Below are 133,053 nucleotides of genomic sequence, written 5' to 3'. Positions count from 1 at the left end.
CTGTTTGTGCCACCATTAGCAGTAATAACTGCAACCAAACGCTCCCGGTAACTGAAGATCAGTCTTTTACTTACTTACTAGGACTAGGACTTACTCCTATTCTTTAGATCATTGTCTTACTGCATAATCCAGTTACGCTTGAGTTTCAATTTACAGACTGAAGACAAAACATCCTCCTTTAGGATTTTCTGGTAGAGAGCAAAATTCATGTTTCCCTCAATTATTGCAAGTTGCACAGATCCTGAAGCAGCAAAGCCATAGGTATGATGTTCTTTTTGTGGAATTCTGTGTTTGGTTTACACCAGATGTAAAGGGACCCCTGTCTTCCAAACAGTAACACCTTTAGCTCATCAATCCACAGATCATTCTCCCAAAATGTTTGAGGATTATCAAGATGTGTTTTGGCAAAATTTGGATGAGCCTTAATGTTCTTTTGGGTTAGCAGTGGTTTTCACCTCGCCACTCTTCCATGGATGCCATTTTGCCCAGTGTCTTTCTGATAGTGGAGTCATGAACAGTGACCTTTATTCATGCAAAAGAGGCCTGTAGGTCCTTTGATGTTGTCCTTGGCTTTTTTGTGACTTGCTGAATGAGTAGTTGCTGTGCCCTCTGAGGAATTTTGGAAGGTCGGACACTTCTGGGAAGGTTCAATACTGTGCCGAGTTTTTCCATTGGGATATAATGGCGCTAACTGTGGTTCTCTGGAGTCCCAGAGCCTTTGAAATAGCTTTGTAACCCTTCCCAGACTGATGTATTTCAACCACCTTCTTCCTCAAAATTTCTTTTAATTTTGGTATAGTGTGTTACTGTGTAAGATCTTTTAACCAACTTCATGTTGTTGAAAAAGTTCTATTTAAGTGTTGATTTGATTGAGCAGGGTTTGCAGTAATCAGGCCTGGTTGCATCTAGTCCAGCTGAACCCCGTTATGAATGCAGTTTCATAGATTTTTAAGGAATTAGTAACTATGGGGGCAAATACATTTTGACACAGGACCAGTTTGTATTGGATAATTTTCTTAAAAACTGTATTTTGTGTTTACTCAGGTTGCCTCTGTTTTATCTTAGATTTTGTTTTAATTTCTGAAACAATTTAGTATGAAATATATACAAAAACAAAAGCAAATACTTTTTCACAGAACTGTACCTGACAGGTCATGGGGGCTCGTTAGCTCACTGTGAGATCGATGTCTTATTGATGTCATATCGATGTCTCATTGCTTTTTAATTATTTTTTTTGGAATGTTGGTGGTATAGACAATAGGCAACTCTAGATATTTATTTATTGTAGCTACCTTACTATTTTAATGACCTTGTTGCCTCTACAAGCTTATTTTGGCAGCCCAGGGGCATAAGTCTGCACTGTATAGGGATTCTGTACAGGGAATCCATAGTTACATCCCCTGAAGCACATTCTTAAGTTGCTGGAATACCAGTGTATCTAAAAATGAATTAAGTCAATAGTTCAGTAGTCCGTCTGTAGAGGACCTCAGGTCGACAGTGAGGGATTTACACAGCTGGCCTGTGGGCGTAAACTCACCTTTTAAAGGGGGCTCATCTCTCTCTCTCTCTCTCTCTCTCTCTCTCTCTTTCTCTCTCTCTGTCTCTCTCTCTCTCTCTCTCTCTCTCTCTCTCTCTCTCTCTCTCTCTTTCTCTAGTGGAGCATTTGTAGTGCATGTGACGTTTTTCGATGTTGCTTTCCCCACTTTCCCCACCTAAATGTGTATGATCATATACTGAGTGCTTCATTCTTTGAAAGTTATTTATTATTCTGACTCTCTCTGTTGAGATTTTGTTTGTTTTATAATGCTATAGGTTAAAGATATTTTGTGCAAGCTATAATGTTACTAGTTAGTTTGTATTTCTCATATTATTATTATTATTTATATTTATCTTGTTTCATTTATTGTAGTACACCCTTTGTTTAACTAATGTGCTGTTTTATAGTGGTATATGATAGTGAAGTGGTAATGCCTGGTTTAAACAGTTGTGCATCAGGGAATCTGGCACAGTAGGAGCAGCTGTGTGTTCCCTGTTTGGCAGAGAAGGAAACACACCCAACCCCCAGCAGCTCTGTAGTCAAACCAGGCCACAGACCAGCACCTGAGCTAATCATGTAGATTATCAAAACAGTGCTCTCTCTAGGGTCTGTTTGCTGCTCCTCAGGGTGGTCTGTCACTCCACTCTGCTCTGGCCTCTCTCTAGCACTAAACGGGACGGGAAACCCCACTGTTCCAGAGATGATGAGCAGATCATGAGTGCTAAATAATCAAGATACCATGGATTACATACGACTTCCAGGCAAGAAAAAAGCTGAAGTTGGACAAACTTCAAAAGATATAGGTGATTGTCAATTAAAACAAATGAGAAGAAGAGTAGAAACTGAATTCTGATATGAGGCCACACACTGAATTCTGATATACCACCAAGCGCAAATCTTATATTACGAGCTTCCACTCATCACATGCACATGCATTATAGTAGCATTATTGTTACCCCACGGCCAGCAGAGGGCACTGCGGCACGGCTTCTGACTGGTCACGTGACTTTTGTTTTCATTTGCTTTCTGCTTGGACATTGATTTAAGTCTGAGCATGTCTCTGATTTGCCCCAGGTGTCCATGTTTTGGTTTGATTGTATTGACTATTTAAACCCCTTGGTGACTGCGCATTTGGCGCAGTATTATTTGGTTTACATTTGTCATGTCGAGGAAGTATGACGTTATGTGCTAACGTGTAGCATGCTAGCGGTTGTAGCTAGATGTCCAGAGTTTGTATAGTCAGTAGAGACCACGCTCCCTGTGTTTGTTTGTCTGCTAATTAATAAAGACTTTGACCTGCACCTGCATCCGCCTCCAGTCCCGTTTCGTAACAGAATACTGCGCCCAAAAATGCGGAAGCAGCAGGTACCCATGAGCGCCGCCGAAGAGGCCAGGATTTGGGCACTTTACCGTTCGTCCCTGGAGATGAGCAAACAGCTCGCAGAGGAAATTGCTCAGTGCAAAGCCGAGCTGCACGCCACGTCGTCTCTGGCGCCATATACCCCGTCCCCGCCGCCGAAAAGTGACGCCGTGCAACGCAGCCTGCAAAGTGACCTGAGCATCTGGGGCTTCCCACTGCAGGGGAATTGCACCACGCTGCGCAGTGCAGAGGTGAAGGCTGGCCCAGAAATTTTTTTTTGGGGGGGGCAATGAGGACAGCAGAGCTCCAGCCTGAGGCCGGTGGAGCCCCCACCTGAGGCCAACATGGTGACCTCAGAGCGACCGCCTGAGGCAGCTGAGGAGGCCGTTCCGCTGCCCTGTCCGGCCGAGGAGGCCGTCCTGCTGTCCATCCCAGCCAAGGAGGTCGTCATGCTGCCCTGCACAGCCGAGGAAGCTGTCCCGCTGCCCTGCACAGCCGAGGAAGCTGTCCTGCTGTCCAGCCCAGCCGAGGAGGTCGTCATGCTGCCCTGCACAGCCGAGGAAGCTGTCCCCGCTGCCCTGCACAGCCGAGGAAGCTGTCCTGCTGTCCAGCCCAGCCGAGGAGGTCGTCATGCTGCCCTGCACAGCCGAGGAAGCTGTCCCCGCTGCCCTGCACAGCCGAGGAAGCTGTCCCCGCTGCCGTGCACAGCCGAGGAAGCTGTCCTGCTGTCCAGCCCAGCCGAGGAAGTCGTCATGCTGCCCGGCACGGCCGAGGAAGCTGTCCTGCTGCCCTGCCCGGCCGAGGAGGCCGCCCAGCCCTCCAGTCCCGCTGGGGACACCGCCCAGCCCTCCAGTCCCGCCGGGGGCGGCGCCCAAAATTCCAGAGCCGCCGGGGCAGCGCCGTCTTCCAGAGCCGGCGCCCGGCCTTCCAGAGCCGCTGGGGGCGGTGACTTGCATTCCAGAGCCGGTGCCCAGCATTCCAGTGCCGCCGGGGGCGGTGCCCTGCAGTCCGGGGGCCCTGCCCTGTGTTCCAGAGCTGCTGGGGCGGCGCCCTGAATTCCACTTCCAGTGCCACCGGGGGCGGTACTCCGACTTTCAACCCTGGTGGGGGTGCTGCTCCGCCCCTCTGCTGCCCGACGGAGGCTGCCTCGCTTTCCGTGGCAGCGAGAGACAGTTCGCACAGGGGCCCTGGGACCCCCGTTGGAGGGGGGTTCTTGGTGCTCCGCGAGGAGCACCCTTTGGAGGGGGGTTCTGTTACGCCACGGCCAGCAGAGGGCACTGCGGCACGGCTTCTGACTGTTCACGTGACTCTTTTGTTTTCGTTTGCTTTCTGCTTGGACATTGATTTAAGTCTGATCATGTCTCTGATTTGCCCCAGGTAACAAATTTAGGATCATTTGGCTCTAAGAAAGTCACATCTGTCACATTTTAGGTGTTTTGCATTTACATTCATGTAATATTGTTGCATTGCTATTCTAAAAATACTCTGAAATTAAGCAAATCTTAATTATAAGGAATGTTTTCAGAACATTGCAGGACTTAATTAACTACTTAATGAACTTTCTAACACTCTCTATTAGCTGGGAAGTCATTATATTTGGCCTCAAATGCCCATAACTGCCCACACATAACTGGCTCACATATAATTCTAACACATAAAATAAAATCTTTTGATACTCATCATTCATCAGAGATAGCAAACAATTCATTTTGAATCATACTTATAATGATCTAGGGAGAAATGTGCATGTTATTCAGTTCAATTCACTTCAGCTTTTTTTTGTATAGTGCTATTAACAATGGACAGTTTCACAAAGCAACTTTACAGAAATATATAAATGTTATGCATGTTAGAATATTACGAAAAAAGGGTTTTTTTTATTCACATGACACATGTCCCAGTACAACCTAAAGGTTACATAAAGCAGCTGTAGATGTGTCTGGCTCCAGGCTGAAGTATAGATATCTTGGCCTACTTATCAGGGTCTGGATGCTCTCTGTCTTATGGTGCTGATTTCTAACAGAGCTTTTGGATTATCTGATAAGAGTATCTTAAATTTTCTCACTCACTGCGTTTCTCTTCTACATACTGATACTGCATTTCTACTCTTTTACTTTTCTACCTTTCATGATGCATGCAAGCCACCACATGCATCACTGATATTTCAGCAGTGTTCGGAGATGCCTTAATGAGTCATACAAAACAGAAAAACAGTGCAATTATATATTTTACAGTTCTTTTACATGCTTGTACTGGGTGGTCCTGATTTGTACTTTCCAATAAGAAGGGTGTACTGAAGGAACTAGATGCTGTTCTGTGGCAAGCCAAGTACTGTGGCAATTTTTTTTTCAGAGAAAGGAATGCTGCTAGTTTCAGTGACCTGCTTTATTTGCAGGAGAGCCATCTCATAAATGAAGTCAAGGCCATTTTCAGTGACCTACTGTTAAAGATTCCTTCCAGAAATCCATAAATAAGGACACAGTATTTATCAATTCTTTGATTAAATCTCTTAAATAACTTGTCAGAGTAGTATATCAGCTAAGGGACAAGGTAATATATCCTTGGTGGTGTATAGCTAATGTAATTAAGCTATACAGTACCAAGTGTGCATGACTATATACTGTATGTGTGCCAGGCGAGATACTGAGTATAGTCTATCATTTCCTAGTTCAGGGCATGATAGATAAAATAACACCAGTTTCTCATCTCATTTAATATTTAATATCATACATTTTTCAGTGGGATTTAACAAAGCTATAGTTTTATTTAATATCAATACAGTTATAACGGAAATTATTACTTCTAGTGAACTTGAAACTACAGTGTGTCTTATGTTGAAGTAAGATAAATGTGAGTACAGGATCATTAATTCTTTACTGGTGTCCAGTCAGCTGCTGCTGGTCAGCGCATAAATCTAGACTGAGCTTTGGGATACAGTGCCTAGAAGACAAATAACTGCAGCCGATGGGGAGCAGACAGTATCTCACAGTGGAATATATACTACACCCAGTATGTTGTCTAGAACACACACAGTCATGCACACACAACCCACTGACCCTTTCCAGAGGCTGTCTGTTTGTGTGGGTATGCCTGTGTAAAGCATGCACATGTGTCCATTTGCTTAATTTCACAACGCTAAAGCACTGAACTATTGCTATGTGTAGATAAATGTTTACTGACTTAAAGGCGAATTCCCCTTTGACCTTTCCTAGAGTAACAATATGAATGATTGATTTATATATATACACTACAGTCAGCTCTTAGCATGAGACTGCTGTGGTAGTCTCACCACTGTGAGAATGGAGGCAAATTAATATTTAATATACATCACATGAGAGGTGTAGGTTTCTCAGTTTATGTGCACTTTATTTGAAATTCAATAATGGTCCCAGCTTGTTTGTGAGTTCACATGGGGATTATGTTCTGCTATCTGTTTCAGGCATGTTCTTGATTCAGATTGTAATGATTGTAATGGAATTAATATTCTTTTTTTAGTACTGGATTTATTAGAGGTTAAATTCAGGAGGCCACTGAGACGTGCTGATGAGAGTTTTTTATTGTGGCTTAGAGGCTTTTGGCGGGTTTTCTCTTTTGGTTTTGGAAAAAAGATCCTTCTCTCTTACATCCATGTATTTTTATTTCCACTCTCTTATTGCATGTGGACACACCTAAATCCAAATCTGATCTCTATCATGTGCAGACTTTCATGTGCAGACTTGTGATGTACTCAAAATCGCTTTTCCCACATTAAATTATTCATGTAGTCATGCAACAAAACATGAAGTGAGGAAAAAGAGATGAAGTGATATCCAGGGAATTCTGGGACATTCAAAGAGATAAAATAATTGATTATGGGTGTGTATCGAAACATACACAATCTTTGGTATACTTCTGCAGTGTGCTGCAGAAATCTAGTCCTGATTTGATGTTTGTTATGACACAGATATGAATCAAAGAGAACACTGTTGACATAGTTTCATGCATCTGTTTTTGAGCATTTCAAAAATGCCCCTATGTCTGTCTTTCTGTTCTTGGACTTTCTGCTCCCTGTGGGCCTCCTTTCTCTTTTTTTTCATTCGCACAATTACATTACAGAAAAATTCCTACCATTCCTTTCCCTTAGAATTGAAAACACCTTTTACTTTGATCAAGCAAACCATATACTGTCACATAAATGTGATCAACAGACTATTAGCTTATCTGGCACTACTTTAAGGCTTTGAGGATTGTTTTCGCGGTGTTGTTTGTTGTCATGGCAACTGTGCCATCTGTTGTGTAAAGAAGAGCACTGGATATAGATATTGAGTTTCTCAGGAAAAGCACACAAGCCATATCAAGGCACGAAACCTTGGTGTTCTTTTGTTAACAGCCATGGGCTTCTCTATACTATCACATGGCTGTTTCAGGAATATCAAACAACCAATTATTAAGAAATCTAGTAATATCTATAGCCTTAGAAGCATTGTGCTTGCTTCCAAAATGCCCTGTTTCTTTGGAAAATTTGTGTATTATGCTTAATTTGTACTACACCCACTATACCTGTGTAGAGGAAAGTGCATGTGTGTGGTGAGTGTGGGTTCATGTGTGACTTTTTGGGGGGTTTTTGGCTTTGACTTTCCCTGAGAATCGGGTAATCATGGACAGCAGACTGTCTGGCACCAGACTGCTAGTTAACCTTGAAGATGTATGGAAGCAGACAAGTGCAATATGCAGTCAAATGAGGTGGAACTTTAGGTCTCTCCATTGTCCACTCACTCCAGCTTCAATCCTCTACTACCTGCCCTTCTGTTGTCCCACGAGACAATATAATCATGATACTGATCTCACAAGTTCACCAAACCTGAACATTTAAATATTTGACTTCTCAGATTTAAAAAAAAAAGAGAGAGAGAGAGAGAGAGAGAGAGAGAGAGAGAGAGAGAGAGAGAGAGAGAGAGCCAGGAGAGGTTTCATTTTCTACATGCAATTTCTATGAAAGAAATTATTAATAAAGAGGCACATGCATTTTGCAAAAGAAAAACATTTAAAACATTTCCTGCAACTCTTTGTAAAAGAAGGTTGCAATTTCATCTAATCCCTGTCCTACTCTCCATGTTTTGGCTCTTGCCATTCTGTGCAGCTTAAAGGTGCCATGGCAGTGAAAGCTCACTAGTGCCAAGATTCCACTCTGCTTATGCTTTCCACCTGGACCAATAAAGCCTGATCTGAGTTCATCTATGATGATGTTATCAGTAGAGGTGTTTATTTTAGCATCCATCACAGCTGCAAGAATTTGCCCTAACTAGAGTATGCATCAAAGCACACTGCTTTGTCAAAACAAGCTAAGTTCTTTTTGGGGCGGTAACTGGTGGTGCACTGAAATGAATTAACTAGATCTGTGGAACTCCTAAAATTACCATTTTCACTTTGTCATACACATTTCATACATGGAAAATGGTTTGACATTTTATGCTATATCATTGTCAACGAATGAGTGTTGGATGGTAATGCCAATATGAACTTTTTCCCATAGTTAGTCTCTACTGAGACTTTGTCATCTCTGCCTGAAATTGATTGTATTCCTCTTATTCAGAATTATATTCCTGCTGTGACTTCCATAATGAGCACTGCTGCTTATTTTGTGAGAACGGTGTGGACACTTTTGAAAGGAGTGACATCCACTTTGTCAATGCAGAGCTGAGTGCTTTTACCAAAGAAAAGCAGACAGCATCCCATTTCACCCACAAACAAGACAGCAGCAGGAGATTGCTGCTGGCATTGAACTTTAGACAAATGATTCTTTGTGTCCAGTTAAAAGCTATTGTTCATGTAGAATGGGGCAAATTCAATATGATTGTCAATCACTTGACTTATAACCAGCAGATCTCCTTCAGTGAGAATTTGAAGATATGGCAACCAGATGGTCAGTACTAAAATTAAATTAAGCTGAAGACACTAGAATGTTAAAGCTATTTAATAGCTATAAAACTATTTAAGAGCTTTGTTGTTTTGTTATTTACTTGTTATAATTCAGTATTTGGTAATAACCTGTAGTCTATACTTAACATTGATTTTGAAAAGAAAAAAGTACAAGGGATTTAAAAAAAAAATTGGGTTGACGTGCGTGTGTGTGTGTGTGTGTGTGTGGTGATGGGGGGGGGGGTTGGGGGGTGGCGGCACGTTGGTTGTATGTGTATTCCAAAGTACTTTAAATGACTGACACAAGGAGACTGCTCCAGGAGGGTTATTTCAAGCCTGTCTGAGACTTTTATTGTATTGTTAACATTGGCTATAAAAGCTGTTGATATTTAAGGGTGACTCAAATGGGACCTTGAAAGGGACAGAGAAAGGCTGGGATCATTGCCATTTCCCAAAGTAAACAACAACACAAGAAATCAAATCTATGTGTAAACATATCTAAAACAAAAGAATGCCAGACTTAAACATCTGTCCAAATGAAACTAACTTTAGTGGAAGTAATCAAAAAACCTATTCCCCATTTGTTGAGACATAGCTAAATGAATTAGGAGTTAAACCCATTTTGTGGGTGTGGGGCCAATTTGACTAATTTGCACTAATTCACACATGCTTAATAATTACCTAAATGGCTTAGAAAGGCTTACATTAGAGCAGTCTGTTGATTGGACTCTGAACAAACTCTGCAGTGGCCTTGTCCTCTCAGATACAAACGTATCAATATCAAAACAGCACCATTCATTGTAGGTCATGTGCCTTTTAGGGAGAATTGCTGCTGTTGTGGTTGTATTGCTAGTGAATATGATGCGGACTGAAGTTAAAGCTTAGATATGTCATCAGCAGCTGCTGCTCCATCTGAGCAGGACACTCAATGTAGTACACTCAAGTTGTGAGGCAAGAGGGAGGAGCAGAGGTTATTACAGTCTCCTTCACAGCATGTAAGAACACAGTGGAACATACGTGACTGGTCTTAGCCAGTGACCTTGCTTTTACATAACTCCTAGTTGGAAAAGATTTATATCTTTAGTTGGAGGCACATGCTTCATGGGGTCTCCTATTCCTCTTTTAGCATATTAAAACACCACTATGAACTGTTGATTTGATTGTATTGTAGTTGAAGATTCTAAGGAGTATCATAAATATTGCTGACTAGGCCAATTCTAAAATTAGGAGAGGAGGTTTATTGTCCAGAAACAGGCAAGTAATAAAAAATACTTGACATTTGGGAATATGTTTTCCATATTCTTTCCTCAGTGGTGAAGTGAGGATTGCTGTACGAATGTCAGTTGATTTGCTCACATGGAAAGTTATTTTCTGTGCAGAAGTAACCACTGTAATGTGCTATTAAAATGACTCTCCTTCAGTCCTAATATACTAAATTAATTTTTATCTATAAAATGCTACAGATTTCAGCTGACATGGCCAAAAGTATCTCACCACTTTGCTCCCAGCCAGGAAAGGAATACAGCATGAAATAAAAGAGTCAGGAACAGAAATTTTCCTTGACGTCCCTCTCTGGCTACGTTTTGCTATCTTAAGTGTTTATTCATGATCAAGGGCATTTATTGGCCAGTCAACCACTTTGGCTCTGCAGATGGTATAGTGCTCCTGCTAAACCGCAGAGGGATTCACAGTGTGTTATGGAGCTGAATTCAGAAGCTGGTTCCCTATATAAATTTACCATATGAAGTCAGACTTGTCATCATGTGTTAGAGTTAGTGGAAAGTGAACAAGACTGGCAGCAAAATGAAATTGAAATGAAGCTGAAATGAAGGCTTTTCTAATATTTAAATTGAAAAAGCAAACATACATATGATTCCTAATGTATTTGATTTTATTTGGGTTATTTTAAGTTGTAATGTCACTGTGAAAGAAAAAAAAAATTATATATATATATATATATATATATATATATATATATATATATATATATATATATATATATATATATATATATATATATATATATATATATATATATATATATATATATATATATATATATATATATATATATTGGTTATACCTACCCCATGTAATTTTGGTATCATGTTTCTAATAGTTCTATCCAACAAACTCTTTGGCAATTCAATGGCAACTTAAAGTCAGAGTGCTGAGTGCAAAAATATGATTATTTTTTGAGTCATGGGACAACAAACTACATTATAACATGATGGTTCTGAGCTGCTGTGAGTCGCACTGACAATCAAGTAATAGTTTTGCACAGTCAGCAATGTGTTATGGCTGCCAGGTCAGTAGTGGGAGGAAATTTGTATGCATGTGTCATGCGCTAGCTCAGATATGTCAAACATCACCACGCCCCAGCATTAGGCGTAACATAAGTCCAACTCAACAGTGACAGACAAGCGCTGGCATCCAACAGGGAGAGAGTAAGTGAGAGAGCAAACAATCGAAAGTGAAATAGTGAAAAATGAAACCATAAGAGGAGAAGAAATTCAGCTGTAATGGAGTATTGGCATTCTTCTTGTAGAGGATGCAAGGCATTTATTTGTTCTCTAATTTGGTGGGAAGCTAGTGAATAATTCCAAGAGTAGGCAAAACACAATGTTTTACTTTCTAGATTAGCTGGACGTATGCACCTCAGTAGTTATGATCAAATATTCTTCTTCTTTTTTATGATTGTCACAAATATAGGATTATAAGACTTATTAATATTAATTGTCATATAATAATAATGATATTAATAATTATTTTTGAGGTATTACCCCATGTTGCCTGCTAATGATGTAACGACAATAACTTACCTCATAGGAATTTTCTGCCCTCAACATTAGTATATATACCCTGAAGCACAGCAGTAAAAGGAATTTTATGTAAAATCTCAAGAGATTAATTAGATATTGTAGCTCAGCGACTGCACTCAATGCCTGTGACTTTGTTATTCAGAATTCAGAATTCCATGATGTTGTGTTGGGAAACAAATCTTCAGTGGTTAATTACATTTAAAACAAACCCGTTGAGAGCTCATACTGAGTCTTTGTACACTCTACCATTTCAGAGGTAACTGTGAGATTTGCACATCGTTACAAAGATGCACAGAGATCACACATTTAGTTTGATACCACCTAAAGTAAGCTATGCATTCATATGTCTTGAGCAATTCTGTACCCTTTAAGAGACCTTAATGTTTCCCACTTCCTTCACTTTACTGCAGACATTCAATCATAGGATGGGTTGCTATGGCAATGGAGCAGACCCTTTCTAATGGCACTGGAAAAAGGTTGCTAAGTTCTGTATTTTATGTCCTGTATTTCTACTGAGAAATCTCTAAGGTCAGTATGAATGGATAGAATGAGGTGGGGTGATCTCTGAGTGCTCTCTGAATGAGCTGTGTGATTCATGTGTCCAGAACCTAAAGGAGCCATGACTTTGAATAGGACCTCCAATTCATGTAACATACGTAAGTGTGTAACACACACACACACACACGCACTCAATTGCACAATCGTATACCTCCTAGAAACGGCATAGGTCACACAGTAACTACATAATTCTAAATATTAAATATACATGCATGCATGCACACATGCCCCTGGGCTTTGGTCCTCAGAGATGGAAGATCAGATAGAGGTGGTATTAATAACTGCGGATGAATCATCAGTTCCAGGTTAAATGTTTTCCATGTGGTCATTCCACTCCCTCACTCTTGTTCTCTCTCTCTCTCTCTCTCTCTCTCTCTCTCTCCCTCTCTCTCTCCCTCTCTCTTTCTCTCTCTCTCTCTCTCTCTCTCTCTCTCTCTCTCTCTCTCTCTCTCTCTCTCTCTCTCTCTCTCTCGTATCTCAAAGCAGAACACTGGTTACACCTCACAGGGTCGGTCCCCTGCTTCTGTCTTAATCAGAAGGATCAGGGCATCCAGGCGAATAGCATATTGGGGAGCCTTTTCAGGTTAGGCAAAGGGTTCATTTCTAGGACAGCCTTTATTCAAACAAAAGTCATTTCCCAAGACAATAGGGGGGTTCAGTAGAGGCCATGTCCATACTCCCTGTTCCAACTTATATGAATCATACACACTAATTCAATTGTATTGGAGAACAACAGTGAATGATGTGTAAAGAAAGAATAATTATATTAAATACAGTAAGTTTATATATAACAAAAGGGAACACAATAGAAAGTCAAATATTTTATTTCTTATTTATTTGTTTTTATTGTTATAGCTGATCTAAATGGAGGATTTTTCTGTTATCATAATGGTTTGTCAAACATAATACTTCCACAAAGCAAAATCCCCAGTGTTAACACCTAGAGTGTTGAATAAACTCTTTCAGTGTTCATTTGTGTCCAATTGTACATGAATAAAAACTGTAGGTGTTAATTCAACACCATGGATTTTACTGTGCAATACTGCATTTTTAAATAGTGCTGGGACATGGCCAGGGGATGTAGCTTTTGTGGTATAGAAAATGTTTGCAAGTTTAAAACCTCAGTGGTTTGATTACAAAAAACAGTATTAGTAAAATTACTGACGAAAATGTAAAGCAAAGATTGTCTGTTTTCTATGGTAAAAATTAGCTTGAGGTGATAGGGCATAGAGCAGTGCTTTTGATGTGAAAACCAAATAATGACCTGTCTCAGAGTCTTAGACTCATGACTGACACTCCATTCAGTGTCAGTGTCATGAGTCAGCCTGTCTGCTTTATCTATAAAGAAGATCAGCATGATTGCAAGGCAGACAAACTGCTTTATGAAAGTGTATACTTATGTGGGACAGAGAGAAAGAGAGAGAGAGAGAGAGAGAGAGAGAGAGAGAGAGAGAGAGAGAGAGAGAGAGAGAGAGAGAGAGAGAGAGAGAGAGAGAGAGAGAGAGAGAGCAGTAGTTCTTCATTGGTGAACTCTGGGCCTGATTTGCTCGACTCAGCTAATATTTCGGTTGGCTGAGAATCGCTGGCTGCAACAAAAGCCAGGCTATGACATCTTAATTGTAGTCCTTTCGTTGTATTAAAATAGTGATAATTATAGTGTGTAGAAAGGAATGGGGTAGACCATTTTTTTTGTTGAATTCATGTCTATATTAATTTCCCCTGCCACCTACTGTGCATATAGGGCTTACTGTTTTATGCCATAATTATGTGACATCTTGTTGGCTATGCATAGCCATTTATACAGAACAGTGAAGCTCTTACTAAGAAATGTTGGCCTTTTCTAGGAAAGTATGATTTTATTTACAGTAATAGCATTTTACATTTAATGCATGAAGCCTATGACCTTAGGAATTGTACACCCAACCCAGCATGCTCCCAAAAAAATACATGGACCTATGTTGTCTATCTACCCAGATTAACCACCACTGCTGATCACCTTCTCAGACAATATTTTAGCTTGTGATTATACAGAGATTAGAACAAAGTCCTTCAATCAGATAATCATTTATATCATGTTGGATTATTGAAAGATGCATACTTTAAGACACTAGACACTAAGAAAGAATACATATTAGCACATGTTTCTGCTTACATTGCAGATGAGAGGCCTAGGGCTTCTGCAGACAGATCAGCAGTTTGTCACAGAAACACCACTGCTGTCAAAACAGTGGTGTCTCCTACACATACTAATGGCATACTTCATCATTCTAAAATACTCTCTCTCCCTCTGTCTCTCTCTCTCGACCCACCCAACAGATTCAACTGCATAGAGAGAATAAAGTCTAGTCCATGTTACTATTCATTGCTTCTTCCCATTGCTCATTGTCTCCCATATGAAACTATAGTTTGACTCTTGATTTTGTTCACTTTCCTAGGACCTTGTGTCAGTATCAAGTGTATTATTTGTCAGTATATTCTCTTTCTTCTCATCCTCAATGCTTGGCGTAGCTCTAAAATTATTGCTGACCATGCATTGGGATAAATATTAGTGTGTCAGAGTGGTTTAAGTGAATACTCAGTAAATTAATAATGTGTCATCAGTTCCAGCCCACAAAATGCCTAATTGTTAGAGATGATGAGTGTACCGTCTGACCTTGGTATTTGTTAGCCTTTAGTTTGGTTTCTCAGTTCCAATGGTCATTGGACTTTATCATGCGGGTTTCTCGCCGCAGAAACAGAGGGTCTGCTTTTATCATTATACATTGCTTTGCCAACAGGAACATGGACTAGCCAAGCATCGGACTGAAGTCTGTGTTTAGTTAACCCCTTAACCAGAGCAAGAAATGAGCCTTGTGAATAACATCACTCCATCTAAGAAAAGCATGAGACCTGCAGCTGATTCTAAATCCCATCTGAATCCTGCTCATTTCTGCAGATTAATGTTAGAGGAATGTCCAAAACACAACAACAACAAAAACACAGTATGGTACATATTCCACATGTTCTGTCACTTCAGTTAACCAAAACCATTTGTTGTACATTGAAAGAAGTATTTTTGTAGCATGATACACCATTACATAATCATGATAATCATTAAACTCTGATGGAGTACTCTATGATACAAGCTATATATGTCACTGGCTGCATCTTGAAATTAACATTTAAGCTTCACAAGTGAAAGTTTAATTGCAAGGCTCAGGATGCTCTTCCTGCTCAAGCAAACTGCAGGGGCAAAATGGGATAACAGCAAAGATACACGACTCTCTTAAATAACCTCCAAGTAAAACAGAGGAATTCCAGGCTCCAGCAGAGAGGGGGGTTGGGGGGGGGGGGGGGGGGGTGCTTGCATAGTGAGTGAATTTTGCATTTGCCATGGTCATCCATATACAAGAATACAAAAATTTCAACTCCTCTGAGAGCACAGTGGAGGCAGAGCTCAGGATCTGAGCCACTCTTAGTGGGCCAGATGCTTATCACAGTCTTACATATAAGCAGAATTTTTAAAAGAAAAATGAGAGCTTGTTTTTGTTTTGTCCTCTGGGACAGATAAGGTAGTTTTGCCCCAAGACAGTTAGGCACTGCTTATCATGACTTTGAGTTCAGACATGACAAAAACTTGCAGGCAATCAGAATTTTTTTATTTGCCAGTGTTTTTTAGTAGCTCAGGTGGTAAAGCAGGTTGTCCACTAATCATAGGGTTGGCGGTTCGATTCCCAGCCCACATGACTCCACATGCCGAAGTGTCTTGGGCAAGACACTGAACCCCAAGTTGCTCCCAATGGCAGGTTAGCTCTGCTATCATTGGTGTGTCTGTGTGAATTGGTGAATGAGACACAGTGTAAAGTGCTTTGTAGAACCGCTAAGGTTACAAAGGCGCTATATAAGTGCAGACCATTTACCCATCCATCCATCCATTTTCTATACCGCTTATCCTACAGGGTTGCAGGGCAGACCATTTACCATTTTACCATATAGAAAAGATTTTGTGTTTTCCCCTGTAAAGATTCAACTCCTGTCTTTGTGTTTGACACACCACTATATAAATTACTAACTGCCCTATGTAAGTACTGTAGCAGACTATCTCTGATTCAGTCACATGAGCCCCCTTTTGCGTCTTAATAAAGTTAGTGAAGTGGAGTGGTTTGATGTGTGAATTGTCTTTTGAATAAACAAAATGAGCACGACCGAGTTCAGAAAAAGGTCCCGACTCAAGGCTCAGTCTTTTCTGTTTCCCACCAGCATAATTAAAGACTCACCATCATAACCCTGCTAAAAAACAGCTTATGCCAGTATAGTTTTTTGTTCAGACCCATGTTAGTAGAGCTGGTCTTGCTCATGTCCTGCTTGTTCTCACTATGCATTATGCTAGTCACTCTACAGTATATACACAATGAAAGTCCATGATTGACCCCTGGTGTCCATAATGCTTATCACAACCTTTATGCTCTCCTTAAATTAGACCTGAGTCATATCTCCTCATTGTTAGGATTTGTGTAAGAAGACTCATTACACTCCACAGGTCAAAGTGGGGTTGACCTTAGTGATCAAACAGTCAGATTAAAGCGCCATGCTTGGTGTCTCTGACCGCAGTGACTTCTGTTTGCAGCTGATAGTGTGAATTAGGTTGAAGACTACCAGGCTTCTATTGTTCTTGGTTAGGGTTATTGTGAAATCAGTCTTGTCACAATATCCTTTTGTTCCACTGACATCAAGCTATTATTGACTTAAAAGTAAATTTTATGTAAGATTAATGAATATTAAGATTTAATATAAGATTACTAGGAATCTACTTAGAATAACGATGAAAAATATCTTCACAATCTGATTAGGCTCATACAACATCAGGACAGAACAAAAACATGTAGGAGCAGTTTAACTAAACGCCCACGTAACACCTTATACAGATAGAGCAGTAGTGCCATCTGGTGGTTCACTATAGCTGTCTATTTCTGCTGCGCCCACTGCGTCAATTATTCATACCTATTTGTCAACATGAGAAAGAAAGAAAATGTTAATCCATGGGTCACATGAAATTTATGATCATGTATACAGTATGTGGGAAAATGTGTGTTTTATCGCTGGCACACATGACAAGGGATGTCACTGTGTACTAGGAATTTTTCATGAAATGGGAATGGAAAACTTTTGCCCATGAGATACACTTAGAAAAATAAATGTTTTATTTTGGTTTACTGGACATTTATTTTCTGAATTTAAGTACATGTCACTGTGCTTATGTACATACGCCTATCAATACAAGGGTTTGTAAAAGAATAGAGAATGGAGGAGACTCATCCACTCAGTGATTAAATGTATCATCAAGGTGCTTTCATAGTCTGTATTGTTGTAAATGTGTGTATAGCTGGTCACATACATATATGGAGTGGGTGGGTATCTGTCTGTGGATGTATTCTCATACTTAATAAACTGTATCTCTGTGAGCTATTAATGTACTACACATAAAATAGGTTATACTCATTTTGTAGGTGACAACTTCATTATTATAAATAATATCGACATTAATCCATCCATCCATCCATCCATCCATCCATCTTCTATACCGCTTAATCCATTTCAGGGTCAAGGGGAAACCTGGAGCCTATCCCAGGGAGCATCGGGCACGAGGCGGGGTACACCCTGGACAGGGTGCAAATCCATCGCAGGGCACAGTTATCAACATTAATATGTATGGAAAATGTAGTTTTTGGCACCATTCCATGCTTTAGGCATGGGTGTGGTTATTATGACATACAAGTCTTTGTTGAGATGGTATCTTGCTCTGATGGAACAAAAACTATAAACGTGAGTAAATGGGCTGTGCAGAAAAAGTAACTCATGACGGATTATGTGCTGATTATGTGCTGCTGCCTGCTGCCTGTTCATGAAAGGCAAATATGTGCAATATCATTTATAATGGTTAGGTTTTAACAGCCAGTTCAGCATCCGGGAAACACACACACACACACATATATATATATATATATATATATATATATATATATATATATATATATATATATATATGCCAAATGCATGATACATACTAACAGAAAAAAGTGAATCTGTAAGGTATGCATTAATTAACAAAAGCAACAAATTACCGAGTATATAAATATCATACACATTGAGCTCAATAGTATTGACACACCCTTTTGTTTAACTGAATGTCTTTTAAACAAGTTTATTATACTGTAAAATCTGAAGCTGAATTAAATTCACAACCTACAAATGTACGTTTGAAAACTGGATTAACTGCTTTGAAGGTATTAGTCTTATCTAAAACCTTTTGTACTAAAAAAAAAAAACCCTCAAAAATTAGATTATTAGCTCTTTAAACGTCTTTATCTTTAATGTTATGTTAATTTATGTTTAATGTTATGTTATGTTAGTAAGATGTTAGCTGAAGTTTGTTAAGCATGTATGGGAGAGCATGTGCCGGTATGCAGTCTGGAAGACAGCAACAAGCACATAAAAATATCTTGCTATGTAACAACATGTATCCAACCACAAAAACTCCTCTAGGCCATATCAGGCCATCTACTGTTACCTGGTTTTCTATTATTGGTAAGGGGAATATTATAAATAACATATGTATTGTGTTGGTTTACAGGGCATAACAGGATAAAATACATAATGACAAACATTCTGACCTACCAACACAAAAGTAAACAAGAAAACAAGTGGGCTGGGGCAGGGGAATTTAAAGGTAGACCTCAAATGTGTCAACAAACATGATCAGTTAACAGACTTAGTTGTAACTTCTGTGAAATACATTAATACATTCTTTTTTTTATAAAAGTCTTGAAAAAAAGTCTTTCCTAAAATCTACTAGTTTATGTAGTTCATATCATAAATTAATCCAATTTAGCAAAACAGGGATGTAAAAAAAAAAAAAGTGTTTTTGTTCATTTGAACAGTTTTAATAACTGCTCAGTAAAGATATAGATTTAAAGGTTTTGACCTTATCTCGGTCGGTTATCTTGTGAACCTTGGGTGTGAGGTGGAAATACACCCTGGATGGGATGCCAGTCGATCATTCATTCACCTTCACTGTGATGATCATCATTGTCTTCATTTTATTTCCTAAATAGGATTAAATAGTCTCTAACCATGTAGTTTTGCCTTTCTTCACTGCTCAGCAAAAACATGGAAGACTTAGACGATTAATTTTTGAAGATTTTAATTGTGGAATCTATCAAATTCAGATCTGATTTAAAACTATTTGATTTGCTACTTGTGACACTTATAATTTTCCATCTTATTGTGTTTTGTTGCTGTTGAAGTATGTCTAATTCTATAAGAATTACTAAATTCTTGAATAAGTCTAAGAGGTTTTCCCAGTGGCAAGAATACTTTAGATCTTTAGGCTGTATTCAACCCTCATAATACTTCAACATGATTTTGATTTTATATATATATATATATATATATATATATATATATATATATATATATATATATATATATATATATATATATATATATATATATACCAGACTAACAGAAAACCAGGTAACAGTAGATGGCCTGATATGGCCTAGAGGAGTTTTTGTGGTTGCATACATGTTGTTACATAGCAAGATATTTTTATGTGCTTGTTGCTGTCTTCCAGACTGCATACCGGCACATGCTCTCCCATACATGCTCAGTTTATGTGTAAGTTTTTGAATGTTTATATATATATATATATATATATATATATATATATATATATATATATATATATATATATATATATATATATATAAAAACATTCAAAAACTTACACATAAACTGAACACAGACGTTTGATGAACAGAAATGGAATAATGAGTCTCTGAAGGGGGGGGGGGTCAATATCAAAAGTATCAGTCAGTATCCAGCTGCTTTAAGTACTACAGTGCATATCGTCCTCATGGACTACACCAAATTTGTCAGTTCTTGCTGTGAGATATTACCCCACTCTTCCACCAAGGCATTTGCAAGTTCTTGATATGTCTTGGGGACACATGGTTACATGTAATTTTCCACTGCAAGTATGATCAGCTGTCCTTCCTGTCTCCCTGTAGCACTGTCTTAGGCGCCTTACATTACGGACATTGCAGTTTATTTATTGCTCTGGCCACATCTGCAGTACTCATGCCTCCCTGCAGCAGGCCTATGGCATGTTCACACAGGTGAGCAGGCACCCTAGGGATCTTTCTTCTGGTGTTTTACAGAGTCAGTAGAAAGATCTCTTTAGTGTTCTAAATTATTGTAACTGTGACCTTAATTGCCCACAGCTGTAAACTGTTAGTGTCTTAAGGACTGTTCCACAGGTGCATGGGCAATAATTGTTTATGGTTCATTGAACAAGCATAAAAACATTGTTTAAACCCTTTCCAATAAAGATCTGTAAAGCTTATTTGGATTTTTATGAAATTATCTTTAAAATACAGTCTCCTGAAAAAGAGACATTTCTTTTTATGCTGAGTATGGATCTTAAGTCAATGGATCTTAAGTCAACCCCTATGGCATTGAAACTGGGAAGGGTGGATACAGTTAAAAAGAGATTGCTGTAAAACTTATTATTGGGGCCATATAATTTGAGTGGGTTCCGTGGCATGGTTAATATTGTACCTTACACAATTATATATCTCCTTGAAGGATCTTTTATTGTGTTAGTCATTTTGAATTGTACACTCTAAAAAACACTGGGTTGGCCCAACAGCTGGGTAAATATAGGACAGAACACATGTTGGGCTAAACTAACCCATCAAGTTGGGTTGTTAATTTTTACCCAGCAAATGGGTTGTTTTTCAACACAAAGTAGTTTCATTTTTACAAAAATGCTGGATTAATTTTATCTCATAAATGGGTTAATATTTTCAGGGCTATTTTTACACTTTGAAAATGTCAAATATAGCCTAACACATTAAAAGCAAATATGCCAACATGGTATCTCCTTTATTTACACACAAGAAGGTGTTCAGAAATGTATTGCTAGAGCTGCTAAAGTGGTGTTTATATATAGGCGTTAAAGTAAATGACTCAAATAAATCATAGACAAAAACATCAGATTTTGATCAAAGGAGAAATTTAAAACATCCAAAAAACCGAGTTATCAACTTACGATCCAAAAAGTTAGCGGTGCATTTACACTGCAGGTCTTGAAGCCCAATTCCGATTTGTTGACTATATCCGATTTTTTTTTTTTTTTGACGATCCGCTTAGCCTACATCTTTTAAAAGTGACTCGTATCTGATATCTGTATTTACACTATACGCTTCGTGAAACGTCCCAAGGTAGACGTCACCGGAAGCTTAGGCCGCTAGGGAGGTAAAAATGGCGCAATTTGCATTGGACGCAGAAAAAAAGAGAGCCCATGTTGCAGCCTGGTTGGTGTCCACCTGAGTCGACGTCTTTGCCACCGTCGCTTTTTTTTTAATGACGTACAATTCGCATTGACAGGGAAATATCAGATCTCTCAACTTACATGGCAGATGCAAACGCACATATCCGATTCACATCAGATTTATTTCCACATATGAATGAGGCCTGAAACGGATCTGAGAATATCGGAATCCATATGCTTTTTTCCTGCTTACACGTTCATGGGTCATATCTTATATGTGCCACATGGGAGGAAAAATCCGAATTGAGTCACTTGGACCATGTAGTGTAAATGTGGCCTTTGGTAGTACTTTCCCTGCCTTAGGCCCCATTTACACTACATGGTTGAAAAAGCATCAGTGGCGAATGACGTCAACTCAGGTGAACACCAACTGCAAAAAACACAACTCTCACCAAGGGCTCTCTTCTCTTTTTTTTCTTCTCCGCCTTAAGAGGCCGGTGTTTTGCTTACATTTAAATATAAGCTTGTCTGGTGACGTCTACATTGGGTTGTTTCACGAGGTGTATAGTGTAAATGCACATATGGGATACGAGTCACTTTTAAAAGATGTAAGCGACTCGTCAACAAATCGGAATTGGGCATCAAGACCTCAAGTGTAAATGCAGCCTTAGAGAACACTCACACGTGCCAAAGTGTATAAATGACCAAAACCAAAAGTGAAAAAAATCACCAAGAAAAAAAATTATTTGTGATAAATAATTAATGATTATTTAAATGTAACTTATTGATTTGTCCAACTTTCAAAGTACAGTACTCCTCACAAACCAACCAATCAGATTGAGCCAACGGACTAATGTAAGATCTGGGGTTCGAACATTCCGATATGCAAAGCGGGTCGCGCACGTGATACGCTCGTGCACGCCCTGATACGGGGCTTTACTGGAGATTGTGTTGTCATACGTAACATCACTAGGCCAATAAATGGGTTTCCTGAAGGAAAACGACTCCCCCCCCCACAAACATATGTCAAATGTTTATTCATCAAAATCAATAGGGAAAATCCAAACGAACTGTCAAAGCTGTTGCAAAGCTCACAGATAGGTGTGCCATTGCAGCTAAATGACTGGTGTATGTTGGTGTTTCCGGTACGGTGTTTGGTAGGTGGAGTACTCCCAGGGAGCAATGAAAATATAGGGAGGGGCTACAGGGACCTGTGAAAGACCATAAAAAAAAAACCCCACCCAACATTCTTTCTGTATTAGCACCTGAGAACTGCAAGCAGAGCACACCATTAGAAAGGTAACTGTGTGTATTTTGCACTAAGTTATGTTGTACTTTATGTTTCTGCTGTTGATACATTAGTTATTTAAATGTATTAAGGTGCAGATTTTAAAATATATATAGATTTTTTTTGGAATACGCCACTGTGGTAGTATGAGCTTCCTGTGCAACTCATTTCCATTGCAAATAGGTGGCCTCGCCGCTGGTTAGTCGCGTGAAGATGGCCATCTAAATATGTAGATGCTAACACAAATCTAGGCTAAAGATAAAATGCACATAAAATGTTTTGTCTCAAACTTTGTGATGACTCGATGTCTTTGTTTGAGGCTGATCGGTTATGAATTGCAGTGCTGCTCAACACTAGTTTGGACTTTATAAGATTTGTTCATGTTTGAGTTTAATTGTGATTTTTAAAAACTGCAACTTTGTGTTTTATGTTTGCAATCAAGGTGAAGAGTGTCACTGGTGTGATACACTTGGCTTTGAGTTATATTGGTGCTCTATTTTGGCTTTATTGTGAACTAAATACTGCTATAATGCATGTACTGTTGCAAGATTGACGTTGAGAGTTAGGGATGGGGTTAGCATGTGTGTGCTTGTTTTTGCAACTTACTTTGTATGACTTGAACTAAATCAGAATTGTTCATGAGATCAGGTTACAGATTTCATTCATTTAACATTATTATATTGGTTATACTATACATGGATTCCTCTGCATTTTTAAGAGAAGATAATATTTCTCTATTTATTTGTACTTTAACTGCCTGGGTGTGGTGAGGGTATATTGTGAGTCATCGCTTGCTTCTGTACTGTGGTTTTTAATGTCTTTGTATTATACAGTTTAGGGAACCTGCAATGCTAGATTTCCAAGTTCTTGTACTTTTTTCTTTAAAATGTTTATTAACTGGCCCTACATTCTAGGCCTAGGGTGAGAAAAAGAAAAATGTAGAGTATGGTACATTCCTTGAAATGCCTATCAACCCAACATGCCTCTGAAGTGCTTGGTGCACATGCCTAATATTCAAATATCAAACAAAAATATTAAAGCCATCATTAATGTATACGGGTATTCCTAATCCGATCTTTCTGTTTTGTTTCTTTTTAGATATCATGGATGTAAGTGTACCTTATTCATACATGGACCACATAATAAAAGACTGGGACAGAGACCACACCTGAAACTAATGTATACACTATAAGCATAACTGTGCTTATAGTTTCCAGTTTGACTTGTATCTTATTCCTTCTTTCTATAAAGCTGAATGTGTTGCATGACCTATAAAATTGAACTCTTGCTTAACTATTCTGTCTAGCACCTGTAGTTCTCAAACATCTATGCCACAATTTCTATTGAATAGCTGATTTTTAAGTGCTTGGGCCAAAGCTGCTTCTTCTTTTTTTTTTTTTCTTTTTTTTTTTCTGCAACCTAAAGTGGACAAGTTTTAATTTGGTGAGAGGGTCAACACAAGGCTGTAACCATGTCTTGAACTATGAATCATTCACAAATTGCATCACTAACTTTGAAAAAGCCATAACAAAATCAAGTATTTTGTCTGCAACAATCACAAAAAACTCAGCTGAGTCCTGTGTGAATTGAAATATACTCTATAAACACGTCTTTCACCCACCTCAAACTCATCTTGTTCCTCCTAAAGTCTTACTGACTTGCCTCACCCCCTCAAAGAGAGAGAGGGAAAGGCATGTCTCTCTCAATGTCTGTCGTGGTTATGCCCCTGGGTCAGCAATACAGAATGAAGCCCAATACATCTGAAAACCAAAAACCTCCATACACTCCTGAAGCGTGTGTGATTTTTATATATATATATATCACAAAAGTGAGTACACCCTCACATTTTTATAAATATTTGATTATCTTTTCATGTGACAACATTGAAGAAATGACACTTTGCTACAATGTAAAGTAGTGACTGTACAGCTTGTATAACAGTGTAAATTTGCCATCCCCTCAACTCAACACACAGCCATTAATGTCTAAACTGCTGGCAACAAACGTGAGTAAACCCCTAAGCGAAAATGTTCAAATTGGGCCCAAAGTGTCAATATTTTGTGTGGCCACCATTATTTTGCAGCACTGCCTTAACCCTCTTGGGCATGGAGTTCACCAGAACTTCACAGGTTGCCACTGGAGTCACCCCCAGCTTCTTTAGCAAGGCAGTGGTCGTCTTGGATGTGTGTTTGGGGTCGTTATCATGCTGGAATACTGCCCTGCAGCCCAGTCTCTAAAGGGAGGGGATCATGCTCTGCTTCAGTATGTCACAGTACATGTTGGCATTCATGGTTCCCTCAATGAACTGTAGCTCCCCAGTGCCGGCAGCACTCATGAAGCCAAACGCCATGACACTCCCACCGCCATGCTTGACCGTAGGCAAGACACACTTGTCCTTGTACTCCTCACCTGGTTGCCGCCACACACCCTTGATACCATCTGAACCAAATAAGTTTATCTTGGTCTCATCAGACCACAGGACATGGTTCCAGTAATCCGTATCCTTAGTCTGCTTGTGTTCAGCAAACTGCGGGCTTTCTTGTGCATCATCATTAGAAGAGGCTTCCTTCTGGGACGACAGCCATGCAGACCAATTTGATGCAGTGTGAATCGTATTGTCTGAGCACTGACAGGCTGACCCCCCCACCCCTTCAACCTCTGCAACAATGCTGGCAGCACTCATATGTCTATTTCCCAAAGACAACCCCTGGATATGATGCTGAGCAGGTGCACTCAACTTCTTTGGTCGACCATGGTGAGGCCTGTTCTGAGTGGAACCTGTCCTGTTAAACCGCTGTATGGTCTTTGCCACCGTGCTGCAGCTCAGTGTCAGGGTCTTAGCAATCTTCTTATAGCCTAGGCCATCTTTATGTAGAGCAACAATTATTTTTTTCAGATCCTCAGAGAGTTCTTTGCCATGAGGTGCCATGTTGAACTTCCAGTGACCGGTATGAGGGAGTGTGAGAGCGACGACACCAAATTTAACACACCTGCTCCCCATTCACACCTGAGACCTTGTAACACTAACAAGTCACATGACACCAGGGAGGGAAACTGGCTATTTGGGCCCAATTTGGACATTTTCACTTAGGGGTGTACTCACTTTTGTTGCCAGCGGTTTAGACATTAATGGCTGTGTGAGTTATTTTGAGGGGAAGGCAAATTTACACGGTTATACAATCTGTACAGTCACTACATTGTAGCAAAGTGTCATTTCTTCAGTGTTGTCACATGAAAAGGTATAGTCAAATATTTACAAATATGTGAGGGGTGTACTCACTTTTGAGATACTATGTGTGTGTGTGTGTGTGTGTGTGTGTGTGTGTGTGTGTATTTTAATTTTAATATATTATTAATATATATAAAGTTTTTTTCTTTCTTTTTTTTTCTTTCTATTTTTCAGCTATCAGATGCTCTTGATGATGCTGCACAACCCAATCCAAGTAATCTCCAGCAGGCTGGAGGGCCAACATGGCCTGGCCAACCCACTAACCCCTCCTGGCCTGGACAGCCTCAAAATCCTGCTTGGCCTGGGCAACCATACCAACCCTGGCCCGGGCAACAGCCAAGCATGCCATCCTGGCCTAATCAGCCAAACCAGCCAACATGGCCTGGACAACCCAGCCAACCTAATGCACCAGGTTGGCCAGGACAAGTTCCACCAACTGCCCCGCAAAATGTGACATTGGTGAGATTGTAGTTTCTGTGTTACTATTTAGTTTCCTTCACATCGTATCTCAAATCTCCTCAGAAGTATGTAACAGCATAAAATAGTAAAGCACATACTTTTCTAAATGTATATTTTTACTAGACTGTCCCATTAGACATGCCTCTGCCTCGTGGAGTACATGACAAGCTGCTCATTACCATCAAGGGGGAGCCTAAACCAGATGCCAAAAAGTAAGAACAAACTGAAACCAGTGAGCAGTTCTTTCCTCTATTCTCATAATTTTGTAGAGCAGAAAAGTAGACCTATAGAAGCCCATATGTACTTTGATTAGGATTATTTAATATGCTAAAATGTTTCCCTGTTCTCAGGTTTTCAATCAATCTGGCCAAAAACGGAGACATTGCCTTTCACTTTAACCCCCGCTTTGATGAATATGGGATTAATGTGGTAGTTAGAAACAGCTTAATAAATAATATGTGGGGCACCGAAGAAAGAACAGCTCCCTCATTCCCTTTCATTCCAGGAAAGCCTTTTGAGGTGAGTATAATATTTAAATATGCTGGTTAACTTTGGTTTAGGACAATTCACATGGGTGCCTTTTTGGGATCTTATTGCTTTCTTTGGTGTAGTTTTGTTGTTTGCTGACATTATAACCACCTCAGTACATTGGGATGAACCGTCACGCTTGTCAATTTTTTTTGTAGGTGAAGATCTTGTGTACTCCGACTGTATATAAAGTGGCTGTGAACCATTCACACCTGCTTGAGTACCAACATCGAATTCATGAGCTCAACCAGATTAACCATCTCACTGTCTTCGATGATGTCAAACTTGCATCTATAAATATGGAGACCCTCCCCTGAGGGGGAATCTTGAATATTATGATGGCCATGTAGGAATTATTGGGTTCGGTTCTTTTTTTTTTTTTTTTTTTTTTTCTTCTTTTTTTCATGCCTGTAAACCCGAAGTGTCTTTGGTCATGTTTCCCATGCCTGCCTGTTTTGTATTAGATAAAAAATAATTCTTTCATGACTGCTATTGTGATTTCTGAATTGACAATAGAAGTAATAGAATAAAAGAATTGTAAAATGACTATACTAGAACTGTGCTGTAATAGAACTATAGTAGAACTGTGCTGATTGAATTCAGAAGACCAACCACAAGCCACAGGCAAGTGGCCAAGATTTGAATTTAAGGCTCTTCACTGAATGATTTATTAGCCAGTAAACTCTATTGTTGCTGTGTACCAGTAGCAGGTGCCATGTTGTAGTCATGGGAATTTGTAGATGTATAGGTTTAATAATAACCTATCATAAACTGCAGTTGTCATTCTTCTAACCCACACCACTATATTAAGGTGTGGCAAATTTAGATGCCAGTAATGAGCAATGACCTTGGCAAGTCAAAGAATCTTAGCTGTGTGATGAAAATTGTACATGCACAAACATTAAAGACAATCCAAATGCAAATTGTGTATTGTGATGTCAGTTGAGACAAAAATGAAATTGCCCAGAAGTTAACTTTATCCATCTTAGTCTAGAGACTAATGAATGACTCGTATGGTATTATCCACGATATGTTTAGAAAGGAACTCGAACGAATTAGAAATTCAATGACCTTTTTTTTCTGTTTTCCTGGTCTTCAATTACATTACTTATTTTGGTATTCATAGACATACAAGTAACCTAAACTGAAAGGATTATAGTTACTGGAGTTATAAAATGCCTAATGTTCAGAAGAAATTCAACAGTTCAGGAAATTAGCTGTCTATAAACTCACATCTCACACTTTTGTTCCCTTTTCTTTTTTGGCATGCACCACCTCTCAATTTTCATGAATTCTACTCCCATGTAGGGGGCCTGGAGAGGACCTGATGCACAGATTAGCTGCTGTTAAATTTTGAAAAACACCAGACAGCCCTCATGGTCACTAAAGGATCAGAATACAAGAGATATCCTAAAAATTTATTATGCTTTAAAAAATATTTAGTTAATGTAGTTAAACAGCCTACACTATATAAAAGGTTAAATCTAGCACCTCACATGGTTGTCCCTGTGGATAAACCTTCAAAGGTTCTACAACAGGGGGTTTTACTTTCACAAGGTTTCAGGTAGAACCCAATTAGAAAGCTAAACCAATCAACCATACGAAGGGGGTGCTGCTGGGGTTTCCTCCGGGTACTCCGGTTTCCTCCCCCAGTCCAAAGACATGCATGGTAGGCTGATTGGCATGTCCAAAGTGTCCATAGTGTATGAATGGGTGTATGAATGTGTATGTGAGTGTGTCCTGCGATGGATTGGCACCCTGTCCAGGGTGTACCCCGCCTTGTGCCCGATGCTCCCTGGGATAGGCCCCAGGTTTCCCTGTGACCCTGAAGGAAGGGTAAGCGGTATAGAAGATGGATGGATGGATGGATGTCTTTGCTCTTTGTTCTATTAAAACCAAGGCTGCCACAGAGTTCTTCAGTCAGGTCAGTGCTGCATTTTTAATGATGGAAACATTTGTTGCAAAAGCCCAAGTGTAATATAACACAACTTGAATTATTCACAAGTCCTTGTTTTGAGTGCTTACCTAGAACTTTTGAGAGGAATTTATTCGTGTTCTTAGTTCATTTCAAGAGCATTAATTTTACCTTGCTCATGTCTCTTAACATTTTTCACACTTTCTACCTGCGGAATAATTATATATAAATGTATAACTTGATATCATTCAGTATTCTGTTATTTGATGGGTTTGTGTGCTGAAAGTATGCTTGGGACAGTGTTCTATTCTCTTGTTTATAAAATAAAATTTTACAGAAACACAAACATCACAGTTGCATTATCCCAACACCAGTACAAAGTGTGTTTTGTTCAGTCATTTATTTCACTTACCACTGTCCATCTCTTACCACCAATCCCATCTGCAAGTTAATTTTAGAGTCAGCATAACTACAAAATAAAATATACTGAAATCTGCACAGCATTTATTTCTTCTCTTTCACTCAAATTGCCATGACAAGTTTTGGATATTGAACTTGAGGGTATATGTTTTCAAAAATTAAACATAAAATAATCCATTGTCTTGACTACTTGTGACTACTTTTGATTTGAAACAAAGGTTATCTTCAAGTTGAGTTTACGCACGTTTTTAAGGCAGCAGGTCTACTTTTGTTTCTAAGTTTAACCAGAATGAAATGTCTTACAGTGTGATATAGAATGACACCAACAAAGGATTAGGATATACTATATTAGTTTTAATTAGGGGGCAGAGTGGCTTAGTGGTTAGCATGCTTGCCTCACACCTCCAGAGTTAGGGGTTTGAATCCTGCCACCTCTCTGTGTGTGCGGCCCTTACATGTTCTCCCTGTGCTTTGGGGGTTTCTCCTGGGTACTCTGGTTTTCTCCCCCAGTTCACAGACATGTGTTGTAGGCATTTCCAAATTGACCATAATGTGTGAATGTGTGCGTGATTGTACCCTGCCATGGGTTCGCGCCTCAGCCAGGGTGTTCCTCGAGTTCCTTTGGATAGGCTCCCCTGCGACCCTATGTAGAATAAGTGGTATGGAAAATGGGTGGAGGGATAGTTTTAATCATGTTTTTAAGTTTGTTTTTTATAGTATCCAAAAAGATATTGAAACACTTAAAAGCGCACGGCTTAGCAAACAACTCTTTTTGTTTTCTTTGTATTTTTATGCAATAATATAAAGGGGGAAATTATATTTAGCTTGAACTCTGCACCAAAAGCTGGTTTGCCAACCGCCAATAAACCGTACAAGAAGAAAAAGAAGGAGTAGAAACTTGAGCTCTTTACTATGGTGCAGTATGGGAATGTGACTTGGCCCCTGTGCTCTCCTCAGCGGGTTTGTACGTGCGCGTGCCCGAGAGCGTGTACGTCACGTCAGCGCGCAACTATATCTGGCTCAGGCGGCTCGTCTGTCTCTATGCTGTTCTGATGTTGGGACGGGAGGCGCAGGAACTCGCACTGAATTTACGGCTTAAAAGTGGATAGACCGATTTCACGAATCAGTCTGGATGGTGAAGACAAAGACGCGCGGTGTGGAATTTTTCCAGCAAGTGCATTATAACGTCTTATTTCTCGACTTTATTTTTTTGCCCAGGTCAGCTTGACTCGCTTCTAACTCTTCCTACTAAATGAACAAACATTTCTGCATTTTTATTTTCAAAACTGTATTCAAGACCCTTTGAAAAGTAAAAGCTACATCTGACATTTTTGTCTAACTGTCTATATTTTCCTGGCTGTAGCTGCGTGTTCGTGGCTGATTGATCTGTCGAGTGAAACCAGCTAGCTGGCCAAGTTGTGGTTCGGCAGATAGCTAAGCTAGGCTAACTATCCGATGCTGCCTCTGTGTATAATTAGTGTGCTAGGTTGGCCAGCCACCTAGCGGACTGTTTCTAGGATCATCTTGGACAGCCGTGTAGTCGATGGTGGAGGTTCATAAGGTATTTAATAAAAATGTTTTATGTATAGCTTGCTGACTTCACGCTCGTGAACTTCCCACAACCGATTTCTCAATATTTTCATACTATAGCTAGTGACGCATCTTATGAGTTAACATAGCATCATAACAACAACAACAACACTGTCTGACCTGACGAGCCTCTGTCAAATATTACTTTAAAAAACGACATAGGGCTTTCCCCCCATTATGATTATTATTTGGACCACCATCTAACTTTACTAACATGCTAACTATATATTATTGTCGCTATCTGGATAGCTGTCTAACACATAGATACGCTAGGGAAATAACTTCGTGGTGTTTGCTGAGTTGTCATTTCTGTTGTAATAATTGCTTTATGTTAACTAGCTCAATAATAATAATAATAATAATAATAATAATAATAATAATAATAATAATAATAATAATAATGCCTTTCTTTGTTTTTGTCTTCCCTGGCCTAAAATAGGGTAGGATGCTTATTGGGTTATCTTGTGTAATTTTATTGTTTTCCCCTCCTTCCCCTTTATGTTTGGAGTCTTCTGTATAATTTTACGTTAATACTTGTATCAGGGTCAGGTTAATATAATACTATTTGAGCTGGACTCTCATACCTACTTGTTGTACATGCTAGAAATGACGGCCATATGACGCTCAGTTCATCTGCTTTAACTCAAGTTTCCTTCCAAAACATAGGACACTGTTACTCACAGTCTTCACTTCAGGCTTCCAGCCAAACTTTGAACTCAAGCCTCGTTTGTGATTAACAGGTCTGCAGTTAACAACAGCAGACGCTACCAGAGGACCTTTTTTTGGGTAATCAGGGAAGTGGGACGAGCGTTTTGGAGCCTTTTGACTGCTTTAATTGTAGGCTAGTAGAGAGAAGAGTGGGTTTTGTCTCTGTCTAGTCAATTTCAAACTCAAAACTTGGTGTCTGCAAATTATATGCTCCTTTGCAGTCATCAGCTGCATGTTTCTCTGTCACTGGCATATGTTAAACAAGTGTGGCTGAATGCAGGCCATTGTGTCATGCTTTCTGCCATAGGATCTGTAATCTTTCTTGTAATGCTTAAATTACCTCTTTTGATTTATTTTTTTTTGTATGTAAGAATGCAGTGACCAATATGCAGGTCAGTTGTGATTAATGTTTGATTCAGCTTTAACAGTTAACTTGTGGCTGATTGTCACCATGGTAATAATACCAGTAATAACAGTTTTTGAGGCTAGAGCATTTTACTAAAATATGCAATGCATCATGTTTCAATACAGGCATATTTCATTTACGTCATCACAGTTGACCAAGCATTGTAAGCAAATCCAGACTTGGCATGTTTTGTGTTTTTCTGCTCTAAGAAGTAGCGGTCATATTTGAACATATGGAGCTGCGTTTTGTTCTGATTGAAGAAGTGTCCTTGTGTATAAAAAATGAAAGTCTGTCATCTGGAGCAGTATAAGGCCTGTTTGAATATCCTAGGCCCTCCAGCTCGTATAAGGGGTCATCTGCTGACTGGTGTGGTTATTTGGCTGGAGAAAACCTGTCTGCCTGCTTTGCCTGGAGTCATGTAGCAGAGGTCTGTGTGCAAGTAGGTGGGTCTAAAACTGCTTGACAAGCCTCTGAGACCTGCTTAAAAAACCTTAGTCTGGGTGAGGCAAGTTTCGTACAGCAGGTTGCGACAAGCTTTTGTCTTGTAGATTAGAGAAGTTTTATGTTGGTTGTTTTGTATGATGTGCTTGTTTTTTACTTTCAATGAGACTGCTCTCTCTTTATTTGTAAAGGTATTAGTAGTTTGTGGCAGGTAGGATTATTCTTATCAGAATGTGTCCATGTATGACACAGTTCACATTAGTTAAGACCTATAATTGAGCAAATTGTGAAATATAGAGCCTGTGTATTCCCAGATACATAATGCATTCTCCATATTCATGCCTGTTTCTGTTTTCTCCAGTAGTTGCTTGCACCCAAGTGTGTATATTTGTGAGCAGAGACACATGAGCACACATCCTCATGCTCTTTGTCCCAGGGTGTGTTCAGAGCATTCCAGTAAAGACTGATCTTTCCATTTACAGACACACTAGAAACACTAATCTCTGTTGAAACTGCCCTACCAGTGCAGGCTTGATGCAGTTGCTCAAAAATATTCTCACATTATGCTTTGGTTTAGACATAGCCAATATTATCAGTACTGTCTACTGTAAATATATAGTATAGTGCTTAGATATGTGCACACAGGACAGCCATTTTACAGAGAGAAATCTGGCTTGGGAGAACAGTGTTGAAACCTTTACAGCTCAAACTACTGCTCCATATTAATGGTTTCTTGTTTCATGTGAACTGGTTAAGATGTAGTCATGTTTGTTGATTTGACATTTAGGGCCTGCCATTGTGTAACAATATATTTGATCATATACAAAAGCCAGTGTGACATTCTCTCAGGAGATGTGAAATTCAGAGCCTGGACTGCTGTAAAACAAAGTATTATTGAAAAGTTTAATGATGTAATTGGGAAAGGGCTCCTCTAGGCTCAAAGAACAACAGAGTTGCTAACTTTATCAGGATTGTGATTGATTTATTGCACTAATACTAGGAAGATGGACAACAAAAAAAACAGACTTCATGTTGTTTACTTGGAAATATAACATTCCCTAGCGGTGATGACCGAATGAAAGCAGGTTAGAAGTATTTCTCTTTCGTTGTTGATCAGGTTTTCATGAAACGAAACATCACCCTTAACAGAATTATCATGCAATGGGTGACATTTAAGAGTTGGCATTGAATGGTTATAAACTCTTACCCAGAAACAAACTTCTTTTATGTCAGTGAAGACACTGAACCTCTGACCTAACCTTTTGCAACCAAGACAGATGTTCTGGGCATTAGAATACCATGCCACAAAATATTTTGCATTTGCAAATGGAAAACAACCATGTGAGTGTGTTTGCAAGACAAGAACACAAATATGAGCATAATAGTTTTACAAGAGGGCAATTTGTTGTACAATAGCTCCAAAAGTGTGTGGGTGTAAAATATAAATATTTATTTATTTATTTATTTATTTATTTATTTATTTATTTATTTATTTAAACGTGCCTTTACGTCTTGAGAGAGAACAGGGATGAATGTGGAAAACAGGTCCAAAGTGTTTGCCAAGTGTGTTGAAATAGCAAGACCACAGTGTGGGGAACAAGAATTTTCAGTTTTAGCAGGTCTCTTGAAAACTGAACTGCTTAAAAATATCTGAAGGCATAGCAGTTTGGTAGATACAGAGAAACTGGAACTGTGGCCCAGGGTGTACAGTATCTGCTTCAGGGTATTGTATTTATTACTGACCTACACACAAGTACGATTCATTGTTTCTGACAAGATGTAGATGATCTACTGAGATGGTGTTAAAGAACACTACAGTTGAGTTGTGCTACTTTTGTGGTGAGATTCACTGATTTTATACGTTTGTGTTTTTTACAGGTTCTAAGTTGTACATGCACCAGGATCAGTTTGTAGCAGCTGCACTGTTTTAGAACTTGTATTATGTAATCTAGCTGTCTCCACCTTTTGAATGCGTGCCATTATTATTCAGAAAGTTCAGGTAGTGTGTGCTTTGAAAGCTTATAAAAGAGTGTGCAGTCTATATAAAACTTTTTCCAGCACAACCATTTTACATGTTTCACACAGTTCTGTTTGGTATGCATTCTCATTATTGGTAGACTGAGAGGTGTGTGTTTGTGTATAGTGGGGTGGTGATGGTATGATGTGGGATCTGTCTCGCTTGTCATGATATTCTAAACTTATTGATTATTGCCTTATATAGACATGTGAGGACATTGCATAGCCATTGGCTAATCATTAGACATTCATATTTCATCTTGAAGCAGAGTTGTTCATGACGGTGCCAGCCATTCAGCTACACAAGTTTAGTTCAACGGGTATCGGTTTCTACCGTGCTGAACTGGGGAGAACAATGTACGCATGTTAAGGATGTTTAATAATTTTATAATATTTATAAATGTACACATTTGTGCATTGATCTCAGTGCAGGGAAGGGGTTTATGGGTAAGTTTGGTATATAGAGGTGGAGAGTGCTGTAATCTACAGTGCTGTGTTAACCACAATTCACCTGAAGGCTGTTTAATGCACAGATTTTGTTACCCCTATTGTGAGGCTTTCTGAGGATAATTTATTAATCTATCAAGATGGTATTTATTGGGATTTTATTATAGATGGTGATCTTTTAATATTTAATAGTGTGGTATCTGTGATTTAGAGCCCAGAAATAGCATTGATCAGCTGCTTCTCCGTTCATTCTGCACTGAGCTGTGAGATTTATTTTCTGCCCTGTAGTTTTCATGTTTCTTTTATGTATGATGACACTTCTGTGACAAAGATGGTTAGTACATATTCTTAAGTATTATTGTTTGATATTTTAGTGACTTGTGAAAATATGAAAGTGCCCCTCTATTTACACTGTTGCTTCAATGGTCCAGGCAGACCAAGATACACACGATACTGGCTTGTACACCAAGCCAGTGCCATCACATGAGTGGGGAAGGTGTAGAGACAATTGAGCTGTGCAGACGTCATGTCAGTGAGCAGGTGTGCAAAACTCCATCCAGTTGAAATGGCGTAGTTGGCTGTGGAGACACCGTTTAGAGCAACGTTTAAACTACACTGTAGTTTTTTGTGTGTTTAACAACCCTCTCAGTTTTGAACACTAATATTTTATCAATCATTATCTAAATTAGGCTACATATAAAATGATACAATTAACTTTTGATGGAAAACACATTCAGTTTCACAATCTTCATGAGTTACTGCAAGAAGAAAAGTTACATGCGTGCATGAATTAAAATCTCAGTAAAAGCTGTCTGACATGTTCAAGTCGAGGTCCCAGTGCTTGTTGGCCATATTTCTCACCAAAGTGCTGCCTGTTTTGCAGTGGAAGGATTTTTAACAGCTTTTGCATTGCTGGTTTTGTTGTCTGTTCACTGTTATGGTCTAATCGTTTTCATCAGAAAAGATAAGAAAATAAATCTCACTCTTTTGAGCTGTTTTTTTCCGCATGTTGAGGGAAAGAAACTTGTTTTCTTAATTGGAGCTAAACGTTTTTAATCTTGCTGCTGGAGCCACTGCAAGTCAAATTAGCATGTGAAATTTTATTAGCCTGTAAGTAAAATGTATCAGATTTGAATACATCAGCCTATTTAAATGCAATATTGAATGTACGAAGTTTTATAGAATCAAATTGCTTGCCACATTCTGATATTGACATTGAACTTTCACTACCTTGTGCATCTCTCCTGTGCAGTACAGTGAGTGCCTATTTTGTAAGAGTCATGGTGCGGGCTTGTGGATTTGTATCTGTTTTGCTTTTCCATCCACACTTAAGTGTTTTCAACTACCAAAAAACATAATCTTTTGGGATCCATTCTCCAAAGTAGATAATTATGAAACCACCTCCATGTGTGACTGTCTCATAATCTCTACAATACCAAAAATGACTAAACTTACCATGATGTATTCTTTTTATTTTTATTTTTTAGAAATCATAATTTCATGTTATTTGTGGCATATAAAAGATTTCTTTGTCAAAATAAATGGAAATGGTGGAAATGAAGTAAATGGTCATGACTCAGGGCACACAAACACATGCCCAGCACGCTAGTTTTTGTTTAATTTCGTGTTCCACTGTGGACATGAAAATGAGAAACTGATTCAAAAACAATAGTGTTGCCAAAACATAATGGTGTAGTTTTCAAAATCGCTGTGAGCTTAAACAGAATCCTTAACAAATCAGCTTACTACTAAATGACTTCTTTGGTTACTGTTTCTCTTATCCCACCTTTAATATTGACCTGATTGACCTAAGATTTTTGCACTGCTAGATTATATTGTTCCACTAGTTAATGCTGACTCGAAGAATTTGGACTTCAGCACGTTTAGTTATCCAGAGAACCTTCAGTGTGCCTGTAAAGACTCACAGAGGCTCACTTGCCTGTTGGCTTTCCTAATGGATTATGGATACCAATGGAGTGTATAGAATTGAAGCACTTGCACAGTGCTGATGTTCATTTGTGCAGAACACTTTTTGATCTCCTTTTTGAAACTTCCCTTTTTAAAATCTTTTTCATGTTCACTCTTGTCCAGACCTTTAATCTTGCCCATGCTTTTGTTTGTTGGAATGTTGCAGTGTGGCTGAAGGGCTGAGACTGGGAGAGAAACACCACTCTGCACTGGAGGGAGGAGTCTAATGCCTCAGAAATGTGAAACTCAGTTAGTGTAGCCCCACCCCTTACAGGGAACCAAGGAACCAAACCTCTCATCCACAGAAAGTTTGGAGGTAAGCATGCCCCCCCACCGGTCTTCTTGTTTAAGTTTATCAGAAGTTAAATCTGATTTACCATAACCTTAACCTAAATAATTTGTAAACTACATGTGTCTCCTGAGTTACAGTATAATGAGGTAAATAATTAGTGATGTCTTACTGTAGCTCAACACATTAGATTTTTCCAAGATTTGTACATTGCTTTAGCAAACCACCAAATAAACATGTGTAGTGATTCAGGAAAACCCAGATGCTCTGCATTTGCCTGGGTAAAATGCTGTTACATTTTAATTGGCATAAAACAGGCTCTACAATTGTGACTTCATCCTTGTTTTTTCCTGAGTTGGACAGTTTCCTTGGCAGGCCCCCTAAAGGGGAAGTCATGGACTTTTTACAAGGCGCGTTGCTGAATTCAACATGAGCTCACCTAATCATTTAACATGACTCATTCTTTGGTTTTGCTCTTTTACTGAAGTCTGTTTTCTTATCCTATAATGCGCTTCTACTTTTTTCCGTTTGAAAATTATCATTAGCTCTCACGTGTTTTGGCACAGGGTGTTGAGGAAAGTCTGAGTTCTGTGGGCAGGCCAAGGCTTGGGCTAGGGTTATGTTTTTGCCAGATTGTGTAATGGATAAAAATCAGTCTTGGAGGGCTAGATATGAGCAGACTACTCTCCAGTATGAAACAACTCCCACCCAGCAAGTGCTCATATGCAGGCTGGAAAGTAGTGGTGAATGGAGCAATACCATGTAGTTGGTTGAAGATAATGGCCACTAAATATTCCCAAGCTATTTTGAGTTTTGTGTCTAAAGATGGGGTTAACTGTGCACACATGAATGAGATGTTTTGTATAGAATTAGTAGTTTTTCTGCTTCCACAGAGGGGGCTATATCCTTTCTACCTTATGATAGAAAGATGGCTCATGATCATGTGGCTTCCCAGCAAATGGTGGTATTAAACAAGATTTAGTTCCACACTTCAAGCTATATATAATGATACCTACAGCTGCTTAGTAAGGTCAGAGTGTGTGGTGTGTGAGTGTTGTGACCAGTAAATGTCTGTATCCTTGGAGAGATATGTCACTGTTAACTTGCCATATTGGTTGCCTCAAGCTTACTCTTTAAACACCAAGTCAACAGACCTTACTTATGGCTGCATGTATACAGATGGAAAGATTTCTTGTGTACCCCACATAACCATCAGTAAAAAAAACTTATTTTCTTTATATTTTAACCAACCCATAGTGGTTGCTCAGTAACAACTGAGCATGCTCAGTAACAACTATCTACACACTACAAATGTTATCTCCAATTAGAATGAGAACCTGCTCAATACTTATCATTCCCATTAGTGTGTCCACACTGAGATGGACTGCCTTATAAGCACTTGTCTCAGAGGCATCCCACACAGCTGCTCATGGTTATTCTCTCATAGGCTTTTTGAAGCAGATGGGTGTTGGTCAGCTGACTGCTTGTGTAATACCCCAGCTGTGTCTGGCTCAGAGTGGTTCTGGTCCTAGTATTAGTCCAAGTGCCAAAGAGAACAGCTAGTGTTTGTTGCATTGTCTCCGACACCACCAGAATTCTCCATTAGCCTACTTGTGCTCTGCCTTAGGATCACTTGATCAGTCAATTGAAGATAACCATATATATGGCTTTATTTTGCAGTTCACTTCAGCAGTTTGTGACACAAGAGGAAAATTAGTAAAGCATCAAACATTGTTGTAGTGTTTCAGTTACCCTGAATATCTAGTGACCTTTAAGTCTTTGAACAAAGCTTTTAAAATGGATACCACTGTTTTAATAATTACATATTTGATGAATCCCAAAGAGGTTCACCTGTGTAATGCTATGCTTAAATTTTACTCCTCGTATTAATTGTGACTAAATTGATAGATATATTTTTTTCCTTTTTTTTTTTTCTCCTGTTTTTAGGTTTTCAGCCATGCTCCTCAAGCCATACCCTAAGCCACAGGATAAAGAACTTCAGCAGGACGGGGGACAGGATGGCACAGGAATTCTTGTGGGTCAACGGAGAGTACTCAGAACTGAGTGGGGTTTTCGCCAAGCGTGCAGTCTCATGGGCTCGCCTGGCAACGGCACAGTTAACCGGTACCCCCTCAGTGTCATCTCCACCAATACTCTCCGTTGTACCACCAACAATATCAGTACCCCACCCACAAGAGCAAGTGGGGGTTTCTCCCACTCATGGAGCCATAAGAGCAAGACCTCTTCCTCTGTCACTACATTCACAAGCTCATTAGTGCTACTCTCCTCATCAACTGGCATGGAGAATGAAGGCTCACTAGGAATATACCAAGGAGAGGATGGAGAGGGATCGTTGGACATATGGGCAGTCATTAAGCCTGGGAACACCAAAGAAAAGATTGCAATATTTACTGCCCAGAAATGTAGTCACATTGCTGCAGGTAGCAGTGACAAAGCTTCTGAGAAAGAGGGGATTACAACAGATTTTCGGACAATATCAATGAAAAGCAAAGGTTGCTGGGATGGTGAATGGTCTATGGCAAAGCGAAGGAAGCGGTCTGGAAATCTTGACAAGTCAAGATGCGTTACTCCTCCTGCACAAAAGTCTGAATTCTGCACAGCACTTTTTAACTCCAACAAAAACTCAAATGCTTTCTCTGGTATAGCTGGGGACATTGTGAAGACAGATGGAGAAGAGGGTGGAAAAACGATCTCTGTGGTTGAAATGGTGGCATACCTGGAACAGAGAGCTAGCGATCATGTAGACCCAAAACGTCCATCATTGCGAAGCTCCAGCACAATTACTCTGTCCAAAGGTCTATCACTGCTTCCTCCAGGTGATCAGGTATCTAAAGCTCCACAGCTACCAGATGCCCATGAGGAAGAGGAATCCGTGCGAGTGCTGGACATGGTTGCCAAGTTGGAATCTCAGTGCCTCAGCAGACAAAGTATGAGAGATGGAGGAGACCTTTCGCGCAACAACAGCCTGCGGAGGAGGGTGGGACGTGTTTTGCTGGCAGGATCTGAACCATATTCTGCAGTCTTGCCAAGCCAGGCTGCATTGCCTAGCCTTCCTCAGGACAAGAGAGCTGACAGTCACTCAGAGCAAGTTGCTAGTGATGTAGATAAACCTGGAGCCCCACCAGAAGCCTGTGTGCCTGTGCTTTCAGAGCATTTTGCACTCCGAGTTAGGAATGTGAGTGAACAGGAGACGTGTGTTAAAGTAGACACAATAAATAGCCTGTACACTCTGGCCAGCTCAGAGACCCATGAGTGCATTGAAGAGCCTCTTCCAGGCATGCTGTTCTTTGCTCAGTCTCCCCCTCAGGCTCCTTTGGAGCAGAGATGTTCCTCTATTTCTAAGCATAGCTCCATATCACAAAATACAGAGGACTACTCTAATGACCAAAAGAATGAACAGAGAGGGGCAGCACCACACAAACAGGCATTGGAACCTCCTTTTGCTGATGTGTCTTTCAGAGAGGAGAACATGGATAAATTGGGGGACAGTCATGATTTGGAGCAAATGGAAGAAGAGTTCGGTGTAAATAATCGGGGTCTTGTGCCTTTACGTCGCCTAGTGTCTCATGAATTCTTGGAGACCCGCTTTAAGATTCAGCTCCTTCTGGAGCCCCAACAGTATATGGCATTTCTGCCCCATCACATCATTGTAAGGATCTTTAGTTTGCTGCCTACTGAAAGCCTGGCTGCCCTCAAGTGCACCTGTCATTACTTCAAGTTTATCATTGAGAGTTATGGTGTGCGTCCCGCTGACTCCCGTTGGGTCAGTGATCCGCGCTACAAAGACGATCCCTGCAAGCAGTGTAAGAAGCGCTATGGCCGTGGTGATGTGTCACTTTGTCGATGGCACCATAAGCCCTACTGCCAGGCATTGCCCTATGGCCCTGGCTACTGGATGTGCTGCAGGGGTGCCCATAAAGACACACCTGGTTGTAATGTGGGACTCCATGACAACCGGTGGGTCCCTGCCTTTCATAGTATCAATATGCCAATTTATAAAAAAAGCAGGGACAGTGAAGATGTGTAGTCTGCTGGAATGGGATGGTGTATGAGCTTTTTTTTTTTTTTTTTGTTAGAGATGTCCACATGGCTGTAACCGGTGTGGGTGAATACTGGTTCTTGTGCCTCTGCCGCCATATGAGCTTATGTTTTGTTGTTGTTTTTTAGTTTTTTTTTTAAATGTTGAATCAGCTTGCATCCACACTGCTGAAACTAACTAGATGGCTGTATTTTTGCATCAGATTCTCCTCTGCCCACCAACACATCTATAGAGCCTACTCAGGTCCTTAAAGTTGATCTGCACTTTAACCTTTAATTGCTGAATTCTTGTAAATTGTCCAGGGTACTTTCCGTTGTTTTTACTCTCAACAAGCATTACTTTGTGTCGCACTAACTTATTTCCCAGAGAACACTTAAACATTTCCCATTCGTTATCATTTAATATATTAGACACAAAAAGCCTAACTTTGTTTTAGCATACATTTCAGTACAATTAATCCATTGTTCTTTTCATTACAGACAAGTTTGCTTAAAGAGCTTAATATAGATTAATGTTTGCCCCTTTGCCCATCTTGTAATTTCAATTTACAAATGTTCTGGGATCATGTACTAGTTAACATTGTTTCTGGCTGGTCTGAAAGGTGATCCCAGATGTTTACACTGTACATAGCAGAGACTTATATAATAATGGGGTGAAGAGTTTCTATAACTTGGAATGGGTCTTTGGGTGGAACACCTTTTCATGTCTATATTTCGCATTGCTTTCCTCTAGATTTACAGTATTTTGTTAAACTGTAAAATGGCAATGTGCATGCCTTCAACTTAAGTATTGGCACCTCCCTAGTATGATGCAGTGTTTCTAATAGGGGAACCTTTTGAATGTAGGGAGGCCGGTCAATTGCATTATATTTCCTATGACCATCTGGATGGCATCAGATTAAAAAAAAAAAAAAAAGACCGTATCCATTGCAATGTAAAGTAAATGTCTCCAAAGTGCGTTTCAGAGTTTTAAAGAGCATTATTATAATACTTGTGCTGTTTCTGCCTTATAAGGCATTTTACTTCAATAAAGTGTATTCCTGGAAAATTTGCAAGCTGCATTTGTTTTGCTGTCATACCCTTAGAACATATGAATTGCAAACATGTAATGTGAATATCATGCAACCTTAAAAAAGTGGGAGAAACAAATAACATGCTTTCTATTATTTTGAGATTTATGAAGGAAAAGTGGTGAGCTTTATTTTGTGTTCAAGACTGAAATGTCTGTGTAAATTCAGTGGGCACAGCTATATTTTGAGAGTGGTTTCTTTTCTGTAAGGATTGATCCAGAGTGTTTGGAGATGAGTTGCAGTTAAGCAATGTGAAATGTTTTACACTCTTCTACCTGGTCTGGTCTGGTCTTTCAAAGTAGGATTTGACTAATCCTGCTTTGAGCTATATGAAAGTAATATGTAAATACTTAATGTTTGGGCAGAGAAATATTGCCAATAACCAAATGTATCCAAGTATTGTTGGCCTTTCCCACTTTTCACACCCCTTTATGTATATACTTGGCATTTCTTTTTCCCTGATAAATGATGGCCTTTAAGTGCACAGTACAATGAGTGGATGAACACAATTCACTGGGCAATAAAACATATGAAAATAGCTCATTGCTTCTCATTGACTCTTGGCAAATACTGTCACAGTAATGTTGGGTTTTATCTAAATATAATGGTATACATTTGGTGGTATTAATACCTCATTCAGGATTAAAGTGTGTTCCATCCTATAAATGCATCATTGCATCACTCAGGTCATGACGAAGAGCACAGAGTAGAAGTGGAACAAACGTCAATAATCCTTAAAGTTAATGACCAATATAATTAAAAATCTCCACTTGTTTAATCATAAACTGAAACACCTTACGCAGTTGCAAGATACAAACAGCGATTTTAAATAACTGGTGAAAAGATACACTTTCGTTTTTAAGCAAACCAAAGCCTGAACTCACTATCTAGGATGCCAGTGGTGAGTGACATTACACCGTACACTGTTTTGTACTGTTAAATAGTTACCCCAACTATACCAGTTCTAAGAGCATTCCACATCAAACAATAAAGCAGAAATAATTCATTATTAATAAAATATTAGAGATGGGTGTAATTGTCAGCTTATCCAGCATGTTTATGCTCCTATTCAGTAAACAAAATGTTTCTATCATAAAGTGAAACATAGTGCATCATGCTCTGAATTCAAAAATGACATTCTGCATAAAGGATTATTTTGGTATTCTTCCTCTATATACCAAATTTTAAAGGAAGGAAAAAGGAAACATTACTGACTGGATAATAGTGGGGATCCTACAATGTGCATGAAATTCAAAAGTTCAGGCATTTTCTTTTAAACAAAACAGTTCACCAGATCTCATTCCTACTTTTAAAAGGTTAGAAATAGCATTCTTTCCCTCCCTCTCTTTTAAATCACACACATTTGTTCTTGACATGCGATCAAGTGACAAAGTCCCAATCACTTTTTCTAATAAGATATGACAATAGAGGGAGAGACAAATAGTTTGTTTGCATAGCTACAGCAGTCTTAACATCCCAGCTTAGCCTCAGCGCTGGCCAGTGTAGGCACGGAACCAGGAGGTGACCGAGGCAGCAGCAGAGGAGATCATGCCTCCTGCATTTCCTGCTGGTTGTGAGACCTGCATGGCTGTGCTCTGAGACAGATCCATGGGCTGAGAGGGGATGTCACAGAATCGGGGACTAGGGACAGTTTCCCAGTCTGTGCCCAAGTCTGTCTCTTCATCTGTTACAGCATCATCTCCACTCTCCTCTGCAGCACCTGATGCCTCAGGCTCCAAAAATTCCATAGAGTCCTCCAAATCTGCACTTACTTCAAATGGTCCAGTCCTGTGCAACGAGCAGGGAACAACATGCACGTATAGCAGTGCATTTAGCAATTAAAAAATCTTTAAAAACAAAGCTACACTCATCTACTGTATTGAAAGACTATGCAACTACTACCTTGTAGCTAAACTTAATGGTACTTCATAAAATGAACACTACAATGTAGATTCAGTTTTGTATACTTCCCACTTTAACATAGACACACCCTCGTTCTTACCCCTTCTAAGTTCTGGTCACTCATCAAATCACCCACTCTTTTGCATCACACACACACACACACACACACACACACACACACTTTAACTGCTGTTAAATTACAATGGTCAAAATTATAATGTGTTTCAAAAGGGTACAAACAAACAGAAGGTAAAAATATACGTCTTTACATATTTACTCAAGTAAAATGTATTACTATTATAAAGCCACCACTGCTCGACAAGGTTTACATTAAACTTAGGCCTGTGATGGATCTAATTTAAGACCACAGTGCTGATAGAGATGCACATCTATATTAGAGTATTATCATGACTTTTTGATGTTTTTTTCCTCATGCATTTAATAACCATGTGTTGTGTAATCAGTATCAATAGCAGTGTTTTTGGCTTCTGAAAGGTTTTGTTCTGCTCTAATTTAATACGGTCACAGCAGGAGAGTATTCAGTACTTTGCCTTTTTAAAAATATTTTAAAGCATTTTAATATGGGTAAAAAATGATTTGGTGGATGGGTAAGGACCAGAAAACAAAACCAAGAACTGTGCCATCATTTGACAATCCCAGTCATACAACATCCGACAGTGTAAAGGGACCGACAGTGGACCGCCGCTGACTGGATATTACGTGGGTGGTGGACCATTCTCAAGACAGCAATGAGACACGGTAGTGCGTGTGTGCAGAGTTTGTGGGGTTTGATCAAAGAGAATGTAGGTAATTAATTAGGTGAACCCAATAAAACAGCCACTCATTATGTAAGTATTTTAATATGTTACCTAGTAAAAATAAGAATTTTTTTTATTTTTATTATTCACTCTTACCTGCCAAGGTTCTTGTTCTCAGGGGAGACCAGAAACATGATATTTCTCAGTGTGTGGTGAGGATGGAGTAGCTCACTGTCTACATGCTGTGAGGACAAATTGATGTAGAAAATGGATATTATATCACGAGTATTTGTCTTAGTGAAAGTATGCATTTTCAGAGAATAAGTTTATGAATGCGTCACCTGGGAGAAGCAGAGATGTAGGATGTTGGTGTTGAGTTTGTTAACAGCACGAGTAAATCTGTAGCGACTCAAATTATCACCACAGAACTCACTGCAAAGACGACAACACAAAGGCAAGTGATAAATGCAAGAGGAAATGCAATATGGGATCTATGGGAAATTCATCAGCTACTTTCTCAAAGAAAATGTTCTTAAGGGAGAAAAACATGACTTCTCATAAATAAGACAACATAATCTGTATTTCAACCATTCAAACTTCTGAGATGGTGATAGAGCAGAACTCTGGACATGGTACGTTACCTGTTACATAGCTTTTTGGGAAGATTGACATCCAAAATATGAGAAAGAATGTTAACAAGTTGAGTAGCATAGCAGAGGGCGGCACTAATGGTGTGCGCTGGAGTGATGTGATCCAGCTCTACATAAAAAGTAATAAAAAATAAAAAATTCAGCCACTAACATCACAAATGTACATGAATAAATGCTGAACAGTGTATTACATACATTATGGCCTACATAATCTAGTTCAACTAATTTCAGGCAAAGATGGATCAGCGGTTAAAACTCTGAGCTAGAGATCAAATTCTTGCAGCTCAAATCTAAGGATAACCAGAATACCACTGCTGGCCCTTTACACCTCAACTGCTTGCACTGTGTCCTCTCTCAACTGTAGGTTGCTTTGGATAAAAGCAACTGCCAATGGAGTAAAATATCTTCTTTGACTTCGAAAGAAATTTTTCCAGTCTAAAACCATACACAGCAATATCAAGACACCTGATAACCTTTGCAAACATAACATGGCTAAGCAATCTAATTTACAACAAAAACTGCCGAGTGTGACCTATCTGAAAGTGTGAAGAGAGCAGTGAGAGGAAACTCTACCTGGGCCAGGATTAGTGCTTTTCTCCTCAACCCAGTTATAGTATGCTGAGCAGTCTCCATTACTGGGTAGCGTAACATGGGGCCCAGTGATGCTGATGCTTGTCTCTCCATTCTGATCGTCCCAGATCCAACGTCCAGACATGTATGTTGTTCGTCGGGCCTCAGCTAACTCACTCACAGTGCTGGATGTGAGGGCAAAGTCATACTCTGCTACAGCAGTTTCAGCAGGGTCTCTGGAGAGCAGAAACTCCAGTTAAAAAGTCTCTTAAGCATTCATTTGATACGTTAAAGCTTGCTTATCCCAGTTCACTGAAAATATACTGACCCACTTTAGGCATGAATATTTCGGGTGGAGAAGTATCACATTCCACTTGTGCTAGGCAAACAGCCTAAGGTGGTGCTTTGTACCAGTGAGTTTAACTTTTATAATCTGGCAATATCGAAAAATATAAAACAGAAAAAGCCTTGGGCATCAGATTAAGTTCATTACTCAAACCTGCTGCCCTGCTTCTCCTCCTGTGTGGGGAAGATGTAGGTGGTAAGTTCCAGGATGTGACCACGCCGCACCTCGGCCAGAGCCTCCAGTCTGCTCTGCAGCTCTTTATTCCTCTTCTCCAACAGCTCACTCAGGCGACGGTTATGACGCTCTATCTTATCCCTCTTCTCTTGGTGGCGACCTGCCCGGCGCTGCAGTCTCTGACCTTCTTCCTGAGAGCGAAGTAAAAGATCTTTGCCTTAAGAAAAAGAGACAGTGCAAAAGGAAGTGATCAGATCAACACAAAATGAAAGCTGGTTGGCAATGATGACACTGATCATTTTCTAAAACACCCACCACTCTTCACTTCTTCATTCCCACTGCAGATTGCCTCTTTTAGTTGCTCAATCTTCATCTTACATGACATAATCTTCCATTTCTGCCATGAACAAAATAATCACAACTGGCTATCAGCCAGAGTCAAAATAATTCAACATTATCTGTGTTCAAAATCGTCTTCTGAAGACACTTACAAGCTGGTCTGTCTGAACCTTCTTGTCCATGGTTTTGATTACCCTGAATGTATAAAAAGTAGAAATTACAAACAATAACGGATCTAGCATGCATCAGATACCGTAACTACCACATGTAATGTATAATACATAACAGGCAGGCTCATAACTCGTAAAATTACCCTTGCTGAAGAATCTCCTTTTCCTTCTTCGTTTGCTGAAGCCTTTCCAGCTTCTCTGTATATCTACAGGCACACACGTTTTAATTTGATAAGGTTTTACACTATTCTCCATTAATAAACTGTAACAAACACAAAACTCTTTCTTTTGATTTTTTTTAACCGTAGGAACAAAGTCTGTCTTAATTCAGGTATGATTAAACAAATCACCAATGACCCAGATCTAATATTATAGTTATTATGCATTCAGTTAAAGTAATACACAACGGATAAAACGAAGAAGTTAGGCATGTGCGTACATTTAGGACAGCAATTAGGTTTAAACATTTAGGACAGCAGGATGTTCAATATGAAATAGATAGCTAACTTTATGACTCAGCTAACCTAGTTAGCTAGTTGCTCCTTGGCTAACCTCATGGAGAAGCGAGACACTTAGTTAGCTTAATGCAGACTGACAGGACTGTAAACATTATTTTTACACTTCAGACACGTATTAACTGTATTACCATAAACATGAGAAACTAACGAATAGTCTAGCTATAAACGTCTTCGTCGTTTAGCGTCGTTAGCATGAGCTAGCAAATCACATTGTTGACATAAAGAGCTCGCTACCATTAACGCTCCACAGCGGGGTAATCTACCGGCTGGGGTTCTTGTGAAATAGTCACCAAGACTATAGTGTTGTCTAGTTGTTTAATGTGTGAAGGAACACAACGCTATTACCAGAACATACCGTTCGGGACTTTTACCATCGAAGCACACAAAGTCTCCAGCTCTGATACACCGGGCACAGGTTAGCCTGCGCCTCGCCGTGTTACACAGGGGACATCTCTCCACAGCCACATACAGCCCCTCCGCGTCGTCCACCGACTCCACCATTACAGCCGCCTGGGACACTGTCACGGCCCCTGGACAAGGCTGATACTGTCGGCTGGTTGCTCGGGCCTGTGCTCTCACCCCCTCATTGCCCGACTCACAGGGCCCCACCACCCGTACTTCGCTTTCCGGGGGACACTCCATAGCGCCGGCGCTTTCCCGCTGTAATGCCGTACTCCCGCGATATGACAGCACAATTTACGTCGCGTCCGACAACATTCTCAGCTACAAACGCTGAATCTGTAAATTAACATCTGCCCCAACACCACAACAAAACATCTCACTGAAGAGGTGCTGCTCCACTGTGCCTCGCCTGTAGCCCTACCACGTGACTCACTTTGTTTATGTACATGTCACGTGTGTGCAGGCCATGAGCCACCTATCCTGCGCGTGAGTTTGTGTCGCCCACCTCTCCAAAACAAACGGGGGTCTGCGGCTCCTCCCCCACAAAAATACAAATAAGTCCATTACGGTTCTTGCATTTAACTATTATCTATAAAATGTACACCAAAATCGGCAGACAGCGTGTGCACGTGTTACTGGGAAGGAAAAAATCTACATGTTCGCGCTCAGATGACAGTGTTGTCAGGGGCGTGCGTTTAAAGATGAGTTTGTTGTGGTCTCGGAGAGAGAGAGGAGGTCGATCATGTTCCGAAAACCCAAACAGGGGAAAACGGGGAATAGAAATCGCTTTTGTCTTCCCCAAGGAGGATTAAAAATACAATTTTATGCTAGCCGAATGTTTACATAATCAATGCCATGCACTGCGCCCTCCTACCTGTCTTTATATTAGCACATAAAATAGAGCAAATAAGATCAAATGGGCGTTCCCCTTTAACAGGAGACCCCTACTCAGTGTGATCAATATACAGCCCCCTCTGAAAGTATTGGAACAGCGAGGCCAGTTGTTTTCTTTTTGTTATACAATAAAAGACATTTGAGTTTGAGCTCCAAAGACAAATATGAGGCAACAAAGAATTTCAGCTTTAATTTCCTGATATTTACATATTGTAACATGGCAACTTGGGTTGTCTGCTACCAAAGGTGCCATGTTCTAAGTTGTTTAAAACATATGGATGTAAAATCAGGAAATTAAAGCTGAAATTCTGATCTATCATCTCATATTCATGTTTTAAACTCTAACCCAAATGTCTTCAGAGTATAGCAAAAACAATAGGATTGGCCTTGCTGTTCCAATACTTTTGGAGGGGACTGTATCTGCCTTTCCAGGCAAAGAAGGAGTATGCAGTTATGCCAGACAACTCAACCTGGCTACACTATAGAATCAAGTTCTATAATAATACACTGAATGACCAAAAGTTTGTGGACACACGACCATCACACCCATATGTGCTTTTTGAACAGAATATTCCAGATTTAGACCCCCTTTGCTGTTATATGCATCTCCACTTTTCTGGGAAGTCTTTCCACTAGTCTTTGGAGCATGGCTGTGGGGATTTGCCCATTAAAGCACATTACTGAGGTCAGGCACTGATGTTGGGCGAGGAGACCTGGGGTGCAGTCGGCATTCCAGTTCACCCCAAAAGTATTCAGTGTGGTTGAGGTCAAGGCTTTGTGCAGGCCACTTTGAAGATCTTCTACTCCAACCTTGGCAAACCATGTCTTCATGGACCTCACTCCAGCATTGTCATGCTGGAACAGGTTTGGGCCCTTTAGTTCCACTGAAGGGATTTTCACTTGTAAGGCTACAGCAAAGAAAAGACTTCCTACACAATTATGTGCTTCCAGCTTTGTGGCAACAGTTTGGGGAAGAACCACATAAGGGTTCATATAGTGTAGACCTAGCATCAAGTTCTTGGCTGCGTTTGAATAACTAAACTAGACCACTTGATCCCGATTAGTAAATCTGGCACAAATCGTTTTATCTCGGCTTTGTTAAGTGATGTACAAAGAACAGGGCGCAGGCTACAATACTGAAATAGAACTGTTTTATCACGCTACATCGAGAGACATGGCTAGAGGAACATTCTGTCTGGAGAATTGGGCGTTGGTGAGCCTGGAGAACAAGCTGTGAAAAACAATGCAACATGAGAAATGCAAACACGACATGCACATAGGCTCTGATACAGCATGGTGGATTGTGTCATTTTTCTAGTATGAAAATCAGAACCAGTTGTCAGAAAATCAGACTTTTATATTTCAGTTTACTATGTAGCAAAATGTGTTAACAAAACATTTACCTCTCTAACCACTCAAATAGTAAGCACAATTACAGAAACACATACAAACAACATGCTCAGTATTTGCAAACAAAATACAAAATGTCCCATAACAAAGGTTTGATTCAAGTAAGCTTAACGAATCACTTTCAATAAAAGTACATATCTAAACAGAGACAATCACCTCATATACTGGCGTATCTGAACTCAATAAAAAGTAGAAGTGCAGTTTCTTTTTTACTGTTTCCGGAATCCTTTCAGAATTGGGTAGATATTCTCAAAAGCTTCATATATTTCGGAGCGATCTTTAGCACCTAGATTTACAAATGGAGAAAAAAAAAAAATTATTGTAATGCAAAAATCAAAACATAATGTACAGGACATGGTTGGTTTTTGCAATTTCTTAGAAATATTACAAACGTTAACAGACGTTTCCATATACATTTTTAATTCAGTGTTATTGCATTGCAATAATAATTTTTTTTGGGAACTGTGCATTACATAAAAAGTAAGATATGCCTATTGAAATAATTTTGGCACTTGAAACCTGAAGTATGAACCAGTTTCGAATGATAAATACGACGATTAAAGCTAAAATTGGTTATCAACAGATGACCACATCATACCTGTAAGAACAACTTTTCCAGACACAAAAATCAGGAGGACAATCCGTGGCTTCACCATACGGTAGATCAAACCAGGAAACAACTCGGGTTCATAGCTTGAGGGATAACAACTCTGAGTTACTATACAGAAGTGAGTTTTTATATTACTTTAAAACAGGACCAGTTATTTGGTCAAACCTGCTGAACTGTTGGTGAGTCAGAACCAGGCCCTCCAACCGTATGGGGAAACACACATCACAACTGCCAACCATGTTCTGGATTTTGAAGTCAAGAAATTTGGCTGGGAAGCCAAGCTTCTGTACCACCCGGGCATACTTCCTTGCAGCAAGGCGAGACTGCTCCTCACTGGCAGGAAATAAATAAAATCTTATTCAAATGAGATGTTAAAGTGAGAGAATGTGATATTAACATGACTACAAATCACTCTATTCAATGCCAGGCTGCCCTTAAACAACCAACCACAATGGGCCATGACACACACCACCAATTACTACATTTGATGTACTTGATTCTTGAGATGAATTTTCCTAACCTCTTTGCACCAGTGCAGACCATTTTTCCTGAGCTGAAGATGAGGGCAGTGGTCCTGGGTTCACGGATCCGCATAATTACAGCAGCAAAACGCTAGGGAAGAGAATTATTAGAAGAGCTTGCAGTACTAAAGGCAGTATTTTCAATGTGTTGATAGTAATTACATTCTGCTATTGTAAATATTCATGCATATTAAATTCGTTTATTTTCCCCTCCTTGATCTCAGATTCAGCAGGGAGTTGAAAGCAGAATACAATAGAAAAGAAATCTAATGCTATGCAGCCCAGTGTCACACATTCAAATTAGACCTACCTTTGGATTGTACTCAGCATTTCGAGCTTGAAGGGCGATGGCTTTCAGGTCTAGAGGACAAGCCAGGTTTACTGTGGACACTATATTCCTGTACACAACCAAACGCAGGTTAATATGTGTACATGAAAATGCAGTTGGCTCACTCGAAAAGCATCTAATCCAATACAGTAACCCAATAAGCAAATGGTAAAAATAGATCAAATTGCACACAACAACCTACTGTTATCACATGTTCATATCCCACAAAGCTAGAAGGGCATGTCAAACATCTCAGCAATGGAAAAATACAGGGTATAGAAATTCAGAAAGCCAGAGCTAGAAAAATGCTCTCCAGAACCAGTGCTAAGCACACCCTGTATTCTCCTGTTTACCCTAACTCACCACAAGTAAACCTCAGAGCTCCTGTGATCATATCTGTGCTTCTTTACATGCCAAATATACAACATTCTTTCATATTTAAAGCTGCTGAATGTAAGATCTTCAAATTTGACAATCTTTGGTGAAAAAAGCTATTATAAGCTAATCGTGGAAGAACAATTTGTAACATGGACTGTGCTTCGATGCACAGATTAATCTCATGGCTGCTGGTCACTACACATTCAGAGATAACTCAGACCATATAGTGTGCATTAAGTAGGATGCCTAAATACTAAGGATACCAAAGGTGTACTGATATGCTGTTGAGTATGATAGTATGCGGTTTGGGAGGTATTCATGATTCTTAGGATCTAAATAACCTGTCATGTTAATGGTATTATAGAAGTGTTAAAAAAAATAAAAATAAAAACATGGGGCAAACGGTGGCTTAATGCTTAGCACATTCACCTCACACCTCCAGGGCTGGGGGTTTGATTCCCGCCACTCCCCTGTGTGTGCAGAGTTAGCATGTTCTCCCCATGCTGCAGGGGTTTCCTCCGGGTACTCCGATTTCCTCCCCCAGTCCAAAGGCATGCATGGTAGACTGATTGGCATGTCTAAAGTGTCTGTAGTGTATGAATGGGTATGTAAATGTTTATGTGATTGTGCCCTGTAATGGATTGGCAGGGCACAATCACAAACATTCACACCCGTCCAGGGTGTACCCTGCCCTGTGCCCAATGCTCCCTGGGATAATCTCCAGGTTCCCCATGACCCTGTAGGATAAGCGGTATAGAAAATGGCTGGATGGCTGGATATAAAAAACAATTCACTTATTGTGCAGACTACTAAAGTTTCTGTGTGATGACATTTGATGTATGCAAGCTGGCATATAATGTGTGTGCACAAAACTCTCTCCAATTCTGACCCAACACACCTGACTGTGAATTACTATTACAAGACTTTCAGGGTGAGCCACAGAAGCTCAGGAACATCATAATATAAAGTAATTGTTTTCCCCCCTATTATTAACACGTCCTATGCACTGTAGCTTTTAATAGCTGCCTCAAAAACTGTACTTTTTACATACTATAAACTGTAAATGCTTAACTATTTCCCCTCCTAATATCTGTAATCTTAACATCAAGATTACTGTCTTAAATGTACTTGTTTTCTCTTGGTCACTGCTCATTGAGCCAAGATAAATCCATAGACATAACTACTGACCATCAGTGAAGTATTTGCAATTGGATTTTTGTCATTTGCTTAATATTATTAAACAAATAATAAACTTTGTTATCTATTGAAGATAACAATCAATCAAGATGTCAATAATCTGTCTAACTCAGGTGTGTCCATTCCTATCACAAACTCTTAATTATTTAATAAAAGTAAAATATCTTACTGTAGTTGTGGGATGATTCCTGAACGTTCAGTCACAGGGGCGACAGGGGTCATGGGTGTCATGGGGGTCATAGGGAGGTTGCAGAAGGGGGAGGCTGCAGGCTGACTCTTATTGACATCAGTGTCTGCTTCAGTCGACGTTGCAGTTGTACAGTCCAGATAAACACCACTGTCCTCTGCAGAGTCCACTCCTGCATTCTCTCCCCCTTCATCCTGAGCACTAAGCTCATCAGGCAGAAAGCTCAGGTCCAGGTCCTCAGAGACTTCTTTCTGTTGGTTGGAGATAGAGGAGGACAGGAAAGAGGGATCCTGAAGCTGCGGTGGGCCCTGCAAACCCAAATCCCCTCCAAATATGTACTCAGAGGAACCCTGGTGGAAGTCAGCATACAGTTAAAAGCAATTATGGCATGAAGAAGATGAAAATCATCTCAAGCACCACACTATATTTGTGAGTCCAAGATCTCAACATACAGCAATTGACTGGTCAAAGTAACTCTCAAGTGACGCCTCTTCATCCATGTCTCTTGAGATCCATTAAGGATTTGTGAATTAAACAAAAATAGAATCAAATAAAACGAATAGTGGCGTTCTGTAGTGCAAAACTATCTAACACAAAGCTGGATTGTTTTCCGTTCCGAATGAACATCAGTTGCTCAGGCTCACTAATTGTGATCAAGTGTAAAATTCCTGTCAGGAGGTGTAGCGTGAAAAAAACGTGAAATAACTTCAACATCAGCACTGTTTTCTTTATTTAAACAAATAATTTCACCTAGCTACTTAACGGTCACTTTTAATTAAATATCAGGAGTGAAAAAAAGAAAAGAAAAGAAACGTGATATTCCACACACTGTAGTCTCCATCCAGAGGAGGGAGACCTTATATTTATTAGCAACAGAAACATGTGCCTTGGGCGCAAGAGCGGAAGTAGTCAGCTAATATCAACCTTATTTATTTTCCCACGCGTATTCCGGAAAGTCCCACATCCCGGAATACGATTGGCCAACGCTTCATATCCTGTCCAATAGTAACGCTATTTGATCGGCAGACTGACAGTAAGTACGATTGGTTAGCTGATTCATAATGCAGGAGTTGATCCGTTTTTCTAGTGTAGGTGGGATAAACTAAGAGGTCACACTTCTGGGTTTGAAGGTGTGCATTATTCACAAGTAGTTCCGGCTGTAATATTAATGCGCTCATTCTAATACTTTATTGTTTCTATAGTAACAGCTCATACACAGGGACTTGTACAGCTGATGCTGAAAATAATCTAAAAGAGTAAAGTTAAAGGGATTTAAAAACGTGCTGTTTAACAAAGTTAAGACGTATAAACGTTGATGCGATTAAGCGTTTTGTTAGGAGACATTTATTTAACATTTATGGAGGGAGTTTCGATTGTAAGCGTTCTCAGTGTCTGTTAATAGTTATATATATAATCTCGTTGTCGGTGGAATTTCAATGATCTTCCCGCTTTTGCAACAAAGCTGGTGTGATTGCGCATGCGCGAGTTATAATACACTCGATCTCATTAGTGGCTAGTGCGTAAATTATGGGAAGCCAAACAACTCAAAGGCTGGTCCAAACTGAGCAACTCCGGAGAAACGCGCGGCGCGGAGCAATTAATATGTACGAGTCACTGGACTCCCAGTGTGAGCCACTAGACCTGCGCGACCCACTGAGTAACGTAGCGCAAAATAAACCGGAAGAGACTATATAGATAATCATTTGATTACTTACAGCTATTCAAATAGGCTTACAGTTACCAGTTCCTGCTCTTAAGATCTCTTAAAATATCTCTTTTAAGATAAACAAACTGAATATGATTACACTTCAGTGAGATCTGCTGCTTCGTAGTGATGGGAACTGCAGATTATTTTACTGACTCGGATCTTTGAATTTCGTTCAGCAAAGTGCACGAATCTTTTCCCGAGTCATTTCAGCAGAATATAATTAAAATTTTGCATGTTGAATTCCCCAACACATCTAGTACTTAATAAACTATAAAATAAACTATAGGCAAATGCAGAGAAGTTGTAAGTTGCATTTATAATTCTATAAACACACAAAAAATTATATAAAGTATGGAACATTTCGGACACAACGTGGCCAGATGTTTTGTTTATTTTTGCTCTGCAAGCGGAAATAGATTCCCACTCAGTTTATAGCAGGCTAGCAAGCTCACATCGATTTGTACATTTCCATTAAAAGTTCTTCCGGTAAAATTGGCCTCTCGTCTTCCTTTTCATCTTCATCTTACGAGCTTTCATATTGTAAATGATCGTTTGCCATGTCCACTGATGATGTCACTAAATCTGCGGTTCTGAATGCGGAAGTGGAATTATACATGGCGAACACAGGCGAGAGGAGTGATGCACACAGTGAAACGCCCTAGTGCGGTTATAGGAAATATAGGCACTCTTGGAACTCTGCTCGACCGATCACATTAGTGGACTGGAATTTAGGCTTGAGAGCGCAAACCTGATTAAAGAACATTTTAACAGCAGCTGCTCTTTTGAGTGACTTTTTTTTTTTTTTTTTTTGAATGAACAACTTTAAACAGTATCCAAGTGAGAACAGTCAAATTATTTATTTAAAAATGAATTATTAAATTGTTATTGTAGAAACAATGACAACTTCCTCCTTTTTTTTTTCTTTCTTTCTTTCTTTTTTTTTTTTTTTTTTTTAAATATAAACAAGACTTTGGTATCGGATTGCCACTCTTAGTATTACTTGGCTTTGGATCTAGATCATTGGATGTTTGGGAAGAAAATCAGTGGTATCACAAATCCCTAATGCCAAGCACAATCATCTCCACTAGGTGGAGGTAACGACACTTACAGATTAAATTGCCATTACAAACCGAAGAGGAAGAAGCCCTCGTCATGGACTGTGATGAGTGGAAATGATCATTACACATGTATTGTGTATGTAAGAGTAGCTATGCATAAATAAACCCAGTATAATTAGATTATTACACGGCGTTGTTATTTTATTAGCATGTGCATGGTTCTGTAAAGACGTTTTCTTGTTTATAATGAGTTGTGTGAAGTGACGAGTGCTTCTGAGTTTTGTTCTGGTCAGCATGATATGAGATAAGGCTATGGAAGAAGTGAGAAATTGTTTGAGAGACTTCCCAAAAGAAGCTCGAGGTGAGTGAGTAAGGTTCAAACTTGAATGAAAACCAGCTGAATGTGTATTCAGATTGTGTCCTGTAAGCTTTTGACTCAATCATCTGCTCAGTATTACTTCTCCAAATGGTACTACACTGTATATCTGACAGCAGTCTCATCATTTAAATCATCTTAAATGTGTGAGAATGATTGATTGGTTGTTGAAAATTATTTTAAATGTAAGAATGAATTTTTACAATAATGGTTCAGATAATGCATGTGTCTTCTACTCCTTAGAGCTTTATCTGAATGAGTCAGTACCATATTTGGATGGGCCGCTCTCCCCTCTACAGTTCTATCGGGACTGGATCAGCTCCAATAAGCCCTGTATTATTCGCAATGCCTTCAATGACTGGCCTGCTTTGTCTAAATGGAACCCCACCTATCTCAGGTGAGATAATCAAATGACACTGATGTACAGTAACACTACTAATCATTATAGTCAGGTCCAATTGCCTGCAGCAGGTCATTTCTGAAAGGCTACTGTGTGTATGTTCAGGCAGGTTGTTGGCTCGAAGCTCATCAGTGTTGCTGTTACACCAAACGGCTATGCAGACGCTGTTAATGGAGGTCGCTTCGTGATGCCTGAAGAGCGCCAGATGACTTTCTCAGCCCTGCTGGACATTATAGAGGGCAAAGAAAAGAGCAGTGGTGTGTACTACGTGCAGAAACAGTGCTCAAATCTGACTGAGGAACTGCCAGAGCTCACAGGAGACGTACAGACTCACATCCCCTGGATGAGCGACGCACTGGGTGAGTCATACAACAGATACCTGGGAACTGTAGCAGATCACACACGGAGTCTAAAGCAGTAAGAAATGGCTGACTGTCCTACTGGGTGAATGCTAAAATGTGCGTCAGTCACAGTTTGATTGGCAGGCACTCAGCAAAGTCTTTAACCAACTTGTAAGTGTAGATTGTGTTTAACACATTTTAGATATTGGTTATTGCACTTTGCAATCAGAATCATTACAACTTAATTTAATTGATTAAACATGGCTAGGTTACAACAGGCTGCACTTTAAAAATGTATAATATTTATCCTTAATGTTGTACATGTAATCTTATACACTTTTTTGTTTTTAGGAAAAATGCCTGATGCTGTGAACTTCTGGTTGGGAGAGGAGCATGCAGTCACATCTAGTAAGTTTTATTTATACAGTTTCCTTTAGAAAGTATGGGTCTAAAATTCAGAAACATTGAATGGTGTTGAATTAAAAATTTTATCTTTCATCTTGCAGTGCACAAAGACCCCTATGAGAACCTCTACTGTGTCATCTCTGGAGAGAAGACATTTATTCTACTCCCTCCCACTGATCGACCCTTTATACCATATGGCAAGCAAACAGTCTCATGAATATTTGTGCTGTCTTTATTGTACTTTAGATTAATGCTTCCTAAGTCTCACCCACTGTTATGGCTGCCCAGATAGTCCTTCACTTAACTGAAGTCACTAACTAGGTAGTTGTACATTTCCCTTGCTTGCTCACATCTGTTAGATTTTTTTTTCAATCCCATCTGCATGTTACAGTGAAAAACTGATCAGTATACCTAAAGAAAAAAAAGGGACTCACTCCATAGTTTCACTCCATGAAACAAGTAATATGTTGTGTTTACATTGTGACTTTGTATAGAACTGTACCAGCCTGCTACATACAAACAGAAGCAAGATGGCCGCTTTGAAATAGTGGATGAAGAGCATTCAGAAAAAGTATGTAATTCATTTTACACTTCTTAAAACTTATATATAAAACTAAATACAAAAAAGGAGTAAAGTATATTTTAGTAGGTTAAAGAAATACTTTACATTAGCTAGTCAAACTAAAAGGTACTATTAAGGAAGTGGATGTTTTTTAGCTGATGGTTAACTCTTGGCAAATGAGTTTAAGATGAAGAAACACCAAACTGCTACACATGACCAGATTTGGGCTCAAAAATGAATGATCTGTTTGAGGAAATATTGTGGTCTCAATTTAGGTGCCTTGGATTCCTCTGGATCCTCTAAATCCAGACCTGGAACGCTTTCCCTCCTACAGCCAGGCCCAGCCGCTGTGCTGTACAGTGAAAGCAGGAGAGATGCTTTACCTCCCCTCACTCTGGTTCCACCATGTCCGCCAGTCTCATGGATGCATAGCAGGTACTGTGGAAGGGATTTTCCTGTGTCTGTCTTAGACTCTACTTGGTTCACAAATGTAGTTTCATATGAGAATAATATATTCATTAATAATCACAATTGAATGATAATGGACAGTGGAAAATATGTTGTTCCTTGAAGTAACAGAAGATAATGTGTAAAATGTCCTTTGTGTGTCTTTTCAGTGAATTTCTGGTATGATATGGATTATGATATCAAGTACAATTACTTTCAACTGGTGGAATCTCTAGCCAGAGTTGTAGGTTCACTCTGAAGCTCTGACCTCGTGAAAAAATCATCCCCAAAGTGTGAACACAGTGGGCACAGAGCAGGAATACACTCTGAATAGGACAAGAGTGCATTACAAGGCACCCCGCACACACCTTAATTACATAGGGGTCATTTAAGGTCACCAATCCAGCTAGTGTTTTTTTGGAGATAGGAGGAAACTGGAGAACCCAGAAGAAACCCACACAGACATGAGAACATGCAAGTCTCCATACACACAGTATCCTGAGCCCAGAATTGAATCCCAGACCCTGAGCTGAGATGGCAATGATAACGGCTGTACATGAACACACCAACTTCAGCTCCTAATCCACTGCACAAAGTGTTACTCATCAAATATTACAATATTGAATTCATTGTTGTTAAACAGTCTGAGAAGGAATTGCTGATCCATACAGAACAAATAACCAGAGTTTGTGTGTAATAAATACAGGTTTATTAACTAGCACCTGACTTTGCTTTTCAGATGACACGTAGTTATAAAAACAAGTAATTTAGGAGTAGTGCAGTACAAACACTAAACAAGTTTCAAATGAGAAACAGTCTGAAAACCTTTTCATTCGTGTTTAATGCTAGCTTCTGTGAGGAAAAGAGAACAGTGCTGAATAGTAAAGCATTGGATGTGTTTTTCAAGAAAGTCAGATATACAACCATGCACTCAATTTCAGGATCCAGTGAGCGCTGAAGTCCACTTCTCATCATGCATGCAGTTTTGTCATGCTAGCAATAAAATTACTCTCCTACCACTGTCTTTATATATAACCTCTACACTTTAAATTCACTCAGTTCAGCTAAATGATTAATATAGTCACATGATTAACAAATTACTTTATAAAGTATAAGAACTGTGCATTCATTTCTTATCATTTGTCTCATGCACGTCGAAATGTTCATGGCAAGTGTTTATAGTTTAAAAATCCTGACATTAGGGGATATGGTTGAGGCTGGTTTGGGATGGAGGATCATATAAATGATTTGTTTTGTGCATCCAGTAACAAACTGATTTACACAACTTTGTTAGCTGTACCGAACACAAGCACCATATTCTGTAACAGTATGCAAAAAAATCTGAACAGTATACAGCAGACAGACAACTAGCACAAATACAGTATTCTTGTGGTATCAATAGTATTATTTTAGAAAACAAAGTGCTTTACTGTACATCAGTGTTAACGTTACGAAAAGGGACAGAAACCTGAATACGAAATACTCAAATGACACATTTATGAAAAGCACTATCATCTAGGTTTAATCCAAACTTGAGGAACTGGGGACAAATAAAATGTAAATCCCTCAGCTGTTCATTTTTTATTTTGTTATACTGATAGTAATTCTATATGCAACATTCCCTTTGCAATTCTGTCCTATTCTAGTCTCATCATCTACTGGAATATTTCACACTGGGAAAGACCACCTCCTATCAGCACTGATAGCTAATTTTTTGAATTTTTGAAAAGATCAGAGAATTGCTGGTTACAAAATAAGGCACCCAATCTCTTGAGACATTGACGGTATCAATATTACAAAATGTATAAAATTGTCAAAGTTCATGCATGAGATTTGGATGCTGTCATTCTGGACCCTCCCCGCTGGAACAGTACTGACATTAAGGGTATCCTGTATGAAAACACATTGACTGTACAACACACTATCTGAAGATCTTTAACCCCTGTTATTGAACAATGACGATAGAATAAATAGTCACACATCTGAAACAAGATATACTTGATAAAAAAGCACTCCATGGTGGAAGATATAAATGAGCAAACATCTGGATTATCTTGGAAAGAGAGAAGGTTAAGTTCTGAAAAAAAGTTCACATTATCTTGAGGACTGGCAGAATCAGTTTAACTCCATCTCTGTGATGGTCCATTTCTCATTTATACACTGTTACAAGCCATCTCAGATCTCACCTTGAGAATTTCATTTACTCAGTCATTGCTCCTATACACAAATATCCAGATATAGTAAACCAATAAAGTGTAAAAGGGTACCTTATTTGGCAATGAGGTGAAGTGTAGAGTATATGGTTGCTGAAACAACACACTAAAAAAGGGAGGTAGGCCGATGAGCTTAGTCTATAGTGCAATATGGCCATGCCTGTCAGACTGAGCCTTTCCATCTGTGCTGGTAGTGTTTAAGCAAAAGGAAGGGAAGTCCACATGCCAATCAACTGTGGATTTTTAAAAATCTGCTTATTTAAAAAAAAATTTTTTTTTTAAAACTCAGTTAAAACAATGTGCTGCTGCGCAGAGTCATGGCTTGGGATCCGGCCTCAGCCTGAATGATCTATTTAATGAAAGAGATGCATTTCAGACTTTGCCGTCCATTCTCTTCTCCACAGCTCTGAGGAGAAGCTGTGAATACTGCTCCAGCAGTGCTAATGTTCGTTCCTCACCCACACCACCAGCCCCACTGCCCAGCACACACACTGAGCTGCTGCTGCTGGAGCTCGAGTGGCTTTTTATATAATGTGGCAACAAGTTCAACTCAGCCTGCACTGACTCAAATGCCTCAGAAAGCACTTGAGTCATCTCCTGATGTTCCTGCCTCTGGTCTGTGGAACTGCTCAGCTGTAAACACACAGAGTAAATGCACACTCAGAATGTTTAGCTAGATGTGTCTTATCATTGCACGAGTTTACAGGCAATGAACACAAGGACCTAAAATTTCTGCACTGATAACTTACCATCCTGTAGAAGTGGCAGGCCTTTTTAAAACTGCTTTGAAGTTCACTAGCTGCAAGTTTACATGACGCCATACTGAGAGATGCATCTGATATAGAGAGGGGGGGGGGGGGGGGGGGGAGAACATTCTGTCACACTTCTTGTCCAATGGCTGCTTCAGTGCTTCAGTCAGCGTTGGTTCAGGAAACAGTGAACAATTAAGAACAATTCAACCTTTCTACTGGTTTAAGAACCAAACGAATCCATAATCAGATGTGCAAGTTTCCTAATACACAGGGATTAAAGTATTTTTATAACTTGTACGTCTTGGTTTAACAACATATTTTACCATCTAAAGTCAAACATATCGTCACTGACGAAGAATACGCAACATGACAAATACATTTTTTTTGTGGCTTTTAACTGTTGATGTTGAGTACAGAGATTCTTAAAGAAAATATAGAATCAGCTCTAGCATTATCATTATACTGAACAATTTTTCAACAAATACTCAAACCCCCTGCACTGTTCTTGTCTTATTTTAATGGTGGTTATCAGGTTGTTGGTAAAGATATGGCACCACCCCAAGTCTGTGACATGACTAGTTCCTGCTTCCAGACCAGCAGCACTTTAGTGAGAAGTCATAGACAGAGCAAAGGAAAGAATGTTTAGGAGCAGACTGCATGGTTAATGGAAAATTATCAAGAGTATGAAGATGAAGAATGCCTCACCCTTCAGTTGGTAATGGTTAATGGAGGGACAGGGTGAAGAGGAGAACATGGCAGAAGTGATGGAAGAGACGGAAGGAGAGAGATACCAGAGCCTGCTGGAAAAGAAATGCTTGGGCAGACCCAGGCACAGAGGCACAGATGAGAGAACAAGAGAGGAGCGAAATCCCAGCAAACCTGAATCCTGGGCTCGACTGGCTGAATGCAGACAAACTGTGCCACCCTGGTTCTGGTTTGATTGCTTGGTCTGCGTCTCCTCCAGCTCTGTATCTTTTCCCCATATCTTCACTGGTTCTTCAGACTGATCAGTATTGAGCTCCTGTTGCTCTGGTGGCCTGGTCTCAGTAGGAACTGAGCATGTAATTGGCTGCATGTTGCTGGAATCAGACTGCTCTGGTCCTGGCAGAGGGGGTACACTTACTGGAGTCTTGTTACCTACATCTTTGTGGCCAAGCTTGGTAATCTTACTGTTAGGAGAGAAGGAGGCCATGGAGGGCTTATCAGGGAGAGGTTTCGTGATGTCCAGGTGTAGCTGTGGACGGCCACTGCTGGGTAATTTGGCCTGGATGCCTTTAGAAGAAGAGTTCGGAGTGGAGGCACCGCTTATGGTGGGTATAACCGCACCACGAGGGGGAGAGCCAATAAATGAAGAGGGCAGTGGGACTACTGGAGATGAGGCTTTGCTGCGAGAAGAACTGCGAAGGCTGGAAGTGTCTGATACTGAGCCTCGGTGGGTGTCTGAGCCTACAGGTACTTCATTGAGCTCACTCACGTTCAGGCTGTCCCCCATGGACACGGAGCGTGACATCTTGGCTATGGAACTGGTGGTGGGGCTCATGTACGAGCGTGGCTTGGACTTGGTGGGTGTAGGGCAGTCCCTGGGCTGGGTAGATGTTGGGCTGGAGAGAGGCACACCGGGAAGCGTGTGGCACAGTGTGGATGGTGGCGCACGCTCGTAATGCTGGGGCTGAGGGGGAACCTCCTTAGAAGGATGTGTAGATGTCTGGCTCATATCAGCTGAACAAGACAGTGAGGAAGGTTGAACAACAAACACAGAAAATAGACATGGGAAGAAAAAAAGAAAAAAAGTCCGTCATTCATAGCAAGTGCAGAAACTTCTAAATTATTCACTCTAGTGAAATAGCATAGAAATGTATTAATTTCATCGGTCAGCCATTTTCATCAATTGAATCTCCATTTGAACTGATACAGTACGACTCATAAGACCATACTTGTGTTTTATGTAACGGCTCTGTTGATCTCACCCTCTGAAGAGATGTTTTGAATGGACTGAGCTTTCCTCATGCCAGTTGAGGCAGCCAGAGAATCCGCAGAAATTTCTACAGGGATGCGTTTCTTCTCAGGGGTTAAATGCAGAACTGAAGGCCTCTCTGGGCTCTGGAGTTCTCGCAGGATGCTCTTTTTTTTGTCCTCCATAAGAGGGCGCACCTCAGAAACCAGGGGCTGCACCAATTCACTGGAAACCTTACTCTCGGTAGTTTTGCTTGAAGGGGAAACAAATGCCTGCCTGCTGAGAAATGAGAAAATATATTTTTTGATAAATGTATCTAAAAAATGAATATTTTACTTGGTTTAACCCATTACGTAGTGTGCTGCCGAGTAAAGTTTGCTCTTGCATGAATGTCTTACCAGCCACTGGTACCAGTAAGGAACTTCGATGAGATGCTGACACTGTCAGTGATTATTGGCTGAAGAGAATTTGGACTTCCTGTTTTACCACAAAAGAAGAGAGAGCACGATAATCAATTGTAAGCTCATTACTGTATAAATGGGGGAAAAAACCCCTCTTCTACCACATATTTTCACACACACAAAGACCTGAGGTGCTGAAGTCTGACAAGTTTGCAAAGTTTTTTTTGAGGAAGGCTTCTTGGTCTGGAATCTTAGGCACAGAGCTACAGATCTCAGTCTTCCTCAGGCTCTCCTCCTCTTCCTCTTCTAAGTCTTCCATGTCCAGCTCAGATGAGTTTCCATCCATGCTCAGTGGCTCAGTGGGTTCCGAGTCTAACACACCAAAATCAAAGTAAAATGTTAGCATCTACGTGGTTTTATAGGTGTTACTGTTGTGTGTGTGTGTGTTTAGGTTTGAGTGTGTTTCACCTTCTCCAGGCTGATCCGAGCTGGAGAGACGGCTGTTGGAATAATCCATTGAACATGCGCTGTCAGGGCTCTGTTTCTCAGGACAGGAGTTTCCTTTAGCCAACCTCACTTCATGAGCTAACTCCTTGACCTGGTACTCACTAAAGAGCAGAGAAGACAGAGTTTTTAGGCTGATGGTATCTTAGTCCATGACCAAGTGTACCAGTATGTATTTATTGATAAACAAGTGCTTTAAAGTCTCTAAGTTGCTCTGGATAAGGGCATCTGCCAAATTCCATAAATGTAAATATAAACCAGAAAGACTGCTAAAACAATCATTATATAAAAATATACCTTATATATCTTATATATACATTATATAAAATTATATAAAAATATACCCCTTTCATATCTAGTGTCTGGTGTTCCCTTTGTTATTGAGGTGTGTGGTGTCATCATGCCAAGATCTAAAGAGTTCTGTACAGCCTTCAGAAAAATGGCTGAGGATGCCTATGATTCTGGCAAGGGATTTAAAAAGATCTCCAAATTATATGAAATCACAACATCATTCCACTGTAAAGGAAATCATCTACAAATGGCACAGATTTCAAACGACTGCCAATCTGTCCAGGACTGGTCGTCCCAGCAAATTTAGCCCAAGAGCTGATTGTCTGATTCAAACACAAGTTTCCAAGAACCCCAAAATTTAATTACAGGATCTGCTAGTAGCTCTTGCAACTGTTGGTGTAAAAGTGCATGCTTCTACAATCAGAAAGTGTTTGCTGTTACTGTGGCCAAACAACTCTATCTTTGATTCGTCTGTCCAGAGCACATTATTCTAGAAGGTCTGGTCTTTGCCTATATGCTCACTAGCAAACTGTAGTCTTGCAAAAGCTTTTTCCTTGCACGCCTCCCATGCAGGTCAAATTTGTGCAGACATCAAGTTTGGCGGAGACCAAAGAAAGCTTTTCAGGAGAAGCACCTCATACCAATTGTGAAGCACGATGGTGGAAATGGTTTGGGATTGCTTCACTGCCTCAGGGACTGGATAGATTGCATTCATTGATTCAACTATGAATTCTGCATCATATCAAAGAGTGCCTTAAGATAAATGTGAGGCCATCTGTCCGACTGTTGAAGCTGAATTGAAAGTGGACCTTTCAACAGGATAATAATCCTAAGCACACTAGCAAATGCACCAAGGAATGGCTCAAAAAGAAGAAATGGAATGGCCTAGTCAAAGCCCCTATTTGAATCCCATTGAAATATTGTGAGTAGATGTGAAATGGGCAGTACATGCAAGGAAAACCTTCAAACATCTTGTAACTGAAAGAATATTGCATGGAAGAGTGGTTTAAAATTAAATCAAGCCTGGTGGACAATTATGCAAAACGCCTACAAGACGTTATTTCTGCTAAAGGGGGCAATACTAGCTTCTGAGGCCAAAGGTGTACTTACTTTTTCCACAGAGAAATCTCACATCTACTGATATTTCTGTTGAATAAATGATTGAAAAAAGCTAATTCTCCTTGTGGTTTTCTTCAAGTGTATCAACTTCATTAATAGGTACGGTTTCAAAGATGATCAAATGTTTACTTGTCCATATGTCAAAAAAGCCAATTTCCATGGGGTATACTTATTTTTTCACATCTATATTTATGTTAGCAACTGAGGTAAACTTTCAATAAAACAAATGGTTTAAATCATAAAAGAAAAGAAACCAATTCTCAAGCTTTCCATTTTACCGGTCGTGTAAACAGTAAGAAATTTCAAGTAGTTAATGAAGCAAGTATTAGCATAGAGAAAATACCAGAACATTATTAAGTGTAATACCAGAAGGCATCACTATTCTTTCACCTCAATGGCCAAAAATACTTAATGGTCAACTCTGCCTCTACATGTAAGTGCTGTGTGTGATTGAGGAGGACATGTGGACTTACCTGCCTGCCAGGCTCACTCTGTCCTGACAGCACTGAGGGTAAAGCACCACAGCCTCTATGTCTGGCGTTTGAGGCAACAGTGAGATGTACTGAGGACGTGCGTGTCCTCTTGGGACAGGCGAAACCTGCACTTCTGGCTCCTCCACCTGCATCAGAAACCGGTGAGAATGTTTTCCTAGTGTGAAGCACTGCATCTTTAAACTTTATAATCCTGGTATAGCAAACGTCTTTCACCATCGCACCTATGAGTACTTCGAAGTAAGTGAAGTGGTTTCATACAAAACTGGAATCAACCTGACACAGTGTTGTGTACATGTCTAATTACCCATCCAGCTATGGTCTGTAAGCTGATGGTACTGCCAAGATCCAGATCTGGATGCAGCGCAGGCTCTCGGTTCACAACAGGGGACTTAGCAAAGGACTCCAGCTGCCTCAGGTCCAGCATGGACTTCACCGTCAAATCTGTGCTGCCTATTCGCCTGCACCAGCGTCGCCTTTGCCTTGGGCCCGAGTTCTCGCATGCTGGACTGCTGTCAGACATCTGAGAGGGGAAAATAAGAATATTGGGAATATTGAGAGCCAAATATAATGTATACATACACATACATGTAGTATATGGTATAAGGAAGCAAATACAGGATTATATAATTATTATACAATGTAATAATTATTCTTACATTTCTCATCTCTCGGACTGAGTCATGCTTCTCCTCTGACGATCCTTATAAACATGAAAGGCAAGATGTTCTGTACAGTTCTGCAAGAATTATAGGTAAAGACAAAGAATTCCACAAACTACTAACAAGGGCAAATAAGTTACCAGCCTCATCTCCTGTGCTGCTACCAGAAGATAGGTGACGAAAATTGTATTCATCCTCCTCTTCTATACCCTCCTCTTCCTCAGGCTCTTTATCACTGTCTGAGGACATGGTGCCTATAGCTGAAGCACTGTGCACCTCTCTCCTAGTGCTGAGCAAAAACAGCACAAACAGGGATGTAGTTTAGAGGATACACCACAACATGCAAATTTAACAGGTAGTATCAGGAACAGAAAGATCAAGTGATTTTGTCAATATGTTCATGCCCCCCCCCCCCAGAATTCAAAAGAATTCTGTGACTAAATCTTAAATGTAAATGAGACCAACACTAAAGTTTTTTCTTTTTTTGGAGTTAGTTTGGAGTTTTAAGTTGCCTGTTCAGACCTCAGACCTGAAAGCTTTATTACCTTCAGTCCCCTGACATGTGTGATTCATTATAATTCACCCAATACAGACACAAACGCCCTTCAAAAACCTGTATAAAGGTATGTTTGTGTGTGGTACCTGACAGGATGATGTTTGGTAGGGGGGCTTTTCTGTACAGGTTTGCTCTTCTGTTTAATATCAGAAAGTCTTTGTTTCATACTGATGGTCAGCTCTGGATTCAGTCTCCACACAAAGATGCAGCTGAACACAAATACATATAAATGTAAAACAATAATCTAATCATATATTATCAGAATTATATCATGAAAAGCATATTATTATTATTATTATTATTATTATTATTATTATATTGAACTAGACAGTGGAATTCCGAGATCCTACCTGTCCCCTGACACGGATATCAGATGCTTGCAATCATTGGTAAACTTCATCCCTGTGACGATCTCTGTAAATAAGATAAAATAGTCAGTGATCCTTCAAAGACATAAACCACCACTGGGTAATGATTTGAAATACAGTAATATGGAGAACATGTGAGAACACACATGACTGCAGTTGAAACATACGTAAGTTCATACCGGAGTGCCCAAACATGGTGGCTACACACTCCCCAGTGTAGAAGTCAAAAATGTTTATGTTTTTGTCTGAGCAGCTGGTAGCCACGTACATCCCAGACGGATCCATCTGGACCTGAGACACGTTCACAAAGAACGGGCGAAATGAATTTTCATATCAAACGTCGACATATGGCTTGATTTAGTGGCAATGCTTTTGTAGTAAATAATACATGTATACATGTAATAAAAACATGAACATGAACACTTTCCTACTCTATCAACTATTTTCTCTCAGGAGGTGCTTACCTTAATGAGTGTGCCATCCTCCCCCTGAGAGCCCTTGTATATTTTCTTCTGTTTGCCATTGCTGATGTTAAAGATCCTGTATTAGACAGAGGATTGAATGAGAGAGGGAGGGAGGGAAGAAGGAGGAGAGTGTGGATAGACTATAACTACGGTTCAAAGTTAAAAAAACACTACAAGCTTCTAGGAACAGACATGTTTAATGACCAGACAAGTTCATTGTGTCTCTTTAAACACTGACCACTAGAGGGCGAATTACAAACGCACGCACACGAAGTCGAAGTTCCATTTAAACCAATCCTGTATACAGATTTTTGCACTTTGCAGTCTATTAATTTTCTGAGCCTGTGTCTTATCTCAATCACAATTACTTCTGTACTAAAGGAGACATTGCTTATAAAGACAGTTTAGAACATCCACACATTTTTTTTTTAGCAGTATCCCTTGCAGGCTTGGTTAAGAGGATGAACAGAATGACAGTTCATAGTCACGGGCTTCCCCGGTTTCCTCCTAGCACACTTTGCTTCCCAAAATAACTTCCAGCCAGAACTAGGAACTGATTTCAATGGACTTTAGAGAAGCAGCGTGTTCTTGTAAATTTGACTTGATTACATTTATATGAAGATTACATTTGTTTCCATTCTAAATTCGGAGGTACAGAGAAAAGATGAATGCAGTGTCCTACCAAAGAAATGCACTAGAGTAGCAAGCATCAGCCTCATGTTTGTTACCACTTGGATTGCACCCAAGTTCTAACCCCACCTTCCATTTACACAATTGTTAATGCAGCTAATTAACGCTATGCTACACCTAAATCTAAAAATAAATTAATCAAATCACACCACGGTACACAAGCACTTGTGGGCAAAGAAACGAACAAGTCTCATAAATTGCATTTCCTCATAGATGTTAGTCAGACTAGTATTACAGGTCTGCTATTAAACATGACTGTTGCTCAGATGTTATTGCAGAAGGCAGACTTTTAACCCCATCTTGTTACAAAACACACACACACACACACACACACACACACACACACAGGCAAGGACCTATCTGATAAAGTGCATTCCCTCCATGTCCCTCCACAGGTGTGTGTATGGTCAAGTGACTCATGAAACATACCCGTCACTCGTGTTAACTTATCCCAGACACTCTGAATCCCATTTTGCTACAATAAAACTTAAATACAATTTGATTATTGTTCAAGGGTACAATGATGCACACATTCCTTGCTTACCTGATGCTGCGGTCCTGGCAGCCAATAGCAGCATACTTGCACAGGGGGTCAATATCCATATCATACAGAGTAGTCTTCCTCACAATATGGTGGGTGCGTGTAAACGTGATTCCTTCATCTGTCTGTAAGATTGTATACAATGTTGTGATGTAAATCAATGACAAGGCCAACCTGACTGAGTGCTACGAATATAAGAAACAATATGAGATCTGAATAAAAAATAAGTTGGTGTATTATAATAGGGCAAATCTACTGCTTGGTGAGAATGTGGATTTAAATTATGTTTTTAATTAGACTCCAACACAGATTCTCAACATTATTATTAACTGCCTAGATCTGAAAAATTATCAGACAATTTAAGATGCCCTAATAGGAGACCCCTAGAGGTGGTTCTTCTCAATCAGCTCATTCCAACAGAAAACACATTTAGTTCACAGATTTCCTCTAGCTCAATCAAACAGCAGAGTCTCCATTACAGCTTATAAAATGCTTATAAGAAAAGATTTTACTGGGAATGAGAGTCATAGGGAAATCTCATTAACTGGTACACAGGGATATTTAGTGAGTTCAGCATTTAAATGGTAGAATGACAGCAAATGAAAAACCAAGAACTTCCCTGAAGATATAAATATTTAAGTAGTTTTTGCAATTTACCCGAGAGACAGAACAAGCAATCATTCATGTCATCTCTGTTGACACTGACAAGAATGCAGAGGTGATGTGGGACTGTGAGCTTGAATTAAAATCAGCAATGTGTCTCTTAGGTTAGAAAACGTTCTTTGTTTAATTATCTGTTGACCAGTTTTGATTTTTAGATCATCTCCTACAAACTCCGTGAAGCATTTTAGAAGCTTGATGCCTGTGGAGCATATTAGTTCTCTCTGTATTTCTTTATCCTATGAAAAACTGAAAATCTGGAGCAAACATTAAAAAGAGAATATCATCTAGACAACATTATACCATGTTCACTGGCACCTGATATTGCATACAGTCTCACAAGATCAGGGATTTTTTTGGAAGGCTGACTCAAGAAGTAAATATTTTGTTTTAAATTATATAAATAGATCTCTCCATCAGAATCTGTTGGGGTGTATGATTAGTACAAGATCTGGGTTGGAGAATCATTAAAAATCTAGCTAAGACTTCATACAAAATATCGGTAATATGAAACTACTGAATCAAACTAACAAATGCTGAAACAAATTACATCCATTTCCTTTTCATTCAAAACAATACTACATTAAAAAAACACATCCCCTCTGGCCACCCATCTTACCTTGTGCGCTGTGCGGAAGTAAACACTTTTGTCAGCACCACAACTGATCATTCTGATTTTGCCATCATTTTCTAAGGGCAGAGGATTTACATAGATAGAGTTACAGTCAAACAACACACGTCCAATTGTTCTTTATTAAATAATAAGAGAACCAGTGAGTCCCTATATGGAAAAAAGTAGCCGTGTGTCGGTTCTCACCAGCAAACCGCACAGCAGTGATGGAAGATGAATGTTCATCAAGTGTCTGCACCAGGCCATACTCATACTCAGCATCAAGAACATGGATCAGCCTGTCTCTGCTTGCTGTGGCCAAGAGCCTCAAGCCTGCAGTAAACACACACACACACACACACACACACACACACACACACACACACACACACACACACACGAATGTTGAAACTGATCAGCTTTATATCCGGGACACCATGTTGTGTGGAATGCTCATAAACACAAGTGCCACCCACATTTTTTGCAACTGAGTCCACATGCTGATTCAACAACACATAAAAGTGTGAATCAGCACTTAACAAGCTTCAGGGTAAAAATGCAGTGTGAGCAAGCTCAAAAATGAATAATGAGCTGGGCACCAGGTTATGCTCCTTTTCACAAAACATACTAGTTTGGGAGCTAGATATCATAAATTACAATGCAAGAGGAAAGAATAAACAAGCAAAAACACCATTATTAAGCTGCCCTTCAAACTTACAATACCAATTTGAATTCAGCCCTTGAGCATTCATCTCAATTAAGCACATTTGAAATTGAAATTCCCATAATATCCTACCAACAGTATTGCAATCATACAAATGGCAACATAATATTTTTCAAGGTACTCACTGAAATCCAATTTCAAGCACTGCCCACTGGAACTCCAGATCAAAAAGGCCATTTGGACAAAGAGTAATGCTCTAATAGCCTCTCTGTGAGAGGTGATATGATTATGTTATCACCACCACAGGCAATAACATCACAATAGGGCTTCCATTTATTTTACATTTATATATCCATTTATTTCTGATAAATTATTTAATTTGGACCAGTAGTAGCTAATTTTTAAAAAATGGATAATGGATATGAATGAAAAATACAAAAATAATGATAATGAATTTGAAATGCAAAGTAGGCTTTGGTGTTTTTCAGTGTACTGAAATAGTAACTAGTTCAATTTATACAATGGATATTTATATAATTAGCTTAAGAGGGACTGTGTTCTCATAACAAGGCTTTTCTGCTGTAGTGGCTAGTTTCAATGAGACAAGAGCTTTAGCAACAGAAAACATCATAATAACCTTAAATCCTGTTACAAGCATGTGTGCTCGAGATGAATGGCGAGCAAAGGGAGTGAAGGAGGGTGGGAAGGAGATGATGTGTGTGCATAAGCACAGATGTGCTGACTCTTATGCCCTGTTCAAGTGGACAGAACTAAATAAAGGTATAAAAGAGGTCTTGTAACCCCATCACTCAGGCTACTTGAGGAGGTGGTGTGGGTTACTTTTGGCCACATTACATTTGTAGTATGAAATCACAATGTGTCCTGATGTGTCCATAACATCATCAAAGACTGCCTACTCACCAGTGCTGGCAGGGTCACAATTTTCTCACAAAACTTTTGAACTGTCTAGCTATGCTATTAATGCACATAAGTTCTTTTTATCTGAGGCATGGGTGTTTTACATGCGTTATACTAATCCAACTCTCTATATTAAAACATGTATACTGGCCATGTGAAGTCTCCTCTCGTATATACACTTCTCATCATTCTCAGTATGTGTGCTGCCGGTTTCTATAGAAAGGTGAGTTATTTGTGTTGGTAAATTGGTCTAATCATTCCCACATATACAATTTATTAATAACCAATATACATATACTGTATATAATCAATTTTAAAGCCTTGCTAAAATAACTATCTAAAGAAGTAGCATTTTTATTAGGCGACTGCTTCATCAAAATTCACTGCTTCATTAAAACACTTCATTAAAATACTGCATGGTGTTACTTCTTAATATCAATCTGAAACTTATTTTACAACGATTAAATGGTGTATACAGATTGGAAGGGGAATATTTAGTTTGGCAGCATATATTTCTGTGTCAGATGGAATTGTTAAAGCAAAAAGTTATTATAATGTTATATTATAGTGTATACTGAAAAAGCTACACAAAATGCCCATTACCACAGATGATAGTGTTTTTTTTTTATTTATTTTTTTAGTTTTTCCGATGAATCACAGTGCCCAATATTATATTTATCAAATTTGAAGGCTAAATATAAACACTTTTTTAAAGTTTTTATTCGATACTTGATAGGATTTTGGGTCTGGTTTGTGAAATTGGGCTGCTTTTGGCAGATCTGTCTCAGCTGTCCACCTGTAATCAGATCACCCGAGATAAATGTTAATACCAAGGCTGAATATGATCTCAGTAGGGCTAGATAAAGAAACTCTCTAGCCCTTGTAAGACATATACCTCTATGCAAGGCAACACACGTGTCAGCCTTCTTCACAAATGATAACATAGTGATTATATTTGGAAAATGCTAATTATGCAAGTGTTAATGTATATAAATTACAAACATTTGAATAAAAACTTGTATGCACACACACCAAGATATTCCAACGAAGTCATGTAGTAACATAGTATTTACAATAAATAATGTTGGTATACAAGTATTGTAATACAACTATTATTCCCTAGAGTCTTTATGCTGATCTGAATGACGACCCTAACGGTTATACAGGGTTCAATTTACCTGTGGGGTGGTGTTTAACACTGTGATAACATTTTTTCAGCAACATTATAAAGAAGAGTGTCCAGCCCATCTATGGGCTAAGGGAATGATGTCCAGCACTGAGTGGGCTAAAGTGTGAACTTGTTCTGAATAGTCTGCCCCTGGTGAGATTTCACAGGAGCCAGTCATCCCATTACAGCGTTACCCTAATGCCAGTACCTCATTGTTGATTTTAAATAAGCCACGTCTGCAGCAAAGTTTTCTGTTCGTCAATAGAGCAACTCAGATTGCTTTCTGAAGTACGTATCAGTTGTCAAAACAACAGGCTGTTTAGACTGAGGAGTTTGGACAGATTAGCTATAAACCAGGATTCAAATCTGCCAACCAAGGGCATGTCGGTACCGGCATTACCACTAGGTCAAATGAGGGGCCTACTGTCAGAAAGTAAGTCCTTCAGATGGTTAATGTCAAGGTAGTGCAGATAACTGATGTCCATAATCATTTTCTATGAGATTCACATTGTCTGCATGAGCACAAGCCTCATACAATGATTAGCAGGGCTGTCTACTGTACTCAGTAAAATGTGGATTATAGGGATAATCCTGCCCAAGGTGCGAGGTCACTAGCAGTGAACATCTTTCAACTCTCCAGAGCCAGTTGAGTTGATTGGTGGAAATTTCAACAACAGTGAGTGTTAGGTGCATGGCAGCAGGGCATCCAAGAGATAAAAACAACAACTACTCAAGGCTTCAGATAGCTCAATATCATGTTCATGTAGTCCCACATGGTACAGGCAACAACGACTGTACATATACTACCAGTCCTTCAAGTTAAATAACTATTTATCAAAGTCCAAATATTAAGGCAGCATCAGCATGGGATAGATTCCTATCTACTACCATAAGACATGCACTATAGTCAGCAGCTTCAATCAAGCATCTTCTGGTCATCTGAGTAGGATCAGCTACTTTTTTTAGTGTTTAACATGGTGCACTGTGCTGCAGTTTGCAGTGCATGAGCTGAGCTGTTGGTCCACTTATGGTAGTCCTTTCTCACCTGTCTCAGGCTTTGAATACTCCAGACACAGGATCTCGGAGTCGTGGGCCTGCACGTTTAGGATCTCCTCCATACTCTGTAGCTCATGGATCCTGGTATGTAAACAATTAAATACAGTTACAGACTGGGTTACTTACACTGCATTTGATAACATGAGTTATCATACACTTCGAGTTTGTATACACATTCCACAAATTTGCCAAAGCTTATTAAAAGTACTTCTAGATCCTTTCATAAAACACATCCAAATAATTTAGCTAAAAGGGCAACCATCAACAGTGCCACATTATAGAAGCCAACACACCCAGGAAAGCATGTATGCTCGCGTGATCAGTGCCCAATGAGCACCCAATGAATCATAAACACACTTTGCTTTTTCCATTAAAGCCACAGTAGACCAATTATCTTAAATCTATTAGGACAAAGGTGCTAAGTGGTGAAGTAGAAAATAAAATTCCCTCAGGGCCAAACCTTAGTATTCCATTGCGGTCCCCTGATGCCAGGTGCTGACCATCTGGGCTGACACACAAGGTCCTAATGCCAGTCCTGTTTTCAGAGGTCTGTGGATCGGCTTTCTCTGAATTGCTGGAGATGGTGCAGTCTGGGTCCAACAAAGCTGCAACATTATTGTCTATATAAATAATTTTTTGAAGATCCTACAGTGGGAACAACAAAGAAATAGAGGGAAATTTTATATCTCATGCCATGGCTGCAGGATGATCTCATGAAAATCTTTTGAAGTCTGTTGAATGGTTTTGATAATGTAAGTTACTGTGAGTAGTTGTGGGACTGACATTGCTTATGACGTTGCGCTTGACTGTGGCACTGTATCCATCTGTGTTCCAAAGGCGGATGGTGTTGTCAGAAGAGCAGCTAAGGAAGGATCCTGTTGTGAGACAAGACTGCTCTCTCTCACTGTTCTGTGGGTACATCTGTCACACAAAAACAGAAGTTATCCCAATCCGACACATACACCCTATTCAAGCAACATTAAAAATAAATATAAACAAGAAAAAAATAAGTAAAAATAAATTTGTATGCCTTAATAGAACATCATTAACTTGTAAATGATACAAGGTAGGTAGCCAAGGTAGTAACAAACACCACATACTCTGCTAGTGCAAGTAGAGGTTACTTAAAGTGCCCCATTATGCTATTATTAAAAGTGCCTAATTGTGTTTTAGAGGTCTCATACAATAGGTTTACATGCAGCAAAGGTCAAAAAAACACTTTAATTTTCTCATAATTTACATTGCAGTATCACCTCCTGTCAGAGAACCTACTTTGCTCTGATTGGTCAGATGTCACAGTCTGTTGTGATCATCTACCGCTTACAGCGTGTGTCGGAAAAGAATTTCAGCTCAGTAATAATGTCGTCAGTTTTACGTTATCAATTTAAGCTTGAGTACAATAGTAATACATCAGAAGATTGACCCAATCAATCATTGCAAACACGACGAGAACAGGACATTTCTCAGTGGTAAGTTTGTATGTAGTTCGACAATAACATGAGTTAGTCGGTTGGCAGAGGCCTACAGCTGTGCACTGGAAAATCTCGTGTTGACTTCTGCTAGATTTGAGAAGCAGTCGTCAGTGAAATGGCGAGAACACAAACGAAGGTCGGAGTTGAACTGCTATGGTATTGTTTTAAAATGAATTCTAACCACTGACGCTTTACATCCTCATCCTTTGGGAGTCCATGCAAAATGGTTTTGCTTTTGCAGTGCAGAAAACAACGTCTCTTTCAGGACGTAACCCAAACTGTAGTGTTTGAGGGCGAGTCAAAGTACACCGTGTTCACGAGCAGCCAATGAAGACCAGAGGTGGGTTTTTTGTTACAAACCTACGTAGGTTTGTGCAGGAAGTAAGTCTGGAATTACTGACGACTCGTTTCAGGCTGTTCAGAATCGGTTCCTTTTTTTGGGAGACAATAGCTCCATTTGTCGTGCAATTTGATTTTTGAAACTTTGCAGACTGTTTTCATTCACAAACAGCTCTATAACACACTACATGAACGGTAATATCTGAAAAAACATAATAGGGGCACTTTAAGGCATGCAATAAGATTTGCCATGGGAACACAGCTTCCAAATATTGGATATTGTATAAGATACAAATATTTAAAATAAACTACAGTGAAGACCTACGGACAAGAATATTAACAACTGTTTCTTGTACCAAGAATAGGATGGAAACCTGTTTATTCAAAACTCAATTATTATAGAAGTCTAGTGCAGATGTTTGTGAAGTTAATAACAATTTGTTTGAAAGTATATTGGAATAATTTCATGAATTCTTTAGTCTAAATTTAGATTTAAGTCTGTATAATTCATCCATTCAAATAAGGCACTATTTTCTCAGTGGGAAGAATTTGTAGTTGTGTTAGGTATGTGGCTTACCTCCACACTCCACACACACGAAGAGTGATACAGGGCAGAGTAAACTTTTCCCACTTTGTGGAGGTCGCGAACATCCCAGACGTACAGGCTATGATCATTGTAAACACAGGACACCCAGTGGTTGGTAGGGTCATATGACACAGCCACTGTGTCAGGGTACCGAGCATCCAATTTGTATGCAAAGAGATGGCTGATGGGAAGAAATGACAGATTTGTCATGAGACGAACCAAGGAGGAGGCTGCACAAGTTGAGTGTCCTAATAAACTGTCAATCAGTACGTTTACATGGACAAGAATAATCCAATATTAACCCGATTAAGACAATACTCTGATTAAGAAACTACCATGTAAACAGCAATTTTTTATTACCTTAATCCGACTAAAGTCATACTCGAAGTAAACACAAATCGAATTAAGAAGTGTGGAGTACTCCTGTTTTAGTCACATTACAGACATGTACACACCTTAATCACACTATTAACGTCGTGTATGAGTTTTCACTGCATTTTGTGACAGGACAGGTACACACACGGCAGTGATCAACCATTTGATGGCAAACAAGAGAGTACGGTTGCGTCCGAAGCCGCTTACTTACCTACCTATGTATTTGACCTACATAGAAGGTCAAATACATGTATCTTAGCTACTATAGTAAGTAAATACACGGTTTGGGACGCAGCCCATGGCTTCAAGCAGTCGTCTATTTGCATGTACAGCATGACAAATAATTAACTGCACTTGAAGCTTTCGTAAAATTAAGAATAAAAACACCCAAAAATGTATATGGTACCATAACGAAGACTAACTGTGTGTTGATAATTTAATAAAAATTATTATATTTGATAAAAAAGTTGAAATTCTGGAGGGAACGTCGGACGGCGTGGCGTGGGGACGTAATGACGTGTGCTGTTAATCAAACTATGTTCTATAACGTGTAAAACCGGAACATGAAAAGGAATATTCTAAAAGCGACTCATGTAAACACCTTAATCACAATATTGTCTTATTCAGAACAAGGTCAATAATTAGATTACTGCTGTCCATGTAAACGTAGTGAAAGAAACTGTTCTTTCTTATGCTTTTGGAATGAAGGCAGAAATAATGAAAAAGTTGTGGAAATTTTTCTACCACAATCAGAATATGACAAATCCAATCTTTTGCTAATTGTATACAAAATTTTTCTTTTAAATACACAAAAAAGAAGATGCTAGATTCATTGATAGAATGTTCTTTTGTATGCATTGAATGCACATACGGTTCAAGTCTTAGCAATCCCACATACAATTTCTGAGGAGCATGGAGATAACCCATGAAGGAAGAAAGAGAAGAAATGGGGGGGGGGGGGGGGGGGGGGGTAGACGACAAGGACTTCTGAACACACGGTGACACAGCAGTCTGTTCGAGTAACCCACACACAAACTGGATGAATTTTAGTAGGGGAGGAAATGCTTCCTACATAGTTTGGAAAAATTTGCATAAGTATGACCGTGGATAAGCATCAAATACCAGAAAACCCACACTGACCCAATTTATGATTCACAATGTAAGCATGAACCTTGTTCAACAGAATTGAACTGAAATGACCTTTTGAAAACAAGAGTCAACAGTGACAAAGCTCTGATAATGGCATGCTGTCTGCCTGCTAAGCAAAAAAAAAAACAAAAAAAACTTTGATACACTATTTCCACATGAATATGCTAAAATTCTGATATGACATAACTTTATGGAATATTCCATATCCCCAGGGTTCTAAAGGATTAAAGCTGAGGTGGTTCTTAATGTTGAGAGCTCACCTTGCGTCAGTGACCGTGGCAATGTCCGTGCCCAGGCTGTGTGGACGAGGCAGAGTGCAGATGAAGTGCAGGTTGACCGGGTTGAAAGCTCGCACAGTTCCATCAGCACAGCCACAGAATATCAGATCTTCAGTGACAAACAATGCAGTGGCTAAGCCAGTCTGGAAGAGTCACAGAAAAAAAAAATAAAGCCCAAGGTTTCTTAACTGGACAAAGAAATACAACAGGCTGTAGGCAAAAATGTGAACACACACCATTATACACTTTTGAGCTTTTAACCTGTGTATGTTCAGTTAAACAAGTGCATTTGTGGATAACAGAACTGGGTTTCAATGTGAAAGAAATAAATGGTAGATGGCATGAAATATTTGGAGGGCAGATGATCTGTAATGATACTGATGAAATGAAGGCCTGTGTGTACTCAGCAGACATTCTTAGACTTGCACCGAATTCTCTAAAAAAAAAAGTACAACTTTAACTATGTAAGCAGGCCACTACCTACAGCCTTTCTGAAGCAACCACAAAGTTCCTTATGATCCCATAATCGGAGTCAGATGTTTGTGTTTAGCTATTCTAACCAAGTCTAATTTAGCCAAGAAAAACTCTGTTTGTGAATTGAGGGGATGGGTATACATGGTACTTACTGATTTACTCAGATACTGATGTAATTTGGATACTCAAATCACAGCATGGAATGTAATGTTGCACCACCACAGCTGATGAGCTTTCAGAAGGGCTTTTGACCCCCTTGTTCTCTCACACACATGTGCTTTTGTCTGTACAATTAACAGGAGATGCCACAGAAATATACTCTGTGTTTGAATGCAAACAGAGCTGGTTTGACTATTGCGAGAAGCTCAAAATGTCAGTGTATGTACAAGAAGCCTGTGTATCAGAATAAGGGCCAGATCCTCATGGGGTAAGTAAGATCTGGACACCAAATGAGCAGTAGACACAGCGCCAGTGATACAGTGCATTGTGAATGCAACACAGTAATGAATCTGTGAGTTGTTATAATGGGAAAATGGAAACCATTATGAATGAGTGGCCATAAATAACAGCAAATGTTGAGTAAAAGTGGCTGATGTGGCCCAGATAAGCAACTTACTGAAATATTGTCGTTTTTCTGCACAGTATAAGGGGAGAAGAAGCAGAACCCTAAGCATAGTTAATGCAAGCTAGAAACAGTTTGGTTAGACAGAAGCCGCACAAAACACTATAGATTTTTAAAATGTATATATATTTTATTAACCTAAATGTCATGATCAAACTTTTCTTTATATACTGCAAGCAGTACAACCTTGAGCCAGTTAGACCCACTCACCCTAAGCTCTACCCATTTATCCAGCAGTCTCTTGTCATTGAATTCACACAGCAGGCCTGAGGAGGTGATGCAGAAAGTGCTGCTGGCCTTCCGGCCCTTGCCACAAGCCACATCACTGAAGAAGTTGTTCCTAAGCTCACCCAGCAACCCAGAACGACCCAGTAAGGGCACTGTGGCATTGACCTGAAAGTATAACAAGTCTGGTATTATGCTTATTTTAAAATTATTTTAACTCTGTTCTGTGTTTTAACATACACACAAACTGTATTGCTGTAGTTTACAAGACATCTGTGAGTATGCATAACTGCATAGTGTTAACACAAAGAAATATGAATAAATATAATAATAGTACAAAGACCTGGATGATGGATCCTATTTACCAAACAAATAAAATGTGGAGCAATGGACACTTATCTCTATTATATAATATTATAACATAATGCATAAGAATGCATTCACTTCAATAAAAGGTTATTGTAAGATGTAGTTAGTACATCAGTGCTACATCAGATAGCACTGAACACAATCCAGCACTCTCGTGCAACAACAGCATTTGTACTTGTGACAAATGAGAAATGGCCAGTTAAAGATTTGCCATAAATGGTAAATGGTCTGCACTTATATAGCGCTTTTTTAACCTTAGCGGTTCTAAAAAGCGCTTTACACTGGTTTTCATTCACCTATTCACACACACACCAATGGTAAATGCTTGCTCCATGGTAAATACAATTTCATACTTTAAAGTCGCTCTGCAAACTGTGTTAGTCGAAGCAAAAGAAGCCTGCATACCTTGGAGGCCTTAGTGTGGTCCAGGTACCAAAACTTGACATGTCTGTTCCCTGCTGTGACAAAGTAGGAACTGTCATCTGAAAATGACACAGCCGTCACTTTACTGGAGACTTTGTTGGCAGCCACCAGTATATTTTTCTGGAAGGAGAAAAAAAAATAAACATGGTGTCATTCCAGGGATCATGTTAAATGATAGGTCTCATTTGGATAAAACTAGTGATCTGTGGTGCTTAAACTTGTATGAGAGCTGACGATGCTGTGCATACCTTCCAGGCCCAGACGTTGACGATCATGTCATGCTGGTAGCCCACGCTGATGATGTACTTGCTGTTGGGAGAGAAAGCTACGCAGGCCACGCCGTACTTATGCTCGTGTAGCTCTGCTACCTGAGTTCTCGCCACCACATCCCACACACGCACTGCTGGCATATGACCACTCTATATGAGAGCAAGAGAGAGAGAGAGAGAGAGAGAGAGAGAGAGAGTGAGAGTGAGTGAGAGAGTGTGAGTGAGAGAGAGAGAGAGTGAGAGAAAGCGTGAGAGAGAGTGAGTGCATAATAACCAGTGATTTAATCAAGGTCTGCATATCGATATCCTGTCCCACAATTAACAGTAATGGGATAGCTTTGTAAGTGTTCTATTCATGCTAGGAGACAAGATTAACAGCTCAGCTAAAAAAAAAAAAAAAAAAAAAAAAAAACTTAAATATGAACTCCATTCTTATGAACATCATATAAAACACACAGATAAAAAGCAAAAAAACAAACAAACAAAAAAAAAAAATTACAGACAGGAAAATAAATTGAGTTGGCAATTTCAATGAAGGCCTTATTTTTGCCAAAACAAATATACGGTTAATTTGTACCTTATTTTACTAATTGAACTGATGGGTAAAGAGTCAGATGAACTGGGATTATCCAAGTTATGCAACCCAATTAGAAATAGATCATGAAAAAAATAAACACCAGAGGTCAAAAACTAATGATTTACTGCATGAGTTTGCTGATCTAGAAAATTCTACTTTAATACAGTCAGAGCAGCCCAGATGCATTTACTAGTTAACATTAGCAGAACCACACACAGAGGCTGCACTTGGAGGGAGAAAATTGTTTATGTAAGGGCCAACCACAGCAGCCAAACACACGCAGAGACTCTACTGCAGCTTTTGCACTTCTCTCACCCCTAGCCAAGCCTTTCACACCTCCTACCCTCTGCTTCTCCGAGACTCAATTTCGTTCTCGCTGCCTTGCTCCCTTTTTCTCTTGTCTTGCTCCCTATTTCACCATCTTTATCTTTCCTTTCTCTCTCTCTATCTTCTGCTTTCACCTCCTTCTGACAGCAAACACAGTCTATGCGTAGGCTGGCACTGTGCCACCTGTTACCACAGTAACCAGTAAGCACACACACTCATCATTTTCACACACGCGCTCGAGGCAGAGGCTTCTACTGAACGGAAAGGATTAGCCTTGCACACCAGTAGTCTCATGCTGAGTGTGTAAGGATTTGTGGATTAGGGCAACACACAACTTGTGTTCAGTCATGCCAGGCAACGTCACAAAACCTGAAGTGCTCCGTACATGTGCCAGACTTGCACTGAAGCCTCTGTATTGGAATTGTTACAACTACGTCAGGTCTACCAGTTAACTACGACAAAGAATTAACCTCAACTCAATGATATCTGTATATATTTGAAATATTATCTTCCTTTGCTTGAACATGCACTTGGTTTTTGAGAAAATAATATTCCTGGGTGTGTTCTGTTTGTCTGAGGTGGGGACAGCACAAATATTTGGAGGTGGTGCAAACATTGTGTACCAGTTCCAAATAATTACTTCCAAGGTAAATGTTATAAAAACGTTGAAGCAGGGTTGAGAATAATGTCCTGATACCTAATCTAAACATTTAAAAGAATGCCTCTACATTCAGCAAATGCCTTTTATCTCATATTATAAACTGAACAGCATCAAATACTAAAGAAGCTGATGGGTGAAAAGAGACCTCTGCATTGATTTGTATGAAGGACCAATTCATTTATAATTTCTTTACCACAGGAAGCCTTATCAAACAGTTCAAGCATGAATGGCTGCTTTATAGTGGCTTATTTTCTATGGACTTTGATGTGGCAAAGAACTTTAAAAACAAAACAAACCTTACCTCTCCTGTGACCACATATTTGCCATCTGGTGAGAAAGCTAGAGTGGTGATTGTTTTCCTGAGGTGAAAGAAAGGAAAGAGAAGTATTTCAGTTATCATACTGAAGTGAATGCTTCCTGTCTACTTAAAAGGCTTCCTGTCTGGTTAGTTAGTGCTCAATCTAACAATGGACATGACTCATATCACGATCAATCTCATGGATATAGTATCAGGCAAAAGCACTGATTCAAACAGATATAGCCACTACATTATTATTACTCAAATAAAGCAGAAATGAGCTTGCATTGATGAATATACAATTCAGTATGTTTTTTTTTTTAGTTTGAATATTAAGTTTTACATAGCTTTAAAAGAATGCCCTTGGAGAACTCCTAAGTGTCTAAAGCATGTGATAATGATGCAGATGGAGAGGTCACATTCCTGAGGCGTTGTCCATTACTAAACCACAGTCTGAATCACTAAGACTCAACTGAATCATCATTTTTGATTATGTTAAGTGACTTCCTATATCAAAGAGTCGGGAAAAATAACAAAAAACAGAAATATGCATACTTGTGAATATGTTGTAATTTATTATTTAGCCAACAAGTAAATACATATTAATGTGCCATCTGTATGGTTTCAATTCTAAATAGATACAGATAAGTTATACCATGTCTTTGGACTCTAGCCTAGGGCATCTGTAATATGAAGCCCATTTGCACTGTAATAATCAGAGAGTATGAATGGTCATGTACTCCTACAACTGATGTAAAACATCTCTATAACCACAGGACCACTAGTCACTCTTTCCTTCTGTTCTGTTTAAATATCAAATTTAATCTGCATTGCACTCTCTATGACATAGTTACAAAGTAGGCTATACAGTGTATTCGCTACGAATTGAGCAGGACGTGCGTGCTGAAGCTGTGATATGCAGCTGTGACTGGGAACCCTACCTGGAGTTGTTGAGAATATGATACTGTTTATTCTTCTTGGGGTTCAGGAGAACCACCACACACCTAAAGCAGATAGACAAGAAAAGAAACACTCATTATTACAAGTCTGTTAGTACCATGCACATCGTAAATTAGAACAATATAAGTTAACTGGTACTTTTAGTACAGTCTGTATTGTGTGGTGTTTTTCTTTTGTGCAGCTGCTTCCTTTTTTCATTTCTTTAATCTTGCAAAAAGAAAAAAGTGAAAGCCCTTTCAAAGGGCTGTAAATAAACACTGGCTATTATTCCTTTACATGCCAGTGTGGGTGAAAAGTTCTGTCAAACTGTTGGTAACAAAAAAGCAGAAATATAACAGTATGGAAAAGCCAATTACATCAATTACAACTGCAAAGACATCCCTCTGACAGAATAAAGGCGAAGAGCCGAGTTGGAGAAATATAACCCAAGCTGTTGGGTTATATTTATATACTGGGTTATACTCTACACCATTCTCTAACCAGAAACACGGCCCAATAGTGATTAAACCAGGAAGAATCAGGAGTGAGAGGTGGTGTGTGCGCTCAGCTTTGAAAGCGGATTAGGTGGGCCACATGTTTCTCTCTCCTGTTTAGTTATGCTCACCAGCCTCACCCTGTATTATGTGGAACACTCTTGTTTTGTTTTTTTTAAAAGGGAAAAACCTTTGCATGTAGGAATATCAGTCCTTCAAGGTTTGCTGTTGACCAAAATACTACTACTGAGAACCAATCATACTTTGTAAAATTAGTCATAAGCCATGTCCACTCACACACAGTGCGTTTACATGGACAACAATAATCCACTATTAACCCGAATAATTAACTGCACTTAAAGCGTTCGTAAAAAAAATTAATGAAAACACCCAAAACTGTATACGGTACCATAATGAAGACGAACTGTAGGTTGATATGTGAAATTCTGGAGGGAACTTTCGATGGCGCATTGACGTAGTGATGTGTGCCATTAATCTAATCATGTTCTATAACATGTAAAACGGGTACATGAAAGGAGTATTCTAAAAGCGACTCATGTAAACACCTTAATCACATTATTAGCTGCGTTTACATGGACAACAATAATCCATTCTTAATCCGATTAAGATCATACTCTAATTAAGAAACTACCATGTAAACAGCAATTTTTACTTACCTTAATCTAATTAAGGTCATAATCGAAGTAAGCAATAATCTAATTAAGACAGGTGGAGTACTCCTGTTTTAGTCGCATTATGAACGTGTATTAATGACATGTAAACACCTTAATCACATTATGAACGTCGTGTGGGAGTTTTCACCGCATTTTGCGACAGGACACGATCACACACACAAGTTTTACGTTTTACGGCGAACAAGAGAGTTCGGCTGTGTCCCAAATCACATACTTTCCTACTATAGGCCTGTAGTTGGGGAAAAATACATGTATCTCGGCTACTATATAGACAGTAACTACGCGATTTGGGACCAACCCACCGCTTCAAGCAGTTGTCTATTAGCACGTATAGCATGACAAATAATTAACTGCACTTAAAGCGTTCGTAAAAAAAAAAAAATTAAAAAAAAAAATTTAAAAAAAAAAAAAAAAAAAAAAAAAAAAAAACTGTATACGGTACCATAATAAAGACGAACTGTATGTTGATACGTGAAATTCTGGAGGGACGTCGGACAGCGTGGCGCGGTGACGTAATGACGCGGGCTGTTAATCTAATTATGTTCTAAAACATGTAAAACGGGAATATGACAGGAGTATTCTAAACACGACTCATGTAAACACCTTAATCACATTATTATCTTAATCAGATTAAGGTCAATAATTAGATTACTGCTGTCCATGTAAACGTAGTCAATGTCTTATTCAGAGTAATGTCAATAATTAGATTACTGCTGTCCATGTAAACGTAGTCAGTGACACATGGACAAGCTCCAATCAGCAGAGTAGCTGCTTGACTTGAGCCTCAGGTCTTCTCTGCTGGCTGACTGCCAACTTGGAAGGTCAATTTAAATATGTAACTGAGCAAAATACAGACAGATGCATTGGCTGAATGTCGGATAGGTACTTCACAGTGGTAGCACTTATAGAAAAATGTGTTTCTCCTAAACGCACGACAGCGTCATCAGGGCGTAACAGGAAAAGCGCTTTAAACCAATCATCATGCTTTCCTGTCACACAGCTCTAGCATATACAGCTGTGTGTCAGCTGTGGAAGAATCATGGGCCACTAATGTCACTGCTAAACAGCAGAGAGGACAGACATGTATCAAAAACACGTGACTCATTTTCCCAAAACCATGCAGACAGGGCACTTCTCTGCATGCTACTGAAGTTTTGTGAAAGGACGAATAAACAAATGTAAAGAGACTCCATTGACAACTAATGCACTTAATGGATTTTAAGAGCTATTTATACAGAGCTTGTGATAGGATTTATAGGGCTCAGACAGAGATGCATTTACATACAGACAATAGTCTTAGTAGAGAGAGTTCATTTTACATCAGACAGACTCATATGTGAACCAGACATCAGTCAGCACAATAACACTGACACAGGGGCATGTTACTTCTTAAGGGAACCACCTAACATTTTTTATGTTACTTTTTCCATGTGACTGATCTGCTTTTTTGTTAAATTAAATTGTGAAAATTACTACAAAATGTCAATTTTATTTGTCATTTGACAGAGTGTATCAATTTTATTAATAATCACTGTTTCAAAGAGGATCAAATATTTCCTTGGGTTATCATGAACACGAAAAGACACTCTCCTCAGTTTCTGTTCCCTCAGCTCCAGACCAGCGGCATTTTGGTGCTGGAACCGAACCAATAAGCAACGTGAAATAATCTTGTTTTACACAGAATCTGACTCAGAGGAACAACAGAACAATGCAGCATTCACAATAAAGGAAGAACTAATGCAGCTTTGGTGCATGTTCTCATACATACAGTGAGGCTGTTAAACACATTGCTGGCTCATGTGTTCAACAAGTTCAATAAGCTGCGACAGTGCTACACGTTTTAACCTACTGAATAAGCAATTAATATTCAAGGAAATTCAATGAGTCACTAGGAGGGGAAAAAAACCATTACACCAACTGGAACAAACAAAACTGAAAATCCATTTCTGTAAGAGGAAGGAAATGGGTAAACCACCTAGCGTCAGCTGATGTTGGCCAGCATCAGGTGTTTTTCCTGAAAATATTTTGGCCTCGATGATACAATCTTTGCAGATGAAGGGATCTTTCATAAAATAAATTATTTACTACCGTTCGTGCGTAATTTAGACTACAGTAGCATTTTATAAAAGCAACCCTACTGGCTAACGCTGCAAATCTTTTGTAAAGTCTGAATCTGACCACAATTTTCTTGATAATTAAAATTTTGGCAAGTCCTTGATGCCTTTAGGAAAAACTAAGTCAAGTCACTTGTCGCTAATAAAATTCAAAACATTTAACAAACAGCAGGCACTATATTCAGGAATGCACATTATAAAACTGCAATCGCCTATCTACTTTCCACGTTCAAAACAAAAAAGCTAATGTTCATATGAAATCTCCATGCTTATAATGAAGGGCCTATGTAGCTAGGGGAAGGTGCGAACTTTTTAGTCATGCATTTAAAATACATGTATACTTTTAACAATGTATATGACTTATAAATCTAAATCAAACTCTGTAATTTTAATTATAATCCAATATTGGCGCTTATCAACCATCAGGCTTGTCACTCTTTATAGAGTGGCATCATTCCTTAAAAACACTTGATGGCTGACCACTAATTCTAACTAATTACATTTGAGTTTATACACACACAACTATATCTTCATCTTGGTCCAACACCAATACTAATCATCTCAATAATAACCATAAAAATGTGATTAATTACAAGAATAATGTGTAAATATCAATGACTGTGGTTACTTCTAAAGCAATTCTACTCGGCTAAAACAAACCACCACAAACACACAAAGCCTATGTTTAAAAAAAACAAACAACCCCTAAGTGATGAAACATATCCAGTGACCTCTCTTTTACACCTTTGTAGAATTAACATTTTCACCTCCATTATCTGAAAGATTTGTAGTCTCACACGTACATGTCTGGATTGATAATATCAATTAATGATTGATATCCACTTTAAATGGTATATGTACATACATACATACATACATACATACATACATACATACATACATACTATATGTATAGTGGTGTGTTTATATTTATCTACGCACCCATGGTGGAAACAAATTTCCACTTTGAGGACAAATAAAATTATCTAATTATCTAAAAAGGTTCTTTTTCTTTACATACTATTAAACAGTCTCTGTATAACTCTGCTTTTGTTTTGTCTTCGCTTGTATTTCCTCATTTGTAAGTCGCTTTGGATAAAAGAGTCTGCTAAATGAATAAATGTTTCTGCAATTTAGGTGGGTGATGACAGAAATGCCTTCAAGAATCATATGACAATGTTATGATACATGACATGCATCAAAATATACAGGTTTGCTTACAACCTGCCAACCATACAGTAGTGTTGCATTTAAAAAACCTGTCTAAGCTACATTGTTCACCCATTTTTCTCTCTAGTTTGGTCAACTGCCAATTCCCTCCCACTAGTTAGCTGTCTCCTATCATACAACAGCTACCAACTAGGGAAGACAAAAGGCTAACAAATACTTCCTCCAAGATATGTGAAGCTGCCAATTGCAGCTTTTTCAAACTGCTGCTCATGCTGCATAATAGGCAATGCAGCACTATCTGCCCTCTTCTGCATACATGAGCTCACAGAAGCCCTTTATTGACTAGTGTCACTGTGATGGACAAGAGAGAGAAAGTACAGTATGCCATTTGCCACCTAGAGAGCATGGCCATGTCGCTCACTTGGCTCTTGGCCATGGATGGCTGTGGTATATACACAGGGATGCCTCTGCCACTAACAAGTCTCTTTCTTCAGGTTACTAACTTGTATGCCAGAACTACCTTTAACCCTTTCATGCACAAGTTATTTATACTCATATCCAGATTCTTTCATACATCTTTTTTCTTAAAATCGCATGATACATTAATTTTGACTCCGTCTAAATATTACTTACAATAAAAAGTGAATGGATTGTCCCCAGAGTTATTTAAAAAAGGTTAAAACAGTATTCCTGAAATCATTTTTCTTTAAAAATTTATCTTAGGTTCTGAAATTGACGAACGTTGTAAATGCTTAAAGATACTTAAAAACTTTGTATCGTCCGGCCTTCAGCTGTTTGCATTCGTCAAATGATTAAATGTAAATGATAGGATACAAACGAAGTAGCCTCGCTGTATTTGATATCCTTGGGAACATATCCATGGTGTTAAATATCCAATTGTCTCTACACATAAAGTTAATTGAACATGTCAAACTGGAGTGGAAGAACTGGTTATTTTAATAGATATGATTCTCTCTGCTAGGCACAGTCCTGAGTGAGACAATCTCACACAGAAATGAGCAGCTGTCATATGAATGTAAGCACAATATTTAAGAAAACCATTGAAATACTTTGAGTTTCATGACAATGAAAGAGGAATTGGGAGGGGTGTTAAAAAAAAACAACAACCCAAAGGTTGCTGAACATGAGCTGCCATGTGCCCGAACTCTGCAGGGCCATGTGTATCATGTCTGTGCCTACTGTCAGACATAAGCTGACACAGTTCATTACCCCACTGGGTCAGAGCCCTAATCAGCTCAATCAAGCATTGCAGTGCTTGGATCTAGGGATACCTGCAGATAGTACAGCTGTCACAGACCAAAAACAAGTTAGAATTATGGGCTGCTAACCTGAAATCTCAAAAATGACCTTACCGTAATACACTCAAAAGAAGTGAAATCAACGTGTTTGTCTGTCTGCACCTTTATAGGTAAAAGGCAGGTGAGCTGTAATTGTGCAACTAGGAATGTTAATCATTGCATACAAAAGACCTACGGCTGCAGGCTAATTAACAGTTCAAGAGAATTATTGCACAGGATAGCAGGGAGTACGAGGATATCCTGCAATGTGTCCTATGAGAAACCAATAAAACACAATTTGGAGGAGAAGCAGAGAGTATGTATCTCCAGATGACATTACATAAGACACATTTCACCTACACATAATTCAGTTAAACGGCCTTACGCAATTTTCAGTGGTGCAAAAAAATTTATGATTAAATTCTAAATGGACTACTTTTTGTCTGTTTAAACTTCTTTCATCGACAGGTTAGTCTATTTTCTCTTAAGTTAATGGTTTCCTACATTACCCCCTAATGATGTCTGACATAGAAGATATTGACATAATCTGTGTAACTAATATTTGGATATGTTTTACTGCACAGCAGGTTTTTCTTTTTAAAAGTATAATCTAAAACCACAAAAAATTTTAATCAAGTTAGATTCTATGTGTGCTGAGCTCGAAGACTTCTATGTTTTACTGCACAGCAGGTGTTTCTCTGTATCCTGTGTAAATTGAGTTAGAAGAACCTTGTGTTTGTCTAAAGCAGCTTTACTCTATGGCAATATATTAGCAATTAGACATTCACCAGAACTGTTTCCCCAATCAAAACCCTTTAAGCTTGCAAACCAGTGTCAAAATAACATTCCAGGAGGAAGGGTACCAGGCTGGGACTAGAGTCAGAAAATCATTAAGGTATAAGGGTGAATTATGGGACAAAGTAAAAACCCTGTCCTGATAAAATATTTATGAAAATTCAACTGACAATGTATGCGCCACAAACGTAAGGTATCATATAGATATGAATAATTAATTAAGGCAATGGAGACAGGTTGGTTTCTAGAAAGAAAATGTAAATGCCCTGCTTAGGGATAATTTTACTGCTTCAGAAAAGTATATAAAGACATGTTTGTGTATGTATAATTCAGACTTTCTGCAGACTCTCACTTTATTGTTTCAATAAAGTTTGATTACTTTTTGACATCTACAAACCCTCTGTCTCTTAAGTTTTTGGTTTTTTTTTAGGCTGGAACGATTGTTTGCCTCAACACTGAGTGGTGAAAGTGGGAATTCATCTCTACCTAAACATTCTACTGTGTATAAGTGCATTAAACACAGTGTTCCAAAGCTTCAACTTTCATGCTAATACCACTGTCCTTGATTAATGTCAATCAACAACCGTGATCAATGATCGAGCTTGATCAATCACGCTTGAGCCAAGTCTCTGCAATAAATCTCAACGCAAATGGATTGCGTAGCTGCAATTCATTCTGGAACTTCGGGATCAATGTGACGTTTAAATTTCTCATCGAAATGAAAGCAAGCTCTTGTTCTTTTCTTGTGAGGCACACACAGTGAAAACTACCCACTGTCCCTTATTATTTGAGATGAAAATACAGCACCAAACCAACAAATTCGCACCATGAATTGCCAAGAACATCACAAAAACATTCCCTACGGACATATTTAATGGGTTTCATGGTGGACTTTTACTTTAACCCGAGTTAGTCCTGAGACCCCAGGGCCTTAAGAATTTGGAAAATTCATCAAGGTCTTAAGGAGATGGATAAGGTGTACTGGGATAAAGACAGCCACAAACATGTAGGTTTCAAGCATGTACAGAATACCCTCAGTAACATACAGATTATGCATAGTCAATGTTAAAAATGTGTTGTGGCTAATTAGCCATTCAATTAATCCCCAATTGCAGAATGTAGAAGAAGTGCAAATAGGTTGATCTGTGATCCAAGTACCTTTTTTCTTTTGGGTGAGCAAGTAAGAGTTAAAAGGGTGAAGTAAAAAAGGTTTACATGGTGTGATAGCTACTGCCTTGCTCCATCTGGTAAGTGGGATAAACTAGAAAGACAGGTGGTCAAGCCTCACACACATACACACTGATCCAGGTTCGCCGTCAGAGTATCAGTTTCCAACTCGGAGCCCGACCCCCTGATGCTCCTGTGTTAGCAAGGATCTGCCACTGATCCTGGACTCCCACGGCCTGATTAGACTGAGCCCAGTTCTCCAATCCTCTAGCTTCAGATCACAGCTGCCAGGATAGAACACTTTAGCACAAAGATTGTGAGCCTTGGCACTATGTTCTGCCTTTAATACTCACACTGGGGGCACTTTATATGGCATGAGTTTCTGTGAAAAGCAGGGGAAATGAAATAATCTCTTTTAACGTGCCAGCATTTTCCACACAACATCTAATTCAGTTTTTGCTGCTATGCTTAGAGAGATTACTAATATAGGATTAATAGTCCCAAGTGCTGCAATGCAGCAGAGATGCAGACTGCACACTGGAAAACAAAACAGCACACCACACACACAAAACAAACAAACAAACAAAAAACACCTCTTTGTTATGTTTCAACAGCTGGGTAATTATGCTCTTCTGATTTCATCATTCTATCCATTTCAGCTTCTCTTCCTCTCAGATTTTCCAATCCTCTTCTCTCCCTCTCCGAGTCACTTAACTGTTCAGCTCTACTGACCTATTTTGCTGCAATGCTGAGAGACAGAGAGCGTCTGATCCACATGTTCATGGTGGCATTACTGTCCATGTTTTATAATACTATACAGCAACATCCTGCTTCTAAGCATATTCATTATTTTGAATAAGCCTCTCCTATGGTGAGGTTATTCTATTTGAAGATATGTGTTTAGAAATGAGTGCTTCCTTAAAATAAAATGAATAAAATTAAATTAACTTCAACATATATTTATAATAGCACAAATGTTTCTGACGTTGATGAAACTACTGCAGGATTCTGAACAGGCTGATAAGTATATAGAAACACAGCACTGTCAAAACAGTCATTGAATACATTATCAACAAAGTAGCACTGCTAAAAGCTGATGACTCCCACTGCATCAGTACTTGGGCAAATAAAAGAGAGAAGTGTCATGTGTCCCAGAGTAGGGTGTAAATATTGTCGGTTTCATTTCTCTTGGTCATGCAGACGACTGAACTCCAGTACATTACATTATGTAGGCATTAGTTCAGCACTTACACACCAGTGCAAACGATTCCTAATATAATGTGTTTGAAATGTGCGAAATAATATGGTCATATTGCTCCTGGATTCATGCTGAAAAATGCAATTTACTGTATTTAATGAGCAGCAATGCACAGGCTTCGAAACATGAAAAGTAAAAGAAAGGACCAGCAACAATAAGTCCCTAAATCTGCATCTGCAACAGCTGCATATTACACATATGATGCAACAACCACACACAATTAAAAAGAAAGGTTCCAATTAGAACCAAAAACAGCCTGATGCCATATGAGAACCCTTTTAAGTTGCACAAAGAACATTTTACTCTCAAGTTCTTTAGAGAAGAATCTATTTACTGCTGCTTTAAAGAACCTACAAATGGCTCTTCACAGTAGTGCCACAAGCATCCATGTTATCATAAGCTCTCTAAAAAGTTAGTCTTTAAGCAAAGTGGTTCTTAAGAGTGATGCCAGGAGAACCTTTTCCAGTCCCAAGAACTTTAATTTATTAAGAACCAATACAGTTAAGAATTAAGAACCACATAGCTCAAGTCAAGAACCCTATACAATGAAAAATGGTTCTTGACAAGAAGGTTCTTTGCAGAACCTTTGGTGCTGAAAACCATTATTTTTAAGAGTGTACAGTGCCTATGACTGAAAACCAGTCAACCTAATTGAGAGCACTCTTGACAAATCAAGTACTCTACATCTTTTCATTTAGGTGCACTTCTGAAAGAAAAGGACACCTTCCCAAAGAATGCTTCAAGTTTAAATCAACAAAGAAGGATTGAAATGGAATTAGCTGCTCCTTCCGAAGTAAATGAACACTCAGTTTCCATTACTGAGTACAAGTCAATTACCAGTCAATTCATTGTGGACCATTTGTCTGCACTTTGTATTTCAGCATTCACATGGACAGAATGTAAAATATGTATCGGGTATATGAAACCACAGAACAACTCTCATTTGGGGAGCAATAAACTGTCATTTGGATAACTACGCAATCCACATGTAAAAAAAAAAATAATAATAATAAAAATCATGGGTTTGAGTGGAGTTGAATTTGGCTTGTTTTGTTTGAGGAGTAAATGTACATTCTCACACACAAAGATTTGATCACTGCAGGTTTCCAGTAGGCATTCCTACTACTGGTTGCCATGATAACAACATTTAACACTGTGTGGTGCAACTACCATTCCACTTTTGATATCAAACCAATTTTATTGCAGCTAAAATTAAACATTCTGGAGGGAGCGTGTTTATATATAAAATTCACCATTATATATGTATCATTTCCTACTAGATGAAGGAGAAGCAGTGTGTGCTCTGTCACTGTGGTCATCTATCTGCGGTGAAAGCACCGGACTGTCTGGGTCCACGAAGAAATTCGGACTTGCAGGCAGCATGGCGAATCAGGAATCACGTGTGAGCTACTGTCTTCACTCCCACTGGTAGTTGCTATACCACGTGGATCAAAATTTGCATAAAGTAAAATTTCTCTCAACTTTGTTACATCGCTGGACACGCCCACATCTGGTCACCAATGGTCGCGGTCGCTCATATCGCTGGAAGTCACCAGCACTCATTGAAAATAAATGGTCTCCGATTTCTTTATCGCTGTGAGTGTGAATGTACCTTAACACACAAACACGTGACTGGCATTTAAATCCCAACTGCTGTAATATAGATGATCTTTTCTAAATTATATTAGACACAATAAAACTTCCTAAAAGCCATTTAGTCATTGGAAACAATCCAGTTTTCTTGCCCAAATTCAGTGGTTATCCGTTATATTACTATGTACTATACCTGGAAACAGGGCCTAGGGGTCAGCAAGGTTTTAATCACCAAGTCAAAAGATGAAAGCAGTCAGAAGGCATTCATAGCAGCTATGAGTGATAAATGTCACTTGAACTACAATTGCAACTTGGTGAGTCATGGCAAAGTATGATGGTGGAGCTCAGAGACGGATGAACACAGTAGGCAACAAAGCTTTTACAAACCTTGTAAACTTTTGCACTGATACAAACATTTCTCTTTAACTTTCACTAGGAGAACAGACTTGGCATAACAGCTGCAGGGTCTCGTCTGATTGCCTTATGTGAACACGTCACTGTGCTCTGCACTAAATTCAGAGCAGTACATGGTCAGTTGTCAGCACCAACTGGTAACTTGGCTTAATCAGCAAGCTGCAGACTTAACACATCCCTTGAGAAATCTGTCAGATACCTTGATAAGAAGAGTTCCACTTATTATACTGTACAACATACTACTCCTATTGAAAAGTATTTTACACTTGCACACTCAATCAAGGTAGTGGTTCAATAAAGGTAGTGGACATTTTTGTAGAGCATCTGATTGACTTAATCAGTTCAACAGACCATTTCAGTAGGAGTAATGTGTATGTATAGTACATTACATTATGTTCAAGACATGGCTGCTGTTTAGGAAAGGCAAGAAAAAATATGGAAACGAAAGAACATTTCCATAGAGGCTGAGCACTAAAACCTCTCAATTTGGTGGCTTAAAGGAGCCTCTTAACCCCTACATTCATGACTAGAATTCCAAGGCTATTTCCAGCAACGCCATCCTAATCCAGTTCTAGTTAATCACCACGTATACATTATTAGTATCCAGCTTAAATTCAGGGTCTGCCATCTTTCTCAATAATTTCTAACCAAACTGAAGCACACCATGCTCCAATACAGCCATGTACAAATACAGTTGAACATTAACTGTGTTTCAATGCAAGACGAAACCATGAACATTTCATAGAAAGACCTGCTTCTGTGGAGTGTTGCACGCACATACTGTTGAAAATACAGGAACACCCTGTGGATGCCTTTGGATAAACCACAGTATAGTAGCCACTTGGAATGTATACACTCTATATGCACCTCAGAGAATAAAACTGTCCTTCCTGACCCAGCTTTTTGCTTTTCCTGTTTGTACCCCACCTAATTTCTGTGCATGCTTACACAGCTGTTATCAGATTGCTGGCAGATGAACTTCTATCTGTTTTTGCACTTGGACTCTCTTTTCTAAGAATTCCATACAGCACAAAAATCATTCTTGTACTGCTGAGTGTGTTCCACGAAATGCATTCCTCAAGTATTCAATTCAACAATTCAATAAAACAATCAATAAAATTCTTTGAAACAATCAGGTCAATTACTGTATCTCTCTAGTAATGAAATTTGAGAATGACAGCCATTCCTGTAGATAAGAGCAGGGCAACAATTTTTGCTATGCAGTTGTTCTTGTGTTACTCACCCTGCAGGGTAGGCTACCAAACCTGAATGAGGGTCACAGGCCAAGGCACGGTTTCCTGAAGCAGTAATTCCCAAAACCTTTTCAAGAGTCACCTGTGAAATGACAAGAGAAAGATAAACAATGTGATTAATATATGTGTCACAGTGCACTGCTACATTGCTACTGCTATTACTAATGGGTGAAAAAGAAAGCTTAGGAAGAGCTGTCTGGGAATGAAAGGGTGTAATCGGTCTGTGTGCCAGATGCAGGATAAAAGGCAACGTGCCTACAATTTACAGGACTTCAGACAAGCTCCTGCACAATAACTGTTTTGTAGAACAAATAGTTTAAAAGCCCAGCTGGACCAGGATGGTTCCACTGATAGCTAGCACTCCAAAACAGTGCTGCCATTTGAAATGGAAATCATGAGTTATGAATTTCCATTACAGTGCAAATTCAAAGTTAGAAGTAAACAGTTACTTTGAACACACATTATTATGCTTCCAAGCAAAAAATTTATTAATTAAATGTATCAGTATCTGATACTATACAATGAACACTAGGAAACTATCATTATATGTGTAAAGCATAATTAGAAGCACAAGAGCACTTACATCAGGTCCTGTAGTTCTTAATAGTCTCTTTGCAGGAAACATTTTCAGTGCAACAACATTAAACACAAGGTTTATTTTAACAATACACTCACTCCAACTTTTAAAAGACTACTGGTGTGCAAATCACATCAATGTCCTCTTTTCAAAGAAAATACAAGATCCATCAAGCCCATGTGTATGAATTCTTAGAAGACTGAGGACAATGTGTGCGTGCATGTGTGTGTGTGTGTGTGTGGTTAGTATAACCCTGCCCTCTAACTTGCATCAGTCAGTCCCTTTTCTGCTGTATCTGTCCATCAGGGCTTATCACATGACAGACTGAAGCCAGTACTTTTTCTTCACTCTTATAAAACTCTTACATAATAGCACATGTGAATAAAGAACTTACTGATGTCAAGCTTACTCAAACTTGAGCTTATTATTTCAGACTATACACTCCAAAATAAATTGCACAATTATCAGCTTCCGTATAATTAAACAGTGATAATGTGATCTTTTTCCCCACACTTTTAATCCCACAATTGTGTGCACAAATAAATTACTAGTGATTCTGAAACAATCAGACACTGGCATGCTTATATGCAAACATTTATGTTCATATGAATGACTGAATGAATTAACTGCAGCATACTGAGAAGCTTGTGACTTTTAAACAAGGTTGGTGTTAGCAAAACATTGTGTTTCTAAGTTGTCCTTCCTATTAGCAGCTGGATGTCTCCACCGGCCCACCATACACTTGTTTTTTTTTTCAAATTTATTATCATTTAATTTCTATACTAAGAACTTTGTTTCCTTATAGGACAGTTTTTGTATCAATCATGCTGGTCAGTGGTGATTCAAATTGTGAAAATACCGAAAAGGTTTATTGTTCTGTATAACAATTTATCCACCTCAATCAATAAGATAGAAATTTGCCTCAAACTATGTATTCTGATTTACATGCATGTTTCTCATTGGGCTACTGGTCACATTATTAACAGACTATTTGTCTGTATGCATGTTGCATGCCATCCACTATTTGGATGGAAAATGGAAAATCCAAGGGTGTCCCAAAAATCTCCATATATAGGGGAAATTAAAATGTCTTCCAAAATTGTTCATACTTAGTTTATATATAAATATATTTTTTCATATCACCTTTAAGAATGCGTTTGACAAAAGAAGAACGTATTGAAATGGTTCTCATGGCTCAATCGGGAAGCTGTCACAAGGTTGCGATGGACTTTAACAGGAAACATGGCAAGCACATCACACATATACAACACTGCTGCCAAACAATAATAAATTCAAAAGGACTGGAAGTGTTGCGGACTAACTGAGAAGTGGACGTCCACAAACATCCACTGACGAAAGTACAATCGACTGGCATACATAGTCCCCTATGCATGGAGACTTTTGGGACACCTTGCCTACTGTGGATTATTTTACTAAATATTAAGTAAGATATTCATTTACATGTTACCCAAGTAATAAAACCAAAAGAAATGTCCTGATATCAGAGAATCACTGAAGAGTTGAAGGCCAAGCACATTATTTATCTGATATTCAGCTGAAGTTGCAAAAATACAAAAGACATAGAGAATCTGTAGTTAGTACAGGTGTTAGATTCTTTAGTAACAAAAAGGACAAAGTCAATCTTATATGGGGACCAAAATAAGTGCATAAACAATAAATATGAAAAAAGTCAGGAAAAAGATTTTTTAAACCAATGATTAAAAAGCAAAAGGTCTGTGAACCATACTCAGGTTTTATTCTAAGTCCTGAGTTATTTTATTTAGTTAACTTTCTAGTTGCGCTCTCCTACAAGCTACCAGTACATCAATGCAACTATGGTAATTTCCATGCACTCTTTAATTGCATCATTACCATAAGTCTATATTTAAACAATTATTGAAGAACTGTAAGTATCTCTGCCAGTGGCTATAATCAATATAGAGCCTATGCATTACATCCACCTTTTCCCACCCAAAGGGAAGCTTAGACTAAACAGAAAGCTAATGAAAAGTATATTCAGGTTTGGGTAATGAATTATCTTGGTCAGCATCATGACAGAGACAGGAGACCTTTCCCCTGCAGGTCAAAGGTGATGTGGTCTGGATGGTGTATCTTTCATTTCCAAACAACATTAAATTTTTTATGTCATTGACATTAGTACAGAATTACTAAATGTGAAAACAAGGTTGAATACAAGGCACAGGTTCCCAGCCCTAGTCCTGGTGCACCCCCTGTCCTATACATTTGAGTGTTTACTTTGCTCCAACACACCCATTTACCTCAGGAAGGCCTGTTAACTATCTGATTAGTTGAATCAAGTACGTTTGAAGCAGGAAAACATTAAAATGTGCAGGACAGGATCTACAGGATCAGGGGTGGGAGCATGCAATAAATATTAGACCTACGGATTTGGATTTAAATAGAAAATTCATGAAAAACTTCCTCATCTCATAAGTGGCAGAACAAAGGAACCATCTCTAGCCAAAGCACCAATAAAAACTTTACAGCTGGGAGGAGTAAAATTGCTTTTGAAGCTACACAACACAAAAGCCTCAGGACAAAAAAGCATAGTCATGGTTTGAAAACCACTCCAGTGTACAAGTATAGTTACATGAGCACAAGTTCTCTTTGTCTGGTCTTGTATCTTCAAGTTCCTTTTGGTTGGAACTGAACATCGTCTTTTACTGATAACTCAAGATTCTATTGCGTACTACTGAAAATGTCAGCTATAAACATTTTATAAACAGGATGCAGGAATTAAACCGTGCAGGCTTACTTAATGGACAAGTCATTAGAGGCTTAGGCTTGCATTTGAATTGAGCAGAATTATATCCCCCCCCCCGACCCCCCAACACACACACAAACAAACTAAAGTCTAGTCTTCTTAATATAATCTAGTCAGATACACTGGTGTGTAAACAGGTTATTATGAGTTACTGCAGTTTGCAAAGAGCATAATATGTTGCAGGGGTCAAAATCTGAATGAAATGAACAGTCCTCAAGTCCCAGGAACCCTGTGGCTTAAAGAGGAAAGTACATTGGGCATTTGTCTGCAGCAGTAAACAGGCAATCAGAAGGGAATGCAGCAAAATTTAAATAACAGTAAATCAGTCACAGATCATAAATCAAACGTAAACCAAAGGCTACATTCAGAGACCTCACTGAAATAATCAGTTACTGTGTGCAAGGATAGTACATAGGTCAGATTTCATTTTCCTAATGTCCTTCATAAAGAGTTTAACAATACAAAAGCTAAATACATAGCTGTGACATTTTGGGGTTCATTTCCCCATGGCCTTAACAGAGTTGCAAAGGAGCCAAAGCAAACACAATAAGCAATCATAAATGGAGGTTTAATAACTGATCATAAGGCTTGTGTAAATCCCAAACAAAACCCATGTATAATGAGTTCAATATTAGCACACACAGGGTTATCATCATGCACATGCTCATTTGCTCCAACACAAATAATGGGCTATAGGAGAAATTTAAAGGGCACCATATGCTAGGCTATACTTTCTTTCCAGATCTAAAGCAGGATGCATTACCTTATTTTCCAGGTTTTCCTTGTTGTTCCTTGGTTTATTTCTCCTCAGTTTGATGGAAGGAGACCGGAGCAGGTTTTTAATCCGATTTTTAATAGTCGAGTTTTCCATCGTCATCTTGAGCTCTTCTCATGGAAAATGTAACTGTACAGCACCTTTAAGATCAAAACCGTCAAGTATGGCTCTTCTCTAGTCTTTTTTTTTTTTTTTTTTTTAAACTGCCGACGTTACATGGTGTTTTAGATAATCTGCAATGAAAGTAAGCCCTGGTTCAGGCATTCCTGTACTGTAGTGATCAGAAGAAATCAGGTCGCCGGGGTTGTGCTTGTCCTCTGAGCTGCAGTCCTGTTCTTCTGCACTGAAGCCGCTCCGAGATCTTCACACTGTTTCTCCTCACTGCTGTGGGTGATGTGGTGGTGAAACGGACCATGGCTCATTCTCATGCAGTCAGCAGTTCCTCGCTGAGCTCCTGAGTGTTCTCTTTGGGGAAAAGCCTCTTCTCGTCTCCCCTGCACACAAACCAAGCCTTAATGTAAAAAGCACACTGATTCCGGCTGTCCATGTAGGAGGAGCGACCGGTGTGGACTAATCACTTTATATCCGAGGACTAGAGAACTGAGCCATGGCGCTGTCGTTGTTTTTAAACCAGAAATATAGAGAGGTGAAATTACGAAAACGCATCATATATAATAAGCAAAACTGTAAATCCTAACAGGTTGCGGTTTATCATACTGAAACACGGCTCTGTGTTAGCGAAATTAACGCTGACAGCTGATTTCCCAGTGATAACACTTGATTCACACTCACCGGTGTTTGTTTGCTATAGAGTGCAACGTCTCTCGGTGCTTTCTTAGATAAAATAAGGACATGTAAACCTGTCAGCTAAAAATGACATGTGACACAGCATACTATTTTAAACTGGTGTAACGTAAATTAAAATTTAGCGTCCTATAGCTTGCTAGCTTCATAGCAAACCACTAGCTTGGTTAATGCTGGATACTTCTACAAACGGTCTGTACAGGCTTAGTGCTGCTCTCGTTTGTTTAGACAGCTTACTAGCTAACGTTATGGTAATCCTGATCATGGTTGATTGTAGGTCGCTGTTAAAACCTAAACTGCCCGTTCCTGTTGCTGTCCGGGTTAGTTTGAGGCTAAGCTAGCTGGCTGAAATCAGTCACACAGCAGAGGATCAGAGCTGAAGCTTCGTCTGCTTCAACTAGAGGCCACTTCTGCCATCCAGCGACCAGCCGCTTCAGCTCAGAAAAGACACTGCACCATATGTTCCTAGGATAGAAAACGCACCCTCTGTGCTCCTGTGTGCTGGTGACATCCATATTTAATAATAATAATAATAATAATAATAATAATAATAATAATAATAATAATAACGCGTGGGAACGATTTCCTAATACATGGGCACGCATATTAATGTTATTAAGTAGTGATGTCCCCAGCAGGACTCTGTAGATTTGCCGTTATCCAGGAGGAATGATGCATTTTCCCCAGTCATAATAAATGTCATATAACTTAAGTATTACTTTTTTTACTATGAAGTACTGGGGCATGTCGGCGCTAATTTTGTGCCCGAATTTGATCTCTGGATGGTGGTCACCACATGAATCTTCGAAACCGGTCAATCTTTAGGCATCTATCCAACACAACACGTCCATTTGAAGGGGGAAAATAGCCCAAAAGTGTAGCAATTTCCCCGCAATTTGCACTAACAAGCAAAATGAAATAAGTTAAAATAAATTTGTGGAAGTGGCATAATTAGAAACTGAATGTTGTTTTATAATACCAACCCCCAAAATAAATAAATAAATAATAATAATAATAATAAAATCTAAACGAGCGCCCTCTACAGGCACCATGTCGTATCTGCAAGCATTTAAGGTGGAATGGCGAACGTGAATAAGAAACCAGATTCAGGCGAAACTATGGCACCGATTACCTGCTTTATGAACACATCTCTCCCCACCATCAATCACCAGCAGTCGATTTGGAGAAGGGGGAAAAACTGGTGGTCCAGTAAGAGGAAACTGGAGTGGTCCACAAAGAAAATGCCAAGTTCCCCATGGCCCGTATGCCCCTGGTGCAGTTAAAACTATAATTTTCAGGGGGAGGGGGTGAGGTGAGGAATAGGGCATTTATAATGAAAGTAATCATTTCAATTTAGGGCATAAATCCCCCCTAAAATTCATAACAATATACACATCATTCAGGGGTACAGAGGCATAGTGGTTAGCACGTTTGCCTCAAACCTCTGTGGTTAGGGGTTTGAATCCCACCTCCGCCATGCGTGCACGGAGTTTGCATGTTCTCCCCCTGCTTCAGGATTTTCCTCCAGGTACTCCATTTTCCTCCCCAGTCAAAAGACATGCATTGTAGGCCAATTGGCATATCCCAATTGTGCGATTGTGTGCGCGATTGTGCCCTGCAATAGATTGGCACCCAATCCAGTGTGTCCCCTGTCTTGTGCCCCAAGTTCCCTAGTATAGACTCCAGGCTCCCTGTGACACTGTGTAGGATAAGCAGTACAGAAAATGGATAGATGGATGGATGGATACATCATTCATCAAAAGTTTCTATGGAATGTTTTTCAGCATTTCATAATAAACAACACTAAATTCTTTCCAAGTGCAGTCTAAACACTATGCTACACCCCAACTATTTGTCATCCAAACTGAAACAGAAATGCTATATTCCCACATGAGGAATCCACATCTAGACTATAAATGCTACGGTGAACAAAAACCTTTAAAATGCCATACAAAATTTCAAAATACAACAACCAAGAACACAGACAAAGTTTTTATAATCAAGAATAAAAGTGTCACTGATTGCTTAAATGAAAGGTTAAAGAATCAATTCGAATGTTTCAAATAATTAACAAGCTTGATTAAACTCTTTCAATTAAAAAAAAAAAAATCACTGGCACAGTATTTTGAAAAGCACCATTAAAGCACAAGTAAATCATGTACACAGGCTGCTATGCTGGATAGGAAGTGCGTTACAGCATTATTAACATCAACAATGACTGTTGTAAGTTCTCCAAGGTCCTGTTTGCTTCTTAAAGACTAACATTTCTGCATTCCTATTAAAACATTGTTCAAGTGTAGAACCATTCTGCATTATTTAATTCATTATTATTACCGATGGTCTGCTTTCTTCATGCAGCTTTCACTGCAGCTTGCATGGCAAAAATAGTTATCAAGACTGGGTTGATTATACATGTTGGCAGCCTGCTTCTTTTGGCTTACAGCTTGAAAAAATACTGGGGAATTAAGCAACATCCACTGTACCATTGTTTTTTGTTTTATTTTAATCACATCCATTGGGTAAAATGCCTTGGCCTATTATAAGGCATCTGGTACTATACAATTCAATATGCAAATTTCCTACAGAACCATTAGTGTTGGCTTTTTACAACATTTACATTATTATACACAAAACTATTGTCATTTTGCTCACTCTAATGCCTTCCTCTTATCTTCTAAAATAAAAGGACAATTAACAATTTCTCCAACAGTCAAATCATTTGCACTCACAGAACTCCAAACAAAACATCTTTGGCTCTACTAGAGGCACAATAGGTAGTTCTTGTTGAAGCAAGATATAATGAAATGTACTCAAACAAATAAATAACAGTCCTATGTCAGAAGGTATACAAGTTCAGGTAAAACAATGGATATCCCTGATGATTTGTTTATTATACATGTGTGTTATGAAGACTAGGCAGCTTTGAGTCTGATTTGGGGGCATGAGGACTGATCAATTTAGGGTGCCCGGTCTCCTGAGTCTTTAGTCCCAGAGGAGCAAGCTTTGGCATTGGCCGCCATGACAAGTTGGCCTGCTCTTTTAGAGAGTCTGCTGTAGTACACCCTCCAGTTTTCATCTGCAGCAAAGGGGGTGGAGTTGGAGCATCATTTTTAACATGGTATGCTGAAACACGAGTACAGTCATCACCGGCTGCTGAAAAAATCTCAGATTCTGAAGAATTGGGAGGAGATTCGGACCCGAATATAACCTTAACAAGATCATCTACTTTAGGAGGAATGTCCTCTATCTCCTCATCCTTTGAGGTGGGTGATACAAGATCCTCATCTAGTTTGAGAAACAGAGGACTGAGAGAGCGTTCATCATCTCTGTCCATATCTACCTCTTTATTAGTGAGCAGGTCTGTCAGTACATCTTCCTCTGTCAGACTCGAAGCTGCTTCTTGTAGTTCAGAGGTCTGACTGAGGAAATCAAGCTCATCGAGTAATGACATCAGGCGATCGTCTTCTTGCTCAGGTTTAGGTGTGTTCTTTTCATCTTCGTTTTGCTTTTTTGGATCTTCTTCTATCGTGACCTTGGCATCATGCTCAGGTTTTTTGGGCACAACCTCTGGAAGCTGTTTGTCCAGGTGTTTTTCCTCTTCCAGAGTGGGTTCATAAGAAGAGGGATTCTGCTGAGCCTCCCCAGCTGTAGAGTTACATGCTGCCTGTGTCTGCGTGTCTGCTGCAGATGGAGGTGTAACAAGCAGCTTTTCTGACTGTACCAAAGAAACAATACTGGAAAACTTGGGGAGGCTTATATCAACAACTGCAAATGAGGGGGGGAAAATGCAAATTAAGGTGGTAATGATTTTGTCAAGCATTATTTAAAGTGATTAACAAAACATTTGTACTCTAATTTTCAAGACAAGTAATCATACACAATATTTAGTACTATTTAGTATAATAGTATACAAATTTTCAAAGTCAGAAAGTTATGTGACAAAGTTATAAACGGTTTCATTAGCTCTAGTAAGAAGTTACCTGGTGTGGTAACAAGGCTGTTGGTCAGTTTAAGGACTTGTGGTTCTAACATGGGAGGTGGATTCTCTACACATAGTGGTTGGGAGATGGGAGGAAGAGATATGGACACCGTTGCAACACCTTTTGGGTTTAGAGAAATGAAAGAAATACAATTTTATTAACGTACAAAACACACAACATTAATGTATGAATTTAAAAGATTACACTTGTATGTTAAATGGCTCACCTGGTGTGGTTGATTGCCTTTCCCCTAAAGAAGTGATGTCAATGGGCTGAAGAGGGTTACTTATGGTAATGATCTGATTGCATGGCACTACTGCTTCCACCAGTGGAATCACTTGAGGAACAAGCACTGGAAAAGACACAGAAGAGAAACAAGATAGCTAGCTAGCTTTTATTGAGGTCTTGTTCACATGTTGAAATTGCTGATGTTAAAACTAAGCTTAGTGGAATTAGCAAACATGCTGATAAACAGTGCAACAGCATTGTAGCTTATAATGCTAACAATGATGAGTATTGTCCTCCTCCTGAGAAAATCCTGAACAAACCTGTTCAGACTTGATCAAGTTTGACTGATGCTGAGAACATAGGTAGTGTTCTCTCCCTTATAGTACCAACCTTGATCATTAGCCAGTGTTTGAGAATTGCTGCGGGACAGGATGTTCGGCCTTGTTCGGTCACGTAATATTGGACTGGGTAAAGGACATTTTCCAAGCTGTGGTGTTGGGCGAGTGTCAGTTGGTTTGGCCACAGTCATTTTCTGATTAGTGCTGATATTTTCTGTTCTTCGGCCCTTGAATCCCAGATGTTTCTCTTTGCTAATGCTAAGGTGTTTTGCTTTGTCTTTGGTACCAGTTTTCTTCTGTTTTGCATTGATGTTCCTGTGTGAATGCTTAGGAACTCTCTTTTTAAGGTTAAGGCTGGTATCATTTCCTTTGTCTTCAATCTCTAGAGATTTCTGCTTAGCAATGATTTCATCCAACTTCTGAGAGATAGAGGCTTTGTTTTTTCCTAGGAAAAGAAAAAGAGCATTATTTAATAAGAGCCAAAGTAATTAACTATAGTAGTGCTACAGTATACCGAATAATGCTATAACTTAATTTGCAGATATCTAAACATGCCAAAAGATCTTTTTTTCCTCCCCAGAGTAAACTGTATTTCCAGAATACAGTTTACTCTGTCCTACAAACAGCAAATCTGTTTTTTTATTTTTTTTATAAAGTGTCAGCTTCTCGAAATAAGTTAACATTGTAGAGATGTTGGCAATCTCCTAATTAATTATTCAAAAAATTTTGAACTTCAGTTTGCCCAGACTCAGAGCTCAATCCTTTTTTCACCCTCTTAAAAACAGACATTTCAGAGACCAAGACATTTCAGATTCTCACCATGTTAGAATTCATAGAACACAATCAACCAATAACAATTATTTGAATAAATGGCTTGCTGTATAGGGCCCTCCAGAATTATTAGCACCAGTCATAAAAATGAGTAAAATATAACTGGATAAATTAACATTACAATAAGGGAGATAAATCTAACAAAAGCCTCTTCTCATTAGAACTACTGTAGCCTCAAAAATGGATGTGCCAAAATTAGACACCCCAAAACAATAATAATTTTTAAAAAAGCAAACAAACTGGTCATTTAAGGGTAAAACATGCATTTATTATTTGCTCTTACACATAGTGTTGGATCACTGATTATGTTTACATGGACAACAGTAATCTAATTATTGTTTGCCGTAAAACGGTTGAGCACTGCCATGTGTGAACGTGTCCTGTCGCAAAATACGGTGAAAACTCCCACACAACGTTAATAGTGTGATTAAAGTGTGTACATGTCTATAATGCACGTAGATAATGCGACTAAAACAGGAATATTCCGCATGTCTTAATTTGATTTGTGTTTACTTCTAGTATGACTTTAGTCGGATTAAGGTAATAAAAAATTGCTGTTTACATGCTAGTAGAGTATTGTCTTAATTGGGTTAATATTGGATTATTGTTGTCCATGTAAACGTACTGATTGTTGCTTTGGGGCTGTTTTCTGGCTGTTTCAAGGGTGTTTGTGAAGACTGAATGCATCATAAATTTTTCTATCTCAGGATATCTCAGCTCAGAACCTGGATGCTTCTGCCAGGTGGGTTAGACTTAGTCATAAAAAGAGTTTAACAACATACTTCTAAATCTACACACAAATAGCTAAAGAAACACAAAATCAGTGTTTGGCAATGACTATCTCAGTCTCTGGATTTTAACCCTACTGAAAACCACATGCACAAACCTAAGAATACAGAGCTCCCTCCTATGAGTGTCTCCAACCTTGTTAGACATTTCAGGAAGAGACCCTGTGCTGCTGTTCTCATGGCAGGCATCACAAAATATTAACTGTAAGGGTGCTCAAAAATTAGGAGACCATAATAATTATGAGGCAATAGCTTTTTGCACCACTTAAGTTTTGTGTTTGGGGAGGGGAAGAAAAAAAAATCTCTGTAACTGTCCCAACAAATTTCCTACAACCCCATAAATGCACAACATTGCAAGCACATATCAAAATTATTTAGTCAGCAACTGATAAATGAAACAAATACAGTTGAAACAAGGTGGAATGAAAATGTGAATATTATAAGGAACCCTGTAGTACCAGATAACTGGGATGCCATTTCAATGTAGTAAGCTCTTTTCTTTCTCAGCTTGTCCCACATTTTCACCAGGTGATCTCCTCGTTTGGTAAGACGGTTAATTTCTTCCAGGGCCTGATGATGATAACATTTATAATAATTACATTATAATAATGATCATAAGCAGAATGCTGAACAATTGAAACATTTTAAAATAGTAACACACAGTAAAAGCATTCTAGCACTGTTTACATCCAACACACCTCTGAGAGTAATGTTATTTTGGGAACTTTAGGATCTTCAATATTGAGAGCCTGCTTCAGATTTTGAAAACAATTCCTCAGTGTAATGCGTCTCCTCTTCTCATCCTTCCTCTTCCTAAGTTTAAACTACAAAAGGAAGAGGTGGGGTATTATTTAATATTTAAAAATATATATTTGATATCAATTTATATTGAAGTGGTAGCTCAGTAGTTTGGACGTTGGACTTCTGACTGGAAGGTTTGGAGTTCAAATCCCAGCACCACCAAGCTGCCACTGCTGGGCCCTTGAGTAAAGCCCTTAACCCTCAATTGCTCAGTTGTATAAAAAAAAATTAGATAAATTGTAAATAGCTCTGGATAAGGGCGTCTGCCAAATGCCATAAATGTAAATGTAATGTAAATATTACATAACCCATCTCTACAATACAGTAAAAGACATACCAAATTTTCATTTGTCTCCTTGTCTGATGACTGATTTTGAAAACTGTTAAAGACAAAAAGAGAAGAATGTTTTATCATCATAAAGGCTCAAGTTATAATCACTGAAATTTTATTCATTCTCAGTAGTGTATATTCAAGGTCCATATAACTTTTACATTTCAGGCAAATTAAAGCCAGGCCTTTTTTGCCAAGTTTTTGGTTTGTCCACAAACAAACAGCTGACAAAAGCCCACCAATTTTCATTTTCATACTGTACAGCCAGATGGACACCAGGTGGATTTGATATTAAACAGGGACATTAGCTTTTGAAAGCTTTAGTCTCACCTGTCATGCTGCATCTGCTCAGATAGTGCAGAGATCTTCTCAGCTCCCTCCTCAAACGTTTCAATATCAACCAGCTCATCATCATCCATCTCAGTCAAATTCTGCACATGTGCATCAATAAATTCTTGTTTCTTCTTATTCTTTTCTTCTCTATCAGAATCCTGGAAGGAAAACAATGAGAAAGATTTGACATAGGACTTGATTCCAAGTTAATCATAATGAAAGCAAGTATCATTTTTAATGGCTTAATCTCTTACACTGACTACACAGACATCCTCCTGGTCACTGGACTGGCAGGAGTCAGAGTCAATATACATGTCTGAATCTTCTGTTAATTCTGTGCAGTCTGAATTAACATCCTCTTCCATCAGATGCGATTCCGCTTTAGATTCAACACCACTCTCAGAGCCTAGGACAGCACCACTGGTACCGCAACTCTCAACTTCAACAGGACCCAAATCCAGCACTTCCTTGAGGAGCATGTGATATGTAGAGCTGTTTGCAGGATCAGAGCTATCTTTAGAAACATCAACAGTTTTTTTAGATGGTGTGCTTGTCTTCTTCATTTCAAAGGTGTAGGAGTGGTCTGTAAAAATCACATTTTCAGGTGACATTTTGGAGCATTGGGAGTCTTCATCACATGATTCCTTGGTTGGTGTAGGGCTGGTGTGGATAGAGTTGTCTAATTTTTGAGATTCTTGGTTCTTAGGGGTTAAGAAGCTTTGGGAAGTGAGCTGTAAGCCCTGATTTTCAGGGTGACCCTCTGAAGAGCTTTGAGCTGATGATGCTGAAGATGTGTTTCCGGGATCTTTAACCGTTTTAGTCTCAACAGCTTTCATAGGTAGAATTCTTAAAGTGCTTGTGGCAGTATCCCTAAGAAATCCTGGTATAATTTTTACTGTACTTGGTTTGTTACAAAACAGTAAGGTCTTTGAGCCTGAGAGAGAGGTGACTGGTTTTGTAGTAATAGGGGAGGTGCTGCTTGTTGTGATAGTGTCTCTAGTTATACTTTGTACTGGGGCCATATGCTGATCATGTGTCGCAGAAGATGGAGCTGTGGATGAAGCGGCAGTTGTGGAGGTTTGAGACTTACTCAGAGGGACTGGATTGTGGGTGGGTAAACGGATTAGAGTGGCTGCAAAAGAAAATGCAAAACTAAATTAGTTGATCAAAAACAATCTTCTTGAAAGAAAGAAGGAGATTTATCTCATGCATAGATTTTTTTGCCTGCCATTTTTTGTCTTTTCAACCCATTTTAGTAAACCAGCAAACTACTGATAATTAAATGAAATTTAAATGAAATTAAATGAAAGCCTGGATGTTTACATTAAACAAACAAAAAATATCTTGCACACTTACCCTGCTGAGGACGTACGACGATGTTGGGACTGAGGGCCCTGAATTGGCCGAGAGGCACAAAATGAACGACTCGGCCAGCAGGATTAGCTGCCTTAAACATCACAATCCTCTGGCCAGGAACAGCTGGGCAAGTGGAAGTTTGAGGCTGCATCAACCTTATTCCACTACCAGAGCGCGCTACATTTGATCCAGTTGTACTGAGCACAAAAGATTTCTCTGATGCCGCTGACCCAGATACTGCCTTAACCCCTTGGATGGAGCCATCTAATTAAAAAGAAGTCACGGAATGCATCAGTTGTGCACATAACATGGAAAAAAGTCCCATTAAAATTATACTATTAAATATGTGTATTTTTTTCATGACATTTACACATTTCCAGAAAGGTTGGGATGTTTTCTAAAATGCAATAAAAACAACAACTTGTGAATTTCTCATTCTCTTGAACCTTTATTTAACTGACAAAAGGACAAAGAAAAGATTTCCAATGTTTTCCCTGACCAACATAAATGCATTTTGGAAATAAAAACAAATTTAGAATTTGAGGCCTGCAACAACAAAAAAAGATGGGACAGAGGCATGTTTATAACTTTCACCATTCCGTTTAACTACACTTTTTAATCTTTTGGAAATTGAGTATACTAATTTCTGCAGTTTTGCAAGTGGAACTTTTGCCTATTTTTTGCTTGATACTCAAAAGTTCATGGTCGCTGTTGTCTGATTCTCTTCATGATGCGCGAAACATTTTCAATAGGGGACAATAGATTTCTCCAATAGATTTTAACGCATTTCTACAGATTTCCTGAATCTTTTCACAATATTATGTACTGTAGATGGTGAAATACCTAAATTCTGTGCAATCTTGCATTGTGAAATGTTCTTTTTGAACTGTCAATTCTCTCACGAAGTTTGGCACAAAGTGGTGAGCCACAACCCACTTTTGCTTGTAAATACTGAGCCTTCAGTGGACGCTACTCCTATACCCAATCATGACACCCTCACCTGTTCCCAATTCACCTGCTTATTGTTTCAAAACTGGGCAACTTGAATATTCTATAAACTTTTCACTCTTATTTTGCCCCTGTTTCAACTTTCTTTTTTTTCATTTCTTTTTTTAAAGTGTGTTACAGGCATCAACTAAAGATTAAAGAGATTTTAATATTTATTGTTTTTAATTCGCATTTTAGAGAATATCCCAACTTTTCCCAGAAATAGGATTTCTATTTTTCCTAATATATTTCTATAAGCTAACTTAGTAGTAATAGTCTTAAAAAAAAAAAAAAAAAAAGAAAAAACAAAGAAGAAGATAGGAGGTACCTGTAGTACCAGATGCAGGAGACGCATGGGAAGCTATGCTTGCCTTTGGTCGCATGTTAATGGACACTGAAATCCCAGTGGATCCAGTCAACATAGAGGAAGAAGGAATGATGAGATTTTTAACAGTGCTCTGCATTGGTAATGTACTAGCTCTGGTTGCCGTTTTCTGCTGGGAATTTACAGAGCTGATCTCAACCTCTTTTCCCATAGGCTGCTTAGTCGCTGTTCAAAAAGAAGAAACTGATGGAGGTTAACCTAGTCTTTAAGCTTATATTAATATCATTTCCCATATAACTCTGAATATTGTGTACACTCTTATGCAGCATTATCCACCAACTCGGAGCCGGCTAGCTTTAGTCTCCAGAAAACTACCATCTGGACTATAAATGACTTACTGAGTATATTTCACATCTTTCCGATCTTATAGAGTGTCGGGTTTATGTCATATATCCATATTAATGGAATTCAGGATGACATACTATCATTCTAACCAAACTTACTATGGTGCGATTTCAGCATATTAGCAGTGATACTAGTGTATTACTGTAACGATTTAGCATTAAAAAAGGCAAATCTAAATGGACTCACAATAGAGAATCTGTGGACTCTTGAGTTTACACAGATGTGACCTACCTGTGGGCTTGTCAAGTGTAACAGCTGAAGAAAGTGTGCTGGTAACAGTTGTTGTGGCCACACTAGTGGGAGTGGTACTAGCTGTATGATAAGTCTTGGTGGCTGTGGTAACAGCCTTAGGGACATGTTTGTTAGCCACACATACTCTTCCTGTGATATAGGCAGCCAATCTGTTGGCAGGATGCAAAGCCCCCATCTGGCCCAATTCTAGTTTGGCTTGTGGATATAGTTTTCCATTGACCTATACAAAAAGATCAGGACAGAGTGCACCATAAAATTAAGCTAGGCTTAACCAGACAGTCATAATAACAAATCTCATATACGGTGGCATTATGAGATGGAAAGTCATGTTATAGAACAGGTGCTTTCATGCCCATCAGTCCTTTTGTCGAACCTGAACCAGAGTGAAATTGATGTGCTTGCTCTTTGATTTCACATTGCACATAAATAAACAAAGTCTTTCAATCACTGTTCAGAAATACAGAGACAAAAATGCAAAAAAAAACCCTTTGGCAAGCCCACACAGAAGTTAAGGAAATTAATAGAGTACAGAGAACACACAACTGTCAGGCTAAATGAATCTTTAATCATACTATAAGCAACTAGTTATTCAGGACATCATATTTCTGCTGTACCTGGGCACAGAGTTCACCTCACCGGTCTTTTTGCGAGCTAAAGAACATGCCACTGGGTTGATTCAAGATCGAAACGTGTTCTCAGTTGGTCTTAAATCTTGTTATTTTGGCTAGCACCGGAGTGCGAATTACCTACACATACCCAAACAAACCGCACCAAGAATGTAAAATGTACTAAAGTTTGATTTAAAAGGACTAAACTCTCCATATGTGAAAGCACCATTAAAGTATAAAGTATGCTTACCATTATCTGCCCCAGAGCACCAGAAGGTTTTTTCTCAGCCTTTAGCAAACCTGCTGGAGTGACCTGAGAGAGAAGCGGGAGGCCCTTCACCTCACTTTTTCCTATGGTTTCAATCAATTGAGCTTCCAGCTGCTTTATTCTCTTCTGCTCCTTCTTCTCTTCACTCTCCTCTACTTGGGGCTGAGAGATGACCACTTTATATGTAATGATGGATCCTTCATCCGTCTCCTTTATAGTCTTGGACGTGGGTTGGATTTGGTACTTGCCGATCCAGAAAGGGTGCTTCAGACGGTCCTGTGCCATACGCTCACACACTGTACGCAGGACCACGTTCCTGCGGTCTTCTGTTGCCCACTTGCACTTCGACACAATTTCCAGCCGTTTGGTAGGGCCGGACATAGTAGGTGGCCGAAGTTCCCCTTCCTCCATCTCTGTAAAAGGAAAGTCAGCAAGATGGTTCAAGTAATGGATTTTAACCGTGTATAGAACATGACTGGTTAGCCTAACTTTTAAAATTATTAGCTTGCACACCAACCTTGCAGTGAGTCCTGTGAACCATGATCTGGATGACCTTCCTGCAAACAGAGAAAATCTAATCAGGTCCAAGTCCTGAATTAAGAATTCAGAGTAATACTTCCCTACTAGCATTAGAGTCTCACCTTCATGCGTCTTTGTCTACCAGGAGACAGTTTTCTCCCACAGAATGGCCTCACACGAGCACAATCCAGGCTTTCCTGATTTTTGACCCTGATCAAACCTTCCCCATCAACCTGAACACAAAGATTTAGAAAGAAGAAAGCTTAATATCACATACTTGTATCACCAAAATAAAATCTAAGCAAGCACAATACATCATACACAACTTAAGAAACAACAAAAACTGCAATGCTACTTCAGAATCTCTGTGCACTTGCTTCACTATGCTATGCTATCCCCAATTATATATCTTAAATATAGCTTTAAATACTTTAAAGTATTCAAGTATTTTAAGTATTTATTTCATACATACATAATTTTTTTTCTGCTTTGCTAAAGCTGCAAAAACACAAAAACTAACAGTACTACTGAGCTAAATGTTTTTTTTTTCCTTTCCTAATGAATTACATACAAAGTTTTTTATACCTTAATATTTACCTTTATATTTTATAGTCATTTTGAGACAAAATCACCTAAGATTTTTTATATAACTAATTGGATAAATGTAATTACCACTACCACATAGCTTTTTACACATGAATACCTCCTTAATAATGTGCAGTTGGTCAAATATGCCATGCAGTTTTAAAACAGGAGTGATATTAACAGGTTACACAGATTTGAAATGCTCACAGCTCTCACAGCTGCTCGTTTAGGTGAAGAATGAAGAAACTTCTCCAAGTCTTTTTGCAGATCTAGTGATTGTGGATGAGGGTGAAGAGGCCTGGCAGGATCAGGAATAAAAAGCTGCTCTGAATCGGAGTCATTCTGCTGAACCCATAATGTTTTTACATGTAGGGCTGGCTCAGGTGCTGCATCAGTACCTGAAAGAACTAAAAACAAGAACACAGCAAAAATTATGAATTGTAAATGAGTACTTTTCATTCACATTCAACCTGATGAAAGCATACTTACTATAAGATACACGGTTTTTCTTCTTTTTCACTTTGGTTGCATTTTCTTCTGTATCATTTACAGGTGCAGACTCCTCGTATATGTCCTCGTTTTTCAAAAGGACTACTTTGCGTCGAAGGCAGTCACAACCCAGCATGCACTGAGGTTTGCCACAATGGTGCTGGCGCCTCTCTTGAACGAGACTAGCACATACACACCCTAATCGGCAAAAGTCATTGAGACAAGGTGGTGCACGTCGTTTTATGACCGTAGAAGAGCTTCCTCTTATTGTACCCTAAATCCATGAAAACAGCCAAAAAAGTGACATAGTAAGGGAGTGAGAGATAGAATTAGTCAGGCTATTAGTGAAGAATGTGGTTAACAATGACAAAGCCACCCTTAGCTTAACACCTACCTCTGCTGTGACGAGACAGGATAAAGCAATGGCTGCCCGTTCCATGGTGATATAGGTACGATGTTTCCCCTCCCAGACCGCACCATCCTCCACATCCCTTAGTTTAACTAGGGTTTTGGGTAGGCCTGAACTGCGTCCCACTGGCAGGTTTGAACCAGGGGAACTAGAAGCGTTCTGTCCCGCAGGAACCGCTGACTTAAGATCCTTAGCAGGCTTTTCAGCTGTGTGAAAAGAATCTTGTGAAGGCTTGGATCCCTTCTTGGTCTTTACTTTGGAAGATTTTTTGCTTTGGGACAAGGCAGAGGCAGCAGACTGCACACTTGATCCTGATTTTGATGCATTAGACTTGGTGGATTTCTTTGAAGAGGTTCCCCCTGATTTCTTGTCTGTGCTAGAAACTGGGTTTTCAACTTTCATGGGTTTCTTTGTTTTTACCTCCGACACAGCTTTATTGCGTTTTGAGTTCAGCATAGTTTTTCTGGATGTTGCGGAAGGCTCGGAGAGAGCGCATGCTAATGGAAGTGCCTGCTTTTTCAAAACACTGTCAAGTGTACGAACATAGCTTGTGCTCTTAGTGGGTAGCTGGTAGGCCACAGGAGTGACAACAGCCTGCGAGAAACTGGCAGCTCGTTCATCAATAAGCTTGCCTTCACTTTCCAAGTACTCATCAAGCATGTCACTACAGAAAGCAGAGAGGTTCTTTTGTCCTGTATCCGAGGATGTGGTGACTAAACAAAAAAACAAAAACAAAAAAAACATACCTTTGGATTACTTTCACACCCAAGTAACCAAACAGGCTTACAAGGGCAGCAAATTAACTTAATCACAACACGGTAAAGTGATGTACCTCTAGGAACAGATGAAGAACTTGTGGAAAACTTTTCTCTCCAGCCTTTGATTTTAGTGATGTCAGTTGTTTTCCCTGTTCTAGAAACAAAGTGAACTGGGAAGAAAAATAATAACTGTAAGCACAACTGCAGAACTTCAGTTTAATAATCTGGTAGCAGTTACAACAGTCAGTCAGTTTGCTTTTTATTTCTCTCACCCTGTGATGAGCAAGTCCCTGAGCTTCCCTCAGGTAAGTGAATAGGTGGAGGTATAGGTAAACATACACCCAGATACTGCAGATCAATAGATAGCGTAACATCCAAAAGATTCAGCTTCAGACCAACTGCAAGTTAAAACACTATCTTTACACAAGATTCTGAAAGAAATCAAACCTAAAGCAACTCAGCTATACACACATTCACATATAATACATTTACAGAACAAAAACACAGTAAATTTCAAACTTTCAATCGTTTATTCAACTGAAATATCAATAGATGTGATATTCTTCATTGGAAAAAGTAAATGCACCCTCGGCCTCAGAAGCTAGTATCGCCCCCTTTAGCAGAAATAACTTCTTGTAGCCATTTTGCATAATTGGCCACCAGTCTCTGACATCGGCTTTCTGGAATTTTTGACCACTCTTCCATACAATACTCTTTCAGTTGCAGAATGTTTGAGGGGTTTTTTTTGTATGTACCGCCGGTTTGAAATCCCCCACAATATTTCAATGGGATTCAAATCCAGGCTTTGACTAGGCCATTCCATTTCTTCTTTTTGAGCCATTCCTTGCTGGATTTGCTAGTGTACTTAGGATCATTATCCTGATGAAAGGTCCATTTTTGGTTCAACTGAAACTTTCAGACAGATGACCTTGCATTATCTTCAAGCACTCTTTGATATGATGCAGAATTCATAGTTGAATCAATGAATGCAAGCTGTCCAGTCCCTGAGGCAGCGAAGCAACACCAAACCATAACATTCCCACCACTGTGCTTCACAGTTAGTATGAGGTGCTTCTCCTGAAAAGCTGCCTTTCGTCTCCGCCCAAGATGTCTGCTGGCCAAACAACTATCTTTGATTCTGTCCAGGGCACATTATTCCAAAAGGCCTAGTCTTTGGATATATGCTCATTGGCAAACTGTAGTCTTACAAAGGCTTTTTCCTGGCACACCTGCGATGCAGGTAAAATTTGTGCAATCTCTTTCTGATGTGCTTTTACACCAAGAGTTGCAAGACTTACTAGCAGATCCTGTGATGAAATTTTGGGGTTCTTGGAGACTACCTTTTGCTTCAGACGGTCTGCTCTTCTGCTCTGTGCAGGTCAATGAAGTTCCACTACATCTTAAGCCATTTCTCTAAAGTCTTCCCATAACTTTTGTAACAAATCAAAAAGCACACAATTCTTTGGGATGTCTTTGCGTACTGCAGCATTACGTTTTCACATAACCTAAACTAGTGGGTCTGGCCTGAACCATGAAAATCTGCTCTGCAAAGTTCCCCAAGCATAGACCAAACCTGCATACATCTATCAATCTGGTGGATACTGAAGCATGATTCACTGCTCCAGAGACAAACGGCATTAACCACAAATGCTTGTTTAGTCAAGTTGTAAAGTTATTTAAACCTCAACAAATAATTCTTGTGCTTATTGTTTGAAAGACAAGTTGGACATATACCTGCTTGCAGAACTGGATGAATGACCTGTCTGTTTTTCATATTTGTTAAATCACGCAGAAGGACCTTTTCAAGAGCATTGATGCGTTCCTCTTCATCATGGACTTCATCTGTGACATACAATATTATAAAGATAACAGAGCTAAACAAGGACAACTTATGAGCGAGTTATCTTACAGAGTGAACCACAATCATTTTTTTCCATTTCTTACCCTCAATGTTTTCTGTCGTTTTCTCTACAATATCTTCTTTAGCTTCATCTCCAAGATGAATTTCAAGGGCTTTCTGTTTGCAGACAGTATTTCATAGCAAGAAGCACATCACTGCCATGGGTATGTGCTAATATGTTTCAAATTAATTTTTTAAAGCTTCATAACATGATTTTTTAGGACAACACAAATTGCATAATATGTGTCAGAAACTTTGAAATACACTGACAAAGTGCACACAGAAAGCTTCAAGTTACCTTCGACATGAAGGAAACAAACAATTGACCGTCCACATCTTCAAGGTTGGGCTGCATTGGGACAGGAATGGGGACTTCCTTCACCTCTGCATCTTCACTCAGCTTTGACTTCCCACTTTTCTTTTGTTTCACCTTGCGTTTTGTGCCTTTACTAGTCTTCAGGGACGGTTTTAATTCCTTTGGAATGTTAGGGTCGGGGGAAACTACAGGACAGTTCACCTCACTAGTAATACTAAGAACAGCTGGACCTGGGTCTTCAGGTGGTGTTGGTCTGGTGAAAAATATCTGTGGTAATGGGTCCACCAGCTCTAATAATGGTCTTGGTCTATCGAGTGATAAGCAAGGTGGAAATGGGTCAAGTGTCTTTCTAGGAGGTATGGGTCTATCACAGAACATGCTTGGTGGAAATGGGTCAGGGGAGGATGGAGCGGACATGTATGGAGAGGATGGTGCACAAGATGGTGAAGACTGAGTTTTAACCCCTGGAGATGGGGACCATGGAACAGCCTCTGGACATGGGATTGTACAGGAATCATGAGCAGGCTCTGTGGTGGATTTGTCAGTAGTGACATTACTATGCACAAGTTCATTACTGAGAGCATCAGGTGTGGTAGCTGGAAAAACTTTAGGATCACAGCTAGGTGCATCTCCAGGGGAGGCATCATCTAAGGTAACTGAGACAATCTTAGTGTTATGTGTGGTGTCTGAAAAACTAGTGTTGGGTTTGACATTATGTACAAATGCAGAGGTAGTAGCAGATACTTTCTTATGTGTGGACAGTTGCAGTGTATCACGAACAACACTGGCTGTCGTGGCAGTAACAGCATCAGCGGCAGAATTTGGTGTTGAGATCGATTCATGTTCAGTGCTTGCTACAGTACATGTTAAAATGGACGTTGTAATGGTTTGAGATGTTGGGGAAACTGCTGGTTGTACATTCAACTGGGTGTCAAGAGACGGGGTAAAGGATGCTGTGGAGGATATGTTTTCAGCAACTGAAGTATCATGACAAGATTTATCAGATTGCGATGACACACTACAAGCATCAGATTTTGGCTTTGGTCTGGTGGGTCTTGTTTTCGACTTCAATTGCTGTAGAAATAGAGCAAGAAGCGGTAGTGGAACAGGCTCAGCCCGCTTCTTCTTCACTTCTCCTCCACAGTCAAGAGGTTTGACAACACACTGTGAAGTTTCCTCATTGCTCAACTTTTCATCAGTCAATGTTTCCGTTTCACTCAATATTGTGGCCACCTTTTCATTTAAAGGTGTGTTGGAAGTAGTTTTGTTCAGCTTGCACTGCAGGTTAGTTGGAGAAAATGACTTGGTTGTATTTTTTAAAGTGGATGAGTCTGAGTTTTTTGAAAATGATACGGTTTCCATTCCCTCCTTGGTAACATCAGGGATTGAGATGTTTTCAGATGTGCAGTCCTTAGATGCAACATCCATATTGTTCACTTTTGAAACCAGACCATCAATATTCATTTGCTGGCTACTGCCATTATGGATTTTCTCAAGGGATATCCTTTTTACCTTAACATGAGCGCCCTTAATTAGTTCAGAAAGCCCCCCTGGCCATGGACGCTTCATACTGCTGCTGAAATCAAAGAGAGAGCATTCTTATATTTAGTAAAAAATCTAAATAGATCAGAATCTAAAACATTTTATATACATTTTATACACACCTGCTGTTATACCAAATAGTAAGCTTGCTCTTCTTGTTTTAAAGCAGCAACATATCTAGCTTTATAACTCGTTCATGCTTAGTAAGATCCTACCAGCAGGATCTCAGACATGAATGCATGTTTGCAGTCTACAAATATTTATGGTGCTATGCAACAGTAGTGTTTTGATCCTCGTTAATATACAAAAACAGTGTTGAGAAGTAGAAAAGAAGTTGTCATTTAAGGCACTTGGCAGATGCCATTAACCAGAGCAACTTACAGAACTGCTTTGAAGTCTCAATCACTACATACACCATGATTCTGGTTCACAAAGTCAGGAACTAAGAGTACAATCAGTCTATAAAAAAAAAAAGCAAAACCCTGCTTCAAGCTACTTTTGTTGCACAATCAACGAGTTTGCTATGAAAAATGTGTGTAACTTAACTAATGCAGTTTTAAATGTATCCAGTTCTAGAGTCTCTATGCATTTCAATTAATGAATCCTCCCCATCATAAATTGCTTTTTGATAATGTGGTGCTTTTAGGAAACAGATAAGATGTTGATTTTATTATTTCATGTATTTATATAATTAATGGTTATATAAGTTTCAGCATGTCAGGTTGCAACATGACTTCAGGAAAGTGACATTTGTACAGCCTTAAAACTAAATAAGGGTTTCCATAAATGTTACAGTACTATGCAAAAATCAGAGACCCCCGTTTTGTTTTCAATCAAATGGCCATTCAGTACTTATTTTTAATCATCTGGTGGCAAACCATAATAAGGAGAAAATATACAGTACATTCATTCCATTTTCATCAATTCCATTAATTCAAACAGCCATGCAGAACTTATTTATGCAGGTCAATACTGAAGTTCAAAAATACAAGTAAAATATTTACCAATTTCATACTGTTTTTACTGTTGAAAACCTGTGATTTATGAACAATAACAATAATGTACAATAATGATGTGAATATTTATTCAACAGAAAAACAATACACTGATAATGTTTCTCATGAAAGTACTTAGAGATTCAACTCTATAAACATTTTTAAATAAACAAATAATACAATCTTTAAAACTGAAGAAGAGTTAAAAGACTTACCTAGAACTCTCAGGCTCAACTCTCTTTGGACCATCACAATGAACAGTTTTAAGGTCCAAATTGGTAGTGACCTTTTCTGAAGCATTCATCTTTGCAAACAAGGACTTGAGATTATTCAAGGCTGTAGCCTCTTTGTTGGATTTGACCTCACTCTCCATTTTTTCCGTGGACAGGGCACTCTTGGGCTTGCAACATCGGGAGTTGTTAGCATCATCCCTAAAACCTTTTGCAAAGGGGTTGTAATCAATTTTGAGCTGGGTGATGGACAAATTCTGGTAAGCTGTGACAGCAAAGAACTCTGTCTGAGAAAAACTAAATGTTACAACATCAGGCCCATCTAGCTGAATGACATCCATAGCTTTATCTGCAGGAATAACGTGAAGACGGGGAATGTACCGGTGCATAGAGTTTATGATAATATGACCCTCTCGGTCCAAGAGGTTATTGGTAAGCTTTAGTTTGTAAAAGGAAACAGGATTTTGCATCCAGTCTAAACCAGTAGCGGGTGAGTCGGGATGTACAAACGAGCGCAAAATGTGTGGGTCAGCTTTCCCATTGGTCTCCCATCGTCTGTCACTCCATTTGTAGCGGTAATTATCCACTGGTTGCATATCCATTACTAAGGTATACCTCTGGAAAGGTTCCAATCCGGAGATGCGGAAACGACAACAAGGAAACATTCTACGACCTTGCTTGGTTAGAATCATCTCAGTCTGACATCTGAAAAACTCATTCCACATATTATTGTTGTCCAAAGTGACTGTGATTCCTTTGCATGTAGACTCTGCTGGTAAGTTACATAGCTGGTTACTGGTGTTGGTAGCTGCCATAGCTGACAAAGACATGGATGATACTTTATTAAGGCTTGCTACACATGAACCAAGAGTGGGTTTAGCCAAAGGGCTGGCTTCTGTACTAGCAAATAGAGTTTGTTTATCCTGCATTCCACCAGCAGGATGTAGCTGGTTGACGACAACAAAAAGTGAACAAGCAGATGTTTGAGGTACCGTAGATGTAGTCGTGCCCTCCTGACGAAGCACCATTATGGCCTGATTGTGTGGAATGGCCATGTGACTGAGGAAGTCATCTGAAGAGCTGCTGTCTCTTTTACCTCAGGTTACATCTGTTCTTTCCACATCCTTGAACATAAATTACAAACATTAACATTTGTAAATATATTAAAATAATTTTTAAACAATTTTTTTTTTCAATATCAAAAGGAGTCAGTGACTATCAATTTATGTTAGCTATATAACAATACAGGTCAGTAACTACTCCAGAGAAAGATGGGTTACATGCAGACAGAACCATCTGCATTAAAAAATAAAGAAAAGAAAAGAAAATTTCATATAATATAATAACTAACAAAAAAGTAGTAAAAGGACAACAATTTTCATAATAATTGTACACTGCCTGTAAAATGCTAACTCCAAGCAAATGATTTCAGCTCAACTGAAGTTTAACTGCAGCCAAGGTTCAATAACTATCTTCATAAGCTGGAAATACATTTTCACTGAAAGTCAAAAATTGGGAGCGTGACAAACTGATAAATTTAGCTGTGAAACTAAATCTGTTTTTACACTGTCGGCAATATGGATAATATTTACTGCATATTTCTTGCTACATACACAGTTGTTAAAGAACTGAGCCGTTTACAATGTTTAACTAAAACAATCGATAGATCATCAACATAAACGATGATATCACTCTCTCATCCTCCATTATAGATGTTTTCCCTCTCAGCCTGAAGAGTTGCATTGTGCAATTTTGTTACTTGGCTCAGAATGAAAACATTTGAAAAAATAAACCTGCTTATTATTATGTCACATCCTGCAAGTTTTTAAAAGAGCAATTTCAGTAATCTTCATTCCTTATGACACACCCTTCAAATTCTTTGCATCACTGGTCGCTGGGCACCATGATATATTCACTGATGGGTCAACTATGGCAACTGTCCTTAAATGTGCAGCTGTTGTAATAGTAGACTTAACAGTATGGTGTAGTAAATGTAGTGTGAATAAAAAAAACCTAGACAGCACTGACGTTAAACCATGCTGCATTTAGTGTTGGTTTCCATTCCTGTGGCCAGAATAGTGCACCACGAATGCAACACTACCAAAGATATCCAAAGTTATCTAGGCAGAAAACCAGAATATACATCAGTGGTGTTTTGCAGAAGTGGAGGGAAATGAAAGAACTAAAGGATCTATAAACTGATAATGAGCCAACTGCTGCCAGACAATTATCTTAATAATACTGATAATCACGATATTGTTAAAGTGATGACTGACTCTATTGAGAGGAGAGAAAAATTGCTTGATCATTCTGTAAACAACGTAAACAGCACTAAATTAATATTATTTCAAAACGGAAATATGTCATAGCTCTGAGTGCAAGTAGCTCACTCTCAGTGAATGTCGGACCCAAAACCAAGCCATTGAAGACCATGGAAATCTCTGTAAACCTCTGCAATCAAATTGTGTCAAGACATAGGCTAGATCTGGGCAAGGGTATACAGGTGCATCCCAAAAAAAACTTTATATCGTGGAAAAGTTCATTCTTTCCCATAATTTAACTCAAAAAGTGTAACTTTCATATATTCTCGAGTCATTACATAAAGTGAAATATTTGATTGTGATGGCTTACAGCTCATGGAAATAAAAATCCAGTATCTCAAAATATTAGAATAAAGAATTTATAAACACAGAAATGTTGACCTTCTGAAAAGTATGTTGATTTATGGACTCAATACTTGGTCGGGGCTCCTTTTGCACAAATTACTCAATCAGTGCAGCGTGGCATGGAGCCATACAGCCTGTGGCACTGCTGAGGTGTTCTGGAAGCCCAGGTTGCTTTGATAGCGGCCTTCAGCTCATCTGTATTGTTGGGTCTGGTGTCTCTCATAGATTCTCTATGAGGTTCGGATCAGGCGAGTTGGCTGGCAAATCAAGCACAGTAATACCGTGCTCAGCAAACCAGTTACAAGTAGTTTTGGCACTGTGGGCAGGTGCCAAGTCCTGCTGGAAAAGATGGAAGCATGAAGTGCTGTAAAATCTCCTGGTAGACGCTGCATTGACTCTCGACTTGAGAAAACACAGTGGACCAACACCAGCAGATGACATGGCACCCCAAATCATCACCGACTGTGGAAACTTCACACAGGACTACAAGCAACTTGGATTCTGTGCCTCTCCACTCTTCCACCAGACTCTGGGACCTTGATTTCCAAATGAAATGCAAAATTTACTTGCATCTTCCCGATGATTGTGGTTGTGTGTACCGAACCAGACAGAGATTAAAGGCTCAGGAAATCTTTGCAGGTGTTTTGAGTTAATTAGCTGATTAGAGCTCTTCTCAGGTCAACATTTCTGTATTATAATTTTTTTATTAGAATATTGTGAGATTCTGGATTTTTAATTTCCAGCGGAAAGCCGTAATCATGATTAAAAAAAAGGGGGGGTTTAAATATTTCATTTTATGTGTAATGAATATAGAATATATGAAATTTCCACTTTAATTAAATTACTAAAAAAAAGTAACTTTTCCATGATATTCAAAATTTTTTAGATGCACCTGTATAACCATTTCTAAAGCTTTGACTGTTTCCATGGGAAAAGTGGCCTCCATCATTATACAAAAGTATGAAACTATGACCATCGGGCCAAACTGAGTAACCAGGCTACAGGGGGTCTTGGTCAGGGAAGTAATCAAGAACTTAATGGCCACTCTAACACAGCTTCAGTCCTCCTAAAGTCCTCCACAGAGATGCAAGAACCTGATGAATAGGAGAACCATCTTAAAAATATTTAATCAATCAGGGCCATCAATTTATGGTAAAGTGGCAAAATGGAAGCCACTAGTAAAAGGCATGTGTCAGACACTTAAAAATTATTCTCTGGTCTGATAGGACAAAAATAAACTCCAAGCGATACATTTGGTGAAAACCAGGCACGGCTCATCAACCTGCCGATAGCATCCCTACAGTGAAGCATGTTGATGGCAGCATCTTGCTGCAGTGGCGTTTCTCGCAGCAGGTATGCAGAGAATGGTCAGAATCAAGGGAGGGATGAATGGAGCCAAATACAGAGAGGTCCTTGAAAAAAAAAAACGCTCCACACATCATCAGACGGGACGAAGGGTCAGCTTTCAACACGATAATCACTGAAGCATACAGCCAAAACAATACTGGAGTGGTTTTAGGACAAATCTCTGAATGTCCTTGAGAAGCCCAGCCAAAGCCCAAACTTGAACTTAAAATCAGTGGAGAGGCCTGAAGATGGCACTTCACAGACTCCTCATCCAATCTGCAAAGCTTGTAGAGACTTATCAAAGAAGATTCTAAGCTGTAATTGTTGCCAAAGATGCTCCAAGTACCGAACATATGGTCTGAGTACTTACCTAAAGGAGAGATTTAAATTTTGATTAACAAACTTCCAAAAATTTCTAAATAACTTGTTTTGGCAGCGTCATACACTCACCATGCATTTTATTAGGAACACCTTCACACCTACTAATACATGCAATTATCTACTCAGCCAATCGTGTGGCAGCAGTACAATGCATAAAATCATGTAGACATGGGCCAGCAGCTTCGAGTAATGTACACAACAACCATCAAAATGGGGGGGAAATGTGATCTCAGTGTTTTTGACTGTGGTGTGATTGTTGGTGCCAGAAGGGCTAGTTTGAGTATTTAACTGCTGATCTCCTTGGATTTTCATGCACACCAGCCTCTAGTTTATTCAAAATGGTTGAATTAAGAAAAGAAAAAAAGAAGAAAAAAAAACATCCAGTGAGTGGAATTTCTGCAAACAGAAATGCCTTGTTGATGAGAGATCAACGCAGAACGGGCAGACTGGTTCGAGCTGACAGAAAGGCTACAGTAACACAGATAACCGCTCTGTACAATTGTGTTGAGCATAAAAGCATCTCAGAATGCACAACATGTCAAACCTTGAGATAGCAGAAGACCATGTCGAGTTTCACTTCTGTCAGCCAAGAACAGAAAGCTGAGGCTGCAGTGGGTACAGGCTCACCAAAACTAGACAGCTGAAGACTGGAAAAACGTAGCCTGGTCTGATGAATCTCAATTTCTACTGAGGCACATAGATGGTAGGGTCACAATTTGACACCAACACCATGAATCCATGAACCCAACCTGCCTTGCGTCAACAGTCTAGGCTGGTGGAGGTGGTGTAATAGTGTGTAGGGAATGTTTTCCTGCCACACTTTGGGCCCGTTAAGACCAATTAATCATCGCTTGAATACCACAGCCAATTTGAGTGTGGTTTCTGACCGTGTGCACCCCTTCAAGGACACAATTTACCCATCTTCTAATGGCTACTTCCAGGATGATAACGCACCATGTCACAGAGCAATAGTCATCTCAAACTGGTTTCATGAACATGAAATGAGTCAATGAGTTCAATGTACTTCTGCGATCTTCCCAGTCACCAGATCTAAATCCAACAGGACACATTTGGGATGTGGTAGAACGGAAGATTCACAGTACGAAAGTGCACCTGAAAAATCTGCAGGAATTTAATAAACAAATCAGCACATTACATTCAAACACCAACTTCCAGTGTTGTTCCACATTTTCAGTTGCTTTATTAGTAAGATCACCTATTGGTATGGGTTTTAGTTGTCAAAGATGGCTTGGACAGACACATTTACACTTGTATAACATGGCTGAAGTAGGTCTCCGACCACCTCCTGAATTGGTTTGAGTGATTGGAATTACAGTGAGAAGTATTTGTTTTTGTTACTTAAAATACACTCGTCAGCAATAACATTAAAACCACCTGCATAATACTGTGTAAGTCCCCCTTGTGCCGCCAAAACAGCTCTGACGCATCAAGGCATGGACTCTACAAGACCTCTGAAGGTGTGCTGTGGTATCTGGCACCAAGACATTAGCAGCAAATCCTTTAAGTCCTGTAAGTTGCAAGTTGGGGCCTCCATGGATTGGACTTGTTTGTAAAACACATCCCACAGATGTTCAATCAGACTGATATCTGGAGAATCTGGAGGTCAAGTCAACAGCTAGAACTCTGTCATGTTCCTCAAATTATGCATATTCATTCACTGTTCACAATTTTTGCAGTGTGGCAGGGTGTATTATCCTGTTGAATAATAACATTAGTGAATACCGTTGCCATGAATGGGTGTACTTGGTCTGCAACAATGTTTACGTAGGTGGTATGTGTCAAAGTAACATCCACATGAATGCCAGGACCCAAGGTTTCCCAGCAAAACATTCCTCGGAGCATCACACTACCTCAGTCAGCTTTCCAGCTTCCCATGGTGCATCCTGGTGCCATCTCTTCCTCAGGTAAGCAACACACACACACCCAGCAATCCACATGATTTAAAAGAAAACATCATTCATCAGACCATGCCACCTTCTTTGCTCCATGGTCCAGTTCTGATGCTCCCATGCCCCTTGTAGATGCTTTCAGTGATGGACATTCATGATCACATCATTCTGTGGCTACACAGCACGCTGCAAAGGACTGTGTGTTCTGACACCTTTCCATTATAGCCAGCAGTAACTTTTTCAGCAACTTAAGCTGCAGTAGCACTTCTGTGGGATCAGACCAGATGGGCCAGGCTTTGCTCCCCACACGCATCAATGAACCTTGGGTGCCTATGAGACCCTGTCGCTGTTTCACCAGTTGTCCTTCCTTGGACTACTTTTAGTAGGTACTAACCATTGCATACCGGGAACACCCCACAAAACCTGCCATTTTGGAGATGCTCTGACCCAGTCGTCTAGCCATCACAATTTGGCCCTTGTCAAAGTTGCTCAGATCCTTACGCTTGCCCATTTTTCCTTCTTCCAACACATCAACTTTGAGAAGTGACTGTTCACTTGCTGCCTAATATATCCCAACCCTTGACAGGTGTCAATGTAACAAAATAATCGATGTTATTCACTTCACTTGTCTGGTTTTAATGTTATGGCTGATCTATGTACTTCCACTGCATATGTCCACTTTCTATTTACACACAAAATGGCTTTTGACTTTTATACTTATCAATATGAACAACAAGCATGCATTCATAAGCATTAGTACATCGACACAGCCCCATATCATGATGCTCCCACCTCCACACATCACTATGGGTATAATGTTCTTGGGATTATACAAAAACCTTGTTTCTCCAAACATGACATGCTAAATTATTGCCAGTTTTCTATTTTTGTCTAAATGCTTTTAGACATGCATCTTTATGCTTCTTTTTCAGTAGAGGAGTTTTATGTTGAGTGTAGGTAAATGCATGCGTGGTAAACGCATGCGCATTACAACTTGCACTACCCCTCCTGGCATACAAGAGTCAGTACAGAGCAGTAAAGCAGTTCTTCTGGGGTGCAGGACTACACCGAAGAAGAATCAAAACAATACAAAGAACAATGCTCGGGCAATCTCTCGCCACGATTAGCACCCATATACAAATCCTAATACACTTTAAGGCTAGAATTCTACAAATGCGGGTAGTTTCTAACCTGCACTCGTTTCCATCTCTTCCATTTAATTCCGATTTTTCTTCAACTACCTTGAGAATCAACATCCCTGGGTCACTGTTGCCACCTTGTGGAACAACTAAATAGTGCAAAAGAATTAAATGTACATGTGCACGTGTAGTTAGAAAAACTGGACGGTGCGTGTACAGTACGTGCGTACTCTGCTGATGACAAAATTTGCGTCAAGCCTACTGTACGCTGTTCCTAGCATATGCGTAAAAAATGAAGCATACTTTCTGCTTGAGTGTGCATTGTGAAATCTTATTTGGCACACATATCCAAGGAGTGCAGTTTAGTAATATTGTCCCTGAAGGTCCTTCACCTTCACCATGATAGTTACTTGCATAAAACCTCCCCAACGAATAGCAACGTCTTTACAATGACACCAGGTGCAATTACCCTGAGAACATTTTTTGCAGCATTCATATCTAGAACTTGATTTATTTTATGCTCTGTACATATATTTTTAATGTATTTCTTGAATACTTGTCAAATAGTTTTTAAAACATATCCATTTATGCTTATATAGTCTTTCTGTTCATATTTATAAGTACAAAGTGTATGTGTGTAAATTTGAAGTGGATATATACACAGGAAGTATACTAAATATACACAGGAAGTATACTAAATAAAGACAAAAGTATCTTACTGTAACTCTTTCAAATGGGTGCAGGGATAATCCAGATATGAACACATGAAATGACCAAGAACAAACAGGGTCATAGTCATGTTTTTGTTTTCTGGCAAAACTGGAAAAAAAAATGTTAGAGAGCATTCAGACTGAATGTTAACAAAAACTTGCCCGGCATAATTCCCTTGAATAGTAAAGAACAAAGAAACTTAAAAACAACAACAAAAAAAACATCCTAGCACAAACCAGCTAATTAATCCAGCTAGTAAAATACTAACCAAAGTGACAGGAAGCAATATTGTCTGTTCCTCTTTGAACATACGGTCATTTGGTGCTCACAGTTGCAATACAGTGAACCACTATATGTCCCTCCAAAATGCTCTGCCCATAATCACATGTTGTACTGGAGAGCGGAGTGCTTAGACCCCTTTACACACTTTTTAAAATAGTGACACGTCTAAACTTTTTGAGCAGACATTAGTAACTGTCCTGCCCTCGGTATGGCTCTCCAGCTCACAACACAGCTGTTGGTTATATGAACTGAGACAGCTGGTTTGGTTGACACACCGTCAATGTGTGATCACCAGTGATTGTTGCACCATCGCACTTCTTTTCTCTTTATTTTAAACTTTTCTTTGCTATATTTCTAAGTAATAAATGTGAGCAATTCTATCCATAACATTTTCCTTAATGTTCAAAACTACTCTCTGCCACTGCCTCTTTTTCCTGATATGAAGAAATAAGTAGTTAGTTGTGGTGCCATGACCAAAGACAACTTCTTTCTAAGAAGAAATTCTTAAACGGTAAACTCACACATACAGTGCTTTTATCACTGCAAGTCGCTGTACTATGAAGTCGGCAGTAGGCATTCATGCTTCTTGCCATACTATGGTAGCCATAGTAACATGGGTGGCACAACTAGAATTCCTCTTTTGAAAACAAACCAGCTTTCTTGCCGCTTAAAACTTAACACAACTTAAGCATTCTGGAGGACAGGCATTTGTATGTACCAATTCACCAGTGTTTATATGCATCACATCCTACGAGATGAGGGAGAAGCAGTGTGTGCTCTCTGCCACTGCAGCGAAAGCGCCAGCGCCAATTAGCTTACCTTAGCTTATGGCCTTAGAGCATTTAAAGCAAAATAATAATAATGAAACGCATTCACTTTTTGCTGTAATTGAGCAAAATCCCGGTGTAAGCTCCTACCTTGGTAAGTGAGTGTCACAATCAGGGTGCCATTGATTATCTATTCAATGGTGACCAGGAGCGGGCTCACAGCTCCTCAGCTGTGGCCTCAATGTTTCCTGGGTGAAGTGTTTGGCTTGATGCTGCTCGTTCCCAGGCACCGAAGCAGCGCAAAGTTGGACACTTAACCCAAGATAGGAGCTACACCAAGATTTTGCTCAATTGCAACAAAAAGTGTTTCATTATTATTATTTTTGCTTTAAACAAGCTAAGACCATAAGCTAAGCTAAAGCAGAAAGTATGCTTCACTTTTTACAGTACACGTGACGCAAACTTCATCATCAGCAGGGTATATGCGTTCTGTACACGCGTCACCCGATGTGCAGGTCACACGTGTATTTAATTCTGTTGCACTATTTAGTTGTTCCACAAGGTGGCAACAGTGACCCAGGGCCGTTGATTCTCAAGGCAGTTGAAGAAAAAAAATGGAAGGGATGGAAACGAGTACAGGTAAGAAAGTACCCACGTTTGTATCATTCTAGCTTTAACGTGTATAAGGATTTGTATATGGGTGCTAATCATGGTGAGAGATTGCCCAAGCACCGTTCTTCATGTTGTGATTCTTTTTTATTGTCGTCCTTCATAGCAGAAGACCTGCTTTACTGCTCTGTACTGACTCTTGTATGCCAGGAGGGGTAGTGCAAGTTGTAATGCGTATGTGTCCACCGCCTGTGTACGTGTACAATTCAAATGGAGTATATTTTGAAAGCCTATGAGTACGTCGCATAAAAAAACGAAGTATACCAGAGGCTTAAGCGGCGCTTGCTGCAATGGCGCTACTTCTGCTAGAGAACACGACAGGCTACGGATCACATGCGTTCTACTGTCTTCACTGCCATTGGCAGTCACTGCACCAAGTCGCTCCAAATTTGCATCAAGTTAAACTTCTCAACTTTGTTGCGTCACTGGACACGCGCACACAGTCGCCAAAGGTCGTGTTGCTCACATTGCCGGAAGTCGCCAGCTCTCACTGAAAAAGAACTCTGGTTGCTTTGTCGCTGTATGTGTGAGCGTACCTTATAACAGAAGTTCAAATCCATTACTTTCTATTCTAATACAATTCTTCAGTTTCTAGTGTCTTCATGAAATCTTTTGATCTGAGAAGTTTATCGTGTCAACTAGGCGAATTAACAGCGTTATCTAGCGACATTTTGAGCATGCATTAGCTACTACCCCCTGAAAAGAGTCGCTAGAGTAGTTATTTTCAACTACATGCATATTTTCTCCAACTGCAAGTTACAGTGCGCGCGACCCAGCGACTCCTCGCCTCCGAGGACTATAACTGAAGTAAACATTCACTTAATTCAGACTGAATCCTCGTTGGAATGACTTCACACGTGTTAATTCCTTGCTTTGGGCCTATGCAACTTGGGTTCCTGTGAATACGATGTTAGCTGGCTAAACTTCAACTGAGGGAGGCCTACCTTCAAGCCACAACATTTCAGTCAGGCCCATATGCATTATCTGCTTTAAACCGATCATATTTACGCCTCATCTACACTTCGCGGGTGAGAAATAGTGATGCAGCTACAATATCTGGTGTCCACGTAAACAAGAATTAAGTTTCAATCACCTCTGAATCATGAACGTCGCATATATCTCAACAAGGCCGAAGAGGGGGACGTGCGGCGCGTGCACGTCGACCAGTGAGTGTCGAATGGCGGGTGAATCAGAAGCGAGGCTGAACAGCAAACCACGCGGTCGAGTCAGCTTGCTCGGTCCTTCAATAAAAGCACGCACATGCCCATATCGAAGTGTGCCTCTTCTTAAAAAAATATACACAACCCTTGCATCCGATAATATCATCCGCTGTGCTTTCGAATATCAAAATATTATGCTGTACGTCTCACCATCGGACTTTGCGTGCATGTTACGACGCGTTACGTCACGACACCAATAGACCAGGCGCGTTCACGCACGCTCTCGTGCGCAGCCTCAGCGCACCGACGCATGGCTGGAGAACAGGACTGCGCATGCGTTTACTTAACACTTCTTCCACCGTTTATTGTCTGGATAAAATGTGTTTTTGGTAGTTTTTATTCGTTTCGGACGACGAATTGTAGCTTCGGAAGCCGGTAAGCAGACCCGTTGAATCCCGTGTAAGAGTCAGGTTGACAATCACGTGGAAACGGGGTGTGTTGTTGCCAGTGAGGAGCTCAGCTACTGAGGAAACCGGAAGAGCTGCGACAAGGAGCACCAGGAGAACGAAACGGCCCTCGGTCCTATCTCTTATTTATTTCCCCGACCACTTTACTTCAGTTAAAGTCCTGATAATATCAACTAGAATTTGATCAATGGTGCTGCGAATATATCGATAATACTTTTTCCTCAAATATTGTATTTTTTGTTGACAGAACAACACTTTATGGAGGAAGAAAATAGCTGGAATACACTTCAGATATGAATGGAAGTGATTGTAGAAGAAAGATTACGAGACTAGATTAAGTGCCTCTGTAAA

The 133,053-nt window shown here is 39.3% G+C and overlaps 7 protein-coding genes across 18 annotated transcripts; 3 read left to right on the top strand and 4 right to left on the bottom strand.

Moving 5' to 3' along the window:
- The first annotated feature begins 22,765 nt into the window (after nucleotides 1-22,765).
- lgals3b (lectin, galactoside binding soluble 3b) lies at nucleotides 22,766-27,915 on the top strand. Its single transcript, XM_017475309.3, has 6 exons — nucleotides 22,766-22,787; nucleotides 23,875-23,885; nucleotides 26,180-26,464; nucleotides 26,588-26,676; nucleotides 26,815-26,983; nucleotides 27,151-27,915. Exons 2-6 carry the CDS (start codon nucleotides 23,880-23,882, stop codon nucleotides 27,307-27,309), a joined length of 708 nt encoding a protein of 235 aa, XP_017330798.1. The 5' UTR covers nucleotides 22,766-22,787; nucleotides 23,875-23,879; the 3' UTR covers nucleotides 27,310-27,915.
- A 2,424-nt stretch (nucleotides 27,916-30,339) lies between these two features.
- fbxo34 (F-box protein 34) lies at nucleotides 30,340-42,859 on the top strand. Of its 2 annotated transcripts, XM_047157703.1 has the most exons (4): nucleotides 30,340-30,545; nucleotides 30,691-30,888; nucleotides 37,070-37,219; nucleotides 39,140-42,859. In XM_047157703.1, the coding sequence occupies exon 4, from the start codon at nucleotides 39,150-39,152 to the stop codon at nucleotides 41,238-41,240; it is 2,091 nt and encodes a 696-aa protein (XP_047013659.1). In that variant the 5' UTR covers nucleotides 30,340-30,545; nucleotides 30,691-30,888; nucleotides 37,070-37,219; nucleotides 39,140-39,149; the 3' UTR covers nucleotides 41,241-42,859. The 2 variants fall into 2 exon arrangements, with proteins under 2 accessions (XP_047013659.1, XP_017331881.1); XM_017476392.2 differs by lacking the exon at nucleotides 30,691-30,888.
- Nucleotides 42,860-43,074: 215 nt separating this feature from the next.
- atg14 (autophagy related 14) lies at nucleotides 43,075-48,617 on the bottom strand. The gene is made up of 10 exons (XM_017476393.3): nucleotides 48,104-48,617; nucleotides 47,374-47,436; nucleotides 47,213-47,255; nucleotides 47,037-47,118; nucleotides 46,701-46,938; nucleotides 46,205-46,437; nucleotides 45,623-45,740; nucleotides 45,323-45,413; nucleotides 45,138-45,223; nucleotides 43,075-44,109 (listed from the first exon to the last, which is right to left on the bottom strand). Exons 1-10 carry the CDS (start codon nucleotides 48,388-48,390, stop codon nucleotides 43,809-43,811), a joined length of 1,542 nt encoding a protein of 513 aa, XP_017331882.1. The 5' UTR covers nucleotides 48,391-48,617; the 3' UTR covers nucleotides 43,075-43,808.
- A 1,286-nt stretch (nucleotides 48,618-49,903) lies between these two features.
- Nucleotides 49,904-54,549, bottom strand: tbpl2 (TATA box binding protein like 2). Of its 2 annotated transcripts, XR_001813500.3 has the most exons (8): nucleotides 54,128-54,549; nucleotides 53,658-54,025; nucleotides 51,896-51,983; nucleotides 51,585-51,676; nucleotides 51,230-51,397; nucleotides 51,053-51,147; nucleotides 50,611-50,740; nucleotides 49,904-50,275 (listed from the first exon to the last, which is right to left on the bottom strand). XR_001813500.3 is itself a non-coding variant. In XM_017475613.3 (7 exons), the coding sequence occupies exons 1-7, from the start codon at nucleotides 54,173-54,175 to the stop codon at nucleotides 50,664-50,666; spliced, it is 936 nt and encodes a 311-aa protein (XP_017331102.2). In that variant the 5' UTR covers nucleotides 54,176-54,549; the 3' UTR covers nucleotides 50,392-50,663. The 2 variants fall into 2 exon arrangements, 1 of the variants encoding a protein (XP_017331102.2); XM_017475613.3 differs by lacking the exon at nucleotides 49,904-50,275 and having other exon boundaries at nucleotides 50,392-50,740.
- Nucleotides 54,550-56,491: 1,942 nt separating this feature from the next.
- Nucleotides 56,492-59,690, top strand: jmjd7 (jumonji domain containing 7). Of its 2 annotated transcripts, XM_017476668.3 has the most exons (8): nucleotides 56,492-56,802; nucleotides 57,061-57,214; nucleotides 57,323-57,576; nucleotides 57,910-57,966; nucleotides 58,065-58,160; nucleotides 58,458-58,534; nucleotides 58,801-58,960; nucleotides 59,143-59,690. In XM_017476668.3, exons 1-8 carry the CDS (start codon nucleotides 56,754-56,756, stop codon nucleotides 59,229-59,231), a joined length of 936 nt encoding a protein of 311 aa, XP_017332157.2. In that variant the 5' UTR covers nucleotides 56,492-56,753; the 3' UTR covers nucleotides 59,232-59,690. The 2 variants fall into 2 exon arrangements, with proteins under 2 accessions (XP_017332157.2, XP_017332158.2); XM_017476669.3 differs by lacking the exon at nucleotides 56,492-56,802 and having other exon boundaries at nucleotides 57,064-57,214; nucleotides 57,327-57,576.
- A 100-nt stretch (nucleotides 59,691-59,790) lies between these two features.
- mapkbp1 (mitogen-activated protein kinase binding protein 1) lies at nucleotides 59,791-102,068 on the bottom strand. Of its 5 annotated transcripts, none has more exons than XM_053682567.1 (31): nucleotides 101,618-102,068; nucleotides 100,814-101,319; nucleotides 96,679-96,770; nucleotides 84,440-84,502; nucleotides 83,502-83,559; nucleotides 81,615-81,785; nucleotides 81,349-81,486; nucleotides 80,560-80,742; nucleotides 79,236-79,396; nucleotides 77,443-77,632; nucleotides 75,838-75,975; nucleotides 75,515-75,699; nucleotides 75,044-75,135; nucleotides 71,456-71,581; nucleotides 71,258-71,328; nucleotides 69,982-70,103; nucleotides 68,748-68,823; nucleotides 68,451-68,574; nucleotides 68,266-68,329; nucleotides 68,002-68,124; nucleotides 67,500-67,648; nucleotides 67,357-67,400; nucleotides 67,005-67,220; nucleotides 66,680-66,825; nucleotides 64,761-64,900; nucleotides 64,479-64,664; nucleotides 64,290-64,368; nucleotides 63,905-64,167; nucleotides 62,817-63,656; nucleotides 61,935-62,020; nucleotides 59,791-61,818 (listed from the first exon to the last, which is right to left on the bottom strand). In XM_053682567.1, exons 2-31 carry the CDS (start codon nucleotides 100,925-100,927, stop codon nucleotides 61,558-61,560), a joined length of 4,701 nt encoding a protein of 1,566 aa, XP_053538542.1. In that variant the 5' UTR covers nucleotides 100,928-101,319; nucleotides 101,618-102,068; the 3' UTR covers nucleotides 59,791-61,557. The 5 variants fall into 5 exon arrangements, with proteins under 5 accessions (XP_053538542.1, XP_053538540.1, XP_053538543.1 ...); XM_053682565.1 differs by having other exon boundaries at nucleotides 63,905-64,170; nucleotides 101,618-102,067; XM_053682568.1 differs by having other exon boundaries at nucleotides 63,905-64,170; nucleotides 68,463-68,574; nucleotides 101,618-102,067.
- A 2,041-nt stretch (nucleotides 102,069-104,109) lies between these two features.
- mgaa (MAX dimerization protein MGA a) lies at nucleotides 104,110-132,725 on the bottom strand. Of its 5 annotated transcripts, none has more exons than XM_017476408.3 (25): nucleotides 132,446-132,725; nucleotides 121,189-122,327; nucleotides 118,419-120,012; nucleotides 118,165-118,237; nucleotides 117,955-118,062; nucleotides 116,493-116,618; nucleotides 116,295-116,390; nucleotides 115,448-116,175; nucleotides 115,054-115,327; nucleotides 114,772-114,971; nucleotides 114,102-114,212; nucleotides 113,978-114,017; nucleotides 113,443-113,873; nucleotides 112,564-112,804; nucleotides 111,931-112,152; nucleotides 110,616-110,879; nucleotides 109,514-110,391; nucleotides 109,257-109,417; nucleotides 108,933-108,975; nucleotides 108,493-108,618; nucleotides 108,253-108,364; nucleotides 106,228-106,620; nucleotides 105,836-105,961; nucleotides 105,610-105,729; nucleotides 104,110-105,394 (listed from the first exon to the last, which is right to left on the bottom strand). In XM_017476408.3, exons 2-25 carry the CDS (start codon nucleotides 122,256-122,258, stop codon nucleotides 104,520-104,522), a joined length of 8,412 nt encoding a protein of 2,803 aa, XP_017331897.1. In that variant the 5' UTR covers nucleotides 122,259-122,327; nucleotides 132,446-132,725; the 3' UTR covers nucleotides 104,110-104,519. The 5 variants fall into 5 exon arrangements, with proteins under 5 accessions (XP_017331897.1, XP_017331899.1, XP_047013647.1 ...); XM_017476410.3 differs by having other exon boundaries at nucleotides 111,931-111,996; nucleotides 132,169-132,498; XM_047157691.2 differs by having other exon boundaries at nucleotides 114,781-114,971; nucleotides 132,169-132,498.
- Nucleotides 132,726-133,053: the final 328 nt, after the last annotated feature.

Source organism: Ictalurus punctatus, chromosome 9 (assembly GCF_001660625.3).
Source record: "Ictalurus punctatus breed USDA103 chromosome 9, Coco_2.0, whole genome shotgun sequence".
NCBI lineage: Eukaryota > Metazoa > Chordata > Actinopteri > Siluriformes > Ictaluridae > Ictalurus > Ictalurus punctatus.
This window is presented reverse-complemented; position numbering and strand designations above follow the sequence as displayed.

Excerpts from the sequence above, each read along its gene's own strand:
- tbpl2 (XM_017475613.3), bottom strand. The coding sequence starts at position 54,175 with ATGGATGAAGAGGCGTCACTTGAGAGTTACTTTGACCAGTCAATTGCT. Across the intron at positions 51,984-53,657 it reads GGAATCATCCCACAACTACA|GAATATAGTGTCCACAGTAA; the intron begins GTAAGATATTTT and ends GGTTGTGTACAG. Across the intron at positions 51,398-51,584 it reads GTCTGCACTGGTGCAAAGAG|TGAGGAGCAGTCTCGCCTTG; the intron begins GTTAGGAAAATT and ends ATTTCCTGCCAG.
- lgals3b (XM_017475309.3), top strand. Across the intron at positions 26,677-26,814 it reads CCTAAACCAGATGCCAAAAA|GTTTTCAATCAATCTGGCCA; the intron begins GTAAGAACAAAC and ends CCCTGTTCTCAG. Across the intron at positions 26,984-27,150 it reads TTCCAGGAAAGCCTTTTGAG|GTGAAGATCTTGTGTACTCC; the intron begins GTGAGTATAATA and ends TTTTTTTTGTAG.
- fbxo34 (XM_017476392.2), top strand. The coding sequence starts at position 39,150 with ATGCTCCTCAAGCCATACCCTAAGCCACAGGATAAAGAACTTCAGCAG.
- jmjd7 (XM_017476668.3), top strand. The coding sequence starts at position 56,754 with ATGGAAGAAGTGAGAAATTGTTTGAGAGACTTCCCAAAAGAAGCTCGA. Across the intron at positions 57,215-57,322 it reads TGGAACCCCACCTATCTCAG|GCAGGTTGTTGGCTCGAAGC; the intron begins GTGAGATAATCA and ends GTGTATGTTCAG. Across the intron at positions 58,161-58,457 it reads TCGACCCTTTATACCATATG|AACTGTACCAGCCTGCTACA; the intron begins GCAAGCAAACAG and ends GACTTTGTATAG.
- mapkbp1 (XM_053682565.1), bottom strand. The coding sequence starts at position 100,927 with ATGACGATGGAAAACTCGACTATTAAAAATCGGATTAAAAACCTGCTC. Across the intron at positions 71,329-71,455 it reads CACTGCTGTGCGGTTTGCTG|AAAATGATGGCAAAATCAGA; the intron begins GTGAGAACCGAC and ends CTCTGCCCTTAG. Across the intron at positions 66,826-67,004 it reads TACAGACCATAGCTGGATGG|GTGGAGGAGCCAGAAGTGCA; the intron begins GTAATTAGACAT and ends TTTCTGATGCAG.
- atg14 (XM_017476393.3), bottom strand. The coding sequence starts at position 48,390 with ATGGAGTGTCCCCCGGAAAGCGAAGTACGGGTGGTGGGGCCCTGTGAG. Across the intron at positions 45,741-46,204 it reads AAGCACTAATCCTGGCCCAG|AGCTGGATCACATCACTCCA; the intron begins GTAGAGTTTCCT and ends CTTTTTATGTAG. Across the intron at positions 45,224-45,322 it reads TACATCTCTGCTTCTCCCAG|CATGTAGACAGTGAGCTACT; the intron begins GTGACGCATTCA and ends TTGTCCTCACAG.
- mgaa (XM_017476408.3), bottom strand. The coding sequence starts at position 122,258 with ATGGCCATTCCACACAATCAGGCCATAATGGTGCTTCGTCAGGAGGGC. Across the intron at positions 116,391-116,492 it reads AGGGACTTGCTCATCACAGG|TTCACTTTGTTTCTAGAACA; the intron begins GTGAGAGAAATA and ends TTTTCTTCCCAG. Across the intron at positions 108,365-108,492 it reads AAATAACATTACTCTCAGAG|GCCCTGGAAGAAATTAACCG; the intron begins GTGTGTTGGATG and ends TATCATCATCAG.